Raw genomic sequence first — 121,896 nt, 5'->3', positions numbered from 1 at the left:
CTGGAAACCAAGACAGCCATGGGCAACAGTTACATCCTGGTCTTCGTGGACCATGCCACACGATACTCGGAGCCAATAACTCTCAGAATGACGGCGCCAGTGGTGGGCCTGGCGTTAATGGGGATCTTTTTCTGAGTGGGTTTCCCCAGAGAGGTGGTTTCGGACCACTCCTGACCACCCACAAGGTAATGGTTTTGTGGAAAAGTTCAACCAAATCTTAAAGGGCATAATCGAAGGTCTAACAGAACCCATGAGGCGTAACTGGTATGTCCTCTTACCATGCCTGATCTTTGCAAACACGGAGGTACCACAGAAGTCATTAGGGTTCAGTCCCTTTGAGCTTCTATATGGGTACTCTGTGAGAGGACTTCTCAGATTGGTCACTGAAGACTGGGAGACTGCTTTCAGGAAAACTCCTCCGGATGTATATAGTTACATGCTGGCCTTCAGGAACCAAACTGCCCGCTTCAGGAAACTCACTCAGACGAACCTGGAAGCAAGTCATGAGATAAAATACTGGTACGACCAGAACGCCACTCTGGTAGAGATTCAGCCTGGCCAGAAAGTGTGGGTCATGATCCCAGTGGAACCTTGTACCTTGCAGGACAAGTGGACTGGGCTTTTTAAGGTGGTGGAGCGCAAAAGTGATGTCAACTTCCTGGTGAATTTGCAGACTCCCAGGAACCCTTTCAGGGTCCTCCATGTGAACCGCCTCAAGCCACACTTTCAGAGGTCGGAAGTGAGCATGCTCTTGGCAACAGATAATGGGGTGAAAGAGGAAAGTGAACCTTTCCCGGACCTCTGGTACCAAGGAGCACGATGGGTCAGTGGAAGGTGTGATCCTCTCCCATACACTGACCAGCAAGGGGATTGTCACCAGTTGTTGGGACAGTTCACTACACTGTTCTCTCTGACCCCCAGGTGTTACTCACTGGTGTACTGATGACATGGACACTGGTGACTGCCCTCCTGTAAAACACAAAATTTACAGGGTGACTGTCTGGGTCAGATCCAGCATCAAAGAGGAGGTCTCTAATTTGTTGGCGTTATGGGTGATAGAGCCCTCAAACAGTCCTTGGGCCAGCCCAGTGGTCTTTGTCACAAAGGCTGCTGTCTGCTGTACCCGGTGCCACTCCAGAAGTGCAGTTCTTTGTGGACTATGTGGGCTCAATGCCGTCACTAAGACCGACTAACACCCCATCCCCAGAGCTGATTAGCTTATTGATCGGGGGTACTGGCAGATTGCCTTAACCAAGGGGGCCAAGGAGAGGTCAGCATTTTCAACCTCAGAGGGGCACTACCAGTTTTGGGTGATGCCCTTTGGGTTGAATGCTCCTGCCACCTCTCAGAGGTTGATCAACCAGGTGTTGGCTGGACTGGAGGATTTCAGTGCTGCCTACCAGGAAATTGCAGTGTTCAGTTCCAACTGGGAACAAAGGCAGCACCTCTTGGAAGTATTGAAGGCTCTGTAGATGGCAAGCCTCACAGTCAAGGTCTGGAATTGCCAGATCGGCCAGGCTTCTGTGGTGTACTTGGGGTGCCAGGTAGTAAGAGGCCAGGTGCCACCACTTCAGCGCAAGATTGACAACATTCTGGCTTGGGAGCCCACCCAAGACCCAGAGGTGAGAGCCTTTTTAGGTCTCACTGAGTACTATAGGAGATTTGTTAAGAGCTATGCCACCATTGTTGCCCCCTTGACTGAGCTGACTTTCCCGAAGCAGCCCAGGAAGGTGATCTGGACTGATGCCTGCCAGAAAGCTTTTGATGCCCTGAAGGCAGCCATGTCAACGGTGCCCATGCTCAAGGCACCTGACTTCTATAAGGAATTCGTAGTGCAGACTGACGCTTAAGAGCATGATGTGGGAGCGTGCTCTCACAACTGAACGATGACCAGCCGGTAGTCTTCCTTAGCAGGGAACAGAGGTGGAGTGCCACAGAAAGAGAAGCTTTTGCTGTGGTCTGGGCACTGAAGAAGCTAAGACCCTAACTGTTTGGGACTCACTTCTAGAGTTCAAACAGACCAAAGGCCTGTCAGATGGTTAATGAGGGGTGAGTTCCCCTACAAGGAATTGACTTTATGGTGGAACACCGCCCTGGCACAGAACACGCAAATACTGATGATCTGTCCAGGTTCTTTCACCCTAGTGAAGAGAACTCCCAAGAGGGAGGTGAGTTTTCCCTGCTTTCAGCTGGAGGGGACATGTGTTATACCTAGCATCTTTTGGTGTGTTTCCCCAGGCTTTTTGCTTTCTGACTTTGCAGTTTGACTCTTTTTGCCGGTTTTGTGTCTCTGTGCACTTCCTCACTGCCATTCAGTGTTTAAGTGGGCACCGCATTCCGCACCGCCTTGTTTCACTTTGTCATCCTGGTCTCACCGATGCCGTCGCTGCATGATGACAGCGACTTCCGTGACCGCATCGTGGATTGGGGGCACCGCTCGCAAGTCTCACGATGCACCGCCCCATCCCACACCTCTGTCTGGACCGACAGACGCCAGCTTCCCGCAACCACCTCCGTCGAATGCACTGTGATCTGTCAGCACCACAACGAACAGCACCTTCACTCCGCACTGCAGCCCTGGTCTCAGCAACGCCGCTGGATGACCGTCACCGAGCTGCTGCCTGCACTGCGACTTGAGGGCACCGCACGCCGTACCTCTACGTACCGCAGCGCAGCCACCACTGTTGCCGCGACTGGCCCACATCAACGTGTCAGCCGCAACACAAAAGGTACTGTTTATGAGTATATTGGCGTACCTGACTGACTCGGTCAGACTGAACTGTTGGTTACAGCACAGGACGGAGCTACCGACTTCCAGGAACTGTATTTGTGCAAAGTGCCTATTTCTCAAGTAATGTATGTTGGATTTTCTGCAAATTTGGTCTTGTTTTGGATATATAAAAATATTGGATATTTTTCAAAACTGGCATCATAGTGCCAAAAGGACCAATAACTCTCATAAGCATGTTGCATTAAAACAACATACACAGCATGCTTACAAGGAATTTTGCACATTTACAGGACAAATCCATTGCTAACCATGCGAAGCAACGGTGTACCTGGAAAGTATATTAGAGAATCCATGAAATTCAATACTAGGGGTTCTGAACAGCACAATAGCAAGGAGACATCAAGACTTTTTACTTAAGTTTTACTGTTGGGTTTTGGAATGAGGCATTACAGTCCATCAACTGAGGATTTCATTTAATTTGATTTCGTTTTCAATTAAAAAGCAGGGATGCATTTTGGCAGATAGGAAACTTTAACAGCAATACTAAATCTAACTGAATTTCAACGGGTTGGGCCAATCTACTTTCCCAAGCTTAGAGCAAGTAGACAAGCAGTTTCTTTTCACTAAGAAACGGATGCTTTTTCTAAGACTATAGTGACGAAAAATACACAAGTAGATAAAGTGTGTTGCAGCTGGCAAATTCTTTATTTCAGAACTGCTTAAGGGGCAGTGAGAAGAGAATCCTCAAGATGTAAACTGTAACTCCCTTTGGCCCATAAACTGGAATATAATCCACCCTTATGCCCCCCATGAAGAATTCTGTATGTAGACCAAGTACATACCTGTTACAATAAAGTGACAGTATGGCTAGGTTTTTCCCTAATTTTTTTTAATATATATTTTTTACAAGAATCATCCATGAGGAATGTTTACTGAAAACAAGATTTATTTTAGTAGATGCTTACACAATCACAGGGCAACTGTAATAAATGAAAAGCGGTGCATTTCGGTCTAAACAAAAAAAACAAAAAAAAAAAAAGAAGAACGAATCAAAAAAATATTGACATTAAAACGAACACACTGTGGACTTGAAGGATAAAATCAGTTCTTTCATTCCATAAAGGGTATTAACCACAGTCTTCCAAGCCTAGTCCAATGTTGAAGAACGAAGCACATAAAACTGTACTACTTTATATATTTTTCCATGAACTTTTTGTGGAATTCCGATCGTAATGTGTCATTTACAAATCGTTTGTCCTTTTTCATTTCATCTACGCCTTTAGCACAGTTCTTGAACACAACATCATCATCCCACCTGAAACAAGAAAATATATTTTATTGAGAGGAGAACAGGTCACAACTTCAATAATTTTTAAGATATGGGCTGGGGGCGATTAAAACAGTAGTTTTTGAGTACCAATACATATGTGCTCAAGAAGGATGACCCATTAAAGCAAGGAATTAAAAAAATGCCTACCCCCAAAGTAGAGCACCGGGCAGTCTTCAAAAGGTCTGAATGAACATCTAAAAAGTAAGTGACATTAGGCTCTACCGAAAAACTATTTACTTACCACTGGTAACACTTACGAATGGAAACCATCTTCATGCAAATGCCTAATCGAAAAAGTATCCAGGTTCAGTTCTAGATCAGGAAGCTAGGTCTTATATTCATGAATGTGTTGCTTGGCAGCGCTAGCCATGGATAGCACAAGCATGCCTGACTCAGGGAGATGATATAAGTTGTGTCTAATTTGCCTGCCCCGCAGCAAGCAAGTCAAAAAGACTGAACGATCAACCATAACTTTTTTTTAAATCTCCTGCAGTAAAATTGTCAGCACAGGAGCAGATAAAAGGTGATAAGGAATCTCATCACTTTTATCTCCAGGCACGAGGACGTCACTTTGGGCATGCACATTTCCCAGCACACCACAGTATAACAGGCCCTGCACATCTGCGCCATGTTTGACTACTGTGGTACACAAACAAGGATGCGTAGTCCAGGTGTAGTGGAAGATCCCTCTTTATTGACAGGTAGTTAGGTGGCAGGTTACAGGATAGGAAGTTACAAGGAGAAACCCCACCAGGAGAGAGCTACCAGCTCCTCAGCCTCAGATGACCAACTGACAATCTCCACACAGGGAGGCACACTAACATTCCATGATGTCACAGGACATTCTGATAAAGTGGTAGAGAGGGAAAATACATAGAACCATTTTCCACAACTACCATTTGTGATCCAAAAAAGGCATACCCATGTTATTATTGCTGCAGTCTGTGGTTGACATTTTTTGTAGAGTGGAACGTTATTTTATTCTGTTTTTTCTTGCACGCAAATTCTTTTGGTGACCAAGGAGGTGCCTATCTACAGACTGTTCTGAATAGTCTCTGCCTTGCGCAGGGGTTTTTAATTGGGGTTGGAAAGTTGCAAAAAACAGGCACTTGTGCACAATCCTAGGGTGACATCACTCTACCCATTCCATAACCCTCCTGCACAGCCTAAAGGGAATTTCCGATGGCACCTTAAATGGTCTGTTAAAAGACTTTTCCTGACAGCCTAAACCCCGCACACAACTGCCACAGCTGTCAGGTCTGTTCCCTCCAAGACATTAAAGGGCAGTCCTTCTTAAGTCTGGCTCTAGAGGTCTGACTACACTCTGTGGGGTTAAGTCTTCCCAGGATAGGATCCCGATTCACCATAGGACTGTTGTGTCACACTAGTCTCTAGGCCAAGTATGGCAAAACTGTTCTTTGGTGCAGATTTCACACACAGCATACAATACAGAGAAACACGCTGTATACTTCAGTGAAGACCTACAGATATGCACACTGACAATATTTATGCTCATTCATATCACAAGGCCTGCACACGTCACAACCGATCCATTACGATTCCCTCTGCAACAAGCTACCTTTGTGCACATACCAGAAAGATTTAGACAATATTCCCATACAATCAGGCTGCACACTTGTGTTCATGTGCAACCAACCAAGAACTTTTTACATAGGTGCCCTAAGGCAGACCCTATCTTAAAAGACAGATACTGGCAGTTAGCACTCTCAATTCATATCAACAGGGCTTGCACTTACAGTGAGTGAGACTTGGGCAGTGAGGCTCACTCATGGCAAAAGTGCATAAATCAGGTAGCAAAAATACAAAAAAAACACAAACCATATACACACACACACATCTATCTATATCTAAGTAAACTGGTGATTAGTAGGACCCAATCAATGCAGGAGGAGAAAGTCAAGTCAAGTCAATAAATTTATATCGCGCGCTACATACCCAGAGGGTCTCAAGGCGCTTGGAGAAGGGTGGGGAATTACTTGTCAAATATCCACGTTTTAAGTTGCTTTCTGAATGCTAGGTGGTTCTGAGTAAGGCGAAGGTGAGTGGGAAGTGAGTTCCAGGTTTTAGCTGCCAGGTAGGAGAAGGATCTACCTCCCATGGTGGTTTTGTTGATGCGAGGTACAGTGGCAAGGGCTTGGTTGGCGGATCGTAGCTGGCGGGAGGGGGTGTAGAAGGACAGTCTTGTGTTGAGGCATTCGGGTCCGATTTCGTAGAGCGCTTTGTGTGCGTGGGTTAGGAGCCGGAAAGTAATCCTCTTATTGACGGGGAGCCAGTGGAGGTTTTTCAGGTGTCCAAAGATGTGATCTTTACGCGGGATGTCTAGTATGAGCCTGGCTGAAGCGTTCTGGATGCGTTGGAGTTTTTTCTGGAGTTTTGCGGTGGTACCGGCGTAGAGGGTGTTTCCGTAGTCCAGACGGCTCGTGACCAGAGCGTGGGTGACTGTTTTTCTAGTTTCGGTGGGGATCCAGCGAAATGTTTTTTTGAGCATGCGAAGAATGTTGAAGCAAGATGAAGAAACGGCGTTGACTTGTCTGTTCATCGAGAGTGAGGAATCCAGGATGACGCCCAGGTTCCGTGCGTGGTCCGTCGGGATGGGTGCTTTTCCAAGGACCTCTGGCCACCAAGAGTCATCCCAGGCTGAGGGGGAGGTGCCTAGGATGAGGACTTCTGTTTTGTCTGAGTTCAGTTTCAGACGGCTGTGCTTCATCCATTCGGCTACTTCTTTCATTCCTTCGTGCAGGTTGGTTTTGGCGGTGTTAGGGTCTTTGGTGAGTGAGAGGATCAGTTGAGTGTCATCCGCGTAGGAGATGATGTTGAGGTTATGTTGGCGTGCGATGGCCGCGAGGGGGCTCATGTATACGTTGAAGAGGGTGGGGCTGAGTGAAGATCCTTGTGGTACGCCGCAGATGACTTCAGTGGCCTCTGACTTGAATGGTGGAAGGCGGACTCTCTGGGTTCTTCCGGTGAGGAACGAGGTGATCCATTCCAGTGCTTTTCCTTGGATTCCGACGTTTGAGGCGTTGTAACAGGGTGCTATGACAGACTGCGTCGAAGGCTGCGGAGAGGTCGAGGAGGATGAGGGCGACTGTGTCTCCATTGTCCAGTAGAGTTCGAATGTCGTCTGTTGCTGCGATGAGGGCGGTCTCAGTGCTGTGTTTGGCTCGGAAGCCGGACTGTGAGGAGTCGAGGGATTTGTTGGTTTCGAGGAATGCGGCGAGCTGGTTGTTGACCGCTTTCTCGATGACTTTGGCCGGGAATGGAAGGAGTGAGATAGGGCGGTAGTTTTTGAGTTCGGTGGGGTCAGCTGTGGGTTTCTTCAGGAGGGTGCTGAGTTCGGCATGTTTCCAGCTTTCCGGGAAGGTTGCAGAGTTGAGGGAGCAGTTGATGACGTCTCGGAGGTGCGGTGCTATAATGGAGTCTGCTTTATTAAAGATGTGGTGAGGGCATGGGTCTGTGGGGGATCCTGAGTGGATAGAGTTCATCAGACGGATGGTGTCCTCAGTGGAGATTGGCTTCCAGTCATTGAGGATGTTCAGGGGGGGTGGGGGTCCTGCAGGGGGTTGGGTGGGTTGGTCTTCGGGTCGGTTGTCGAAGCTGTTGTGGATGTCAGCAATTTTGTTGTGGAAGAATGAGGCTAGGGAGTCGCAGAGGGCTTGAGAGGGGGTGATGTCGTTGGAGTTGGCTGAGGGGTTGGTGAATTCCTTGACGATGTTGAATAATTCCTTGCTGTTGTGGGCGTTGTTATCTAATCGGTCCTTGAAGGCGGCTTTCTTGGCATTCCGGATCAGTCGGTGGTGTATGCAGGTGGCGTTTTTGAAGGCGTCCTTGGAGCTGGTGGTTGGGAGAGAATTATTCAATGGCAAGGTATCTGGAATACAGCCATGTTAAAGTAGGATTTACTGATGTATCTTTCAAAACAGCAATATTTGTGAACACTTTGAGAGAAATTGTCCGCAATAGAAATATTTGAAACATGGCCCGTTAATGGCTTGGCCTCCATTGCCAGGATGAAGTCTGTTATAGTCAAACATGCCTATCAGGGTACATCTAAACGTAGTTTATTAGCTTTGAAGCACAGCTCTCCACGATAAAACGTGAACCTTTTTGAGATAATCCCTGCCATTGTTCACTACCCCTCTGCTGCGTTTACAGCAGGCCTTGGCGAGATGACTGACTAATTGTTCTATCTCCCCCCAATGGTATCTCCTATACCTTGAGAGAAATCCCACAGAGTTGGCTATGTGTCACTTTGCTGCTGCTCCTACTGAAGCAGGCTTTCGAACTGCATTAAACTTGCAATTTTCTTTATCAAGAGAAGAACCATCTCCTGTTCCCCGAATGAACGCTCTCTTCCAGTGGTACATGACCACTGGTGTAAAGTGGATTGTCAGGTGCTAGCTTTTATTTCTTTTTGATTTCAGACACCTTGGCCTCGACCTGCTCCTTAAACTTTTACTCTGCATTTTGTCATGCTCGGCCTGGGCAAGAATAGGAGGGACCATCTGTCTTAGATAAAGTGTATAATAGGAAGTCGCCAGCTTCCACTATTAAGAGCGGTTTAACCTTGTGGTGGTCTGCTGCTCTTTGAAGGACAGAGACATTTACAGATAAAGCCTTTATTGGGAAAGGCTGCAGGTTTATGCCATCCTGAGGAAAAAAAATTGTTTGTAAAGAGTGCGTGAGATTCTTGAAATGCTGAAAGCAGTGATAAAATATTAAGTATAACATACACAACTCCGAACACGATTCTTTACCTTTTATTACACAATCACATTACAGTCAGTTTGGCCAGCAGATAGGGACAGTGGTAGAGAATACCACTGACTACTGTTCTGAGAACAACTGCCAATAGTTGATTGAAGGGCAAGAAAGAAGCTTAACTATGAGCCTTACTTCAGAGATACAAACTCACTGATCGATTGATCAAACATTAGATGAAGCTTTTTTGTTTTTTAAAGGAAGAATGACATGGCTTTGTTCATAAAAAGCATCTCCGAATTTCTACTATCTATACATTATGCAAAATTCATAAAAGGATACAGGACTCGCCCTGGTAGACCAATTGTGTCTGGATGTGGATTGAATTGGAGACCCTATGTCAATTAATTGATTTTTTCCCTTAAGCCATTTGTTCCATGTATTAGCACTTATGTGCATGCTACAGTGCTTAATTTATAATTAAAAAAAATACGTGCAGGGGCTCTCGTTAGGAGGCCACCACAGTTTGCACCACACATTGCCACAGTACTTATACAACTACTAGCCATCACACTGCTACAAGTGTGACAATTCAGACTGTTTGAAGCCGCTAAAGCTTTAAATTATTTTTAATGTATATTTAATTAACAATCAACAGTTTTTCTGCTCATCTTTAAACTGCACAAACAGCGCCACCTTGTGGCAGCTGTCATAAGTGAAAGTTCTGGCAATAGACATATACTGATGACAAACATCACATTCCTACATACAAACTAACTGCAGGATCATTCTTTTAGCGTTATTAAGCAAGTGTTAGACAATGGAAAATATTGAGTCATGGTCTCCACTGATTTTGTAACATCACTACCTGAAATAGTATGGACCAAAAACTATTTCAAGTTTTTAAATGATTTCTTTTTTTTCAGGCAAAATGTGTAGCTATGGGAGCGGGATTTGCTTCGGATCTGGCCAACCTTTACATGAATGATTTTAAAGTTATAAATTTTTTTGCAGAGACTGTCACAATCCCATTCAGAGGCCAAAGGGCAAGCAGAGCTATTGGGCCAACTGTGGATGTTGAGGCCTTTTACTCCTGATGTCCAGGGACCCAGCCTAATACGGACTCTGACCAACTGGGCCAAGTACCTCTTGCACACCTGTCTCTCAGTGGTAGTGTGTGTCAAGCAGTCTGAACCTTCTCAGGGAGAAGGCAGGCTCCCAAATCGACATACTTTCAGAAGTGCAATAATGTAATGTACTTGCTTTTCTAAAAAGTAGTATTTATACACACACAAAGCGAAATACAGTACACACTAAAAAATGTAAACACTCTTCTTAAGGTCTGTTTTCTAGATCGGTCCCTGCAGCACCAGCGCCCCACTCTTCCAACTAGACAGAGGTTATTCTTCATTTACTTGGGGCAACATCCAGGATAGGCCCCCACTGGAGAATACAAGTCTTAGAACTCCTGCAATGACTAGTTAAAGTTGAAGTGTCTCAAAGCTACAGTCAGAACAGTTGCCCCCACCCACGGGCTTTGTGACTCAAGGTTCCCCCACTGGAGACAAGACGGAGAGCTCTGGATTGATCCCGGGTCAAGGTCGATGGTGGCAGGTGTAGACGAGGAGCAGCACCCACTTTCAAGCCAACCCAGGATCTGATCTCCGTGGCACTCTTTCGTTGTTGCAGTTAGCACTCTTGGGTGCTGATGGCAGACTCTAGGCTCTCCCGACATTCGCATGAGGACATGTCAGCTATGAGTACACAGGCTCAAAGAAGAAACCTTTTTCTGTCATTTTATAGTTTAGTAGAGGTATGCAGACAATGTATTCATGATCTGAAGAGGGAGTGTTGAATCACTGATGAGATGCTTTGAATGATTAAATAAACACTCAAATGACATCTAATTTACTCCTAAACACAACTTTCTTGATCTTTTAATTAAGGTTGAGGAAGGCAAGTTGTACACAACCCTTTACCAGAAGCAGACCAAGTGTAATTGTTTTCTACAATATGACAGTCACAACACTCGTAGCTCACGGCTAAACTACTCTGTACAATTCCTATGCTTATGGAGGAAATGAAGGATCAAGAAAGATTACCTTAAATAGTCAGATGTTCTGATTGCTCTCTCCCTGTTTGAGTCAAGAAAAAACTGACCGGTTGAAATGTGTATACAACTACAACTCTTGTAAATCAAGATAAGGGAGAAAGAGGTCAGGAAACAGAGGGCTCAGTCTCCTGTGTTTACTGTAATAACCAAAAGGAGTCCATCTGTGCGGTTTGTACTATCTCTCCACTCTATTAAGGAAAACAAAACATTCTCTTAAAATAACCCTCACCCATCCTGATTCCCCTTGGTAGCATGCTTCCTCATCAGGTTCTTCCCGTCCCACTGCGGAACGGGCGTGCTGCGACCAATGGAGACGTGGGAGCACTTTTAGTCAAATACTATGAAGAGTTTGATGGTAGAAGAGTGGGAGGATCTGGTCTAAAGATAAAAATACCTGCCTAATAGGGAGGAACAAAAGTTTTACTCGGACATCTTGATGGTATGGTTAAAAGGGGTAGTTGAGTGACATACATTAATGTGTGTGTATATCTCAAGGTCTACATGTTTCAAGCCTCCATCCCAAAGCTTTTCGTCAAGACCACAAAGATGATCCCCATAACTACTCCTAGTTCTGAGCAACTCGAGGCCTGTCCGCGGCCCCAACGAACATGGAGTCGTGGGCAGGCCATTGGGGAGTAGCTTTGATGAAGGTCTGATTTACAAGTGTCCCTTCCTCCGTTGAGCTCCCAAGGCCAAATTTGTGGCTGCAAAATATCTAAAGAAAATAACATTACCGATTGGGTATTGTATTAAATATTCATTTTGCTTTGATATCTAACAAGAAGACAGAGTTTTTGAGTCGCTCGGAACAAGGCATATCGGCTGCCCCATATTACACAATCTGCGAGAATTCCTAACATGAACATAAATCAATCACAAAAAACTGTGCAAGAATAAAACCGGAGTGGTGAAGGTGTTGAGATGGAACCAGCGTTTAACTTATAACCAACACTATGAAAATAATAGTGATGTACAGTACCTCCTCTTCACTTTGAAATTTGCTTGAGCCTGGACTGGGCCTGCTAAATTTAGTAAGGGATTACCACTGAGAATGTTTTCCATTCGTATGCGCTCCTCTTCAGCTTTTTGTTCTAGTTCCTGAGAATGAAAAAAGCATATGCTTAATGTCACGGTTTCTATAAATACAGAGCAGAGATATTTTGCACCCCAATCACGAGCGTAAAGAGACAGAGGAAGAAGTAGCGAAGATGTTCTCAGCAGGGCAAATCTGATTTTGAATTATTTTAAAACACCCAAAAATGTAACTGAGCGCACATACAAAGCAAAAAATCAATTATAAGCAGGTTTGAGAAAATCAATTTTACAAATAGGGATACAAAACACACAATCTGGTATTCTAAAAAAGGAAAAACAAAATCTTGATCAGTACAATAATTTTAACAGAAGCCTATTAAATTGGTGGTGTTACGTTATGCATCATAACCTCACAAGACATTACTGCATATTTTTAAAAGATATGCTAATAATTTCCTGCCAACTGTCAATAGAGAACTGCCAATAGCAGTTCACAAAACTAGTACAGCATATAGACACACTTAGCTACCTTGAACCAGAAACACTGGTTTGACTTCAAACATTTTATCAATTGACCACCACCTTGATTGTCTTCTGTTGAGTGTTTGATGGCAGCTGCATTTAGGGCTCTACAATTTCTTAAGAAATCTGACTGGGAGGGAAGGTTACACAACATTACAGTAAGGCAGATGTGAACTAACAGCAACATTTACTAAAGTGACTCAATATTGGTTTTAAAGTAAGAAAAATCTCTGATATTTCAGAGCTTTTTCCGAGTTGCTAACCAGGAGACGGAAGCCAATGAAAATTGAGTTATCCTGGAGATGACCTTCATTCAGTACGATATCACAAATAAATGGACAGTTAAGGTAAAAAAAAAAAAATGTGCATCATCCGATAAGTCCTCCTTGAATGAATGAAAATACTGCCTACATCCCAGGAGTCAGTAAGACCACAGACGTTGTGCCTTGAAGCACAAGTTTAGCTATGTCATGGTTTGCATTTCATAAAGGCACACTATAATGTTGCAATGTTTGCGGAAGTGGGTCAAACAAAATGTTATCTTTGGGGTACACAACACTGCAAAGGAAGCCTTTCTATCAGTTCAGACATGAAGTGTTCAGAGAGGCAATCATGCATGCAGTTTATCATGACCCCTGTAAATGAAGAAACACCCATGCACACTTGTGGATGCCTCCAAGTTGAAACCTATCTATTTCAAAACAGTCTCAGACACACTCACCAAGGTATCTAGAACTTGAAAAAAAAACTACCTGGGTCTACAAGGATGAAAGAACAGATAGGTCAATAGAACTATGGTATAGCTATGACCAACATTGTTTCCCATCAACTACATCTTCTTGATATCCGCCTGGGTGTGGGCTTTTTCAGTGTCAAAAGACTTAGACTGCCAACCTGCAAGTAGATGTTGTTCCATGTTCTTCCATACATTCAACAAATGTAGAAAAGGGAATCTGCAACTCTCCTCATTTACAGAGGACAATTCTTTACTAGATTCTTCTTAGGCCGGAACCACTACAAATGGGGCTCTTTAAGAGATTTTAGGTTATATTGTAGTCCCTTTTGATAACATAGTGGAAACGGAGACTGCAGAGAAGACACATTTGTGGAAAAAACAAACACTGTTTCTAGGCCAAACGGACAGTTTAGTTTTTCCCCCCTTTCTAGCTGCACATTTTGGTGGAAGCTTAAGTTGAGGAAGCAGGTGACGTTGGGGAAGTCACGAGGGGCGAGACCACGCTGGACTGACTCTGGAGTGTTGAGGAACCTTGATGGCACCAGTGGGTCACACTAACACTAATTTAGGACCTCACCCTCGGGCTTAATGCCTCAACACCAATAAGGTACCATTTACGCCCACAGCCATGTGACAATCCTGTGTCACATGACCCGTCCAGCTTTGCACTCAAAAACACTGCCCGGTGCGAGCACAGCTAATATGCACTGGGTGCTGGAAGCTGAAAAGGTAAAACGATGGACGATGTCCCTTGATGAAGTAAGTGAAGGGGGGAGGCTCTTGATTGGATTTGCAGTAACTAGCAAACCTTGCAGGAGGTGATTAAAGGTAAATTCGCTCTTGTATCCCCAGTACCTGACTACAGGGATCGCCCACCGTCACTACCTTACGATGCCTTACTAATATTTATGACATGTCGTTCACAGATGAGACCTTTTTATTGACACATGTGTGCATGCCGTACACTGTCATTTTATTTTAATCTATCATAATTTTTCTAATGTTGTGTATGCACTTTAAAAAAAAATATTAATAAAGATAGCATCCTGTTGGCGTGATACAGGGGTGATCAGAAGTGTTTGAAAGCCTTTATGCACATGAAAGCCTTTATGCACATAGTAGGCAAGTTGTGCCGAAGCAGGAGACATGGCTAAGAAAAGGAGACTAATGATTCCTACTGTATGCAATATAATTGTATATTTTCTCTTTCCTATCCGAGACCCTAAAAATACGAAAAGGTCCATAATTGTCTGTATGTTTGCGCGCATGCTTCATTATGTTTGTTTGATTGTATGAGTCTAACAGTTGAAAATACCAACCACAAAACATAGTGGTTAAATATCTCTGTTTCTTTAGAAAGCCTACTGTCTCTTGGGGGCATTTATGCAGGCTGAAACAGGTCGACCTACTGATATCCTGGGTCATCATACCCACAAGACATATCACTGTTTTTAACCCTGCCTAAGAACCTTTATAGTAAAAATAGGATACAGAAGACATTTGAATTCACTCATAATCCCTCGTTCTTGGAATAAGAGCTCCGCTTACAAACTGCGTTGAGCCCACCCACTCACACTATGTGTAGTGGGTTAGGATCCGATGATGAAGCATGCCACAGGTGGTATTTGTGGGTGAAGAGATGCCTGGATCGCACAAATTAATTTTTTTCTTCAAGATTTATATAGCGGAAACTAGACCCGAAAGTATCAGATCGCTTTACATGACCATCAGTTGCGTTACAGAAAAGACACATTCATTTTTTATGAGGCACAAGGTGATTTGCCAAGAATCACAGGATTTGCTGAGTCCCTGCCGAGACTCAAACCCAGTTCCAGAGCTTCGAGGTTGACCGCTCTAGACATTAGCCACACTCTCTACCAAATTTACCTTGGTGCAGACCATACAACTGATCTCTCGATCTGAAGAGATCACAGTACCATAGGTCAACCCTCTCAAGTGAGGTTCCCTCTTCTTAGTTACCCACTGCCCCACTAACTTTAGATCAACGATCCAACTCGTTCAGCCATTCTTTGCAATGACCTTATACAGAAATTCAACAAATTGCTTTGCTCCTTCACTTTTAGATCAACACCAGGAAACCGCACCGTTAGTCCAGCATATTTCTTTAAACTTTCATCAGAGTAATGTGTATTTGATTGAAGAGTTCCTCCTAGTTTATAAGAAAATTGTCAGCATTTTTAACCTCTCAACTGGCAGATCGTTTCTTCGCTGGGTGCATTATGGCACTTCAGCTGCACCAATAAACATTTATCAATCAATCAATTAATCAATCATATCATTTGCAAAGCGCACTACTCACCCGAGAGGGGTGGGGAATGCTGCTCCGGTTTGAAAAGCCAGGTCTTGAGGAGTTTTCTGAAGGTCAGCAGGTCTTGGGTCTGCCACCAGGTCTTGGGGAGGAGGTGGGAGAACGATCTGCCGCCGGAGGTCGCTCTTCAGAAGCGGAGTGACTGTGGCGAGGACGAGGTCGGCGGAGCGGAGCAGGCGGGTGGGTGGGGGTGTAGAAGCGGAGTCGTCTGTTGAGGTACGTTGGTCCGGTGTTGTGGAGTGCCTTGTGTGCGTGAGTGAGGAGCTTGAAGGTTATCTTCTTGTTGACCGGGGGCCAGTGCAGGTCTCTCAGATGGGGTGTGATGTGACTGCGGCGAGGGATGTCGAGGATCAGGCGTGCAGAGGCATTCTGGATCGTTGGGAGCAGTCTCAGGAGTTTGGCCTAGGCGCCTGCGTAGAGGGCGTTTCCGTAGTCCAACCTGCTGCAAACGAGGGCCTGGGTGACCGTTCTTCTTGTTTCAGTGGGGATCCACTTTCAACCCTGCGGAGCATGAACAGTGTTGAAGCAGGAGACAGCGTTGACCTGTTTAGTCATGGAGAGGGTGGAGTCGAGGATAACCCCTAGGTTGCGTGCGTGGTCGGTGGGTGTTGGAGCAGTTCCCAGTGCGGTCGGCAAAGTAGGAGCCGTCCCAGGCCAAAGGGATGGATCAGAGGAGGAGGACCTCAGTCTTTTCCGAGTTCAGCTTCCCGGCGTTGTGGAGGAGTGTTTGTAGTGTGTGGTGGCAGACCACGTCGAAGGCAGGTGACCGGTCCAGGAGGATGAGGGCCGCCATTTTTCCGTTGTCCAGCAGGGACTTGATGTCATCGGTGGCGGCGATAAGGGCAGTCTCGGTGCTGTGGTTGCTCCGGAACCAGGACTGGGAAGGGTCCAGGATATTGTTCAACTTGAGGTAGCGGGTCAGTTGTTCCTTGACGGTCTTCTCGTTGACCTTTGCTGGGAACGGGAGCAGGGAGATGGGCCGGAGGTTCTAGAGGTCCTTGGGGTCCGCCTTGGGTTTCATGAGAATGCGTTGATCTCGGCGTGCTTCCAGCTCTCCAGGAAGGTTGCTGTCTCGAAGGAGGTGTTGATGGCTTTCGGAGATGGGGTGCGATGGATGTGCTGGCTTTGTTACAGATGTGGTGTGGGCATGGGTCTGACGGAGATGCTGAGTGGATGGTGTTCATGATCTTGATGGTGTCGTCGTCGTTGATGTTGGTCCAGGAGAGCAGGCGGTTGGTGGTCGGGGGGGGCAGAGGTCTCAGTGATTGTCGGGCGGTCGTGGCATTGAAGCGGTCGTGAATGTCCGCGATTTTGCGGTGGAAGAAGGTGGCCAGCAAGTCGCACAGGTCTTGCGAAGGTGGGACATCGTTGGTGTTGGAGCTGGGGTTGGAGAGTACCTTCACGATGTTGAAGAGCTCTTTGCTGTTGTGCACATTGTTGTCTAGGTGATTTTTGAAGGAGACCCTTTTGGCTGATCTGATGAGGTGATGGTGTCTGCGGGTGGTGTTCTTGTGGGCTGCGTGGCTGTCCGGTGTTCGTTCACGGAGCCAGATCTTCTCCATCTTTCGGCATGTTAGCTTGGAGGCCCAGAGGTCTTCAGTGAACCAGCTGGCTTTCTTGTAGGTGTGACTGTTGGAAGGTTTCTTGAACGGGCGAGGGTATTGGCGCAGTCAGTGATAAACTGTCTCAGGTTGCGGGCGGCGGTGTCGGGTCGGTGGGGTCGGCGGGTGGGCTCTGGGCGAAGGTGGTGGTTAGCTGGTCTTCGCTGACTTTGCTCCAGCAGGGGCGAGGCATCTGTTGGGAGCGGTGGTGCATGGTGGGTTTCGTGAAGGTGAAGTGGATGCAGCGATGGTTGGTCGAGTGGAGTTCGGTGGTGTGGTTGAAGGAGACGTGGGGGCTTGCAGAGAAGATGGGGTCAAGCGTGTGACCGGCGGAGTGGGTGGGTGTTGTGATGAGTTGTCCGAGTCCGAGGTTGGCTAGGTTGTCGATCAGGGTGGTGGAGTTGGTGTCGTTGTTGTTCTCAAGGTGGAAGTTCAGGTCCCAGAGGAGGATGTAGTCCATGGAGGCGAGGGCGTGTGTGCTGACGAAGTCGGCGATGGAGTCGCTGAACTGTGGTCGGGGTCTGTAGATGAGGGTTCCTCGGAGGGTGGTGTTGGGGGTCGGTGTGGATCTGGAAGTGCAGGTGTTCAGCGGTGCTGAGGGTGTCGTCGGCTCGAGACTCAGAGTGTTCCTGTGGACGATGGCGATTTCTCCTCCTGCTCCGTTGGTGTGGTTCCTGCGGGTGATCTTGTAGCCTTCCAGGACGGTTATGGCTATGTCGGGTGCCGAGGCGGGGTATATAACAAACACTCCTATATTTGTTTCCTTTATAATTTTCCATTCTCTAGGATTAGACTCAGCAAAAGCAGAATACAACATCACAGAAAAAGGAGATGGAAAAGCAAGTTTGAATTAAGAAGTAAAGATTTACAGAGAAAGGTGTGCGTTTCCTTTACAAAGGTTATGTTTAACACTTGCTCGAAAAAGCTGTGGAAAAAATAAACTGCAAAGTTTAAAAGAGCTACAATGAGGTAATGTTTATGACCTACATACTCTCAACAAACTAATTTGATGATCAAACATATTAAGAAAGAACTGGAAGGGAATTGAAAGCTACCCGTAGAGAATGACAGCTAGCCACATTAAGGTAGAACACCAAAATTGTATATGTAACTGAGACAGCCTTCAGAGACGTTCACTGTTAGACGGTTTATAGACCCTAGGTGTTTGTTGCGAGTAAAGCATTATAAAATAAATACGGAATGGACTCCTTTTCTTTTTAAGGCTGTAGCTGGTAGCTGAAAAGTGAAGGATGTGTGCTGTTTTTGATTTAGAGAAAAATGTGGTTTTGAGAGGTGAGTTCCTGGTAAAGAGAAGTGGTATTTATCTAAATATATGGAGATTAAAATTAAAAAAGTGAAATCCTCACTATCATACATGACACCTGAGAATGTATTGATAAGACTACTAAAACAGGTATTGCTTAAAGGTGAAAAACTAAAATTTGTGCAGGAGCACAGGATGTGAGCAGTTAGTTGCTCCAACAAATAGGGGCGTTGAACTCCTCTGCAGCAGCAATTTATGGACTCTTTAGCAGCCAGCAGCATAGTGTGGTAGCTACTCAACAAGACAAGATGGGTGCAATTGCTGGTATCATCAGCTCTCTACTAGACACCTTACTGGGCAATAGCAGTATGCAACTGATTTAATCACAATGGCTTGGTCAACATAGTAGTCTCAAGCTATAGGTACTAGTAGTTATCCATTGGCTATTGAAGGTCTCTCCGAAACATCTCCTTTCAGTATTAGAAAGCACCCAAGAAAGAAAAGCAAAAAGCTAATACAAATGGTACACAGCAAACAAAAGACAAATCAAGATGCGAAGAACTAAGAGAAGTGTCCAATAAGTGCCACAAAATTGATGAAACACGTGAACAAGCAAGGTTAAATGGAAATAGTAGAAACATTACACTCAGATTTTGCTTTGGCAGGGATCATCATTTTTAAAATGCAGTGTCTTTTGAGAAAGGGCGGAGATAAAGGAGGAAAGGATTCTAGAGGTTTAAGGTAATGAAAATGCAGGGCGTTATAAAAAACAACGAAAATGGAAAAAAATGTCAAATGTACCATTTATTTTAAATGTGTTCTAGTAATCACCTCACAGCATAGAAGACACTTCAAAGAAAATGGATGATCTCATAGGAGGGTTATAAAATAAATGAAGTAACAGTGTTCATGGACTGCAATGTGTTCTCTGCTGCTTTTCAACCTTATTTATGGAGTTGGTTATTGTATCCTAATTAGGAAAGGGGGTCTTCCCTACACCTCATTCTCCGGAAATGCCAGATTACACTCTGGTGACTGCCGCAGAAAGGTCAACAATTTTGTCCAGGAAGTTAACATCCACCTCAGATTTCAGAAAGAAGTTGAACCTGTCCATTACACAGCTGAAAAATGTACTTGATGATGGGAGAGTTCTTGCAGGGTCAGCTTTGGCAGTCTGTCAGGAATTTAGAACCAACATGCAGGACAGCCCCCCACTTAGTCATTACTTGCTTGAAACATTATTCACATTTTTGGCCTGCGCACATTAGAACTAATCATCAGTGGAAACTTCAGTGATGAAGTATTCGTTTTTTTCTTTCTTATTGTAGAATCCGCAAGGTGAGTGAAACTGGGTGTTGGCAGCTGATGGCGTGCGTGCAGCCGGAGGCATTCTTATCACCAAGTAAACCTCAGGGGTTGCAGGTTTTTGAACTACCAGTCTGGCATCTACCAATGGAAGGAGAACTGCGATCTGTCTCAACTCCAAGTCAGACGTGTCCGGCATGGTAAGAGCACACATGATGGATTTAGAGCAGGGGCAAAGTGGATTAGGCAGTGCTCTGCCGGATGATGCAGTGCAGCCACACTTTGCCAGCATTTGCATCAGGGTCTGACACAAATGCTTAATTTCAAAGTGGTGGTGCTGTGCTGTTGGGTACTGGACTGGACAAGTAAGCATGGTGCCGGCTTCGGTGCACCTATCTGCTAGTACTGATTAGCACTGAGTAATGGTGCAAATCTCTGTATGTACTGAGGATTAGGCAGGGTAAAAATGTGGCAATGCAGCCAAAATTACTGGGTTTTAGGGTAAATCTGAAAATACATAATGGTGGCAATTGTTGACACATAGTAGACATATCGCAGACATCCCTGCAGGACGACATATTGTAGTAGACATTCCTGCAGGAGGTGCCGAGCCCTGGCCTTTGGGTTGCACTGGAATAATGATCGTAATTCTAGATCATGGGCATGCACTCTTGCCGTAATACTTACGAGCCTGGTACAATGATCACAGTGGCATAATACTGGTAATTATTGGCATTTTAATAATAATATAACTCCGGTTGTCTAATTTCAGCTGGTGAGACTATTTTATGCTCTCTATATGTACCTATGTACTCACTGATATATTCATTCACCCATCAACCATTCATGCACTTACTCATCCATTAATCATCCAGCCGTTGCTCACTTGTTCATCCATGCACTCATTCATCATTTACCCATCCATCCATCCATCCACAAGTCAAAGCATTGGCTCATTCTCACATCACCCAGACATCCAACAAAGTTGCCAAGGAATGAGGAAGCAATATCCCCACTAGTCAGTCAGACCTATTGGCTTTCTCCAGTGGCTGTTCCTCAAGTCAGCAAGATTGGGAAAAGTGAAAGCAAACCACTTCACTTCCAAAAACACAAATATTTTAGTTCCTTGGGCAAGTAAGTGCAAGAATAAAAATTGAGATGGAGTGAAAAGCGAAGGGTAGATAGTACCAGGTGACCAATTTTACCTGCATTATAAAACCATAATCAACAATATTCAGTTCAGCCTAAAGGTTTCACTAGCTCTCAGTTGTAAGGATTAAAGGCAAACCACAAAATACATTAACTAAGTGGTTTGAAAAACATGGTAAACCAATAACTAAATGTGTAGATCCAGCTAATAAAGTTTTTCGGAGGTGGGACGATGGGAAGACTGAAGAGACACTTCCAGGTTCAGGAATTGCTTCCCATAAACCGACCCTACACAAAAACACACAGCACCAACTGTCTGTATACACCTTCCCAACATGGATAAATATTGTAAAACATCAAAATGCACCAATCACTCCACACATCCGAACCAACTCTTCATATATCCTTCATATACCCATCTTTTCAGGAGAGCTACAGTATTCATGGAAATATTTTAGCTTGTTTTTGTAGCTAAACATCCAGGAATTTGTTTTCTTGTTTAGAAAAAAAAAATAGACAATCCAAATAATTCTGGACTTTCATATCTGCTTGGCCACGGCGGAAATCGATTAAACCCAAGCAACCGGATTTAACTAACCTGAAAGCCTATAAAGTTACCCAAGCAAAATTTAGACACATTTCCATTATCCTAATGAAAATAATCCATTTGTTCTACTCACTGGCAAATAGTATATATTTCGTAGTGATTCCATACAAAACATTAATTAATCACAAACTTTTGAAACTGTATACTTATCTAAAGCTTATGTTAAAGCGCAATGCGAGTGAAAATGCTCACAAGTCTTGTTTAACCCCGGTGCGGACATCTACGTTACGCAAATTGCACGTAGCACAGTGCAAAATCACGTAGCGTAGTTGGCATTTTTTGCTCGCTCGCGGTCCTCAATGTCAAGTTGGCGACCACGAGCGAGCAAAATGACATCTCGGTGAGACTTTTTCCTCGTTCCCTATCAGCAACATCAAGTAGCCGATCACGAACGCGGAAAATAAATCTCCTGGCGAGATTCTCAACGCGGGGAGGTCAGGTTTCTCATTGCATGTGGTCGCGTATGCTCGCGACGAGTAACTACCGGTCCGCGTTGAGAAAGCTGCCGCTCGAGTAAAAATCTACTCGAGCATCAGAAAAAGACAGCTTGCACTGTGCGAGATGCCGTTTTCAATGATTGCACAGTGCGGACAAGCATCCGGCACTGTGCAATCATCCCGAACAGCGTACTACGTAGTTCGCGTAGCACTACGCGTATCTCATGTTGTGCGAAGTGCGCTACGTGTAGCGCTACTACGCCCAGGGTTAGTCTTGTTACTTTCTTAAACCCCTGTGGAACCTGGAGCTTCACTACAAATTGATACACAATAATAGTAGTGCCTACCTTGCGGGCCTGCTCTTCTGCACGCTCTTTCTTTATTTTGTCAAGTTCGGCCTGAAGAGCTGCGTTTTCATCATCACTGTCATCATCGGAATCATCGTCGTCATCTTCCTAAACTCATCAAGAAACAAAAAATACATTTCACATTGCCTGAAAATACAGACCGTAACAGAAATGGTGCTAACTTAACAAAATGCCTCAGGCTAAACAATTGGAGGATGAAGAATAAAAAAGAAGCTGTTTAGGATAAATGAGAATGTGGCAGTAGAGAACACCCCTCTTGAAAAACTTTTATTACAAAAAAACTACTAAGCACATAAATTCAAATCTCCTGAATTCGAATTGACCTGGTTTCCTTAATAAAATGGGCAGAATTAAATCAAGATGTTGATCTAGTATGAGTATGTCAACAAACAAAAAAGATAACAAATTGCCTACAATGACTGGCCCTTTGCAAACAAAGGAATGCGAAAAAACACCCCAAGGAAGAATGTGGTTCTTTGACTTTAAGGTTAATCTTCGGAAGGAACCAAATCTATTATTCAAATCTATTAGAATGTAGACATACACAACAGTAAGTGAATGCCAAGAAAACGTGGCTTTTATGTGAGGATGTGGTAATGCTGGAAAGTAATGGTAGCGGATTTCACAGACAATATTGCAAGAGTGTAAGAGACACTCACAAATCAAACCTGAACAATACCACAAACTTTAAGGATATGGAGAATCTTGGATTCAGCACCCAGTGAACCGTGAATTCAAGCCATGCGCAGAGTTTGCATTTACTAAAATATAATGAGACAGGAACCTGCTTTCATACAGTAGAAAGAGGTTTAACAGCGATAGGGATTTGAATTGATGTGGAAGTTTTAAATATTCATGCTAACTGTCCTAAAGCATAAGCATGCTTGTACTACCATGTGACTGCAAGGTTCCACAATCCGCAACAGTTTAATCACATTTCTAACTGTCTGGAACTGAGACAACTCAAAGATTAATTGAATACTAAAAGAAGTCTCTCCGTTGTCACAGTTACCACTGTTTTCAATATCACTAGTCTAGTCAGGAAAGTGTTGCATAAGCAGCTGAAGAGGACTTTTGAAAGAGTACTGTGAAAGGGCACTTGGAAGACTAAGAAGTATAATAGTCGATCATCATGTGTGCGCTGCTCTGGCATTGCTGGAACATTGTAGCGTTCACCAACCAGTTGTCCAGCTACAGATCTACGTGTGGATGATGCTGAAACTAAAACATTCTGGAATCACTTTTAATGCAGATTGGATTCCAAATGGCAAAAGAAAAAATGATAATGTTTTCCAGCTATCACATGCCTCAGGTATTTGCTGTGTATATGCATTAGGATGTGACAGGACGTATAAATGGATTAGGATGTGACAAAGCGTATAATTCAAATCCATCACTGCCAGAATGTCACTTTCTACCAGGAGACAGGAGACCAGAAGACAAATGACACCCTTGAGTTCCACCACCTTGATTTTGGTAGTCGAAATGTGTGGATTCAGAGGACGCACAACTAAAATGTGCCTTGGTGCGACATCCGTATTCAGAAGGAAACTTAATACCCCATGGCATTATTTGTGTGATGGAACTGGATCTCTTGTGCAATAATGACTGGATTATCATCCTGCCACAAACCATGGTATGCCAATAATAAGAGGACTTCCCAATAGAGTACCAGGGTCAAAAGGAATGAAAGCATTGCCACCTGTTAGTGGTGCCAAAGCCTCTGGGGTTTCGACCTCAACTGCTGCCAACAAAGGAATGAAGGATACCAATACATTTGTTGCTGCTGACATGTAGATGACTTCTTTCCTGATCCTGTTATTGAGGTTTGTGAGATGCCTCTTTTCCAAGTGCCAATCTGGAAGAGAGTCATTGGAGGATGGGGCTATAATATGAAACAGAACGTTGCTGAAGTGTCCAGTGGCTATTTTTTTTAAGGCGCTCAATTGAATCATCTACAGACTGGTGATAGAGGCGACTTCCAAAAAAGGGCCAGTTGAGAACATGGCTTTGAACCTCATGCAGAAGGTAAAAATGCACAGTCAGAAATGATGCTGCAAGACTGAGGGCGTGTTGTATCAACAGGTCTTACTCATTCTGTTTGTATGGGACGATAAATTGATACATTAGATTAGGGCCTTTGCTGCCAGAGCACTGCCTACCAGCTGTTTCGGCACCCTACAAGGAAGAATGCAAACAGGTGTTGGCTGTTACTTTGTGAAAGAAACTGGGTCATTAGCTGGAGAGGATGAGAGTCCTTCTCAAGTAATAAGTCCAAATACTTGTCAGATATAATACACAAGTTCAATAACTAAACCTGGGGTGAACCCCTGGTAGCTACGACACAGAGCAGACATTCTTAACTTAAGCAAAAGTCAAAATACAACCCAATAACAAGCATTGGAAATGCAATAGGTCTCGCATTAGAAAAGTTGGAGCTATTAGTCTTGTAAATGACAAATATTTTATTTATGTGTTGGTTTTTAAAATAGCTAAATTGATAGCTTTGTCATTTACAATGCCAATAGTTATAATTTTTGCAAATGTGACACCTATAGCATTTGTAATGCAACATGTTTTGTATTTACGTGACTTAGATGGCAGCTCTGGTAGTTAGGCCACATCTCTAGAGAGATGTACGAAGTACTGAGGAAGACAAGATAAACTGCACTTCAATAATGATGTCGAAATTAAGTTAGTACCTTTTTGATCGTTTTACTGCAAAATTGTGAAAATTATGAGACTCTAGTTCAGAACAGTTCGAATTTAGCTGTAGGACAAGGCAACCCAAGAAGTGCCAGTTGTTGTGGTGGTGAGTGATGCTGTGGCGTTTAGTGATGCTGTGGTAGCGCATAGTGATGTTGTTTGTGGGTGTGTGGGGTGTGTGTGGGGTGTGTGTGTGGGGGGTGAGGGGTGGGGGGTGAGGGGTTGTGTGTGTGGGGGGGTGTGTGTGGGGTTGTGTGTGTGGGGTTGTGTGTGTGGGATTGTGTGTGGGGGGTTGTGTGTGTTGGGGGTTGTTTGTGTAGAGTTGTGTGTGTGTGGAGTTGTGTGTGTGTGGGGTTGTGTGTGTGTGAGGGGTTGTGTGTGTGGGGTTGTGTGTGTGGGGGTGGTGGGTGTGTGGGGGGTTGTGTGTGGGGGGTTGTGTGTGGGGGGTTGCGTGTGTGTGGGGGGATGGGGGTGTGGGTTGTGTGTGGGGTGCTGTGGGTGTGTGTGGAGTTGTGGGGGGGGGGGGGTGTGGTGTATGTGTGTCTGTGTGTGGGGTTGTGTGTGGGGTGGTGTGTGTGGCTCAGTGAGACCTACAAAAAACTGTAATCTCAAGAGTTCAAGACATGCGGGAGACTAAAACAGTCAAAATTAGTCTCCATTCCGATATCATTACGGATTCTAAGTGGTTATATATTAAAATGTACTCTGCAATTTTCCACCAAAACCAAAGTAGAATGATAAAAGGAAGAGGCACGAATCTCATGCACAGCTTTGTATAAATCTATTGCGTCAGTTTTGCTCTTACGGGCATCTGGAAATATTTGTATACGCCAGAAAGTGCTATACACTTCCATCCCCGGAATTTGCTGCTCAAAATCTGACAAAAAGCTACCGAGGCGTTTTGAGAAAAATATCCTGTAGGCCGATCGGTTAAAGCTTTGCCTGCATTTACATTATGAAGCTTGACAACCAAGTACAGCGGTCTGTGTTATTGCGTGCATTCGCGCATAAAATGCAGGCACGAAATACGTTCAATTATGTACCTCTGCTGCAGGACGAGCCCTGTTCTTCAAGTTTGGACCCCTCAAAAGGCGGATGAGAACTGGTTTTCGTGCTCTGTGCTGGGGAGGGGGAGGGCCATTAAAGGAAGGGGGCGGAGAGGAGCCTGTGTGAACTCGCTGCAGAGATCAAAGGAAGGGTGGGCGAGACACTGGTGATCAAGCATATGGGGGGTCAGGGACTGGGAGTGTGCAGACTGGTGAGCTGAATGCTTGTGTTAGTAGAGTCGGGACGCGCGCACAAAGTGTCTGGTGTCAAATGAAAGCTGTGCACAATGCGCATCGTTGCAGAATGCCCCTATAAAAATTTTTTTGAAAGCTTTCCCTCATTTGAAGCTGATACAAGTCCCAAAGTAAGTTACAAACATTGTTCAACTCTACAGGCAGTTGTTTTTGAGGAGCGGCTTGAGACCTTTTCACTGTTTGCTAATAGTTACATAAAAATGTAACAAACACAGGCACAGAATGGACGGATGAAGGAGTGGGTGGGGGGAAAGGCATGAACGGAGGTGGATTTAAAGTGTGTGCGGAAAGCTGTTTTAAATCCCCGCGTGAGGCACATCAAAAACTGCAGAGGGCTGCTTGTGTAGTGACCAGAAGCAACCTGTAATTGAGGGAGGAGGGGTCCGACAGGGGAAGGTAAAAAGCAAGTGACAAACGGTTATGTGTGTGTAATGTGTGTAAGCGCTACAAATTGTCCTGCGAGACAGTGAAAACTTCTTTAGTGCATATGTGTGGGCCATGGAAAGTATAAAGGGCAAAATGTATTCCTGATGGTTTAATTAAATGCGCAGCGGCTTGAGACCCTTTCACTGTTTGCTAATTGCTAATAGTTACATTAAAATGTAACAAGCACAGGCACAGAATGGACGGATGAAGGAGTGGGTGGGGGAAAGGCATGAACGGAAGTGCATTTAAAGTGTGTGCGGAAAGCTGTTTTAAATCACCGCGTGAGGCACATCAAAAACTGCAGGAAAAAACATGAGTCGGGGAGCATAGCAGAGGGGGACAGAGAATGGCGGTCATGGAGCATGGAGAGTAGACGCTATAAAGACCAGGTAGTAAAGTGGGGTCCACAGGTGCAAAGCAGCATAGGAACAATCGGAGCAGAGGTTAGGGCAGGGGAGCCAGTCCGGATAGGCAGAAGGAAACAAAAAGACAAAGAGGAAAGGCGACCTGGGATCATGGGACCCAAGCAGCAGAGGGACGAAGGACGGCGACCGCTTTAAGGTGTAGGGCACAATTACAAATAGGCAGATGCTTCCGGAAGCATAGTGTTAATGGACACAAGCAAATGTAACAAATACAGGCACAGAATGGATGGATGAAGGAGTGGGTGGGGGAAAGGCATGAACGGAGGTGGATTTAAAGTGTGTGCGGAAATCTGTTTTAAATCACCGCGTGAGGCACATCAAAAACTGCAGGGAAAAAAAACATGAGTCTGGGAGCATAGCAGAGGGGGACAGAGAATGGCGAGCATGGAGCATAGAGAGTAGGCGCTACAAAGCAGCATAGGAACAATTGGCGACCTGAGATCATGGGACCCAAGCAGCAGAGGGACGAAGGACGGTGGGGAGGGGGGAGGAGAAATGCGACACGGCAGGGCAGGGGAGGGGGCGGAGCGAGGAGAGGGAACAGACGGAGGGAAGGCAGATAAGGGGAGGGGGGAGGAGAAATGCGACACGGCGGGCAGGGGAGGGGGCGGAGCGGGGGCCTGGAGTGAGAGGGGTTTTAACATATGGCTGGGGAGTTGCAAAGACCGTAACACGGAGGGGGAGGGGGGAGGAGAGTAGGGGAGGCACGGCCTAGCGGCCGTGCAATCAAGAAGTGAGGGGGCGGAGCTGGGGGAGGCAGTGAGAGAGAGAGTAGGCAAGGCAGGCGGCTGGGGGCATGTGCACGCGCTTTTAAGCTCAATGCGCATGCGCATTGAGCTTAAATTTCTCGTGCACTGCAAGGAATCGCCACGATTCCTTGCAAGTTGGTTAAAGAGTTGGTAAGCCCCCATAGTCTCGCAAGCTCGATGCGCATGCGCATCGACAGGCGAGACCTAAAAACCATACAACCAACTTAATAAAAATGACACCAAAACTGTTAATTGTCAATAATGAGAACTGAAGATATGATTTTTTTATAAGGTTTTAGGGCAACAATAGACCAAAAAAAAAAAAAATGAATAAATTAAAGTGCCAAACAGAAGCCACTGTTCAGGGGGACCCTAATGCAGGTCAGATACACCAAGCACTTAAAACTTATCTTATAAACTAGTCTCTGAAATGGAAGTTAAAATGCTCCAGCTGGTAAAGATCCGGCGAAGTCATTTCAAAGTTTTAATTCTTTTTGGAGCAGTCCCTCTTGGTCTCTTCTGAGGTTTCCAGGAACTCCAGGTCAGCATCTAGGGATCATTACTCACTCCTACTGGTCAGCTAGTCAAGCCAAGAAAAACAAGCATTGGAAATGCAATAGGTCTCGCACCATTAGAGTTAGTGCTTTTAGAATTGTTTATGTGTTTTTTTTGTAAATGTTTAGCATTTTTGTTTCCTGTAGCCAATGCTAAAGTATTACAAATAAAAAAAGCCATAAACATTTCTAAAAGCTCTAACTGAAATGGTCTGAGAACTATTGCACTGTGTGAGGGTGAGGGTGAGTGAGAGTGAGGGTGAGGGGTTGAGGGTGAGTGAGGGTGAGTGAGGGTGAGTGAGGGTGAGTGAGGGTGAGTGAGGGTGAGTGAGGGTGAGTGAGGGTGAGTGAGTGAGGGTGAGTGAGTGAGGGTGAGTGAGTGAGGGTGAGTGAGTGAGGGTGAGTGAGGGTGAGTGAGGGTGAGTGAGGGTGAGTGAGGGTGAGTGAGGGTGAGTGAGGGTGAGTGAGGGTGAGTGAGGGTGAGTGAGGGTGAGTGAGGGTGAGTGAGGGTGAGTGAGGGTGAGTGAGGGTGAGTGAGGGTGAGTGAGGGTGAGTGAGGGTGAGGGGTTGAGGGTGAGGTGGTGAGGGTGAGTGAGGGTGAGGGTGAGTGAGGGTGAGGGTGAGTGAGGTGTTGAGGGTGAGTGAGGTGTTGAGGGTGAGTGAGGGTGAGGGTGAGTGAGGGTGAGGGTGAGTGAGGGTGAGGGTGAGTGAGGGTGAGGGGTTTTGGGTGAGTGAGGGTGAGGGTGGTTGAGTGAGGATGAGTGAGAGTGAGGGTGAGTGAGGGGTTGAGGGTGAGGGGTTGAGGGTGAGTGAGTGAGGGTGAGGGGTTGAGGGTGAGGGGTTGAGGGTGAGGGTGAGTGAGGGTGAGGGGTTGAGGGTGAGTGAGGATGAGTGAGAGTGAGGGTGAGTGAGGGGTTGAGGGTGAGGGGTTGAGGGTGAGGGGTTGAGGGTGAGTGAGGATGAGTGAGAGTGAGGGTGAGTGAGGGGTTGAGGGTGAGGGGTTGAGGGTGAGGGGTTGAGGGTGAGTGAGGGTGAGGGTGAGGGTGAGTGAAGGTGAGGGGTTGAGGGTGAGTGAGGGTGTCACTGCTACCCCGGGGGAGCCCAGCTGGGTCGGGGAGTGGCACAGGGAGTGGCGTGGCCGGAGAGGCTGCTGGCACGGATGGAGAGCAGGCAGGACACTCCTCCTGTATGTTTGCCACCAAACTCCCCAGGCCACTAACGCTCGGACGTCCCATGCAGCTTAAATGGTGCGAAGTGAGTTTACAAGCGCACGAGGCCAAGGTATTATGGGGCTTATTTAGAAGCCCCTTGCGCTGCCGGTGGGTCTCTTGTAATGTGGGGAAAGGTGACGTACCGGCGGCGCAAGAGGCTTGCACATAAGCCCCCCATGTATGCAATACATTCATCCCAGAATGCGTGTGCTCAAACACCGGCAGAGCAAAAGCAGAACTGTAGAGGATGGCCGATGAAGCTAGGCAAAGACTAGGTGGGGGGCAATGGAGAGCCTGACAGGTTGGGTAAGGCGGGAATCCCAGAGCAGACACATCAGGCAGGGGCTCCACAGGAGATCTGAAGTACAGGAGTAACACTGGACAACAGTCGCAAGGGAGTACTTCAGGAGTTTGCCAGAGCAGCAACGCCACGAATGACACAAGACTTTTTCGGGCAGGAGGGTGGGAGCGGAATATCACGGGATATCATACCAGGAATGCAGAAATCCCATTCAAGATGATGGAACGGGACCGCAAAGCTATGGGGGGCAGAAATACCACAGGAGGGGGCTATAGCATAAATACCACTGGGAGTTGATAGAGCGGGAAAACGGCCAGAGATTTGCAGGGCAGAGAGAGCACCACAGCGAGGTGCGAACTCTGTGAGATATTGTGACCGGCGCACGGTGGGGCATTCCCAGGGTAGAAACGCACTGGGACAGTGGCAGGACAGAGAACCCGCGCGAAGCTGGAATGGCAAGAAGATCTCTGGGGTTGGTATGGGTTGAGTACCACTAAGGCTGGTAGGAGGGGTGTACCACGTGAGACTGGGGAGTGTGAAATAGGAGCAGCTTTGTGAAAAACGCCGGAGGGTGGTCCGTGGAGAATTTGGAGATTATTGAAAGCATGGCGGCGCCCCCAGATGTTCTTGTTCTGCGTACAGTGTTGTGGACGCGCAAATAGCCGGAAATACGTGAATTGCTCACGGCAGCAGCGGCGGTGTTGTTTTTGGCATATGCTGCGCTGCGGGAACGTGTCGGGGCGTTATTTCTTGTGAGAATATAATGTACATGTGTCAGAAGCGGGAGCAGAGGGAGTGGGAAGATGGAGAGACGGAAGGGTGTGGGCAGAGAGAGCAGCGGTAAGAGCAGGAATGGGGGGGGAGGGGGGGGGGGGGGGAGTAGGGAGCAGCTGAGAGGAGGAAAGGGAAAGGGGCCAGAGAGGCGCTGCCAGTGGAGCCAGCAGAGAAATTTAGAGATCGGGGAAAGGGAATTTACACAAAACCTGACCAGAAGGTGTAGAGAAGTGAAGAAAGGGAGCGAGCACTGGGAAGTAAAACAGAAAGGGGTAGAGTTGTACCGAGAGTGGAAACAAAGGAAACGGGGGTGAGAGACGGGTAGGGAGAGGCGGAGATATGCAGTGAGATCGAAAACAGGAGGATAGAATGGAAAGTGAACGGCCACGAAAACCCCAGAGAGTGAGAAGGAGAAAGACAGAGGGAATCAGACAGGGAGCAAAGATAAGGGGAAGCTAAACATAACAAGCAGCAGAGCACGGCGTCAGTGTTGGCATTGATGGGGGTAGGGGGGAAGTGGGGATTTAAAAAAAAATGCGACACGGCGGACAGGGGAGGGGGCGGAGCGGGTAAAATAAACAAACAAGACGGAGGGAAGAGAGGGGAGGGGGGAGGAGAAATGCGACACGGCGGGAAGGGGAGGGGGCGGAGCGGGTAAAATAAACAAACAAGACGGAGGGAAGAGAGGGGAGGGGGGAGGAGAAATGCGACACGGCGGGAAGGGGAGGGGGCGGAGCGGGTAAAACAAGACGGACGTGCACGCGCTTTTAAGCTCAATGCGCATGCGCATTGAGCTTAAAAGTCACGGGCACTGCAAGGAATCGCCACGATTCCTTGCAGTGGATAAAGAGTGGATAAGCCCCCATAGTCTCGCTTGCTCGATGCGCATGCGCATCGACAGGCGAGACCTAAAAATCTTGCTGTTTGTTGTGTCCCTGAAACCACACAGGATGTTAGCCACTTGGCCCTTGGAGTCCACCTCACATTCCTTGGTGCAGTGGGAGATTCGCCGACATTTCACCACGAGACAAACACTAACACACTCTGGATACTGGTGTTTTCCCTGCTGCAATTGCAGTTATTTCGCCACCTACAACTGCAACGCTGTTTAAGTGCTGCAGTGTAAGGCACAAAATGGCAGTCAGCATTATTAACATGAGCCAAAGTCCACATACCCAAGTGGAAGCAGGCCCAGCGCTTCATGTCTGCACACAGGTCAGGTCACAGACAGTAGGCCCACTTCTCTTCTGTAGGTCCAGATGTGTTTTCATGGCCTGGGGGTAATGTTCTACTTTCGTAGGCTAGCCAATGGATGGGGGTGATACTTTGCCACTCCAAAACCAATGAGGAAAAAAAGTTTTCATGGGCAATCCTTCCCACTTTGTCACCTCATCTTGTTTGCCTTAATGCAAACTGTCCCACAGTGAACTATTTTTAGTAAAGCCCTTGACTGTGGATAGTGTCTCAGCCGAGGGTTGTCCAGGGGAATGAGCATTTCCCTCCTCCTTAACCACACCAAATATGTGGTGCTGGGACCAGCTCCTCCCCTCCCCGGGCTTGTGCTAAGTTGGCCAGGGAAACAAAGGCTTCTCTTCCCCATTCCACCCCTTACACCCAACTGGCAATAGTCGTTCAAGAAACCCTCCCCAGCTGCCTTTCGGAGTCTGAAAGATGTCCCATATCTCACATCCAGGTTGTCCTGCCGAATGGCTTAAGCCATAGTTTCTGCTCTGGGATTAGATTTCACACCTGATTTATGGGAAGCACAGACAGAAACCAGTTGACGGCAGGCTAAAGCTAATTTGCCCACTGGAGTTTTAGGTGAAGACAAACTTATTAAAATGTACTTTTCCTAAATACAACTTCACAATAACATTACATTTTCATAATATTAAAAACAGTGCTTAAATCATTACTGCAGCTTATTCCTAACCTGAGTTTTCAGATATAGTATTTTTCCTGAACTTTAGTTCTTCTCATAGGAGAAGCTATAACCCTTTACTGTGAAAATAGCTTTTGGGGACTAGTCACTGTAAGAACATGTCAACACTAAATTATTGCATATACCACTTTTAGGTTCTAGGCACCCTACCTTGTGGCCTACAAGGCCTATTTAGGGATCATTTTAGTTTCTAAAAAGGTTATTTTTGGTCAAAACATGTTACTATGACAGGTTCCCCGGAGGTTTAAAATCTGCAGTAGCCAGGCTACAAAGAAATGCCTGAAGCCATGTTTCACCAGCCAAGTGTATGGCACCACATGTGCTGGAGTTCACAGGTGACATTTCAATTTCCATGCTTTTGATGTAATTCACCTTATTAATATGGCCTTTTGGGACAGTTATATTAAGCAATTTTATCATGTTTTATGGGTCAGGGCGCATCGCATACACTGGAAACTGAAAAGCAGTGCCTTGTGTGCAAAATTCAAATGCCAGGTAGCAAAAAAAGGGGAAGATCATCCACAAAAAGGGATTTTCTTTCACTGTGATTTCCTAAACGCTTTCCTATGTTCTTCAGAAAAATAACAAATGATCTGTTCAAGGCCACCTCAATGCTAAGGATCACAGTGGTTGGGTTGTGATGAAGAATTAGAAATACACCACTGCAGCCTCATCTTTCTTCAACATAACATATAAATCTGCAGAAGTGGGCTATAATGTTTACAGCATTAATGGTCATTTACAAGAATTGTAACAAGTCCTAATTGTAAATCCCACGTGGAGAGAAGAAAGCAGATCCTGGGGAACGAGCCTCTAACGATATCTTTGATTTATCCTTAGCTTCACTGTGTAGCGGCAGTTGGAATCTTTGAAGTGGCCATGCCTTACTCAATTATGCCCAGCCATACAGATTAGTAGTGACTTTGACTGCAAGGGAGTTTATGTCCCAAAAATGGAGCAGCAGGCTACTTTTTTCTTTTCTAGATGTACCCAAAAATGATTCTGCAGATCTTTGTAATATGGCGTGATATGCCTATACCTCTCCGGTGTGAGGGGTGTAAAAGATATTTATGATATCCCTCAGAGAGGAAACCCAGGGAGAGTCAGTGTGCAACCTCCCCAAAAAGGCACACTTCATAATGCCTGAGCACCTGGAGTATTACTTTGCTGCTACTGCCAGTCATGGCATGTAATTGTAAATGTATAGGCATTTATATAGCGCACTACTTACCCGTAGGGTCCCAAGGCGCTTTGACCGCTGCGAAACCCTTCCTGGCTTCCCTGAGAGATGGTCCCTTAATGGGTATCTCCAGGGTGAGACCAGGCATCCCCGGCGGTCTGGTGGGGCCGTTAGTGAAGATGAGGCAAGCTAATGCCCAGAGTTGCCGAGTGTGATCGCTGATCAGAGTGGGCACCGAGGCGAGAGAATTATCGAGTCCGCTGACCCTGGTCCAGAAACCTGCCGCGCCGGGATTCGAACCCTGGTCCCAGGCCGTCCTCTGCTCTCGGGTCTGCCGCCTCTAACCAGTGAGCCACACTACTTCACAGTTATCAGCTATCCTTACTCAGAAAGGTGGGTATAGTTTTGGTGTCTCCCACTAGTCTGAACACAGCTATTTTTAGAAACAAAAAGAGAAAAAAGGATGGTCACCTCCGGGACTTACTGGATTGTCAAGTTCACTTGGAGGAAAGACACAGGGCTAGCCAGAAAAAAAGTACATGAAAGAGTGATAATAAAGCAAACTGCAAAAAAACAACTAGACTTCTCTTCCCAAAGTAAATGTTTTCCAATCTTCAAGTATCATTTCTCAATTAAGTGTTAATACGACCTGAGATGAACAAGCACTGAACAAAAGCAAATTAAAATAGTATAACTAGCCTGATGTTGGGATGGACATAAAACTACTTACATCAGTGAGAGGATCGTCAGCATCAAGATTAGCTGCAGGAATTTGATCTAGACGAGGCTTTTTGGACACCGAAGACGATGTTGTATGCTCTAAAGAAAAGCAGAGGTTTTATCCATTTAAATTATAAAAAAAGATCAGCTCCTAAAAAGTGTTGGAAATAGTCAAGTGCATATGAAATAAAAAGAAATGCCTTATATCTGTATGGTGCATGAGATCTATCAGAAGCTTCAAAAAGGGTTTCTATTGTTTGATCGTTGCGAGAAACAAAATAATTTCTATCAGAAAAGGTTGTACAAGAGCACACAGAACTAAATAGGATATTAGATGGGTTTGGCTACTTACACAGACTGAACGTGGTTGAGAGAAGTGTGGAACAGGGATACTGTGGAAAGCCAATAACAGCATAGCAAAGAATATGACATTTTAAATGAGATGCATGTACACCAGTTACACGTTCAAACATACCTTAGCAAATTTGCATAGTTACACTGCATGGTTAAAATAACGTGAACCAACCATCCTGTTTTCCTGCTACCAGGAGGTGTTTTCTTCATTGTTGTTATGAAGAGAGTCGCCTCGCAAGCAAAAGGACCAGAACCTGGAAGTTGCACAGGGAAGCTTGGGTGAAGCTAAGGGGTGCTGGCTGGCTGGCAGATCTTAAGTTTCAGGTGGGATGTACTGGATTCGGAGATCTGAAAGGCAACCTAGGAATATGTTGTGACCACCTTTGTATTCAAATGTCAATAACCTGTAAAGAAGACTTCTGATGATAATTATGACAATCAGTGACAAGCCTCAGGAGATTTTCGGAGGATCTGGTGGCAAATTTTAGAACTTTGACTTTGTTCTGTTGAAAGGATGAGTAGTACAAGAGGCCAAACAGTAGGCTGTTGAAGTAATCCTACTTGCTGAACACTAGTGACTGGATTTGCGCCATGACTATTGAATGGGATGTGTGTGTAAAACTTAAGTACAATTATAAACCACCTCCTTGATTGGAATGGGATGGGTGTGTGTGTGAATCGTAAGTGCATTTAGAAACTCAAGCCTTGATTGCACAAGCTTTGGGTGGGGGAAGGATTTCATTCACAGGGAGGAACTAAAGCAAAGACAGAAACCACAAGAAGAGACAGGCTAGGTATTGGGAGGGAAGTAGGGATGTTCAAAGGAAGTCGGGATGTTCAAAGGAAGAAAGGAAGTGTCAAGATTATTAGGACTGAACATTTGAGTGTCTTATTCATATAGTGGTAAGAGAAGCCAAAAGTTGAGGTTATTTTCCCAAGTGGTGGGATAGTGTGAAGACAAAAAAAATAATAAACAAAGGAGAGCGAGCCCAGGAAAAAGCATTCTGGGACTTAAAATGGTAATGTAGTAGGCAGTGAATTGTTGGATTGCCAGGAGTCCGGATGGGATCAGTCTAAAAAGGTAGGTAGAGACACATTTCAGGGCTGAGCTGGACAGTAAAAGAGGATACGCTGGTAGGGTGATCTATGGTGCCAAAGTCTGCAGATGGTTCAAAAAGTATTGAGCTCGATAACAGGTGGCTTGGGCGAGTTGATGCGTCAAGAATCAGTAAAGAGCACCAAAACCTGATTGGAGAGGACCAAGTACATTAATAAGAGTTGAGAAATAGGGATAGCTGGTTGAAGACACGGCATTCAAATATCTTGCAAAAGAAAGCAAGTTGAAACACAGAACGGAAGTCAGAGGAAGAAGTGCTGGTTGTCAAAGAGTAAGATGGGGTAGCTCACAGTATTATATTCACCTCTCTTTTTTAGAAGAGTGAATACCACACTGATTTTGAAACAAGAGGGAATTTGAAGTAACAATTAAGCAAACAAATGGATCATCATTTTGGCTATTAAGCGTTGGAAAATAGATTTTATTTACTAACTGGTAGTGAGTGAGGTAGCGGAGGCAACATCGCAAATAAGAAGGCGTGGCAGTAACCAAGTGGGCAAGAGAAGGATAGTGGAATCAATGGACAAACATGGATGGGAGAGCAACACACAGAGCAAGAGTGTAAAGGATCCAAAGGAGAGGGTGAAAGCACAAACTAGTAGGAGGTGTCCGAATGTAAAAGTAAGGATATAAGTCAGCCTCGGACTTCAGCTGGGCGTTCGGATGACCGCCTCGCTCTTTGTGTTTTCTGGAGCCGCCTGCGGGGGAGAAATGAACGGAAGTACGCCGGCTGATGCGGGGATGTCACTGTTGTCTACCTCCCGGTCTGTGTCGTGCTGAGGCGCTGTGCTGTGGGCGCTGGACGGAGGGCGGCGTTCGGAAGTTGTTTGGGACCCGCACCCGCGGGGACGGTTTGTCGCATTGGGACTTTTGGTTGGCGGGGCTGTTTCTCCTCGTTGTTCCTCGTTGTTCTGTCGGACCGCGTCCTGTTGATTTCTGGAGTGAAAGCCGCGCTGCATAACGTCGGACAGCGGGCGGTGTTCGGAACTTGCTCAGGACTGGTGGCCACAGGAACAAATTGCCACAGAAACAAATTGCCGTATGGTAAAGGAAGCCGTCTGCACTGTTGTTGGTGCACTCTGCTGCATTGTGCAGGGGGGAGACCTGACCCTGGACTGTGTTTCCCTGCCTCAAAGCCTACCTCTAGCCGCTCCGCAGGTGCTGCGTCGTTGTTTTCAGGAGCTGCAGGAGTTGCCGGGGAGAGGAGCACTTGTTGCTCGGGACGCTGTGTGGCTGGGCTGATCGGCAGCATTGTGAGCGGTGCTAAAGGGACTCACTTTCCCAGGAGTCCCTGCCTGAGCCTCACCACCTGGCTTGCGCTGCCTGGCTGCCCCGCCCCCAAGACGAAATACGAGCTATAAAGTTCCCTAAGGATTCCGCAGCGCAGGAGCGCCCGGGGTTAGGCCCTCTGACCTTATTTGCAAGAAGGAATAAAGACTTACCCCTTTTGTCTAAAAACACCAATTGACTAATCTAAGGGAAATATTACCTGTTCATGAAATTTATATATCATAGTGCCCTTTTCTGTTAATTAATCATGCACCCATATCTTAAGATGAATCGGAAGGGGGTACCTAAAACAATAGTTATCCCGCTGAGGGATCCGTCCAAAGGGACACTGGTTCACCACCCAAACAAGTTACCCCTGACATCTCCACCACTAAAGATATTAATGAACTTTTTCCTCCTATAGAAATTATAACTAGTAAGCAATCCCCTTTACCCACAACCAACTCAGGGGACACCTTATCATGGTTAGAGGAACTGAGTAACTTGTGCGGAACTAAGTATGCTCTAGTGGTAAGCAGTCCCGAACCTACTACCCCCCCAAATCATTGTGTAAAAAACCCAAGTGCACTAAACCCAATCAACAGCCCGCGCGATCTTACTTTACCTGTCATATTCGGTGTACGAAGTACGCCTCCATCCCGCCCTGTATCTGCCAAAGGGAAGTGTGATGAAGCTGAACACAACGGTAACCATTCCAAACAATCTAAATTGTGTCTAAACCCCTCACTGTCTGCCTCCATTCCCCCCCTAACTCCAGATTCGGTTGAGTTTACGGAAATATTGGATGACCTAGCGCCTCCATCACAGTTGGCCTTACGGTCTCTTGTCAAACGGCTGATTAATTCCGTCGTTTCACCATTGATGGAAAAAATAACACTGCTTGGGGATAGGCTCACGAAATTAGAGGGTGCATTTCAAGTAAATTTGGCTTCTATAAAGTATCAGGTACCCTCTAACCTCTCTCACCCCCCCTGTTATTGTTGAACCCCTTAAGTCATCTGCACTAAGCATTAATGCACATATTCAAGTACCAACCCCCATCACACCAGTCCCAAAGGCCCTCAAAGCCCATCCTAAACGTGTTCCAGCACAGCGCAACTTTGTTAGAACAGGGTCGATCAAACCACCTCATATCCACCTACCACCGGAGGCTGCCCCCTTCGTATTTGTCCTTTCGGGAGTTCCCACACTCGAACAGGGGAAAACTGAAAGTCAACTAGACCTACAAAATAAGGCTACATATTGGCTATCAAAGAATAGACCTTTGCCAGCAGATCTTGACGGTAGAATTTTAAGTGTTAGAAGGGTGGGCTGGTTGGGTCCCCTCCGAAAAGACACGCCCGGGGATTTGGTCTTAGTAAAATTCAGAAGCAGACGTATCATTCCGTACCTCCAAACCTGGCAGCGTCAAAAAGAAGACGGCCCCATAAGTACTGGGGATCAACATGACTTTTATCCCAGCTCATTATATACTTCTTCATTAAGGCCAAAGGCAGGGTCTTTTTATCCAATGGGTATAAGCGCCTTGGAAATGAATGGCAGTAACTTTTTTCCACGTAATTATTCTGACGCTGTATACAACAATCATCTTTATGGAAGATTTTATTAATTGCCTACGTGAAGGTTCAATCTAAGGAATTGGCGGGTCTGCTTAAATGCCGAATTTTGTGATAAGTGCATTTCTAACAAAGTACCTATGTTTATGGGCAGGTTACTTTTTCCTCTTTCTTGTTTTAAATTTGTTAGTATTCTGTGTTATCATTTGCTAGTTCTACTTTTGTTGGTTTTTAATTTGTATGTTTTTAACTTGTACGCTTTTATGATTTGCATTTTCAAATCGAATAAAGCTAAAATGAATTGAATTGAAGTCATCCAATCTTATTGCATTTGTCCCTCTGAGGAGGGACAAATGCAAGAAGAGCAAAACCAACAAATAAGAAGCAAGCAAAAGTGATTGACAAGTAAGTAGATGGTATTAATCCTCGCCCTGCATTCTGAAGTCTTGATTACTGAACCAGTTGTGGGCAAGCTATTTCAGAAGAAATCTCATTTACTACTGAATCAAGGAAATTAGCCTGTGTCTAATAAAGTTCCACCAAAAATACACCAACTTTTCTACACTACAAGGCCCTTAAAAGATGCATGGAATTTGCTTTACAGTCTTTCAAACCTCATACAAATCTGGGAAGAAAAGCATGTGGTGGAAATATTTCTAAATTGTAACAATCTACTCTCCAAAGAGGATATCACCTACAGCACAAACCTCCCTATACAAACAGCAGCTCAGCTCTCTCTGGAGGCAAAAGATCTCATTTGGCCTGCTTGACTATAAGTAGCACATTACATCGGTCGTTCACACCACCTTGCAAGGATAATCCTAAGCAAAGACTGCTGCCTTTGTTATATATTTATTTGTATAGCGCCTGAATATACAATGTTTTGATATGCCACTGCTTGCAGATTTCAACCCAGGCACATCAGCAAAGGCTAGTGCGAATCCTTACTGTTGAAGGCAGGTAAGTATTCAAAAGAATTTTCATATGGCTGAAAAAAACTAAATTCAGGCTATAATTACAGGGAGTCAGTAGTCCTACTTTGGCGCATATTCCTGCTAACACAGGACTCCAAGCCAGGCACACATTAAATTTGATGCAGGATTGTGCCAAATTCAACTTCCTACTTTTGCAAGCGCCTTGGACACTTAACTTCCAGTATGTAAGTTACAAATGTTATTCTACTCTCAGTGCCAGTTCGGACACGCTGCTAAACCAGGTCTGCAATAACAGAGAATGGTGGACAATTATAGGCTGGCCATTTAACTAAGAGCATGCTGTGACTGGATCGGTTTAGCATAGATCAGTTCATAGCAGATGTACAATTTTCGGAATCAGAAAAAACCTGATAATTTATTTTCTACCACTGGAGGTACATTTTCACAGTATGCCACGCTTGCCCCATAACGGTCTCTTGATGATCACTAAATCTGTATTGCCAAACCCGTCACTTCTGTTAGTAGAATAGATATATGCACATCAAGTATAGATTGCAAACCTTTTTGCAAATGTTCATGAGAAAATGTATTCGGGGGTGGAAGCGTACGATCCAAGAATATTCCATCTAGCTCCGTGTATTTTCTGCGTTAGACTGCAGCGCTTTCACATAAATATTGCACGCCAATGTGTATTTTAACAAAGTGAAGATGAAAACAACAAATGCATGCTACAATGGACGGGGGAAAAAAAGTCTCATGATTTTGGACAGTAGCGAGGCAAACTTTTGGATAGACTTCTAAACCTGAGAAGGTATATTTTTAGAAAGAAGATAAATGGTGATTTGTTAATAAATAACTGGGTTACAGAATTGTTATAAAATTCTGCATACCGAGCATGCAGACCTGCCGTTGTCTACAGTTTTACTCTGTATCAGACCAACGAGAGCTGAAAGGGCAGAGGCCCATACACAGTGCAGTCACCACCGGAGACAAGCACAAAGGAACAGAAATGGCGAGCCACTCCCTAGGCGGCCAAGACAATGCAGCCCAGGCCCTTGTAGTGTGTCTAATTGTGACTGGGTTGAACCCAGGCGGTTGGAGAGGGTGGGGGGGCCTGCCAGAGGAACACGCACTAGCTCCCAAACCAAATGTTAACATAGGGGAGGCTCCATCCTAACTCACTAGGCTGACTGACATTTACTGTGTGGTTGTGAAGGCCCGAAACTAATGTGGTCAAATGGTAGAAGAAAAAGTCGGAGGGGAGAAAACGTGGTCGTGAAAGGTGCCACACAATAAAGTAGCATTCTTCGTGTATCCTAGGGGACCAATAAGTGGAGTCGGCAGCCCTGAAACTATCCCTTCCTTTGGCAACATTGACATATCCGGTCATCAGACAACGAATGCTCATAACAACCAGTGAATCCCATAGATCGGGTATTGGAGAGCAGATGCAGCTTCTTCTACCAGGAAACATAGACAACATCTTTCATGCTGCATAACTCTGGAAAAAAGAGACAAAATCTGGACTCATACTGGGGTGCTGCTTAACAGGGAGAAATACCAGTCAAATCCTCCGAACCTCTAAATGCTGCCACGGTTTTATCTAAAAAGGATTAACCTTTCCTCATGAAAAAGGACTTGAAAACTCTCCTCCAAGAGCCGAAAAATGAGTAGAAAACGCCTATCTGGAACAGGAACTACAACAACTGATCGAAAGTCTTCAGTAAAGCATATGGTCCCTAGAGAAAGACATTGATCAGATCGGTGACAGAGTGGTCAACATTGAGACTACCACCCAGGAACTCACACAGTAAAGGATGGAAGATGCGTAAAGGACGCAAACTCTGGAGACCCAGGGGTGACATTTTACATTTGAAATGAGAGGACATGAAAAACAGAACAAGGAGAGACGAAAAGAGATCAAAATCTGAACTTCGAATGCAACAGAGAAAGCAAAGGGATTGACGCAGCTGCCTATGTCCAAGCTATGTTCGCTCAAATCCTGCAGATGAAAAGAGAATTTGCTGGAACTGAATGAGCACACAGTATGAGACGTAAATCATTAAACACAGCCAACATTTAATCCAGAGAGCTTGTGGCAAAACTCTCCTTGATCCAGCCGAATGAGACTATCTTTAAGGAGGCACACAAATCAGCCCGTTTCTACCATGGAGTTAACACACTTATAGAAAATCTACTGCAATTGACTCTCGACAAACAATGAAAGAGGAGGCCTGTTACAAATGTCCTGAACAAGGAAAAGATAAGAGTCAGGTGGACATTTCTGTGCAAGCTAGTCTTTTCAAAGGAAGAGAAATCACACCATATAAGAAAACTAGAAGAGGGACTTAAATTAATCAGAACTACTATCAGGGCTGCAGCTTCCCACGGTTCTCCAAACCCCAAATGCAGAGAATGGTGTTAAGGGGAGCTCATCCCCTTCACCACAACAATATATCAAAGATCAGCAAAGACAGGAAAAAGGGGGAAAAGTGAGTGATCCTAAATCACACCCAATGATAAGCACTGCCAAAGACTACCTACTGTCCCATACCAAGATGAGAGTAGGACCACACAAGACACCAAAACTTGCAACATAAGATATGCCTCCTCCTCTCTGGTTGATGGAGCAACACTGATACCATGAGTACCAGTGAGAAGAGAACCAGACATGGGTTGAATATTGTTCTTAGATTTATTTTCATATGTTTGCTGTTATTCAGATTTGACCTCATGGGAGACGGTAAGTTTAATTCTGTAATGTTCGGGGGAGAGAGAGAACGATCACATTAAGAGACACTATGGATCACCTTACTACACCATTCCATGTAGTTTAATTGAATGTAAGAGGGGCTCAATTCCCCATCCAAGAAGGAAAGAGTTCATTGCTTCTTAACATAAGAAATTGTGACTACAAGAAACATGCTTAAATAAGGGGACTGAGTGTTTTCGCTCTCACTGCTCATACTAAAAACCTGGCTAAAAATTTCGATTTTTGGATGCGAAATACGCTAACACATAAAGAAGGGCACTACTAATGATAAAAGACATACACGAAGGAGAGAGAATCACAATAGCGATCCTCTAAGCACTTAACCCATATAGGACAGATGTTAGGCAAAGAACTCTGAGCACCCTGGCTTTGAAGAAGGGCTGGCATATGAACAGGGGATTTTAGTTCAGTCTCAGAACCAAGTTAGATATGTCTAAATCCACCTAGTCATCAGAGGGCGAAATGTCTTCAGACTCCAGTAACCAAATCTGAGACTTGGGGCTGGTGAAGAGTGCTGCATCACCAAGAAAAATTACTCTTTTTACTCTATGGTCCAGCAATCATACTTCAGGATCGATTACCATCTTCCCCTCACCACTATTTTATAACTACAGAGTTTTACATCAACACAGGGGCAGTTGTGACACCCAAACTGGAGATCAAGGGAATGTACAGTGATCGCAATACGTTTTCAGAAGAAAATGAAAATGAGGTCTGGACCTACGGGCTTCCTGAACAAGAGAAATTCTGGTGCCAGCATATGGGCCAATGAGTGCTACAGCCCACTATAAGGGAAGTGGCAACCCGGCCATTCACCCGGGGGAGAAGCGTCTAATAACTTATCAGGGAATCTAAATGCCGAAATGGGCTGGGGCACAGCATGAAGACATTCCTCAAAAAATATATATATATATGAAATGCACTATGGAGAGACACACTACAGAAAGACATTTACAAGAACAATCTCTCGATCCGTCAAAGAATCAGCGCTTAAAGTGAGCATGGGATGAAACCGGACAAGCTTAAAATCTGCCCACACATAACTAGCAATTACTAGAGAGAATGCAGAGTTGAGAAAACCAAACCTACATATTTGGTGGAAATGCCCAGATACACGATTATTCTGAAAAGAGGTTTCAGTTGTCAATAAGGCAATTTCTGAGACCCCAATGCAACAATTCCTGGATGTCACAGTTCAGTGTCAGGACAGTGGAAGTTAATGTACCATTTATCACTACTTGCATGGATGTCACTGGTAATGTTAAGGAGACAAAAGGACTCTCCAACGAAGCACATGTGGTATTGGAGCATATGGAAGACAATGGTAACAGAGAGGAGGATTTTCCATGTTACTCAAAACAAAAACTTCTTCTTACAAACTTGGCATCCTGTAATGACATTTAGGCAAGGGGTGCGGAAAGCAAGTTGACGTGGCCTTAAAGGCTACGAGTGCTAAAAATCCTTGACTAATAAGTAGCTGATTACTTGACTGAGGGCCTTGGAACTCAAATCACAGATTAAAGCTAATTTCAGCAACATACAAAGGATTATGTTATTCTATGAAAAGTGATGTGACCGGGATGGAGAGGGAGGTTCCCCGTTTCTTATCACTGTTTTCTTGGTATTGACTATCTGTATGTTACTAAGCTGTATTAAGTTTGTATCTGTTCAAAGAAATAGCTAACCAGCTGAATAAAACCAATAGATCATTTATTTATTTTTTAAATATTCTTAGTGCGCATATCAAGCTGCAATTAAGAGAGTGTTAAGAACCTACCTCTTGGTGGTCGATCTCTATTCTTGTCTCTCACAGCTACACGTTCTCTATCCTCCAGGTCCCTCCTGAAATCACGGCTGCGCACTTCTTCAGGGGCATCCTGAGTAGTTTGTCTGTAAATAAATTCAACAAAATATTTTTAATATGCAATATAAACATCCTATATGGCTGAATGCTCTAATATGCGTGACTTGTACATCCACATCGTATATCTACTCAATACATTAAAAAGAAATCAATCATTCCCATGAGCTCATACAGCTTAGTTTCTTTACCTTCTTTAACTTCCCTAGCTTTGGTGTGCTTTCAAATAAATATTGGTGACATTAAACCAGAAAAATAAAGGTGCAGATTAAGAATGCATTTTTCAAAAACGTTGACAATCAAACTCAGAAGCAGGAATGCACTGCCCATCCAAACCAGGAAGCACCTTTAAATGTATTTGCCCATTTCAAAAAGGTAGGGCACAAACTGGAACAAAGATGGTGGATTGGGACAGGAGAGAGACAAACACAATATAAGCCATCAAATAAGACGGCAGGCGCGAAGGAACGCAAGGATATGCCTTCCACTGATCACTTCAGTATATGGAGTACCACAGGTATCATCCTTTAGCCCCACGCTTTTTATTATATATGATTCCGCTGCCCACCATTGTCAGGAAGTTGAGATTTGGGGTCCTATCTTATGCAGAGGATACTCAGCTAATGATACCTACAGCTGAAAATTCGGATTCCATCACAGTTAAATTCTGTAAATGTATAAGAGCCATGTAGAGAATCATCCTTTTCCACGCAACCATTACATCGTGGTTTTAACAACGCAAGTCATTACGTCGACTTGCACTGGAGGGCGCTCTAGACTAAGGAATAGTGTTTATTACTATTCCAACACCTTCCCTACTGTACGTAAACTGGAGTCAGTAATTCACACTATTCCTAAATCCAGCGCCCTCCAACGCAAGTCGATGTAACGATTTGCGTTGTCAAAACCACAATGTAAAATACTGCGTTGGTTTGGTATGCGTGATTTCATCATACATTCGAGCCATGTTGCCACTTTGGATTAAGCAGAAGTGATTTAAATTGATCAGAGAGAGGACTGAGGTTGTTCTGTTATGTACAGTCAGTACCATCTGGTCGAGTGAATGGTGGCCAACTGGGCTTCGTATGGGCCCCCATTCCGAAAAAGCCTGGGACTCAAGGAAAGACATGGCTTGGTAGTTCGGGCTGGACTGTTCCCATGAGGCACAGGGTCAAGGCTGATTTGCATATAGCCATTGTCTGACCTAGGGTGGTGTGGAGTGCAAAAAAACGATGGATTTAGGCACAGATCTTTGTACTGGGGTGAATGTAAGACATTGTTCTGCATTCTGTCCATCAACTGTGTTTTTTGCAATTCCCACTACTTACGCAGCCAAGTGAGCCTTTATTATACCACCAGGGCTCTCGTGTCTCCCACTCGCGCACAACTGCAAAGCATGTATCTTGAAAGAACTGTTGCTCGTTCTGTGAGATGTACTTGCCTGTCCTGCATTGAAATAAACTCCCTATGCCCGCATCTGTCACAATATTGAGACTTTCAAAAAGCTATTGAAAACCAGGTTTTTTCAGTGCAGCCCTCCTTGAGTAGAATACTTGGTCGGACCATTACGCTAGTGGTTCATGCAGAGATACTACATTGGAGTGAGTCTGCATGGTACAAGGCTTTTTTCAATATAAAAGCAGGCAAATGAGACTTTCAAGAACGCCAACTAAGAGTACGTAGTAGGCTGACTCAAAGAACACTGCAAGTATCAGTATTGTCCACATTGGTCTTTTTGACAACACCTTTTTTTATAAGACCTGAAAACTACAATAGGGCTTGTTTTCAAATTGAAAAGGTCTCATCTTTCATGAACTATATTGCCCTGAGGTTGCATCTTTTTTCTACTTTACCAACACAGGTCCTGTGTGACAAAATGAGCCCGTCCCCACTAACTACCATTAATTTAGTCCACCACAAAGTAACTGGAATAACTGCATGGAATGCTGTGCTTTAAGCTCACAAGACTAATTGCAATAACTAATAGTAAGCAATAACAATGAACTAACCGCTAACCTTGGGTTCCGGAGCAACCTGCTTTCAGACATAAAACGCTTCAACGCCTCAGAGGTAGTAATCGCTATATAAATACAATTACTACTACTATACCTCTGTAGTGTTTTGATGGTTAGGTTACTTGCATAGTAGTGACTGTTAAGCCAGGGTGCTGGCAGGGCATCCCACTGTATTTTCGAATATTTTAGCGAAAACACGATTCGGAGATATTGGTCTTGTTTTACGGTATGGGAGCTACGTTCCTCTAGGGTTTTCACTGCTATTTATCGGTAGCAGATCTTAGTACGCATGTTTTTCTTAAGAAAGTTCTAGCAGCAGCCATAGCTGCAAATGTCTTGGACCTCGCGGCTTGAAAACTGGAGATGGTGTTTAAGTGAAAGACAATCCTACACACTTAGGAGCTGGAGGCAGTGTGTAGGATTTGAGCACTGAAGAGAGTAGGGTCACGGGCTGTAGACTTCAGGCAGGCACAGTTGAAGTTGGCATCCACTTTAGCATAATACCAAAGGCCTCAGTCAGGCTTGTCTTGAGAACCACCCAACGGTACTTCAATGAAACAAGCTGACTTCCACAGTTTGATCATTGCTGGTTGAGCGGTGGACCTTACAATAATTAGTACTGCAGCATTGACATAACTAATTCATTTCTGTTATTTTCATGAATTTTACAGAGGACAATCAGGCAGGACTGTTCGGGTAAGGAACAAGTGGGTTGTTTTGAGAGGGTTTGAATAACCATTAATCAGTCGAAGTCATGTCACAGAAAAGAGGTTTTATTTATTTTCAAAGTTTTATATAGCGCGGACAAGATCTTTGCAGATATCAGAGCGCTTTACAGTAAATACGGGGTAAGGGAAACAAACGGGAGATTAAGCAAACTTGTGGGTACAATATAGTAATGGGTAGAAGGTGGGAAGCAAACTAGGATAGTAACCAGATAAACAACTTGTGAACGAATAGACAATAAGAAAGGCCGGCAAAAGCAAACTTTTAGGTACAAGATAGTAGTGGGTAGTAGGTGTGTAACAAACTAGCGTAATAATCTGATAAACAACTTAGTACAATAGACAGAATATCAGAATAAGCAATAATACAAAGTCTGTGCACAGTTTTCGGTACAACCAAAAAAGGGTTCAAGTGCGACTAGCCATAAGGATGGCTTTTGCTTCTTTCTTAAAGAGTGCAGTGAAGGAGATAAGCCTGGTTTCGGGAGGGAGGGCATTCCAGATCCTGGGTGCCATTCCTGAGAAGGAGCGCTTGTAAGTTTTTTCCTTCTGGAATCTTCGAGGTTTCAGGAGGAGATTCTTTGTGCTTCTGTTGTTTCTCGAGCCTCCTGATAAAGTCAGCTTTTGAGTGAGGTAGCTGGGAGACTTGTGGTGTACAGCCATGTGTGTCATACAGGCAATTTTCAACTGTATTCTGGCTTCAAAAGGGAGCCAGTTCAGGGATTTTAAGTCAGGGGAAATATGCGAGTGTTTTCTAGAACCAGTGATAAGTCTCGCTGCAGCGTTCAAGGAGGCTCTTAGGGGTGCTGTTGTTGATAGGGGGAGTCCGCTGAGAGCCACGATTCCGTAGTCTATGCGTGGAATCTCTAGGGCTTGAACTGCAGTTTGGAAGTCCTTAGCTGGGAGGAAGGGTTTAAGTTTCCTCAGAGTGTTGATTTGGAAGTTAGCTCCCTTAGTTGCTTTGTTGATATGCCGCTGCATGTTGAGGTTGGCGTCAAGAGTGATGCCTAATGATTTCACGGAGTCCATGATGGTGGGTTGGACATTGAATGCAGTTAGGTGCTTAAGCCAGGTTTGAGTGGTGGAGATTTTCGCCGGAGGTGAGATTAGAAGGAACTCAGTTTTCAGAGCATTTAATTTGAGATGATTATCGGCCAACCATGATTGGGTGTTTTTGAGCGTAGAGTTCAGAAGTTTGATGTCTTCCGGGGATTTTAGTTTGAGGTAGAGTTGAGTGTCATCGGCGTACATATGAAAGTGTACATTAGATGCTTGGAGCAAGGTGGTGAGTGGTTCCATGACTAGGTTGAACAATGTGGGGGATAGTGACGATCCTTGAGGGACGCCTAAAGAAACAGGCACAGATGGGGATAGCACGTTGTTGATCTTGAACTTCTGAGAACAGTGATGTAGGAAGGAAGTGAACCATTTGAGGACAGTTCCCGATAGACCCATTCTGGTGTTTAGCAGCTCAAGTAGGTTCTCATGTTTGACAGTGTCAAATGCGGAGGAGAGATCAAGTAGTATGAGGAGGCAGGAGTCACTGCGGTCTAGGATTTGGAGGGCGTCGTCAATTATGTGTGTCATGGCCGTTTCCGTACTGTGTCTTGCTCGGAAACCTGATTGATGTGGGTTGAGGAGGTCAAACGGATCGATGTGTTTAGTCAGTTGTAGTGGAACGCATTTTTCCAGCAGTTTGGCCAGGGTGGGGATATTGGTGATAGGGCGGTAATTGTTAAGGTCAGCTGTAGGTTTCTTGAGTATAGGCGTGTATTGAGCCTTCTAACATACAAACCACCAAGAATTAAAGAACATTCACATATGGATTGTTCAACAAAGTATACATTGGTCAAAACTTTGGAAGTTATTGTTCTGCTGTACATTTGGGACTTATTTTAAGATTAACTATAAAGTCAATTAATTTGAGGCGCATGACATGAGAGCATCACTACCTGGATCTTTCTGTAGCATACAATAAAATTTTGAAGATAAAAGTAGTGAACATTTCACAAAATAAAGAGAGACACACACACACACACACACACACACACACACACACACACACACACACACACACACACACACACACACACACACACACACACACACACACACACACACACACACACACACACACACACACACACACACACACACACACACACACACACACACACACACACACACACACACACACACACACACACACACACACACACACACACACACACACACACACACACACACACACACACACACACACACACACACACACACACACACACACACCCTTACCTCTGGGTCAAATGTTTTTTTCTTTCTGTACATTTCCCTTTCATTTAAATGGAGTTACACAGTGGATTGTAAAGACAAAAGTGTTACTCTGCATTGATTATGAAATGTTTAAACATGTGTTGCAAGTTGTGAAGTGCTCTATATAAAAATGAAATAAACTATGCAATGAGCTATTCAGTTGTACTGGATTGCTCTTTACACTCTACCAGTGCGAATACTCCTGCAGTCCCCCACACACAGGGCAAGCTTCAAAACCTGGCATTCTAATTTCGCTTTAATTACCTTGGAATAAAAATATCTTGGGGTGAGAAGATGGGAATAACAAAAACATCAGAACAAGCATTTGCAATGCAATAGGTCTTGCATTACTGAAAGTTTGAGCTATTGGTGTTGCAAGCAATAAAGCAACGCCACTAGCTCAAACTTTCAGTAATACGAGACCTATTGCATAGCTAATAGGGTCTAAATGCACTGGCAGAAGCACGTGTTGGAATGGAAGGGCTGGGGCATAAAAGAAGGCAATTGGGCTGAGTGTGGGGGTGAGGGGTTTGGGTTGTAGTAGGCTCGAATGGAGCAGCAAGGTCTGGAAAACCAGCAGGGCCATAGAGTTGCAACGCATGAGTAGAGAAGTGGGCCGAGGGGTGTGCTTTAGTGGATGGTAGGTCCTGGAGGAGGCTCAGAGGCCATAGTTTCCTCAGTGAGCACTAAGTTGGAGTTTGAGATTGCAGCTGTATGCTGATAATCAGTGTCATTGTCGTGCAGCATGCGATCCACTTAGGATGATGATCTGTGTTTAGTAAATGAACAATCCAGTTTAAAATATATTTATAATATCACCAATATGTTCAGTATTTTTGCACTTCATTATATAGATATATGTCTCTCTCTATATATAGAGAGATGGATAATTTTTTCTAAGGTATGCTGCATTAACAGGAGAGGCGATTAAGGGTGCCTTGACTCAACACCTGTGACTTGGGTAAACCTGCATTGGTGTACTCCCCATTCTGTGTCCTGTTTCGAATTCAGTGCACCATAATTCACTCTCTGTCCTCATCGTTTTGTGTCCGTTTAAAGCTTACACTTCTCATACTGTTCTGTACCCCCCACTCTGTGCATTCAAACAATATTAGCTCTTTTTCCCTTTTTATACAGTTTGATATCTTTCTCACAGCTTGCGTATGTATTTACCCTGTGCCCGCTCTTGCCTATCTGGCTTCTAACAAACCTGAATCGTCTCTCACAACTCAGCTCTCGCATCAAACTGTGCCCAGATATGTTCTTTTGTGTGCTCTCCTCCCAGCCTGCACTCTGTTCTAGAGCTTGTCCCCTGGTATCATCCCACTCTCATTGTCTGCACACTTATGTGCCTTCTTTTCTCCCTTATTTCTACCTCCCACATTTCCAGTTGTAGTTAAATTGACCTTGGACTTTTTGAAGCCTCTGTCATTTGACCATACAAAGATCTGATTAAAGAGTAACGTAATTGGAAAACTTTTTAATCAGTGTCCTCCTACAGTTTCAGCGGCAGGCTTACCTTGTGTCCCGGCATGTCATTCAGGTCTTCCTGTGCTCTGTGCATTGCAGCCATAACTAATGACTTTCTTGAGTTCCTACCCATGGTGCGCAGATACTTAGCGAGGGCTCCAGAGACATGATTACACCATTTGCCCTTGATACATCACTGTGATCATGCACAGCTATCAATGGGATGGAGACCCCAGTTAAGCCGACTCCTTGAAACGGAGTATCGGGAGATGAGTCAACCTCACTCTCACGTGGGTATCAGGCACAGGAGAGGCATTTCCCCAGAATTCTGAATGACCAGAGTTTTGAGACGGTTCAGTGTTCATTCGTCCAACTAAACTTTCCCTAACGTTGCCTAAGTATGTGGGAGCCTCAACAGCCTTTATTTTCTTTACCGTGGAGTTGGGAGAGGGAAAGGCCCTGCATTAATAAGTGTTTTTATCCCGCTCAAAGATTTAATTACAGTGGACCGAAGGTTAATAAAAGCAAAACTGATTTTTTTCAAACAGATTTTGATAACCCATATTTAAATTCCCATCAAAGAAGTTCTGACCCAAATAAAGATGTCCGCTTTCCTTATTTTTGCCAAATGAGAACAAGCGGCACTGAAAGTGATCGAGAAAGCGATGGCCATTGTAAAAAAAAAAAAATTACACGCCCGCGAGCGCCACTGCGAGCCATATGTTTTCAATTATTGCGCCCGTGTCTGGGCACGATAACTGAAAACATAAGGGCATTGGTGCGCATAATAGACACCAATAGGTCATGGGCGGAGCAATGAGCCCTCCTTTGGCCTATTGTGTGCTCCGTTTAAAAAAAAAAAAACACGCACACAAACCCAAATAGTGGAACCCAAAAGCACACGCACTAGCGTGTGCGATTCCAGGGTCCGTTTTCAAACCCCCAGCAAAAGGGTTCTCAACTGCGCGAGCAGGGCTATGCACTGCAACGTAGGGCACGAGCCCTAAAAAATTGACAGTATATGTAAAACGGGGTGGGGAGACTTAATAATAACTAGGGAATCATGTTATGGTACAGAGTAGGACCTAGCTAAAAAGGGGGAGGGGTTAAGGAAGGGATTGTCTTAAGGATTTTGGGGGCCCTTGACCAAACGTAATTTGGAGGCCTCTGTTCTGAACAGCTTCAAAATTTATGATCCAATTTTAGCCTTTTCATGCCCTCATCACTGACTCTGCACAGACACATTGGTCCTAATTCTAAATGTGTTTCCAACTAATATTAGGGATAGTGATGCACATTTTCAATATGCACATTTTCAATATTGCGATATATCAGCAGCTCACTGGTATTATTGAAAATAATTTCTGCGACCCACTACCGTTTCGCATATATGAGGACTTGTTTTGATCGAAAAGGAACTTTTTCTTTTATAGATGCTGCATTGTGTTGAAAAACAAACACATCCTCTTTGTAAAATGTTTGTACCAGGCTCCCACATATCACCCTTATTAAAAATAAAGGCAAATGGTGTTTAAACCAATCTATGTTTAAGAATCATTCAATGTCATCAGAGCAGGACTGTGGAGAACACAGCAGTATCTATCAGGAGGAACCCTGAAAGCTGGAGCACTGGGCCAGAGCCAACTTTGCCCATGCCTTAAAAAGTCTCGGGGAATTGCCAACTTAAAAAACTCGATAAGTACAATAAATAAATACTAAAAATTGAAAAATACAGGAAAAACTATGAAAACGGGACAAGAAAAGACATAAATGCTTGAGAATGGTTCAAGACTGCCATCTACAGGCGAAAACGAAAATAAACTTCGCCTCAAGACGATTATATACTTCCGATGTTTAGGCAAAAACAAAATTAAACATAGGAGCACGTAATTAATTACAGAATAATGACAAGATAAGGCTCACGAGATTAATCCCCAAATAAACTAATGGCCCCAGTATTACCACATGACACTGTGCAAACAGTTGTGGGTAAACAAATACCCATAACAAGACTAACGATTCTTAGTAAACCTGTTCTCACATTGCGCGGGAAGAATATAGTAACATCATCCACGACACTAGTTTGCTTCAATTCACGGGACACGTGTTTTAGCACATAGACTCCCCCCCTGTTCAATTCTATAAGGACTGCAGTTTTTCCAGACTGAAGTTGTATCAATATCGGTGCTTCCGGTCTCCTTGTAAACTTCTGGGCGGGAGTTAATCTCAAGCACCTGGAAGTTGTCCTAAAACAAGCTCAAATGTACTGCAATTTGGAGTCCTGTGTTAAAAAATAAGACAACATTGAATTTGGACGTTTCAAGCGTCACACTTAAAACTTAGCCCATCTTTTTGTGAAAGTTAAATAGCTATCTGAAGTAAACTATAGATCACATTCGTGTCTTGCTCAAGCAGGCGAACTTGGAATGACTAACTCCATACCTGTATTTGATTTTAGTATGAGATGGAAGATCTCGGCTGGAGTACTGTTTCGAGAGCTGACTGAGGTCGCCTTCTCCCTTCCCCCGTCCTCCACGGGCTGGTTCAAACGTAGGCCTGGCAGCAGTCGTCATATTTGCTGGTTTAAGAAATAAAAAAGAAACAACTGCATAAGTGCATATTTTCATGTTCATTTCATGACTTCATATCATCACTTTATCTGGGGAGCCACTGGTTTCCATCTGCATGCAAAAAGTCAGCAAAGTAAATGAAAAGGCTGCACACCACAAATATTATCAGTGCCTCGAGAAAATCAGCCAAAAGGTGCATTTTGCGAGAATATTTCTCTTTCTAATCTGCAGAAATGGACAACAAACGTTTGTTTTATCAGTAAAAGTGTTGCCCAGGGAGGAATTATTCCGGGTCCTAACTCGGCTTCTGGTCAGGAAGCCTAAGTACATGGAGGAGTGGCCAGGTCAGAGCTAATGACAAATTCATCATTACACATTACCAACTAGGAGAGAAAAGCATAACAAATAAGATATTATGGGGCAGATCTACAAGAAAGTGTCGCAGCGCGGCACCGCAAGCCCTTTGACTGCGCCACTCTGCAGCACTTTAAGAGCATAGGAATGCGACATATCTACAATGTCGCATTCCTGTGCTCTCCCCTGCGCTGGAGCAAAAACAGCAGCTATGCGCTGGCGCAGGCACCCTTGCACCATGGTGCAAGGATGCCTACGCCATGGGGAGATTGTTTTTGTGAATGAAGGGGCACCTTCCTGCACAAAAGCAATCAGTACAGGCATTTTCCTCTTTCAATGCGTGCTGTAGAATGCAGCACGCATTGAAAGGGGACAAAACGAGGAGAAATTAAATAATTTCTCTGGCTACGCCACCCCTAGGGTGGGGTAGCAAACGGATGCATTTCCAGGTTTACAATTTCTCGTAAATCTGGAAATGCATCAGTGGACATGGGTGTGGACACACCCATGGACCCTTCACATGCAACTCCTGCAAGTATGACGGCACCAAGACCAACTCCCCATCCACTAACACCAGACAGAGTTCTGACACCAACCACCTAAAATGCATCCTGCTCAACACCCGCTCGGTCCACAGACACGCCATCGACCTTTGGAATCTACTAGTCACCATCTCTCCTGACGTCGCCTTCCTAACAGAAACATGGATGAACGCCTCCTCAGCCCCAGACATCACCATTGCCATCCCGGAAGGCTACAAGATCATACGAAAAGACCGCACCAACCAAACAGGAGGAGGCATCGCTATCGTCCATAAGAATTCCATCCGCATCTCAACCAGCTCAGACGTCAACCTCGCTAGCGCCGAACACCTTCACTTCCAGATCCACACCGACCCCAAAACCACACTCAGAGGCACCCTCCTCTACAGGCCACCTGGACCCCGTGCACAATTCAGCGAAGACATCACTGACTTTATCACCCCACGCGCCCTCCCCTCCGAGGACTACATTCTATTGGGAGATCTCAATTTTCACCTGGAAAAAAGCAACGACAGCAACACCACCACCCTTCTGGACAATCTCGCCAACCTCGGACTCAAACAACTTGTTAATACCCCCACTCACTACGCAGGACACACACTCGACCCTATCTTCACCTCCAGCAAATATATCTCCTTCAGTCACACCACAGCTCTCCACTGGACGGACCACAGCTGCGTTCACTTTATCTACAAAAAGACCACAACTCACAACCATTCTCAACCTACTCTGCGAAGAAACTGGAACAAAATCACCATCGACCAGATCTCCTCATCGCTTCTTCAAAACCCCCCTGCCCACTCTTCGAACCCCAACCAAGCAGCCATTAACCTCACTCAATGGCTAACCAACAGTGCCGACAACCTAGCACCTCTGAAAAAACGTCAATCCAAACAAGGCAGCAAAAAATGCCCCCTGGTTCAACGATGATCTTAAGAAATCCAAGAAACTCTGTCGCTCCCTTGAGAAGGCCTGGAAAAAAGACCCAAACACCAGCACCAGGGACGCCTTCAAAAACGCCACCCGCATACACCACCAACTGATCCGGTCTGCCAAGAAAGCCGCATTCAAAGACCGACTAGACAACAACGCCCACAACAGCAAGGAATTATTCAAACTCGTCAAAGAGTTTACCAACCCCACTGCCAACTCCAACGACATCACTCCCTCTCAAGCCCTTTGCGACTCCCTAGCTTCGTTCTTCCACGACAAAATCGCAGACATCCACAACAGCTTCGACAACCAACCTGGAGACCAACCCACCCAACCTTCTGCCGCACCTTCACCCCCCTTGAACATCCTTAATGACTGGAACCCAATCACCACTGAGGACACCATCCGCCTGATGAACTCCATCCACTCAGGATCCCCCACAGACCCATGCCCTCACCACATCTTCAACAAAGCAGACTCCATCATAGCACCACACCTCCGAGACGTCATCAACTGCTCCCTCAACTCCGCCACCTTCCCGGAAAGCTGGAAACACGCCGAACTCGGCGCCCTTCTGAAAAAACCCACAACTGACCCCACCGAACTCAAAAACTACCGCCCCATCTCGCTCCTTCCATTCCCAGCCAAAGTCATCGAGAAAGCTGTCAACAACCAGCTCGCCGCCTTCCTCGAAACCAACAAATCCCTCGACTCCTCACAGTCCGGCTTCCGAGCCAAACACAGCACTGAGACTGCACTCATCGCAGCAACAGACGACATTCGAACTCTACTGGACAATGGAGACACAGTCGCCCTCATCCTCCTCGACCTCTCCGCAGCCTTCGACACAGTCTTTCATGGCACCCTGTTACAACGCCTCAGATACATCGGAATCCAAGGAAAAGCACTAGAATGGATCACCTCGTTCCTTGCCGGAAGAACTCAGAGAGTCCGCCTCCCACCATTCAAGTCAGAGGCCACTGAAGTCATTTGCGGCGTGCCGCAAGGATCTTCACTCAGCCCCACCCTCTTCAACGTTTACATGAGCCCCCTCGCGACCATCGCACGCCAACACAACCTCAACATCCTCTCCTACCCTGATGACACTCAACTGATCCTCTCTCTCACTAAAGACACTAACACCGCCAAAACCAACCTACATGAAGGAATGAAAGAAGTAGCTCAGTGGATGAAGCACAGCCGTCTGAAACTGAATTCAGACAAAACAGAAGTCCTCATCTTAGGTACTTCCCCCTCCGCCTGGGACGACTCTTGGTGGCCAGAGGCCCTTGGAAAAGCACCCATCCCGACGGACCACGCACGAAACCTGGGCGTCATCCTGGACACCTCACTCTCGATGACCAGACAAGTCAACGCCGTTTCATCATCTTGCTTCAACATTCTTCGCAAGCTCAAAAAAACATTCCGCTGGATCCCCACCGAAACTAGAAAAATGGTCACCCACGCACTGGTTACAAGCCGCCTGGACTACGGAAACACCCTATACGCCGGTACCACCGCAAAACTTCAGAAAAAACTCCAACGCATCCAGAACGCATCAGCCAGACTCATACTAGACATCCCGCGTAAAGACCACATTTCTGGTCACCTGAAAAACCTCCACTGGCTCCCCGTCAATAAGAGGATAACATTCCACCTCCTAACCCACGCACACAAAGCACTTTACGAACTTGGACCCGAATGCCTCAACACACGACTTTCCTTCTACACCCCCTCCCGCCAGCTACGCTCTTCCAACCAAGCCCTTGCTGCTGTACCTCGCATCAACAAAGCCACCATGGGAGGAAGATCCTTCTCCTACCTGGCGGCTAAAACCTGGAACTCACTTCCCATTCACCTCCGCCTCACTCAGAACCACCTAGCATTCAGAAAGCAACTTAAAACCTGGATATTCGACAAGTAATTCCCCACCCTTCCTCAAGCGCCTTGAGACCCTCTGGGTATGTAGCGCGCTATATAAATTATGGATTTGATTTTGATTTGTTGCGTGGGAACACCCACAGCAACACCCATGTCCCTCCCCTAACACGCAAAGTGTTGCGTGAACAGGGGCAATATTTACAAGCACAGGTTAAGTCACGCAGGGTGACTTTACCTGTGCTTGTAAATATCCCTTAGCAGGCTGGGCCACCGGTGAGTCATGGAACGGGGTGCACCGTCGGCGCATGGGGCTTGTAAATCTGCCCCTGCGTATTCTGCCAATCTGTGACTGCATGTCCGTTTCCGAATTCTGAGGTCATTTTAGCTTCTTGAATTCCAACGAAGAACGCTGGGTCAGATGTACAAAACATTTTAACAGTTTAAAACTCTCCAATGTGTCACCTGCAGCTGTTAAAATGCTTTTTGTTATGTACTAATCACATTTTTGGAATAAAAATAAGTTTTTCTGATTCCCAATATGGGATCCTGAAGGGATACGGAATAGTTATCTGGAAGCAGTGTGTTGGATGCGTCCCTTCCAAAGACCGGAATCGCAGATTTACAAACGAAATCCAGTTGCAAAACATTGAATTTATTTACAGACACCTCAAAAGTGGATAATTTATTCACAAGAGGCCCTCTTGGGACTCTCTCCCCTATGTGAATGTGTAAAAAAAAAAAAGAAAGAAAGAAAGGCGTTTGTTGAGAAGTAAGTAGGCAGTGACCCAGGGGTCCGTTGCCAACTCCTAAAAAACACGCAGTCTTATTTCTTGTAGGGAGAACTGACTGCATGAAAATAAAAAATTAAAAAATATATATAGCTTTAATAAAACACAGTCACAGACATGGTGGTCTGCTGACCCTAGCAGGCCACTATCCCTGTGATGTTCTCCATTTGTAATGAGTAGCAATTTCCGATTTGCCTCATATAATAGACTTGAGGTTGCCACAATTTTGATTTGTACAAACCAAGCTATTCTTACACAGGTCCGTTATTTAAAAATAAAAAAATAGTTACTGGTGCAGAAATACTGGTCCCAGTTTGCAATCTTCGTACATCTGGTCCATTGTTACTTATCAGCTAAATAAGAACTGGAGAAGCTTCTAACAATTCAACACCACACCCGCTGTGGGGACATTAGGGAGGCAGCTGTTATTAGCACTCTTATCTCTGGTTGTCTCCGAGTGTATGACTTTTTATCACAGCCTTTGTTGCTCTATATCTGTTTGCAGCTTATTGCTTAGTTGGCTGTGGATCCGATTGATCATCTATATTTTTTATATATCAACTTTTAATAGTTCAAGGTTATAATATGTTTGTCTGATAGCACAATTTCTTATTGTTCAGTAACTGTCTAGTGTACAACGTCCTGCAGAACCTCGGTCCTCTATGTTTGTTATGTATATACAGAATATTTCTATTTTTACAAATTGGCAAATTTGATTGTGTGTATACCACCTCATTCATCTATATTCTTTTATTGTAAAGCACTCCAATACCCTCGATGGTCACGTTCGCCCTATTTAAATCTCTATAAATAAAATAAATAATCAGTTGCTGCGGAACTGGTGAGCTGGTAAGAGGGGCACTCCAAGTCTAACAATATATGTTGGAATCTTGCCGGTGCCCACAATACAATGCTTTGGACACCATCCCAAAAGGAGGACACATTTGCAACTCGTTTCATGGCAACATTGGTGCCTACAGCTTTGACAATCAAATGCTCTTAAGAACTGCCTCCACCTTGCATGTGGTGTTGGGGAGCAAAATGAAACAAAATATCTCTCCAGGAGTGCAAGATAGAATTTTTTTGGGACTTTGAACATTCAATTAACAACTTAAAAAACAAATAAGCTATACTTTATAGCAAATTAATAAAAATATATTTTAATTAGAATTTAAGTAGAAACCTGCAGCAACCTTCACCATTACCACTCAATTACCCATCCATTTTTTGACAAAATTACAATGTTTGCTTCGCAATGATTTTAAAACTCTGTATGTGGTCTTGGAGTTTGTTCTCGATCCCCTGGTCCTCAGTGTGTCTCACTCTTTCAAGGAATATCCTGCAGACTGAGACAGTTTTAGATCAGATATGCATTATTTGACCGTCCTGTGGCTGCACTGGCGTCTTGGCAGGCCTACTGTGAGGTCCACATAGTGAATAAGGAGATATCTAACTCCCCCCCCCCCCCCTCCAGCCCCCTCTCCTAGACTGAGCCCTAGAGTTTCAGGAGTGCATTTTTTTCTTTCTTTGTGGCAGGGGGATTGCAGAGGAGCATCCTGCGTTTAGGAAGCACCTTGAACTGGTGCAGTGGCAGGTATCCCAGGGCCTCACAGTGAGTGGGGAGTTGGGCTAAACCAGGAATGGTATTCGTAAAGATTTCCATGGCAAGCAGTGTCGTCCTTACTGACAGTGAATGCGGTCACCCCAATCATTGCAGTAGTCCTCATGGCACACATTGACTAGCGATTTCCAACATAAACTGCCTAGCAGCAGTCATTGTCTCAGTTATGATGCGGAGTGGAGAGGCTTGGTTGATCAGGATTCTTCTTATGCACCTGTTGACAGCTGTGGGGTGATGGCCGAGTATTAGAAAGGCAGAAACATCTTCACTTCTTGCGGATCTAGTCCATAAACAGGCCACAGTGAACTCAGGTGAGCTGAACAGCCAAGATGACTGTAGGTGAAAGTCACCGATACTCGAATTTAACACATTACTTGTTAATTTAAGGAAGAAGACTAGTTCAATTTAGTTGGCTGCACATATTGTAGAAAAGATCAAGATAAGTTTGAGGACGGCAGCTAAAATAAAAACAACAGGGCAGAGTGCAAGCGTTGGAGGGATTAGAAGAAGTGACCAAACTCGTCTCAAAGAAGCATCCACCTTCAAACAGTGTACGCATGACTGCCTACTGAAACTGGTTGAATGTCTGGAGGATTTCCACAACCTCCACAGGGGTAACTCAGTGCGCTAGAAGTCCCTAGATAAAAAATACAACCAGATTCCCTAGAGGACAAATGGTTTTGGAGTGGAGGGAATTACCAGGAGAGAGTTGGTTGCATGCTTAAGCTACTAGGGTGCTCATCAGGTGAGCATACAGATTTCCACCACAACTTCAAAAGGCAGACAGTGGCCCCAGTGAAACAGTTATGGTAGCAGTCAAAACTGCCGAACACAGAGACCAGCTCTAAATTGACTCATTAACCAAAAGATGCTGGGAGACTGCAGCATGATGTTTCAGGACATGACTCCAGGCACATGGGACAAGCTAATTCCGCCAAGATTTTGCGATTTTGAGAGGGGGGTGGGGTGGTGGCACCTGATGGATATTATAAATGAGATTGACACATGGAATAATATTTTCAGTAACTTCCTCTGTGATACACTGGTGATCCAGTGTATGTTAAAACAGGAGGAACCAACGAGAGCTTTTTTAGGAGGTTTTACATTCAGAGTCAGGCTAATGATGACAATTTCAAAATTCGGTGATGTGTTGGTCCATCAATGGCAGTTTGGCCCAGAAATGATCTTGTGAATGACACATACAGAGAACCCTACTCAAGGGAGGGGGTAGAGTAGAGGGAACTGCGGACAACCATCTGAGAAGCGTTTAGTTGTTAAGTATTGCTAGTACATAATGCTGTGATTGTGTTTGGGCAGTCTAATTTGTGGAGTTTTGTTTTTCCCAATGTGTCGATGCAGCCCATTACACTGCTATTCGTCGAGTCAATACAACGATTTAAGGCCACCTAAATATTGCGCTAAGCATTAAACAAAACATGCAAGTCTATGATGTAATGCTATTACACAGGTAATTAGAAAAACAAATATACGTTGCCCGTTAATGGGAGATAAAAGTTAGCCCCACTGGGCCTTTACATGTTAATTATTTTTATATTTACATAAGTATCTTTGTGAGCTTTAAGCTGTACTAGATCTAATATGGTAATTTAATTTTAGTAGCTCTTACAATTTATTAAAATGTTCCATCAAAATACTTCAAAAACCTTTATCTGCTTAGTTTTCTGGTTTCTTAACCAGCTTGAAGGTGAAAGATTAAAGTATCAAACTAATTAAAAACTACTGACTAGTTTAACTAAGCATCTGCGTATCAGCTTGCATTCAAACAGTGGTGTGTAGTGTGTGAGAACTGGTCCTTGTGGATTTGTTACAAACTGTATGTGGGTAGTATTTCCATAAAGCAAACTTGCCAATATGCAGTGCAGTGCTGTAGAGGGTCAAAGACAGAGTCAAGAGATACTCTTTACTAAATTGGAAAAGTCCTGATGGATATGGTGATGTCATTTCTGATCCTGGATACATACTGAAGGACATAAGCCTTAGTTTCTCTTTTTTACACTTCTGTGTCTGCAGTAGGGTGATATCCTGTCTACACCACCAACGCCAACCGCCTGACTTCCTGGTCCAACGTCAATGAGACACGCAAGGTCATGAACTCCATCCACTCAGGATCTCCGTCAGACCCATGCCCAAACCACGTATTCAACAAAGCAGATGCTGCCATCGCACCCAAACTACGGAAGGTCATCAACATCTCCTTCGAAACAGCGACATTCCCGGAGAGCTGGAAACACGCCGAAATCAACGCCCTCCTCAAGAAGCCCAAGGCGGACCTCAAGAACTTCTGGCCCATCTCCCTGCTCGAAGGTGAAGGCGAAGGTCATCGAGAAAATCGTCAACATGCAACTGGCCCGCCACCTGGAAGACAACATCTTGGACCCGTCCCAGTCCAGGTTCAGACGAAACCACAGCACAGAGACAGCTCTCATCGCCGCCACAGACGATATTAGGCACCAACTAGACAACGGCGAAACATCAGCCCTCATCCTCCTGGACCTGTTGGCCGCCTTCGACATGGTCTGCCATCGCACTCTAAAGACACGCCTCCTAGAAGCCGGAATCCAAGAGAAGGCCCTTGACTGGACCACGTCCTTCCTCTCCAGCAGAACCCAGAGCGTCCGCCTCCCGACCTTCGATCAGAGGCCACCGAAATCATCTGCGGCATCCCCCAGGGCTCATCCCTCAGCCAAACGCTGTTCAACATCTACATGGTCCCCCTCGCACAAGTGGCCCGCCAACACGACTTCAAGATCATCTCCTAAGCTGACGACACCCAGTTCATCCTCTCCCTCACCAAGGACCCGCACACTGCCAAAACCAACCTCCACGAGGGAATGAATGCCGTCCCCGACTGGATGAGGAACAGCCGTCTGAAGCTGAACTCTGACAAGACGGAGGTACTCATCCTCGGACCCACTCCCTCAGCCTGGGATGACTCCTGGTGGCCGACCATACTGGGAACAGCACCGACACCCACCGACTATGCACGCAACCTAGAATTCATCCTCGACTCCTCCCTCTCTATGTCTAAACAGGTTAATCCAGTCTCCTCCTCCTTCTGCTACAACACCCTCCGCATGCTCTGCAGGATCTACAAGTGGAAACAAGAAGAACGGAGACACAGGCCCTTGTCAGCAGCAGACTGGACTATGGCAACACACTCTACGCAGGAATCCCAGCCAAACAACTACAATGACTACAATGCATCCAAAACGCCTCTGCCCGACCGATAGTCAACGTCCCCCACCGCAGCCACATCACCCCCCACCTGAGAGACCTACACTGGCTCCCCGTCGACAAGAGGATCACCTTCAAGCTCCTCACCCCCAACACAAAGCACTCCACAACGCCGGACCAGCCTACCTGAACAGCAGACTCTGCTTCTACACCCCCACCCGCCATCTCCGCTCCGCCAGCTCCGCTTCGCCAGCCTCGCCCTCGCCGCTGTTCCCCGCATCCAACGAACAACCTCCGGCAGCAGATCCTTCTCCTACCTCACCGCCAAGACCTGGAACACCCTTCCTACCCACCTACGGCAGACCCAAGACCTACTCGCCTTCAGAAGACTCCTCAAGACCTGGCTCTTCGAGCAGTAGCAGCACCCCCTCTCCTCAAAGCCTGGAGACCCTCACAGGTAAGTAGCGCGCTTTACAAGTACTCTGATTGATTGATTGTCTACAGGTGTACCAAGAACCACCAGAGAAGGCAAGCTTGTCTGCAAGATAAGAGGGGTGCTAGTCATGAAGACTTTGCAAGGGCTGGCAGCAGTAAATAACCTAAGCTGCCCTGCCCGCATGATGAGCCAACTGCACCGTGACCAACCCAATTGGTGCTACCATTTTGTGGCGATTATACCCCTTAAATACCGTGAACCACTAGTCCATCCCTTTACTCACACCTTTTTAGGGGCAAAGCGTGTCCAGGCAAGCCCCTGGTTGCTGAGGCTTACAACCTCCCGAAGGACTAGTGGGGCGCCGTCGTTTTCCTCTAGGGTCCTGCCGTAAAGACTCCTGGGGTTGTATTGCATCTGCAGCCCTATTGTGCTCCTGAAGAGTGTACCCCCCATGTACCATTCAGCTTTCGGATCGCCCTGTAACTCCGCCCGCAACACAAATTAACAAGTTAACATGTTCGTTCCCTGGCTACCCATCCTAGCCAACATGCCAGGTATGCGGTAGGGAGACGGCGTGACCGGGAGGAACCAACAGGACAGACAGATGGGCAGGGTCAGGTACAAGTACTTCGCCCCAACCCACCGATGTGCCAGAAGTGATGAGGAATCTGCACCAGACTTTAGGGACTCCCAGGGGATCCCCACAACTAGACGTGGGGATGTGCCTAATGTGGCATTAGTTTTGCATTTTTCCTGGGTTTTTTTTGGTTCAGCATACTTTCAGTCTGTGGTGGAATGGCTCATCCCTGAATGCTATACACTTCTGAAAGGTACATAAAATTCTGAATTCTACAAAGGTTCATTTGTGAAGATCCCCTCATGGTTTTCCCAAAGAGACGAATAGACAAAATAAAAACAAAAAATGAAAATAAGTGGGACAAAATAGCCATTGGTGACAACTTTTTCATCTGTATTTTTAGGTCATGTTGGCCAATTTACAGAAGCAATATACCGTTATGTCCGATAGACCCCACTGGTTGCTAGGATATTTAGGGTTTGTAGGTTCTTAAACACCTTGGCTGCTAGAGGTTTTCCCCTCCTGTGCTGCATATGCATGATCCCCATTGTTCATGACGAGCTCAGCTCGTCATAAGCACACGACCAGTGTATTGCATGACGAGCTGAGCTCGTCATGAGCAGCAAAGGGGTTAAAAACGTTTTATAGCCAGAAGAGCAAACGACTGAGCTGCAGTTTATAATCAGGGCCACTGGAATTTTACGATTCTACGGCATGGCCTTTTCCACATATTTATAGATTTGTTGCCTTTGCCTTCTAATCCATTGTTTCTGCATACTTTCCAGATTTCATCCAAAGAATAGTTTCTAGCTCAAAAGGATCAAAAGGTAATAAAAATGCAGCAGCATGTCTTGCTATGCAGTGAAAGGCCTTTTGCAAAGGTCGACTGGTCACCTTTCAGTTGCTTATCGCTGTATTTGGGTGTAACACTGGTACTAAGGTGAATCCTTTCGTTAGTGTTAATGTAATTATAAAAGAATGAAGTGTATGTGTGACGGTACAACGCGTACCGTTACAACGCGTACCTTTACGACGCGAGTCGTTAGAACGACTTGCGTTGGGGGGCGCTGGATAGTGAATAGTTTAATTTACTATTCCAACTCCAGTCCCCGTGGATAGTAGGGAAGGTGTTGCATAGTAAATTAAACTATCCCCTATCCTAGAGCGCCCTCCAGCGAAAGTCGTAACTACTTTCGTTGTAAATCCTGCGTTGTAACGGTACCTCGTTGTAACGGTTCCGTTGTAAAGGATGTTTCCCCTATGAAGCAATACCATCACAAAATGTTCCGCATTATGCTGCACAATCTGCCTTTTCTTGACACATATTTGTTATCCCTGCTGTATAATTTGGTGTTCCCCTGCCGCATAATTCCAGTTTTCCTACTTGTAATGATTTTTTATTGTATATCGCCCATACAGCAATTCATATATATAGTAAAATTAATAAAAAATGGGTATGAAGAAAACACGTATTTCTGAAATGTGGACAAGATTCTGAGTTTAGTTTTTTCATCTCTGAATTTGGAATCGCCCATACTATCAAGTGATGCACATAGCATTTTGCAAAATGTCTTTTTTCCTACACACTTGCTTAGATTTGGATGCCAAAAACGCAGAAAAAAAATACAGTTGGTGATAACAAATGTTCTACTATTCTGGGTTCACACCACTTGTGTGGCTTGCAATGTCTGTAGCTGTGGATTTTAAGCCTGGACTAGGCGGACAGCCATGGAAACCTAATAAACCCAGACAATTCTGTAAACTAGACTACCGGGGGAGTCCAGGGCGGTCGGGCTTGCATGGCACCCTGCCCTTTTCTTACATACAATGCCCTTTAAACCTCCAACCCCATTTTGAAATTCTTTGTGTGCCCTGGCTTCCCAGACTCCACAATCCCTTAAATGTATTTTACATCCTGCAGTATGTCACCATGGAACTGAAGAAATACCATCACATCACCTGCATCCTAATTGAACTCCATTACTTCCCCTCCCTGACCTGCATCATCTTCAAGTGAAGCTGAATCATTTGCAAAGTCCAACATGCTCAGGAGAGCCAAGCCATGATCAGCTGGCAAGGATGTTCGAAGTGAGAAAAGTAAATTGTTTTCACTTTATTGGGAGCTCCCAAATTGCGCTTTCAAAAGTACCTACTAATCTTCATCAGACATGGCACACAGAAAAGGTCCTTCAGCAACCTAAGTGACCCCAGGCCGGCAGAAATTTCTGTAGGTCACACTTGGGGAGCGGTGGCCGGTGGGGTAGCCTCTGGCTCTAGTTTGCTGTGCAGCGGTACCAAGATATCCTTGAGGGTGCTCTTTGCTGTTGTGCGCTCACACATGAATTCCCCTGAGGGTGTACTCCTGCGGTGGCAATATCAGTATTTCCTATAAATAAAGTCACAGGTTCGGTGTTGATAGTACCTTTAGGTCGGGAGATATCCAACGTTGAAGGTACTCTACAAGTCCTACTTTCAGCTTTTACAGTTAATTTTCAACTCTGAACACTGAGAAACTTTGTATTAATGTGTTAATATCAAGTTGAGATTTTCCTCCAGTTGCATCAATTCTATCATGTATGTTATAGATTTCCAGCCATTGTTTGAAATGTGTTTGTTTCCTATGAAAAGGAGTCTCAGACCACACACTGGGAGAATATTTTTGTGATTAGTTCTTTAATCTTCAACAGTCCACATTCACGAAGGTAATCAGTTTTTAGCAGAAAAGTCAGTCAGATCTCCACCTCTAGGGTAACATCTGTCTTTGCATTCTATGAGAGGATTACAATCTTTGTTGATTGTCATCACAATTATGAACGTCACAGTGCTGGGATTCAATTGCGTAACGCCTGTTGCTCCTTTATATTCATTTTTAAAGCTTTGTTTATTGCACTGTGAAATTTCCTGTGCATATATATTCAAGTTGTTCTACATACGTAACAGCACTTACTGAATATCTAATCCATATTGAAACTTAAACAATTCTAGTATACTAGAGCTAGACTCAACCTTCACACCACATACATCGAGCTAGGTCTTAAATCTCATGCAAGCTACAACAGACACTCAAAAAAAGAACCCCCCTTTCACTCCTCTGATGCTGCTAGAATATCCTAACAACTTCACAGATAAATGAAGAAGAATTACATTTAGGGCTAGATGTACTGAACACTCTAGTTGCAAAGAACTGGTCTCAATTTACGACCAGTATTTTTGAGACCAGTGAGATATTTTGCAAAAAGACCTATGTACTAATAGGTCAGTTCGCCAAAAAAAATTCAATCATAGTGCGGCAAGATTCAACACACTTATAAACAACAAATGAAGGAGTATTACCCGATGAGAGATGAAGGCTTTCCAAACGTGGAGACAGTATTCCTTGTTAGTAAACCCCTCACTCACCACCTAGTGGTGACTTGCTTCATCATCGGGGTCCACCCAAGTGGCCTAGCGTCACTTGGGTGTGCTTCGACACCTGAGTTACAGTGGAGCAGGTCGTGAAATGTGGATGCAAACAAAAAAAGTTGTGAGTGTTAAAAATTGTCCTGGTTTATGACTTTATATTACAATTTTATTAAAAAAGCAACTGGACAATGTTAAAATGCAGGTGAGATACTGGAAGGGGAGTTACGACCTACGTATCTCAATTATGTGTTGGTCTACATGTTTCAACCATTTGGGGTGATCCCCGGTATTCATCAGGACCAATGAAGGAAGTGGGAGGTGTGGGTCCCCTAAAAGACGCACCCTGTCCTAAATCCTTAGTCATCCAGAGGAAAAAATTTTCCACTGGGAAGACACTCCTAAGAATGTAGGGTGCCAGAAAAAACTAGAGGGATTCTCTTGTTTGGCTTCAACAAGCAGGGGGTAGGTGCTTCACGCGTTACAACATATTAGTTGGCTGTCGTGAAGAGAGGCTAATCACCTACGTCTACCGTCCACCGCTCGGCTATGAAGATTCAACACACTTCATGAATATTAATAGGGTAGTTTGCGAATTGCAACCCACTACTATTCCCTGCCATCACAGGAATGATGACCTCTTTTGTGGCATCAGTAAAATAACATCTTGCAACTAAATTTCAGTCGTAAACATTGATGCATGGCATAACAATTCAGTATTTGGAAGGGACGCATACAACATGTCCCTCCCAAACACCAAATTGGTATCCGGTTCTAAACACATTTAGTGATTCTGAAACACTATTAAGAATCCTCTAAGTGCATTTAGTACATAGGAAAAGAGTTTTAGGATTATATGCGTTTCCCCTGATTACATTTACAGGCCGGTAGACATTTGGGGGGGGAGCAAGTAAACACCAGTAAAGGTTTTTTTTGTGAGACCAAGCAGATATATGGAAGAGTGTAAGAACTGCAAATCTTTGTCCTGTGGTTATTTTTTTTAAAAATCTGTTTATTAGCATAGTAGGTAAAGCAGTTACATAAATTTCCAAGCCCAGTAAAGCAGAGTAAAACATGCGTGTGCCTGCTTAGAACATATGGTTGCATTGTCATCTTGATTTTACATTTCGTGGTGATCGTAACTGTCACGAGTAAACAAACCCCGGTCAATTCAATCCCTCCCTCCACCTTCGAACAACCCTCCCGACATGCATATAATTGAATGAACGTTAAACTGGGTCACCCATGGCGTTGCAACATGTAGCTTCTGCTATCTGTACACATAGGTGGTACGAGGCAAAAGGCTAGTGGTTGGGTGCCCCCGTATCTCATCGTGGCGCATCACAGTCAATGACAGTGCATGAAAGTCTGGCTCAGGACATATTTATTCCACATTCGGTGAGTCACACGTATCCCCGTCCTCCCCTTCATCCCCAGTTTCAAATGCTCCCAAAGTGACAAACCAGTCCAGCGAGATCGGCGTTTTCCGCAGACCTCTGTATTCCTCGCGCTGCAGTGCTTCTCCCTCTGCCTTGCCCCAGCGCACTACCTCTGCCTTCCATGATTCAGGGTTGGGTGGTTTGGGTGACTTCCACCTCATCGTAATGGCACGCTTCGCTAATAATAGGGCCAGGTCTGCAAAGCGCGTCGCCACTGTCCTTTTGCGTTGTGAGGGTCCCAGCCCCAGTAGTGTGCCTTCTAGTGTAGGGGATCGGGACAGAGCACCTGCGCTCTCAAGCGATGCATGGACCGTGGTCCAGTAATATCCCAACTTGGGGCATTGCCACAGCATGTGCATCAGTGTTGCATCTTCAGTGTCGCAACGGGGGCAGTTGCTTTTCGCATCAGGGAACATCGCATGTATGCGGTGCGGGGTCAGGTAGGCTCTATGCAGCAGCATCAATTGAATGAATTTGAACTTGGGGTTCCTAGCTACCTGTTTGGGAAACTGCAGTACTCGGTCCCACTCTTTGTCTCAGGGGACTACCAATATCCCCCTCCCACGTCTCCCTGAGAAGCGATAGAGTGAATGCCCTCCCTTCTCTGATGCTAGCAGTGAGCCATCTAGTCAGGTGTGCGCCCGTGCCCATAAGGTAGTGCATCTTGGTGAGAGGGTTCGTAACAGGTTCCTGGCCCTCAGGTGACCACTTATGTGTGATATAATTGCGGAGGCCTGCGTGCAAAAGGAATGAGCCCCCAGGTACGCCTTGTGCGGTTCTGAAGTCTTCAAAGGACAACAGGTGCCCTTCCGCAAACAGGTCGCCCACATGCGATACTCCTGCGTCATACCATGGCGCTAGCGAGGTCGCCGTGAGAGCTCCTGTGCCCAATGGGATGCCCAAGAGCGGGATCGTGGGGGCATAGGATGACTTAGGGGACGTGTACTTCAATGCCTTCCTCCAGTAAATTATCGCCAGTCTAAGGAGTGGCGGGGCATCTCTCGGTATATCTGAGTTGGGCAGGAGCAGTGTGTGTATACTCCCCTTGTCGTGGTCCTCCTCCAACAGATTGATCTCTTGGAGATTGCGACCGGCCACCCAGAAGGCCAGCCACTGTAACTGACACGCATAGTTGTAAGCTCTAAAGTCCGGCAGGCCCATACCACCGGCGTCGGAGGGGAGCTGCAACTTGGACAAGCCTATACGTCTGCGGCCGCGCCCCCATACAAGTTCGGTGAGGAGAGTGTCAAGGGTCTTAAATGTCGCTGCTGGGATCTGGTACGGTAGATTGGTGAAATGGTAGAGGAGACGGGGGAGCATCACCATCTTAGATATCGCTACTCTGCCGGGTATTGAGAGTGGCAGTGTCAACCAGAATTGTATCTGCGACTTCAGTGCTCTGATGGCCCTCCCAAGGTTGCCGTCAATCATCATGTCAGCCTCCCTATAGATATGCATCCCCAGGTATCTAAAGGTGGTTTCCGCCATCTGGAATTCGTGGGGGGCGAAGGGTAGGGGAGTAGTCAGACCTGTGGCCGCAAATGTGTAGCCATAGGACTTGGATACGTTTATGGTCAGGCCAGAGATCGTCCTAAAGTCCTCAAAGATCTGGGAAACAGGGCTCAAGTCGCCCCTCAAGTCTCGGAGATACAATATTATATCATCCGCGTAAGCAGACAATATGTGCCGTCCCATGTCTTCGTATGCCATGTCGGGGGGGCCATCAACCGAAGCCTACAGAGCATAGGCTCGAGGGCAAGGACAAAGAGGAGGGGGGAGAGCGGGCAGCCTTGCCTGGTGCCCCTCGCTATAGCTATAGGAGCTGATATATGTCCGGAGGTGCGCACTCTAGCCGTGGGGACGGCATACAGCAATCTGACCCAGTCGAGGAATGTCCTGTGGTTAAAGATGGTACGCTGGTGACATTCTCATAGTCACAGAGGACCCCAAGTCCTCCATTCCAGCACTCATGGAATCCATCGGGGGAAATACTCAGCCCACTCAGGATATAGACTTACCAGAGATAAATCGGAGTGTATGACACTCAATATCCACACCACCAGAGAGGTGCTTGTCAACTCTGGACTCGTCTGGCAACCGGGGTTCATCTAGTACCTAGGGATCCAATTCGGCAAAAACCTCTAATCCACACTCGACCAAAACAAGAAACTAATTTTAGAAAAAATAAAAAAGCTCTTGGAGGCATGGACCCCCAAGTTTATATCCTAGTGGGGGAGAGTAGGCACAATTAGGCTGATGACCACTCCGGTGATAAACTACCTGGCGGGTATGATCCCACTCACATTACCTGACGACTTCCACCGTAAAACTGACAAATTGCTAAACAAGTTCCCCTGGCAAGACGAAAAAGCGAGAATAAGCCTGAAGAAATTAAGACTAGATAAGAAATTAGGAGGCATAAACCTGGCAGATTAGAACATTTCAGACTGCATTTATAGCGAGACAGGGGATCTACTGGATCTGACCCAAACAGAGCTACATGCCGGTCTGGCTTAGGATGGAGAAAGCCATACTCAACAACCTTGAACCCTTAACATAACTCACCCCAAACAAACAGACAAAAAACATGAGCCCAATATTCAAAAACACCAGACTCGCCCTGATCAAGGTAGATCAAAAACTGAAACTCAGCATTAAAAACTCGAACTGGGAATCGCTGTGGGAAAACTCAAAAATAAAATAGAGGGAAACCGCTAACCATAGATGCATGGAAGAGAATAGGGATCTCATTCCCTGCCCAACTTGAAGAAGGGGGAATCCCCCTAACCTTCAAACACACTACAAGAACAGCATAACTTACCAGACAGAACTTTACAACTTCCTGAAAATTAGAACTGCCCTAACCAAATCAAGCATAACCAGACATGTACCCTCAATTTTTCAGTATATGGAAAATCTGAACAAAGTGGGCCATCAGGTCTCCTATATCTACAAACTACTCCGTCCCAACACCTCCAAGCTAAACAACAAAACAACCAATTATTGGGAGGCAGAGCTAGACTCCACGCTGACCGAACAAGACAGACATGCTTTCTGGTCGGCACCTTCAAAAATATGATCTCCGCGGTGCTTGCCCAGTGGCATAACCCAGCACCTTTCCCCCACGGAGAGCAGGACTCCCCCGCCCCCCCCCCCTCCTTCCCTCTAGAATCTTCTCTATCTCTCCCCCTCCTGTACTTCCCCCAGAGTAGACAAAGAGACAGGGGGACGCCCAGCTCTTAACCCACTTCAAACCTACCCAACCTTCGGACTCCCCCAGTACAAAGAGCCACGGGTATATGTTTTATGCTATATGTTTTACAATAGTTTTAACAGGGACGTCCAAGCCTTTGTATTAAATGATACCAGCAACCAAACCAAATCAAATGGAATGTTACCCTGTATGGTCAATGCGAAATGTTAATTGTCATATGTGTTTGTATAAAAATAAAAAAACACCAATAAAAATATTTTGGAAAAAAAAAGTTTACGTTTCTGGAGGTTTACAGTGATGGGAGTGCTTGCAGTTTGTAGATCAAAAACGGTTGGTAATTCACCCTCATCTCAAAGAGCTCCAGAAGAACCTTAAAGATGGTCTTCCCAGCACGAAAGTTGATGAAGTGACTCCACCACTCATCACAAACCTAAGGCAACTCAGCTTCATCATCAACTCCGACCTCTCATTCAAAACTCATGCCATCAGGAATCCATAACTTTATGTCAGCTCACAATCTTCTGTAAATACAAACCAAATATCCAAACAAACAAATTTTGAAAAAAACGGACAACATTTTGGTCCTCTGCCATATGAACTGTAGAAACACACTGCTCAACGGCAGTCTTGATTCTACTTCCACAAATATAAACAAAAAAACACTATTGCACATACTGCACCCACTCTTATAGACCTACACTGGCTGCACGTCTACCCTCGGATTTCCAAGATCTCCTACAATACCTACAAAAACACTGACAAAGAGTGCATTCCCATACCCAACTTAAAATGAGAATTTCCAGGGCCTGAGAGGGAAGTGGGAAGCGGGCAATGCAATACGATTAGCCACAGTACAGCCAGGTTGAAAGCAAATAAGAACACACGAAATGTCCGGGAGACTAGGCTTCTGCTACTGTGCATCAAGGATTTGGCAGGATATTCTGCATCAGAACTGGTTTGATCTAACACTTTACCACTCTTCTAATTCAGAAAATAAATTAAGACATTTCTTCTCAACCTGAACAGACACGGCCTATTCATTTCACGCCAACCCTCCTCTACGGAACAGGACACACAAATGTCATTTGCATCATGTGTACACAACGTGAAAGCATGCCTTATGCTATGTGAAGGCTCGCTGCTGCTCTTTAACATGAGTTTTACACCAACATGCATAATAATTTGTTTTTTCAAGTAGTGTACCAAATGCAATCGAGCCATTATTAAAAAATCTTTATGTGTTGTTACCGAATTTAAAACATATTAAATTTACCAACATTGAAAGGATGGGCTGTTGAGTTGGCTTTGCCAGGATTCGTACACATGACTTAAGATCACAGTAGGTGTCAGTAGTGAGGATAAAGCTCACTGAGACATCTTGTAGGCTTGCAGAGATATACAAGACTAAAGAAAGGGTAAATTCTGGATCTCCTTAAACACCGCTTCATAACACTTAGTTAATGTCTGATTTAGTCTACAATGGCAATCCTATTCAAGGAACAATGGATTGAGACAAGACCTGGAACCGTCAACACAGAAGAAACTGTTCTCCAGTTGTATCAGTAAGAGCTCTGTGCTGTATCAGTCCTTGGTACTGCACTGCTTCACTTGACAAAATGTGCAGTTTTTGAAGCCTGGGAGGTAAGAAAGGCCTCAAAGGTAGTTCTAACTTCAGGCACAGAACACAATACTGGCATTAATAGAACACAATACTTACCACTATATGAAGCACTGGCCGAGGACCTTTTCTGGCTATCATGTCATATTAAAGATGTACTTTCGAATGGATAGGCTGACGAATGGCAAATCAGGGAGTTTAAAGTGAAAAACAAGTGATTGCTCATGAAGCATACTGAAACAACTGGGTGCTTAAACAATAAGACCAGTAGGACTTATGAATAATATCTTAGTAACAAGTGTTTAACAAATGCAGTTTTGATTCAGATGACTACTGTTTGAAACAACAAATTATACATGGGGATGGCTCAGTTTGAGTGTAACCAGTGTTTTAAGTGGGCCGGGTCTCACCGGGTCTGAGCACCGGCAGTTTTTAGGTCGAGCCTAGAGCAGCGCATGCGCTGCTGGCTTGACTTTAGTAAGGGGCTTCTCAAAGCGCTACCCGCCGGCCACCAAATTGTGGTTACGTGCACAAGCGCGCGCCTGCTCCGCCTCTCCAATGTTCTGTTGTTGATCTTTCACTTTCTCGTGCCCACAACTCTTGTTCGCTCCCCCACGTTGTTCACGAGCTAACACGACTCCAGTCACAAACAATGATAATTTTTGAATGAGAAATGCTATGCGTCTCCTACAGCTCTTCGTATATCCAAATACATTTTGTGAAACATATATAATGCTGAATTTAACAGCACACAAATTAAACCTTCAGGTGTACACGTCTGTGAAAGTTTTGCCTTTTTAACTCTGCCCACGTCAACTGTATCTTAACTTTGCCTCTTAGTACCAGCATAGGTTTTATTACAGTAATCTTTATTTATACTTTGGGACGGATGGGGGCCCTGCTTATCCTGACCTCGACAAGAAGAAGATACTCAGCTTAGTTTGTCTTTTAGATTCTAATTTCGTGAGTGCTTTACTGCCCTGTGGTACTTAAAGATTGATCATGCATAAACCAGACCTGTCATTTTATTTTATAGCAAGATGTGCCATTTTTTGGATTCTTCAAAACCTTGACCACACTCAGAAGAAAACTATTGTTTTAAGGACAGCATGCTTGAAAAGATGAATTGGCCAAAAGCCTGGAGGCAGATTTCCGTATTAGAATGTGTTATATGACATGTACTTTCCACATGCAGCATTTCTCATGGCAATACATGCGGGCATCCCCACCTCTAGGTTTCACAGCCCCTTTACTCCTGTGGATAGACACCGTCATAAATGGAATGAGGCATCAGAGTGGGTTGAGCAGCTCGGCTGACATCTGTGTGCAACTTGAATATCGCATGCTTGAATCCTTGACTTTTCATCTTTCTACTGTTTCTCTATTTACAGTGGGAGATATCTTACGCCAAATAAGGGAATATTGGTAGCATAACTATGTTTAACATTTTTCGTTCTCTCTGTGAAACAAATATTTAATCCTACTCTGGATTCGATCGAGCTCTCAAAGTCTCCATTGCAAAACGCGTCACGTTTGTTCCACGCTCCAGGATTTTTAATTTGCATCAGCTGGCATTCTGCTATGTGTAATCGTTCTGATGTACTCCTTCATATCGAATGGGAAATGCAAAAACCAAAGTTCACAGCGGAGTGAGCAGAAGTAGCTGAACATCTGACACCAGACATGGGTTCACATGAGTGTCGTTTCAGGCTCTCTGACATTTGACCGGCGTGTTGCATGTCGCAGGCAACACGTGTGAGCCCATTCTCTGCTACACCTGCAGTATCTTCCAGAAGCAGGCGGCAGAAGGTGAACAGCCAGTGTCACCCTTCAGCTGCTTCAAGCACTTGTGAGGTGCTGTCTCAGCAAATTCTTAATAAGCCAACTTCGCGCATGTAGGCCGCAGGAGCTGCTGTGTGGGAGAATACACGCGGTATTTGGCTGTATTCATTTGCGCCCGCTCTCGATATCTGCCCGCAAATGGCAAAACATGTTTGTTTTTTTTAATTTAGAAGATGCAATCCACAAATATCTTCATTGCTGCCTAAAAAGAAACCTTGTAAGATGTGTTTAAATTTCTTCAGATCATCCATGAAAATGGCGCTTTGCTGTAGCTCATCACTCCTTGCTTCATAAGGTGTTTACACCCTGAAGAGAGACAACCTAGTGCCTACCTCAACAGGGGAACCATGTAAAGCCGTCACCTCTCCCTGCCTACAAGCATTGGCATAGCCACTAGGTCTCGCCTTTGGGACCTTATAAGTGTTTAGCCTTGCAACAGTTGGTGTTGTTGCGCTGCATAACTAAATACTTATAAGGTCCCAAAAGCGAGACCTATTGGCTATGCCAATGCTTGTTTTTAAGGGGCCTCAAAACTGGTCTCTATTGTGCTCTGCTTTGTGCCCTGGCACAGGCGGTCTGGTTTTTTCCGGACTGCAGTGACAGCAGGCACATCGATGTGCGCTGCTGACACTGCTCCCTTCTCACTAGTGGAGCAGTTACGGCATGAAGTCATGCAAGGCAAGCGTTGTAGGGGAAGGGAAATCCTTTAAAGAGAGTCATTTTAGCTCTGGATTTCCCTTCTCTTTTTGAAACTCAGGAGCAGCAACATTGTTGTGCTGTCACCAGGGCTTTAAGTGGAAGCTTTTTCAATGTTATATACAACAAGCTGTAGTTGATGCTTACTTATCTTATGCAACTAACAACCATTGACAAAGCCAGTAGTCCTGGCTTGTCGTAGGTGTAATGTTACTTGTTGTATCAAACATCTGGATGCGATGACAGAAACAGCAAAATACAAGTCGGGCAACACTATGCTAAGCACAGATTTTTAGCTAGTGTTTTTAAGTCAGAGCGCCCCAGCCACCTCAGAGCCGGCCGCTCGCTCCGATTTTCCCGCCGCTGCCTCCCTGCGGCCCCGCCCCCCATTCGCCGAGACCTAGCCGACTCGCCCTCCCGGCTCCCTACTTATGACGCCCACTCCCACGCGCAGAGGGCGCGCCGATTGTGCGCCGAAGGCGCGCCAAAGGTAAGCCCGTCTGCGCCCGTCCTCGCCTTGACCGCGCCCAGCGCCAGGACCCCTGGTCCCCACCGCCGATGCAAGACTTCACGACAGACCTACGACGCCGCCACTCTCAACGCACTCAATGCCGGCCGGAACCCTGCCTGCTACCGAGCCACCTCGAGACGCACCAATGGACCCTTCGCCTGTAAAGCCTGCCGCTTCACCTGCTACCGGACCTGCACCGCCCCCGCCGACTCCAACACTAACAGCAACCACCTGAAGTGCATCCTGCTGAACACCCGCTCCATCCACAGGCACGCCGTGGAACTTTGGGACCTGCTCGACGCGTCAGCACCGGACGTCGCCTTCCTCACCGAAACCTGGATGAACGCCTCCTCAGCACCCGACATCGCCACAGCCATCCCGGACGGATACAAGATCACCCGGAAGGACTGCGTCAACCAGACGGGAGGAGGCATCGCCATCGTACACAAGAACACCATCCGCATCTCGACTAACTCCGACAAAACCTTCTCCGCCGCCGAGCACCTGCACTTCCAGATACACACCGACCCCAAGACCACCCTCCGAGGCACCCTCATCTACAGACCACCGAGACCACGCACACAGTTCAGCGAAGACATCGCAGACTTCATCAGCCCGCACGCCCTTCCCTCCGCTGACTACATCCTCCTAGGGGACCTCAACTTCCACCTGGAGAACAACAACGACAGAAACACCACCGCCCTGCTGGACAACCTCGGACTCAAGCAACTGGTGAACACCCCCACCCACTACGCCGGACACACGCTTGACCCCGTCTTCTCATCCAGCAAGCACGTCTCCTTCAGCCACGCCACCGGACTCCACTGGACAGATCACAGCTGCGTCCACTTCAGCTTCAGTAGAACTACGACCCACCACCAACCGCAACGGGTCCCCCGCCACAGCTGGAGCAAGATCACCGCCGAGCAGCTCACCGCCTCCCTCAGCCAGAACACTCCCACCAGCACAACGGACCCCAACGAAGCAGCCAACAACCTCACCAAGTGGCTGACCACCTGCGCCGATGGCCTCGCACCACTAAAGAAACCTCCCAGCAGACCCGGCAGCAAGAAAACCCCCTGGTTCACCGACGAACTCAAGGAATCCAAGAAGAACTGCCGCACCCTCGAGAAAGCCTGGCGGCTCGACCACACCACAGACAACTGGACCGCCCTCAAGCACGCCACCCGCAAACACCATCAGCTGATCCACGCCACCAAGAAGACGGCACTTAAATAACGACTGGACAACAACGCCCACGACAGCAAGGAACTCTTCAGCATCGTCAAAGAGTTCTTCAACCCCAGCGCCGGAACCAACGACATCACTCCATCGCAAGACCTCTGCGACTCACTCGCCTCGTTCTTCCACCGCAAGATCGCCGACATACACAACAGCTTTGATGCACAGACCACGCACCCTACCACCGAACCATTGCCCGCCACCACCACCCTTGCAACTGGACCCCGATCAGCACCGAAGACACCACCCGCACGATGAACTCCATCCACTCCGGATCACCAACCGACCCGTGCCCACACCACGTCTTCAACAAAGCCGTCGCCACCATCGCACCCCATCTCCGAGACACCATCAACTCCTCCTTCCACACCGCCACCTTCCCGGAGAGCTGGAAGCATGCCGAGCTGACCGCCCTCCTGAAGAAACCAACGGCGGACCCCACCGACCTCAAGTACTACCGTCCCATCTCGCTCCTCCCTTTTCCGGCCAAAGTCATCGAGAAGACCATCAACAAACAGCTTGCCGCCTTCCTCGAGACGAACGGATTCCTCGACCACTCGCAGTCCGGATTTCGGGCCAACCACAGCGCCGAGACCGCCCTGATCGCAGCCACCGACGACATCAGAACCCTGATCGACAACAGGGAAACAGCGGCCCTCATCCTCCTGGACCTCTCCGCAGCGTTCAACACGGTCTGCCACCAAACCCTAGTGAAGCGCCTCAGCAACATCGGAATCCGAGAGAAAGCGCTGGAATGGATCATCTCGTACCTCACCGGAAGAACCCAGAGAGTCCGCCTCCCTCTGTTCAGATCAGAGGCCACCGAAGTCATCTGCGGCGTACCACAAGGATCTTCTCTCAGCCCGACCCTCTTCAACGTCTACATGAGCCCCCTCGCAGCCATCGCACGCCAACACAACCTCAATATCATCTCCTACGCCGACGACACCCAGCTGATCCTCTCCCTCACCAACGATCCCACCACCGCCAGAGCCAACCTACACGAAGGGATGAAAGACGTCGCCGACTGGATGAGGAACAGCCGCCTTAAACTTAACTCAGACAAGACGGAAGTCCTCATCCTGGGATCATCACCCTCCGCCTGGGACGACTCCTGGTGGCCCCCGGCCCTGGGCACTGCTCCCAAACCAACAGACCACGCACGCAACCTGGGCTTCATCCTGGACTCCTCCCCGTCAATGACCAGACAAGTCAACGCCGTTTCTTCCTCGTGCTTCAACACCCTGCGCATGCTCCGGAAGATCTTCAGATGGATCCCCACTGAAACCAGGAAGACCGTCACCCAGGCACTCGTCACCAGCCGACTGGACTACGGGAACGCCCTCTACGCCGGAACCACAGCCAAACTCCAAAGAAGACTCCAACGCATCCAGAACGCCTCCGCACGACTCATCCTGGACATCCCCCGACACAGCCACATCACCGGACACCTGAGAGAACTGCACTGGCTCCCCGTCAGCAAGAGAATCAAGTTCAGACTCCTCACCCACGCACACAAGGCTCTCCACGACCTGGGCCCCAAGTACCTCAACGACCGCATGACCTTCTACACGCCCACGCGCCAGCTACGATCAACTAGCCACGCACTCACCACCGTACCACGCATCCGCAGAGCCACCGCCGGAGGAAGATCCTTCTCCTACCTGGCAGCCAAGACTTGGAACTCCCTCCCCATTCACCTTCGGCGAACCCAAGACCATCTCTCCTTCAGGAAGCAACTCAAGACCTGGCTGTTCGAGCAGTAACATACCCCTTTCCCCCAGCGCCTTGAGACCCTCCCGGGTGAGTAGCGCGCTATATAAATGCTGTGATTGATTGATTAAGTCACGCCCTTAATTACATCAGCCACGCCCCTTTGGGAGACCCCCCAGTTTTTCATCCCACTTAAAGCCCTGAGTATAACCAATTATGCCATTAATGCAATAAAAGGTTTATTATGTTGCCATGTATAGAAAGAGTTTATGCCATAAGCAATCTGTAACACACAAATCAATCTTATGTAATGTTGTTACAGTCATAATACGAGGAAAGCGAAAAAGGTGTTAACTTAAAATAAAAGTGATTTTACAAATCAACAATTGGCAGTGGCATTACAGAGCAGCATTTTATTCTGGAATACACTTATTAAACGTGAGCCTATTATATGGCAACCGTCCATCTTGCACCGTCTTCTTCAGAAAAGCTATTCCTATTATTTAAAAAAAAAATAATAAGCAAACTGGATTTCTTGGGTGCACAGTGAATTTCTATTGAGAAGCTTGATGCACCTATTGTCTATATGCAGTGAGGGTTCCACTCAGGTGCATCATAAAAGGTAAGAAATAGACTCAGATCCAAAGTCTATAGGGCCAAAATCTTAACACTGTTCACATATGAATGCACTGTCAGGAATTAGTAACAACTAGCAGAGTGAAAATGTGGATTGTATACAGAAAGCAGCAGCCCTTTGGTACCCAGTAATTATTCCTAATACGTATTCTTTTTAATCTACTTGGATGAGCGGTGCAGTGTTGGAGGGGAGGGGGGAAATCGGAGAGTGAACCGGTTACAGCTTTTTATTTTGTGCGTTAGGGAATTTAAAAAAACATGTTGTCTTTTAGCTATTGTTGAGGTTTTAAAATAATTAGTATACCTCAGGTAACATATTAAAGTAACCTGAAATACATTAATTTAAGAATAAATGATTCCTGGGTCCTAGTCATTGCCAAATTCTCTACGGAGTCAATCCACATAGAAATGCTATAAAGTAACGAAAAAGATACAAACTAAGCCAGAAGCAAAAGTTGCACGATGCTACTCAATAAGGTGCTGAACCAAAAACGATTCCCTGTAAACACGCACTTTCTAATTAACTGAGTTACTAGCTCTATCTAAATCAACCCACCCTGTAAAATAGACCTGAAATCCCATCTACTTTGAAACATCGTTGACGGCACAGTGTCCTTAAAAACATACCCTTAGCATTCCTTCCAGTACACTGCCCAGTGTCACAAATGCCAAACTTTAATACGTTCTAACCAATGTTTCTAGGTCAATGCGCTTTAATGAGCCGCCACTTCCCAACTTTTTTTAAACATTGGTTGGATTTGACACTTCACCAATTTCCTGTTGACATATAGGTCAATCGAAATCAGTATTACTGACCTAGCAAGTTTTAAAATCCACCATCTTTACCAAATTCGCGTAAAAAAAAGTCCTCGAGTAAAGAACCCTAAACCCTGCTTTTATCTATGAACACACTGTGATTCGTAGTGCGAGACCCTCAAACGCAGACGGCTGGGAATACCCAAACCTACCCCGGGGTGCGGCGCGATCACCTAGAGACTCTTGATTAGGGGGTCCCTCTATGAACTCCAAGCGCAGGATTTAAAACAGCAGAGCCCGTGAATGTAGCGGGCCCGAGGTTCTCCCTCATGTCCCCTGGTGTAAAATACATGTAAAGCAACACGCTGGAAAGGGGCAGCTCCGACACAGCACGGAGCAGGGGGCAGCCAGCCGAGTGCCTGCAACCTACAACCCGTGAAGAGGAAGCAGTGATTCACTCACCAGGCAACGAGTGCGACGGCCCTGCCGGCGGACCTCAGCTCTCGCCCCAGCTGGGTGGGTGCACACAAGGATGGAGAGCTCCAGGCTCCGCTCTGCAACTCGGCGACGAACTATGACGTCTTGCGGAAGGGAAACTAAGGACACTGCGGACATCGAAGAGGGACTGGGTCGCTATCCCAATTTCTGGCGGCCATATTGCTGGTGTACTGTCAAAGCAATGACAGTCTTTTGAAAAAATACTGGACAGACATTCACTTGAAAAAAGTAGTCACAGGCCATAGCTTCCAATTTTTCAGATTGCTTATGTGTGACATCTCTATAGTTTTAGTGTACTTTTGCAATACATGCCACCATTTTAGAGCAGATAAGTGGAGGATTAAAAAATAATAATCGGTAGTGGAGGATTAAAAAATAATAATCAGGAGAATGTTTTTTCCCCATTGACTTATATTGAAGCAGAGGCAATCTGCCTGAATCGGGTCGGTTGGTGTGTATGGCAAAAGACAACCAGGATTTCATTTTTGGTGGTATAATCACACAGCGCAAACAAAAATTAGAGGGCTAAACTCTATTTTTGTATGCGCTATATATGTAAAACTGCCAAAAACAGAATGTAGAGGCCTGTCACAGGCTCTAATTTCCCCCTCCAAGAATTAAGGACAAAGTGTTAACCTTTCATCTCAAAGGTAATTCTTGGAGAAAGATATGAGACTGCATGACAGGCAACAATATTTTACTTTTGCCAATTGTTTCCATCTAATCATGATTCAGCAATCCGAATTGTGTTTCTGCATGCAGGAATCGGGAGACTGGAGACTAGGCTTGAAATCAGAAATCGCCACCCTGAATCAGGAGGGCTGGCATGTATGCTTATGAGTGACATTCTACTGCCCAATGTGTGACACAATGAGTGACACTTTCTCACCAGTAAAAATAAGTAATGAAGTCCATACTGAGAGCTAACTATCACAAATTGTCACCTGTTGAGCAATAAGAAGCACTATACTAACTATCCAGTTTAAAACCATTAATACCCTTCAGAAGTAGCCTGACCAACCCAGTATATCCTAACTTCATTGACAGCATCAAAAACAGCCAGGACCACCCAGTGTGTTGAAACCCGTTACACTTCCAGCAGATCTACCTGTGCTCAATGCACTCTAGCCCTGTTTACATCCATCCGCGCTAGCCCAGACTGCAGAAAGCCTTTCTATCCCCATTTGCATCAGCACTAGTTTGGCCCTATCCATTCAATGCTATCTCCATTAACACGCAACAGAAATAACCTGGTCCTGCCCAATTCCTTCTAGTAGCCCATTCCCAGTCTGATCCAATCAGCTCGACCCAGTTTGTTCAAACATCATAAATATTTACCTATCCTAGTCAGCTGAAGCCCCAGGTACACACAAAGAAAATAAAGCAATTCTAATGCTAGAGTGAAATATATTTAAGAAATTTGCCTTTTCATAAAAGTTAACAAATTTGTTGCATTCCTGGAGTACTTGCGGAAGGTTATAATCCACACATACCCCTATGTAGAGAAAAAGCTATGAAGGAGATTTGGAAAAAAATTGGTTCATATGAATTTCCGTTAAGAATGGGGTGGTGGGAATACTAAGCAATTGCATGCTAAAATAATCCCTGTTTCTGGCAAAAAAAAATATGAGTCTCCAGTTTGAATTGGGAATTGGGGCATGCATGCTTTTTTCCTCTTTTCTAGCAGAGCCGTCCTGGATCCTTAAACCATTACAGCTTTTTTATCCAACAACAACTGCATTCTGAGATATGTAGTTTAATGCTTATACATTGCAAGAATGGGCTGTTGGCTAAAAAGTCAGCACTAACTGAAGGGAACACATGCCATCTATTTGGTTTATAATATTTCCTTAACTTAACTACCAGGCAGAATTTGGAAGCTAAGAATTCAGCAAAATGCAGCCTTGATGAATTCAAACGCTGGGAATTAGTTAGGGCTCATACATGTCAATCTAAACTTTGTTAGCTTTGCTGTTAAAGTGCTCGCTGCTCTATTGATTCTTACTGGTTTCTCATATATTCCTTTGGGTCTCTGTCTAGCCTCCCATTTGCTGACAGGTCTCTCATCTGTCCCTCCCAATCCCTGACGGGCCTTTCATCTGGCCCTCCCAGTCCCTAACAGACCTCTTATTTGTCGTGCTGGTTCCCCCCTGTAGGACCCTCATCTCTCTCTTCGGATCTCTGCCTTCTTCCAGCTCCCTGCAGGGCCACTTACCTATCATCACGAGCCAAAAGCGAGGGGACAAACTAAATTACTTATCCAGCAAATAAGATTAGAGCAAAAATGGAGGTAGATTGAAAGAGAAACAAGCATTTGCAATGCAATAGGTCTCGCATTATGAAAGTTTGAGTTATTGGTTTCGAAAATAGCGAAATTAATAGCTTTGTCATTTACAATGCCAATAGCTTTAACTTTTGCAAATGTGACACCTATAGCATTTGTAATGCAATATGTGTTGTATTTACGTGACTTAGATGTATTGATATTACAAATAACAATGGCTTTCATTTTTTTGTAATTTATAATGGCAATAGCCTAAACTTTTGTAAATAACTTTTGTGAAGATTATGTTCAGTGTATTTTATTGTGACGAAAATCCAAGAACAGAAGTGAAATATTAACATCTTTTTGTGACATTTGTAATGAAGCTTGAAACACTGAGAGAACATATTTGAACCAGTTGTTGAATGGTTGCACAGATTGATGCTGTGGTGGCGCTGAGTGATATTGTGGTGGCGACGAGTGATGCTGTGGTGGTGGTAGTGGTGGACGTGGTGGTAGTGGACGTGGTGGTGTTTGGCGTGGTGGTGGTGGGCGTGGTGATGGTGGGCGTGGTGGTGGTGGGCGTGGTGGTGGTGGGCGTGGTGGTGGTGGATGTGAAGGTGGTGGTGGACGTGAAGGTGGTGGTGGACGTGAAGGTGGTGGTGGACGTGAAGGTAGTGGTGGACGTGAAGGTAGTGGTGGACGTGAAGGTAGTGGTGGACGTGAAGGTGGTGGTGGACGTGAAGGTGGATGTGAAGGTGGTGGTGGACGTGGTGGTGGTGGACGTGGTGGTGGTGGACGTGAAGGTGGATGTGGTGAACGTGGTGGTGGTGGACGTGGTGGTGGTGGACATGGTGGTGGAAGTGGTGGTGGTGGATGTGGTGGTATTGATGGTGGACATGGTGGTGGTGAACGTGGTGGACGTGGTGGTGGTAGTGGATGAGGTGGAGGTGGGTGTGGTGATGGAGGACGTGGTGGTGGAGGACGTGAAGGTGGAGGACGTGAAGGTGGAGGACGTGAAGGTGGAGGACGTGGTGGTGGTGGTGGTGGACGTGGTGGTGGTGGACGTGGTGGTGGTGGACGTGGTGGTGGTGAACATGGTGGTGGTGGACATGGTGGTGGTGGACGTGGTGGTGGTGGACGTGGTGGTGGTGGACGTGGTGGTGGACATGGTGGTGGACATGGTGGTGGACATGGTGGTGGTGGACATGGTGGTGTACATGGTGGTGGACATGGTGGTGGTGGTGGACATGGTGGTGGTGGACGTGGTGGTGGTGGACGTGGTGGTGGTGGACGTGGTTGTGGTGGACGTGGTGGTGGTGGACGTGGTGGTGGTTGACATGGTGGTGGTGGACATGGTGGTGGTGGACATGGTGGTGGTGGACATGGTGGTGGTGGACGTGGTGGTGGTGGACATGGTGGTGGTGGTGGACATGGTGGTGGTGGACGTGGTGGTGGTGGATGTGGTTGTGGACTTGGTGGTGGACGTGGTGGTGGTGGACATGGTGGTGTTGGACATGGTGGTGGAGGACGTGGTGGACGTGGTGGTGGTGGACATGGTGGTGGTGGACATGGTGGTGGTGGTGGACATGGTGGTGAACATGGTGGTGGTGGTGGACATGGTGGTGAACATGGTGGTGGACATGGTGGTGGTGGTGGACATGGTGGTGGTGGACGTGGTGGTGGTGGACGTGGTGGTGGCGGATGACTTGGTGCTGGATGTGGTGGTGGTAGTGGATGTAACAAGTGACATGTGTTTGAGTTGCGGTAGTTATAATTTAGGCGCTACAGTGAAATAGGGCGACACCAATTCACACCAGCGCTTCTTTTCCCGCCCAAGTTCAAAATCCCGGTTCTGTGTAAATAATTCACTTTCCTCACCTTCAAAATGCTGCAGCGCGTGTTCAGAGACAGAAAATAAAGAAAGGACAGTAATCAAACTAAGCATTTGGTAAAACATTGCTGGAACAGAAGAGCAGATGCTTGCTGGGATAAATCCGGCATTCGGCTTAGATTCACTGCACTGCAGGTGCCCTGGAGTCAGTACTAAGAAGGGAAAGAGTGTATGATACTTCAGGAATGTCGACAACAAAAACATGTTTATAAGTGGTTAAATTCAGGAAAGTGCTGAGAGAAATACAGAACAGAACGCACGTTCAACAAGCGAAAGCATATGGAGCTTGTTAGGAGTTTCCAGATGTGGGACGATTGTCATGAGGGATTTCACAAATATAGCGAGGCGATAGCTAGGAGTTAATAAACAGGTGAACACTTTACGAAGGGAAAGGTAAACAAGGAGCCCGCCGATGGGTCGCAAGGAGGCACTAGTCGTTATCTTGCTTCCCACTCCACATTAAATCAGAAGTATTTGCAACGCAATAGAGCTCGCATTATTGAAAGTTTGAGATACTGGCTTTGCAAATAATACTGCTACAGCAATAGCTCACATTTTCAGTAATGCGAGACCTATTGCATTGTAGATGCTGGCTTTAAAAGGTCACATGTCTTAGAGAGTGTCTGCTGTGACAAGCGAGGGGCGCTCAGGAGACAGTAGCAAGGAAAATGGTTAAGAGTGGAGATGGGGTGGGGTAGATGAGGGTCAGACAGGACAGGGATCTCTCAACCGTGAACAGCGGGACGGGGTGATTGAGGGATGGGGGAAGAACAGGCTGCTGAGTGCATTCGGGAAAGAAATGAAAATAAAAGCGGGGCAATACATAAACAATTAAAGGCGCGCTTAAAGTGAATGTGGTGCCATTCATATACAAATGAAGGTGCTAGACCATGCTATATGTTAAACTGCATCACTCACGTCTTTAAAGATACAGGGGAAATCTGTGTGCATTCGGGAAAGAAATTAAAGTAAAAGCGACACCATACTTAAAACAATTAAAGGTGAAGAGGAACTAAAGTGTGAAATAATTCCACACGTATGTTACAAGAAATAGCACACAGAGGTAGCAAAAGAGCGTTATCTTTTCGGGTAATGAAAGATAATTGATGTTTCGATAAAAAAAATGAATTCTGCAACAATGTAAAACATCTAATTGAAGCCCAGAATGTGCATAGCAAGCTCAAAGTTGGAGGGGATTCTGGAAGCTGAGAAGCTGAGTCACAGAGAAGACATTTTGTAACTTGTAAGGCGTCATCACCAGCGAATGGAGGCTGACAAAGAGAGAAGCACGGATAAGAAGGATCTGCCCCCATTTTCTAGCAAGAGAATGCACTGCACCCTTTCGGTGCTGGTGCCGGGAAACTTGCACGCTGCTGTTTTGATGGCAGAGAGAAAAAGAGACATTTTGGAGGAAAGCTAGAAATACAGTTAGCACAAATAGTTTTATTAGTTGAAGAAAAAGGCACACACACTGTCAAGCTTTTAAACTAGAAAGCAAAGTGCAAGCTGTGTTTAAAGAGACGCGGGAGTAAAAGTGAAAGCGAAGTGAAAGCGATGACACGGCCGGGCGGCCGTGAGACGCGATCTGTGGTGGGGGAGGGGCGGTTGGGAAGGAATAGAGAAAGTGTAATATAATTCGAAGAGGATGGAGTAAGATATAAGTATGGAGAGAGCGGTAAATGAAGTAATTTGCAGGGAAATGTTTCTCAATGTTTATGAAGGTAGGCAGCACAGGACTGCAGATTCATTAGACACCAAACTGCGAGGTCGATAGAGATCAATCAACCAACAAGGCAGCGCTGGGAGGGGGGCTGGGCACAAAGGAAGGAGAAATGTGAGTCACGGCCCTGAACGCATATGTGAAGGTCCATGTCGATGATTAAACAAACCAAAGTCTGTGCACATGCAAGTATGGACATGCAAGTATGGAGAGAGCGGTAAATGAAGTAATTTGCAGGGAAATGTTTCTCAATGTTTATGAAGGTAGGCAGCACAGGAATGCAGATTCATTAGGCACCAAACTGCGAGGTCGATAGAGATCAATCAACCAACAAGGCAGCGCTGGGAGGGGGGCTGGGCACGAAGGAAGGAGAAATGTGAGTCACGGCGGCCGTGAAGTGTGAAGCAGATCCCTTTGAAGCTCGGCCAAAGTGAAGTGAATAATTAGGGGAGGAGAAATACCAGAGGCCGGCCGAGCGCAAGCTGGGGAAGCCTTTGATGTGGCCTGGCGGCCGTGGAGAAATGCTGCTGGCAGTGGGAGGGCTGGGCATGCTCGTCCACAAGGAGTCACGTGACTCTCGTGCACTGTCCAAAATCCGAGGAAAGGAATTTTTGGGTTGACAACATTAGGTTCGAGTAAACTCGACCTAAAAAGGGAGAAAAAAAATATAATGAAAAATATATTTTCCCCTCTTTCTCTTTCTGTCTCTTTGTTCCAACAATTTGAAAACAAGGAAAATGCAAACCCATATTATACATAATAAGTGGATAAGTTGGGGAAAGCATTGTGGAAAAAACAAATAAGGGGGAGCTACACGGACAAGTCCTGAGAAGCAGCCTCCGCAGCCAACCAACCCCGGACAGGGTCACAAATTCGGCCAAATGTTTTCCTCAGAGGATCGTTGTCAATTAGCACCATCTCCAAGCTACTTATATTAAAAATTACCCGTCACTATATCCACGGATCGGGAGGCTCACTAGAAAGCCAAAATCGTGCCAAGACCCGCCTTGTAAGCAAAATAGAGAATAAATATAAACCATATAAATGAGACGGACTAGCTGGTGAGTGTCCCAACATAATCAGATTAGAGTCAGCCACTACCACCGGGTTAGGGATGCAATGCAGGTTACCAAAAACAAATTCCCAATACAACAGCAGAGTAGGACAAAATGCGAAGACATGAACTAAGTTGGTTTCAGCAAGACCAAATTGGAAACAGCGGTCTTCCAGCCAAAACTTCATAACGAAGGGCCAATGCTAGGTATAATATCAGTCATTGATACATTTAAGATGAGGTACCTTAATTTGTGATACTTTCAAAGCAATATGGAACAGCAGATTGCTGCGCCGGAGCAGAGCGCTCCACTTGTTTGCCATCAGCTGAAACAAAGCATCCACATGACCAAAAAATGACAGATACATTGACATAGACTATCCTGATGTTTCTCTTTGGGGGGGCATTCCTTATAAGATCCAGGCAGGGGTTATCCATGCAGATCAGATCTTCTTCCTTGAGACTTAGGATAGAATGTTTCATCTGCAGATGTCTATAAAAGACAGTTTGTGTAGGAGAAAATTGTTGCTGTAAATTAAAGTATGAAGAAAGAGCATCTCCATCAAATAGTCGACTTATAGTGGAGAGCTTGACCCTTAGCCAGATCTCCCAGAAACCATCATAAATACAGTAAATATGATTGGGATTACAGCCCAGATACGAAAGCTGATTAAAAGGGGTAATATCTGCAAAAATGCACTTGAAGGAACCCCAGATGAGGTGAACAACTTTTAACATCTTAAAGCAAGTTTGCTTGAAGCATAATGTGTCCACGATGCCCACCTCAGAAACTATCAATCAATCAATCAATCAATCAGAGGACTTGTAGAGCGCGCTACTTACCCGTGAGGGTCTCAAGGCGCTAAGGAGAGGGGGTGCTGCTACTGCTCGAAGAGCCAGGTCTTAAGGAGTCTTCTGAAGGCGAGTAGGTTTTGGGTCTGCCGTATATGGGTAGGGAGGGTGTTCCAGGTCTTGGCGGCGAGGTAGGAGAAGGATCTGCCGCCGGAGGTCGTTTGTTGCATGCGGGGGACAGCGGCGAGGGCGAGGCTGGCGGAGCGGAGCTGGCGGGTGGGGGTGTGGAAGCTGAGTCTGCTGTTAAGGTAATCTTGTCCGGCGCTGTGGAGTGCTTTGTGTGCGTGGGTGAGGAGCTTGAAGGTGATCCTCTTGTCGACAGGGAGCCAGTGTAGGTCTCTCATGTGGGGGGTGATGTGGCTGCGGCGGGGGACGTTGATGATCAGTCAGGTGGAGGCGTTTTGGATGCGTTGTAGTCGTCATAGGTGTTTGGCTGGGATTCCTGCGTAGAGTGCGTTGCCATAGTCCAGTCTGCTGCTGACGAGGGCCTGTGTCACCGTTCTTCTTGTTTCGATCGGGATCCACTTGTAGATCCTGCGGAGCATACGGAGGGTGTAGTAGCAGGAGGAGGAGACGGTGCTGACCTGCTTAGCCATGGAGAGGGAGGAATCGAGGATGAATCCTAGGTTGCGTGCCTGGTCTGTGGGTGTTGGTGCTGTTCCCAGTGTGGTCGGCCACCAGGAGTCGTCCCAACTGAGGGGGTTGGTCCGAGGATGAGTACCTCCGTCTTGTCCGAGTTCCGCTTCAGACGGCTGCTCCTCATCCAGTCGGAGACGGCCTTCATTCCCTCGTGGAGGTTGGTTTTGGCGGTGTGAGGGTCCCTGGTGAGAGAGAAGATGAGCTGGGTGTCGTCAGCGTAGGAGATGATGTTGAGGTCGTGCTGGCGGGCCACTTGTGCGAGGGGGGCCATGTAGATGTTGAACAGCGTCGGGCTGAGGGATGAGCCCTGGGGGACGCCGCAGATGATGTCGGTGGTTTCGGATCGAAAGGGTGGGAGGCGGACGCTATGGGTTCTGCTGGAGAGGAAGGACGTGGTCCAGTCAAGGGCCTTTTCTTGGATTCCGGCTTCTAGGAGGCGTGTCTTTAGAGTGCGATGGCAGACCGTGTCGAAGGTGACCGACAGGTCCAGGAGGATGAGGGCTGATGTTTCGCCGTTGCCTAGTTGGCGCATGATGTCGTCTGTGGCGGCGATGAGGGCTGTCTCGGTGCTGTGGTTTCATCTGAATCCGGACTGGGACGGGTCCAAGATGTTGTTATCTTCCAGGTGGCGGACTAATTGCCTGTTGACGATTTTCTCGATGACCTTTGCCGGGAACGGGAGCAGGGAGAAGGGCCTGAAGTTCTTGAGGTCCTTGGGGTCCGCCTTGGGCTTCTTGAGGCGGGTGTTGATTCTATCAATTCCTCGAGTGGAAGAAACTTCATAAACATACCCCCCAGTGGCCAAAACCTCCATCCTACTACCAAAAGGAGTCGTAAAAGAAATATGCCAAATCACACAACCGAACAATTGGAAGTGAGACTCCACCATCTTCCTTAGGCTATTGTAAAAACTGGATCTTACAGCAGAGCATTATCAGAATTTAACTTGTAATCGGTGACTTCTCCAAAAGATTCAGCCGCTGCAACTACCACGCATAAGTCACTGATTGGGGCCGGGGTCAAGATGGCAATGCCATCCATGTATGCCAATATTTTAACTTCATAACTGTGTAATCTAAGAGAGAGTATCTCTTCTGACCAATTAAGAGATTGAATAAATGGTTCTCTATATATGGATGCTTCTAATTTGGACCGCAGGGTAGAAGTCGTCTGCTGAACAAAATGTTGCCCAATTAAACGAAAAATGTCCTCTGTAGAGAAAAACAGTCTTTTCTATAAAGGTCCTGGTAAAACCAACGGAAGACCTCAGAAATTACAGCAGGATCAGTCGGAAGAACCCCCTTTCTCATCCCTGATCTGCTGAATAGTATTACGGCTAAATTGATCTCTTACCACGAAGGAAAGGGTTTGCCCCATTTCTTTGCTATTTTCAAAGTACGCCATCTGCTGGGCCCTTCTGTTTTTGACTGCCCTATCCCAGATTTGTTTTCTAAGGGAGGCCCAAAGAGTTATAGACTGTCCCACAAGCCGATCGGCATGAGGCCCGTCCTTCAGTGGGTCTTGTAGAGTGCAGCTTGGCACCTCGGGGTGGTCTTCAGGTGCTGGGTGGTTGTGCAAACATCGGTCCAAGAGGTGGTGGTCCAAAAGCCAGGTTTTGAGCTGTTTTCTGAAGTCCTTCAGAGATGGGGAGGTGCGCATGTGGACGGGAAGGTCGTTTCAGGACTTTGTGCCAAGATAGGAGAAGGAACAACCTCCGCAGAAGCTGCAACGGATGCAGGGGAGATGGGCTAAGGCGAGGGTGAAGGATCGGACCTCTCTGTTCGACCATGTTTATGTCAAATGGTTTTTATGTAGGAGGTTCCAGTTTTGTGGAGGGCTTTGTAGGCATGCGTGAGGAGTTTGAAGAGGCATCTCTTCTAAACTGGGAGTCAGTAGAGGGCCCTGAGGTGTGAGGTGATGCTGGCTCTTCTGGGAATGTCAAGGATGAGTTTAGGCTCCGAGTTCTGGATCGTTTGGAGTCGATTCAGGAGCTATTTAATGGGTCCAGTGTAGAGTAGGTTGGCGTAGTCGATATCGCTGGAGATGACGGTTTTGGTGACTATCTTCTAGGGTGAGATGGGGATCCATCGGAAGATCTTGCTGAGCATGCGGAGGGTGTGGAAGCAGGCAGAGGAGACAGCGTTGATCTATTGCTTCATGGTGAATTGGGTGGTGTACAGGATGATGCTGAGGTTGCGAGCGTGGACAGTAGGGGTGGATCTGGGGCAGAGAACGGGGGGTTACCGGGTGTCGTCTATGGGGGAGAGCTTGTTGCTGAAGATGATGACCTCAGTCTGGTCCGAGTTGAGTTTCAGGCAGTTGGACATCATGCAGGTGGCAATATCAGTCACGGTGGTTTGGAAGTTGATTCTTGTGATGTCTGCATCTTGTGTGAGGGATAGGACAAGCTGTGTGTCATAGGCATAGGAGATGACGTTAAGTCCATAGGTGATGTTTGCCAGAGGTGCCATGTAGGTTTTTTTAGAGGGTGGGGTTAAGGGAGGAGCCCTGGGGGATGCCACATATATCTTTGGGTGGGGAGGAGAAGGGTGGTAGGTGGATCCTCTGTGTTTGGCCAGAGAGGAAGGAGGAGATCCAGTCAAGTGCCTGCCCTGGTTGCCTAAGTGGTGGAGTCTGGTGATGAGAGAGTGTTTGGAGACGGTGTCGAAGGCTGCCGAGAGGTCGACGAGGATGAGGGCAGCGGATCGGCCTAGGTCAAGGAGACGTCTGATGTCATCTGATGCTGCGATCAGGGCGGGCTCTGTGCTTTGATTAGGCCAAAAGCCTGATTGGGAGGGGTCGAGCAGGTTGTTTTCTTCGAGGTATTCCGTGAGCTGGTGGTTGATGACTTTCTCCAAGACTTTGGTGGGGAAGGAGAGGAGCGAGATGTCTCGGTAGTATTTGAGTACCTTGGCGTTAGCTGTGGGTATCTTCAGGACTGGTTTGACTTCAGCGTACTTGCTTCCAAGCGTTGGGGACGGTGGTTGTGGTGATGGAGGTGTTGAGGAGTCCTGCGAGGGAGCATCTTATTACTTCTCTTCCTAGGTTGTAGATGAGGTGGGGGCAGGTGTCCGAGGGAGATCCAGAATAGAAGGAGTTCATGATTAAGATGGTGTCTACGGTTGAGAACTGCTTCCAGTCAGTGATTCAGTGGGGGTGGGAGGCAATGGTTATGGTGCAGAGGTGGTTGAGGGTGGTGGGTTAGGGGTTGAAGTTGCCGTAAATGTCAGAGATCTTGAGGTGTAAGTAGTCGGATAGCTAGTTGCAGAGGGCTTGGGATGGGCGGATCATGTTCTCAGTGTCAGAGGGCTGGAGAATTCTCGGACAATGCAGAAGAGTTATATGGTGTGGTTGGTGCTTGCATCGATGTGGATGGTGAGGGCTTCTTTCTTGGTTTCTCAGAGCTGATGGTGGTAGTTGTAAAGGGTGGTCCTGAAGGAGTCGAGGTTGGCAGGGGTTTTGTTGGAGCACCAGTGTCTCTCCAGTTTCTTACAGTGGTGCTTGAGGATAAGTAGTTTTGGGGTGAACCAGCTGGCTTGCTTAGCAGATCTTCTGCTGGTGGTGTTCTTCCCGGGGCAATGGTATCAGCGGTTGAGTAGATCCAGTTGGAGAACTTTTGGACGCTGAGTTCGATTGAATCAGTAGGAACAGGTCTTATTTCATTGAGTGCAGCGGTCCAGAGGGGTTTGGCGACTTTGATCCAGTTGTGTCTAGGGAGGGATTGGTGTTTCGTCAGGGGTTCCAGCAGACTGTCAATGGAGAAGTGAACAATGCTGTGGTCTGTCCAGTACAGCTCGGTGGTGTGGGAGAACTTGGTGTGGTCATTAGTGGAGAAGATGAGGTCCAGGGTGTGTCCAGCGCTGTGCTTGGGGTTCTCTAGGTGGAAGTTCAGGTCTCCCAGGAAGATGTAGTGGTTGGAGTCTATAGCCAGGGGGGCAATGAAGTTCGGGATGGCGCTGCGGGAGCTGGAGTGGGGATTAGCAGTCAGTAGGCGAGGGTTCCTTTGATGGTGGTTGTGGGTTTGCTCATGATCGATGTTGCTGCATCATCCAGGGCATTGCAGTCAAGGGAGTACTATTGGATGATGGCGATGCCTCTGCCGGTTCTGTGGAGGATGTTGCGGTGGATCATCTTGTACCTGGTGGGGGTGTAGGGATGGCTATGTTGAGTGTGGACGCAGGGTGAGATAGGTTTCGGTGGTGAACATTACGTTGGGGGCGAGGGTGAATATGGTGTCCCAGATTTACATGGTGTGCTTGCCGAGTGATCTGACTTTGAGTAGCGTGCAGTGGAGCTGTGGTTTCTGGGAGGGTGTGTGTTGCTGATTGGAGGTTGTGCGGATTCTTACATCGCCGGAGAAATGGCATTGGTGCAGGTGAAGGGTCCTTCGATGGAGCATGGAGAGGTGTTATTGCAGTTGTCTCGTGGCTTGGGTTCAAGGTTTTTTTTTTGGGTGGAATAACAGCATTGGGCTGAAGAGGGGTTCGGGCACTGGGCGTGGGCCTTGCACAGACTGGCTCAGACGGGCTTGCCTTTGGCACACCAGCTGCGCGTTCATGCAGCGGCCTCCATTAAGTAGCCCTGAGAGTTGAAAGGGAAAGTCCGGGAGGCAGGAGGGCAGTTGCTGGAAGGACGGGGAAATGGGGACAGGAGTGAACCGGTCTGTGGAGGGGAAAGGAATGCAGTGAGGGGGTTGGGGGAGGAGGAGAAAGAGTGGCTTTAAGCAAGAGAAAATGGGGTACAAAGAGAGAAAAGAGAACGTAGTAAAGTGAAAATAAAGGGTCCAGAGAAAAAGAGAAAACGGATTAGAAGTGTAAAGAAGGGCAATGGGAGAGATGGGAAAACAGAGCGAGAGAGTAGATAAGGGCACGGAGAGAGAAGAGGAAATGGAGCAGAAGTGAAAATATAGGTTACAGAGCAAGATAGCAAAGATAAGACATTTGGAGCAGATGTTAAAATAAAGGGCACAGAGAAAGATGGGAGAGATAAGAAAATGGAGCAGAAGAGAAATAGAGGGCAATGAGAGATATAAGAAACAGAATGGGCAGAGGGCTGCAAGTGGACTGGTGAGACTGTCCGGGCTTGAACTGCTGCTCCTCAGCTGGAGGGCCGGGAGCGGTCCCTCTGTGTTGTGGCAGTGGCGGGAGAGTGGTTGACGATGTGAGAAGTTGGCCCGATATGCAGTGCTCACTATTCTAGTGATCACTATGCATCAGTCCAAACAACCCTTATGGTGATTGGTTGTAAGTCAACCTTAGACCAGCTATCCTAGTAGCGTGGATACGAGCAGTCTTCGGGCTAAACTCTAGAGGGCGTGTTAAGGCAGCTGTTATACCATCACATACCCCTTGAACACCAAGTGAAAGGACACCACACAAGTGTTATGAAAATAAACAGTATATTTATTAGAATCACAACAGCCCTGTACTCTTTATGAGGACAGGGTACTAAGCACACAACGAAACTCTTAGGAAAATACTTCAAGTGCACAATCAATACAAGTGCCCGAGGGCACGGAAAGTTTAGTGGTCTCGGGCGGACCCGATAAGGCAAGTCGGAAGCGATAGGGACTCGGGACCCTTAAATAAGGAGGCTATGCGGGCACCGAAATGCCGAAGTTACCTAGCCCCAAGGGCTGCGGCTGCACAAGTCTTTACAGACGTCGGGAGTCTTCGCTGACGAGCCAGGAGCCGGAAGGAAGGAGTTGCTGGCCGGCGACCAGTGGAAATAGTTCGTAGAGATCCAAGCCTGGATCAGAGATGGATGACACCTGAAAGCAGAGGGGACCAAGTTCGAAGCTACTAGCCAGTAGTCAGAGGGTACCAGGAGGGCACCGGATGATCGTCACCTCGACTAGGTGACTGGGCGACGCTAGGCTCTGCAGTCTCACGGACCAGGAGGCGTTGTTGGCGACCAGGATGGAGGTGCGAGCTGTCCCACGAAGGTTGATGCTGTCGGCGTCGCTGGGCCCAGGATTGGGGCAACAAGCCTTGGCAAATTTCAGGGCCACGTGGTGGGCCTAAAATGGCGTCTTGAGTGGACCAGGAGGGTCCGGGGTGCTCCTCTCTCAGAAGGGAGCAAAGGCCAGTCTGGAGCAACCAGACCAGCAGCGTTGTTTGTCGGGTGTCGTCAAGAAGGTCACAAGCCAGAGGCTAGTGGCCAGACAACGTGCTGAACAGCAAAGAGCAGAAGGGCCCCACGCAGATCTTGGAGATGCTGGAAGGCTGCACTTCGGTGCTGGAGCTGCTCAGGGTCGGGGCTTCTCGGACCCCAGAGCACTCACCAGAGGATCCCTCGGTGGTCGTGCTGGTTAAGAAATCGTGCAGGTCTTGATGATGGCCGGTCCCTCGAGGTCTCGTCGCACCCACAGATCTCAGCTGAGCTGACGATGTGGGTAGAGGTCAGAGGTGCCAGGGAAGCCGGTTCTCGTCGAGCTGGGCAGTCGGATTCCTGAGGAAGGACGTGCAGCAAACCGCAGAGTTCTTAGATGGTGCCTGCGGATGCAGGGTGACTACTCCTTAGCCACAAGGGAGAAATCTTGAGAAGAGTCGAGAGTTCCTTTCGTAGAAAGTATTCTTGATTCAAAGATGATCTAATTTGGAAGGGTCCCCGCTCCTGCCTTTATCCTAAAGAAAGGGGTGGGTACGTGACTAGTCCTGCCCTGGGGGTGGGACCAGGAAGGGGGGTGGTTACACCTCTCTCCCATGCCGGACTTTCCCCAGGTCAGGGGCTGGGGCGCCCCTGGAACTGGTTCTAGCCGGCAGATGCGTAGTGAGCACCGGGGTGCCACTCCGCAGTCACCTTCTTGTAAAGCCCTGCCTACCCAGGATACACAAAACCCTGTCTGGGATGGTGCGAACACCGCCCCGGACAGGAAACCCTTTGTCCAAGCTCTCCTCGCTGGAAGGACTCCCAGCAGCAGGAGGTCAGACTCGTGTCTGTGGTGGCAGCATCCATTTTGTGGAGCTGAGGCTTCAGTTAACTTTAACCGGGGTTCACCGCTACGTACATGTCGTGTCCCTCTAGAAGGGCGGAATGCTAACCTCGTCGCCAGCATTGGTGAGGGGTCAGCATCCCGATTCGTATGACACCTTACTCGGCATGTCTTGATAACGCGATACCGAAGTTAGCGATATGGTATGCGTTATCATGGAACAGCCATTGGGTCTTGGTTCCGCAAGCTGCAACCGGGCTCGGCTCGTGCCAGAGCCCAATTCACACGATTCCATGCACTCTGCCTTCAGGATTGTTAAGGCCTGCCATAGGAGTGACTGATAGGAACTCGGGTGTCCATTTTAGGGTTAGATATAGGGATACTATACCTACAGCAACGGGCTAGTACGCCACGTTGCCCCAGCTGTCGCGCAGCCAGTTGTGTCAGATTTAGATGGCCATCCAGGGGTGGCATAATACATGTTTCAGCCCCAGGTAGGCCCTGGGTACACCGATGCCCTGAGTTACAGGGTCTGACAGGGTGGCCCAGTTCCAATTGGGTAATGCACCGGAGGTACACATCAATTTAGCGAGAGAACAGCTAGGCTGTGGGTCTGATTGGCAGGCCCACAGCCCGAGAAAGTCGTAAACCAGTGAAACAAAAGCAAAAAATCTGGGTGATCATAGGATTGCAGACCCTACTCTCCTACATGACCCCCCCCCAAACGTTGGGACAATAAACTAACCTTGACCAGGTGAGTCTTCTTGTTCTAAGTGGAAATACCTGGAGAGCCCATCTGCATTGCCATGATCAGTGCCAGGTCTATGCTCCACTGTGAAGTCCATCCCCTGTAGGGAAATGGACCACCTAAGCAGTTTGGGGTTTTCACCCTTCATCTGATTTAGCCATAAGAGGGGCTTATGGTCGGTCTGAATCTTGAAATGAGTGCCAAACAAGTATGGCCTCAGTTTCTTCAGGGCCCAAACCACAGCAAAGGCCTCCCTCTCAATAGCTGACCAATTTTTCTCTCTGGGGGTCAGCCGTCTGCTTATGAAAGCAATGGGCTGGTCATTACCATCAAAATTCAGATGAGATAGAACAGCTCCCACACCCAACTCAGAAGCATCTGTTTGGACAATGAATGGTTTGGAGTAGTCTGGACTCTTGAGGATAGGCGCCGTGCACATGGCCTGTTTTAGGTCATCAAATGCTTTTTGACAGCTCGCTGTCCACTGAACCTTTTTTGGCATTTTCTTACTTGTCAGTTCATTAAGCGGAGTCACAATCGATCCGTAATTTCTGACAAACTTTCGGTAGTAACCAGTCAGGCCCAAGAAAGCTCGAACCTGAGTCTGGGTGGTTGGAGGAGCCCAGTCCCTGATTGACTGTATATTGCTCTCCAGTGGTTGAACTTGGCCTCCACCGACAAGGTGGCCCAAGTATACAACCTGTGTCTGCCCTATCTGGCACTTGGTAGCCTTGATAGTGAGACCTGCTGCTTGCAGAGCCTCTAACACATTCCGTAGGTGGACCAGGTGATCCTCCCAGGTGGAGCTAAAGACAGCAATATCGTCAAGATACGCCGCACAGAAGTCATCCAGCCCAGTGAGAACGTGATTCACCAACCTTTGGAAGGTGGCAGGTGCATTTTTCAAACCAAAGGGCATTACCACAAATTGATAATGCCCACCAGGGGTCGAAAATGCTGTCTTAGGCTTGGCGTCCTCAGCTAACCTGATTTGCCAATACCCAGCTGTCAGGTCAAATGTACTCAAGTAGTTGGCAGAAGCCAATCTATCTATAAGCTCATCTGCCCTGGGTATTGGGTGGGCATCAGTCTTAGTGACTGCATTGAGACCCCTGTAGTCTACGCAGAACCTCATCTCTTTCTTACCACCCGGGGTGTGAGGCTTCGGCACTAGAACTACGGGACTAGCCCAAGGGCTATCCGAGGGTTCAATGACTCCCATCTCCAACATTTTCTGCACCTCAGTTTTGATGCAGTCTCTAACGTGATCGGGCTGCCTGTAGATTTTACTCTTGACGGGCAAGCTGTCACCAGTGTCAACCTCATGGGTACACCAATTGGTCTGACTGGGTGTTAGAGAGAACATATGCCGGAAGGATTGAAGAACCTGTTTACAATCCTCCTGTTGATGTTCAGAGAGGCTGCCACAAAAGACAACACTGTCTACTGATCCATCGTCAGGATTCTGAGTGAGCAGGTCTGGGAGAGGGTCACTCTCTTCCTCCTGTCCCTCATCTATGGCCATGAGCAAGCTCATGTCCTTTCTGTCGACATATGCCTTGAGCCTGTTGACATGGAGCCCCCTGTGGGGGCTCCGGGGAGTTCCAAGGTCCACCAGGTAGGTGACCTCTCCCTTTTTCTCCAGGATGGTGTAGGGCCCAGACCATTTGTCTTTGAGTGCTGCTGGGGCCACTGGCTCCAACACCCACACCTTCTGTCCGGGCTGGTAAACAGTCAGGACAGCCTTTTGGTCATGCCAAGCTTTTTGGAGTTCTTGGCTGGCCTTAAGGTTTTCAGATGCCTTCTCCATGTACTCAGCCATCCGCGAGCGGAGACCAAGGACATAGTCCACTATGTTGGTTGCAGGCTTTTTGAGAGGTCTCTCCCATCCTTCCTTCACCAAACACAGGGGTCCTCTTACAGTATGCCCGTACAAAAGTTCAAAAGGGCTGTAGCCAACCCCCTTCTGTGGGACTTCTCTATAAGCGAATAAAAGGCAGGGAATCAGGACGTCCCATCTACGCCTGAGCTTTTCAGGTAGTCCATGAATCATCCCTTTTAGGGTCCTGTTGAACCGCTCAACAAGCCCATTGCATTGTGGATGATAGGGTGTAGTGAACTTGTAGTTGACACCACATTCCTTCCACATACCAGTCAAGTAGCTCGACATGAGGTTTGCACCTCTGTCCAAGACAACCTCCTTAGGGAAGCCCACTCTGGAGAACACTCCAACTAGGGCTCTTGCCACAACAGGTGCTGAAGTGGTCCTAAGGGGAATAGCTTCAGGATACCTGGTGGCATGATCCACTACCACCAGTATAAACTTGTGCCCTGATGCTGTTGGGGGTTCCATTGGACCGACAATGTCAATCCCCACACGTTCAAAGGGCACCCCCACCACAGGCATTGGTATAAGGGGGGCCTTTGTGGTGCCACCTGACTTACCACTGGCTTGGCAAGTGACACAGGAGCGACAAAACTCCTTGGTATCTTCGTTCATGTGAGGCCAGTGAAAGTGCGAGACAAGCCTGTCCCACGTCTTTGTCTGGCCTAAGTGTCCTGCTAAGGGAATCTCGTGGGCCAAGGTAAGAAGGAAACCACGCTGAGACAAGGGTATTACCAGCCTCCTGGTCATGCCAGGCTTGGGGTCTCTTGCCTCAGTGTACAGGAGTCCATCCTCCCAGTATACCTTGTGGGTACCTGTGGCGTTCCCAGCAGCCTCAGCAGCAGCCTGATGTCTGAGGGGTTCAAGGGAAGGGCAGTCTAACTGGTCCTTCCCCAGGTCTTCTCGTGAGGGTCCCCCTGAGCCCAGAAACTCAACTTGATCAAGTTCGAGTTCTTTAGGTTCAGTTTCCCGCAATTCCTGGAGGTCAGCCTCCTCTGAGACTTGATCCTCGACCTGGGGCAAGGGGGAAGGCGCTGCCTTAACCCGACTGCTCTTCTTCTTGGGAGGTGTCTGGTCCGTTGTTCCAGGATCCAGCACCTGTTCAGTGGGGCATCGTCTGACCTGTGACCTAGTCACAGCAAGCACATGTGCTGGCAAGCCTAACATTTCCATGTGAGTCCGGTGCTCCACTTCTGACCATTGTGATGACTCCAAATCATTGCCCAACAAACAATCCACGGGGAGGTCTGAACTAACAACAACCTTTTTCTGGCCATTTACCCCTCCCCATGAGAAAGCAACAATCCCCATACTATGACTGGTAGTGACGTTGCTGGCATTGGTCACCAGGAAATCTGTACCTGGCATGATCTGTCCAGGGTCCACAAAGTTAGGTGTCACCATGGTGACACTGGCACAAGTGTCCCTATAGGCCTGAGCCATTCTTCCATTGATCAAAGGCGTCTGTCGGTATTTGCCCAAAGTATTGGGACTGACATCAGGGTATGTGTCCACATCCCCCGTACAGACAAGGACAGCCTGAGTGAGTGTGCCAACTAGGTTGTCACACCCCTCAGAACCCAAGGTTAACCCAACTAGTCCCTTGGGAGGTGCACTGCTACTGCTGGCTGTACTAGGGGGCACAGGCGCCTTAGGGGCTGCAGTAGCAGGAGTCTGCCCTCCTTTCTTGGTGCACTCACTAAACCAGTGAGTTTTACTTTTACAGTATTGGCACCACCTTTTCGATTGGCCTTCTTGATTCTTCTTTTTCTGGGAAGCCTGACCCCCCCCCCCTCTTTGGGTTGTTGGGGACCTGTCGAAGACTTCTGGTCATTTTGTTCCCCTTTCGAATCTTTACCCTTCTGGTCTGCTTTCTTCTGACCACCCTGGTTCTGGCCCTGGTTTTGCTTAACCCTTGTTCGGACCCATCTGTCTGCCTTCTTTCCCAATTCTTGGGGAGAGGTCAGATCCGAGTCGACAAGGTGCTGATGCAACAACTGGTTCTGACAATTGTTTAAAATCTGTTCTCGCATGATCAAATTATACAATCCTGTGTAATCAGTAACCTTACTGCCCAGCAACCAGCCCTCCAAAGCCTTAGTGGCACAATCGACGAAATCAGACCAGTCCTGAGACTGAGTTTTCTGGGTATCCCTGAACAGCAACCTGTACTGCTCAGTGGTTAGGCCGAACCCATCAATCAGTGTGTTCTTCAGGACCTGGTAATTGTTAGCATCCTCAACTCTAGTAGTGAGGAGCTTATCTCTACCTTTACCTTCAAAGGAGAGCCACAAGATAGCTGCCCACTGACTCTGGGGGACGCACTGTACAGTGCAGGCCCGCTCCAAAGCAGTAATCCATTTGTGGATGTCGTCCCCTTGCTTAAAGGGGGGCACTATCTTACTCAGGTGTCTAGTGTCTAAACTCCTGTTTTCCCGTGGGGGAATGCTGCCACCAGTGGGATTTGTCCCACTCAATTCTTGCTCTCTAGCAAAGGCAAGTCTTTCTTTGGCCAGGGCAAGTTCTTCCCTTTCGATCCGCAGATTGACTTCCCGCTCTTTAGCTTCGTACACTCTCCTCTGAGGGGATGTCATCCCTCTTCGAGAAGAGCCTCGAGAGCCATTGGTTCGAACGGATCTGTTAGAGCCTCCCGACAGAGACCTAACTCGTCCATTCCCAATGTTAAGCTGGCCTGAGAGGGGCCCCAGGGGTCTCCTGTTACCATTCTCGTGCCGGCTTAAGTTGTCCCTAATTAGCTGGCTAACCACTACTGGACCTTTGTCTGCCTCGTCCCCAGATGTCTCTGGATCCTCGTCCTCCTCTTCACCTTCTGCGGAGAGATGGATAAGGTCAGGGTCACCTGCGGTTCCCTCGAGGGGGGGCATATTCCCTTCTGGATGAGAAGGGTCGCTGTTACCCGCCCTCCTAGCATCATAAGTCTCCAAGAGACCAATCAGAAACGGAATGGTAGGGTTTGCACCCTGTTTTAGCTTCCGAGACGTACAGATTTGTCGCATCTCTTGGAAGCTAAGTGCAGCATATCTGGAAGTGACCTGTGGAAGGTCGACTGACACAAGGGGAGACTCAGAGTTTCCTCCTTTGTCTGACATGCTGCTTCTAGTGTGGTGTAAGTGATGCACCTACCTACACTATATGTTTACCTACTGATCCCTTGCTAAGAGTTGTAGCCAAGGTGTGCTAAGCCTTGAGGCGCTACAACAGCTGGTTCAGTAGAACTCAGAGTATTCTAAGCTAAGTTATATGTACCTGGAGTACTTATGCGATCTTTCACAAGATATTCTTAGGATACGCGTGGTAAAACAACAGCAAGCTCAAATCCCAACCGCTGCTCACCAATGTGAGAAGTTGGCCCGATATGCAGTGCTCACTATTCTAGTGATCACTATGCATCAGTCCAAACGACCCTTATGGTGATGGTTGTAAGTCAACCTTAGACCAGCTATCCTAGTAGCGTGGATACGAGCAGTCTTCGGGCTAAACTCTAGAGGGCGTGTTAAGCCAGCTGTTATACCATCACATACCCCTTGAACACCAAGTGAAAGGACACCACACAAGTGTTATGAAAATAAATAGTATATTTATTAGAATCACAACAGCCCTGTACTCTTTATGAGGACAGGGTACTAAGCACACAACGAAACTCTTAGGAAAATACTTCAAGTGCACAATCAATACAAGTGCCCGAGGGCACGGAAAGTTTAGTGGTCTCGGGCGAACCCGATAAGGCAAGTCGGAAGCGATAGGGACTCGGGACCCTTAAATAAGGAGGCTATGCGGGCACCGAAATGCCGAAGTTACCTAGCCCCAAGGGCTGCGGCTGCACAAGTCTTTACAGACGTCGGGAGTCTTCGCTGACGAGCCAGGAGCCGGAAGGAAGGAGTTGCTGGCCGGCGACCAGTGGAAATAGTTCGTAGAGATCCAAGCCTGGATCAGAGATGGATGACACCTGAAAGCAGAGGGGACCAAGTTCGTAACTACTAGCCAGTAGTCAGAGGGTACCAGGAGGGCACCGGATGATCGTCACCTCAACTAGGTGAGTGGGCGACGCTAGGCTCTGCAGTCTCACGGACCAGGAGGCGTTGTCGGCGACCAGGATGGAGGTGCGAGCTGTCCCACGAAGGTTGATGCTGTCGGCGTCGCTGGGCCCAGGATTGGGGCAACAAGCCTTGGCAAATTTCAGGGCCACGTGGTGGGCCTAAAATGGCGTCTTGAGTGGACCAGGAGGGTCCGGGGTTCTCCTCTCTCAGAAGGGAGCAAAGGCCAGTCTGGAGCAACCAGACCAGCAGCGTTGGTTGTCAGGTGTCGTCAAGAAGGTCACAAGCCAGCGGCTAGTGGCCAGACAACGTGCTGAACAGCAAAGAGCAGAAGGGCCCCACGCAGATCGTGGAGATGCTGGGAGGCTGCACTTCGGTGCTGGAGCTGCTCAGGGTCGGGGCTTCTCGGACCCCAGAGCACTCACCAGAGGATCCCTCGGTGGTCGTGCTGGTTAAGAAATCGTGCAGGTCTTGATGATGGCCGGTCCCTCGAGGTCTCGTCGCACCCACAGATCTCAGCTGAGCTGACGATGTGGGTAGAGGTAAGAGGTGCCAGGGAAGCCGGTTCTCGTCGAGCTGGGCAGTCGGATTCCTGAGGAAGGACGTGCAGCAAACCGCAGAGTTCTTAGATGGTGCCTGCGGATGCAGGGTGACTACTCCTTAGCCACAAGGGAGAAATCTTGAGAAGAGTCGAGAGTTCCTTTCGTAGAAAGTATTCTTGATTCAAAGATGATCTAATTTGGAAGGGTCCCCGCTCCTGCCTTTATCCTAAAGAAAGGGGTGGGTACGTGACTAGTCCTGCCCTAGGGGTGGGACCAGGAAGGGGGGTGGTTACACCCCTCTCCCATGCCGGACTTTCCCCAGGTCAGGGGCTGGGGCGCCCCTGGAACTGGTTCTAGCCGGCAGATGCGTAGTGAACACCGGGGTGCCACTCCGCAGTCACCTTCTTGTAAAGCCCTGCCTACCCAGGATACACAAAACCCTGTCTGGGATGGTGCGAACACCGCCCCGGACAGGAAACCCTTTGTCCAAGCTCTCCTCGCTGGAAGGACTCCCAGCAGCAGGAGGTCAGACTCGTGTCTGTGGTGGCAGCATCCATTTTGTGGAGCTGAGGCTTCAGTTAACTTTAACCGGGGTTCACAGTTACGTACATGTCGTGTCCCTCTAGAAGGGTGGAATGCTAACCTCGTCGCCAGCATTGGTGAGGGGTCAGCATCCCGATTCGTATGACACCTTACTCGACATGTCTTGATAACGCGATACCGAAGTTAGCGATATGGTATGCGTTATCATGGAACAGCCATTGGGTCTTGGTTCCGCAAGCTGCAACCGGGCTCGGCTCGTGCCAGAGCCCAATTCACACGATTCCATGCACTCTGCCTTCAGGATTGTTAAGGCCTGCCATAGGAGTGACTGATAGGAACTCGGGTGTCCATTTTAGGGTTAGATATAGGGATACTATACCTACAGCAACGGGCGAGTACGCCACGTTGCCCCAGCTGTCGCGCAGCCAGTTGTGGCAGATTTAGATGGCCATCCAGGGGTGGCATAATACATGCTTCAGCCCCTGGTAGGCCCTGGGTACACCGATGCCCTGAGTTACAGGGTCTGACAGGGTGGCCCAGTTCCAATTGGGTAATGCACCGGAGGTACACATCAATTTAGCGAGAGAACAGCTAGGCTGTGGGTCTGATTGGCAGGCCCACAGCCTGAGAAAGTCGTAAACCAGTGAAACAAAAGCAAAAAATCTGGGTGATCATAGGATTGCAGACCCTACTCTCCTACAGACGAGACAAGGTAAGTGGTCTCGGGCTACTGTCCTTCACCCTAATATTATATCCCAGTTCAGATTTAAAGGAACTAAGAGTCCGTTGAGCTGCCAGTTCCTCTGTAAGTACCCTCCTCTGTTGACGGAGCCAAATTGAAAAGTCTGACCCTGGCAAAAGGCCTAGCGGGCATCCCAGACCACTGGAAGTGGTGCTGATCTGATATTAAATTCAAGGAACTCCAGAAGGGTATGGCCACGTCTGCCTTTAATATGGCCACTTTCTTGTGAGGCTCCGGTGGTAGCAGCCTTTAAAACTTTCTAAATCACCACCATCGCATCCTGCTCAGAGAAATCATTTCGATATTGCATTTGAGGTCCTGGCCAACTGGGGGGACCGACTCTGGGCGAAATTGGTGCCCTACTGATCACTAGTCATATCATCGGCTGCCAGTGCGGCCCGCCGCAACCTCAGAAGCCTCGCAGTGACAGGGGCAACAGGTGCAGGCCCGGACTGGCCGTTGCGGGCACCGGGCAATCCCCCGGTGCGCCGCAAGGGTGCCTGAACCCGAGGTCACCCGACTTTGCCGCGGCTGTGCAGTGCACTCAACTCTATCTGCGGTGGGTGTGCTGTGTTGCAATGCTGAAACTCCAGGCCATACCAGTCCTGACGGCTCCCACTGTCCTTCTCTGGTGACTCCGCTTGACCCTTGCGGCTCTACGTCAGCGGTCTGCGGCTGCTGTTGGGGGCTCCAGTTGGGGCTGTGGACACCCGCTGCTGTTGCCGGCTGCTGAGGGGTCAGCCTCATGCTTCACTGGATATTGACACTGCTACCCCATGTGTGTACGTGGCCTTGGATCTGCTGTGTACTGAGGCAGGGGCCCTGCTGCAACGACCAGCTGAAACTGTATGGGCTCCCTCACCTCTGTAGGGTCCTGTCTTTTTGGTGCCACACCCCAGCTGACTCATAGTTTGGGACCACCGGCCTTCTGCACACGGTGCACCACTTGGCCTTGCTGTATATACAGGCCCCTGTGCATTGCTGAACCATGCCTCTGGTGGCTGGGGCCCCCCCCCTCGAACCCTACGCGCCCCACTGTTTCATTGGGCTTTCTCCTAACCTCTTTGGCGCAGGGTCATGCTGGTGCTTGGTATGTGGACAAAATATATTGGGCGTGTGCCTGATCTTATGCCCTGCTGGTCGGGCCCCTTATACATCTGCACATAAAAAAGAGGGTTCCATCTCATATATTCCCTTCTATACCCTGCCCCTATATATGCTTTTAGGTCTTTTGCTCAGGGAATTCCCCAACCACCTGCTGCAATCGTTTGACACTTTGTGCACGCCTTGGAGGTCCTACTTGCACTCCAGGCTCCGGACCTTCTGATTGCTACTGTCACTGTCCCCCCACGCCTATCCTGCCTGTGCACCTTCTTTCAGTGCCGGCCTACTGTACAGAAATTGTCGTACAGTGCTGTCACCAATGTGGCTCAACCCTCTACCATAACGGGCCGAACGGACCCTAAACAGCGCAGATTAACCTTTGCCCAGCCCAAACATCCCAGAGGCCATGGCTCTCATTCCGACATGAACAAAATTGCAGACCGTGACCCACATGCACCTACCTCCAACAATATGTCTGCCATTATGGTTGAACTCAAAGCAGGTTTTCGCGCAATGGATGCATGTTTTGACACACTTGCAGGCTGCATAGACAGAATGGGGAAGGGGATGGATTGTCAGGGAACAAAAATTCATGTTGCAGAGGAGAGTATATCGGGGTTGGAAGATGGCACTGCTTTCATGCAGGAAAGACAGGACAAGATAGAACGTATCCTAAAGCAAGTTGCAGTGAAGAACGAAGATCTTGAAGCTCATTCCTGTAGGAATAACATTTGCATTTCTGGTATTGCAGAAACCACCAACATGGGACGACCTGATGCAATTGTGGAGCAACTTCTTATTAATCTCTTCAATCGCTTCAGCTTCTCTAGCGGGCCCATCCTTCCCTTAGCCCTCGGACCCATGAAGGCACCCCACCTCGCTATCTCATAGCCCGTCTTCTCAAATACAAGGACAGGGATAATGCCCTCTGCCCTGCCTGAAAGGGAGGTTCACTCCACTACCAGGGCACCAGCATCTTGATCTACCCGGACTTAACCCCCACAGTGCAGGAGGCTTGCTGAAAGTTCAGTGATGTTAAGAATACACTTCGTAAACTAAGACTCCTGTACGCCATGCTTTACATGGACAAACTCTGTGTAGACCATAGTGGGAAAACACGTATCTCTGATACCCTGGTGGCCGTGATAGCCTGTTGTAAAACACTGCCTTCCAAACCTTCCTCATCTAGGCAGACATCGCCAGTTCCTGCCTGACTGGATGTCTCTTACCGGTCATCCTTGCCCGAACATCCTGTATCGAAGTGACTGTCTACTCCAATGTCCGTATTGCCTTTTCATGCTATTTCGAATACATTATTGCTCTTGGGCATTTTCCAATATTTTATTGTATTCTCTAAGCATACTAATGTTATACAGTTGCTGCTGATTATTCTCTCCTTGTGTAAAAAAGACAATGGTTCAGGGGTGGCATAATAGGTCCAGGATAGAGTATGGAATTATTTGGTCTAGAAACTAAATCAAGAGGGACGAGGATAAATATGGGCAACATGAGTAGTTGTAATCACATTTACATAAAGTAAATTTTATGAAGATACGTTCAGGTGCTCACAAAAGTGACAAGGTGTGTAACGTGACTAAGTGACAGTGAAAAATATACAAAATATCACATAAACAACAAAACGAAATCCACAGGGAATATATACAATGAGGGGATTTTCATTGGGGGTTGACGAATTTTCGATCTTTACTTAGTTAAGATCATCATCAGGACAGATGAGAAGTCTGAAATATTTGGTAAGGATAATTGAACAGTGGGGATGGGTCCATGGTTCTCTCAGTAGGTTTAAGGAGTTTTGATTGCTTCACTCGGGATCGCGAAGGATTTTGGTTTTCCTGACAAGGGGGAACCGTCACCAATTGGTTCACGTGTTCCAGGAGCTTAGGTGTGCTTATTGGGTTACAGTTGGAGTAGTGATTAGACTTGCCAACTGAGTCGGTTTTAAAAAAAAAGGCAGATTCCGAAGGATCGCTGTGTCTTATCTCGGGTATTTTAAATTTAGTCCTCGAGTTGCGTGGCAGTATGTACCATTCTGGCATACGTGGTGAGTTCTTCCGACGTTGTCAATATGATTATTCTATCCTTTGCATAATCCTTTTATGGATATCCTGCTGTAGCCGAGTTGTCACAGCACCCCCAAGGTGAACACAGACTTTCTAAAAAGGGGTTACTTTATTTTCTGTTTCTTTTATCAGGGATTTGCTGTATGTCTTATTATATGGTGCGGGTGGGGGTTCTAAAGTTCTGTTTTTTTTGCAGTCAAATTGACATTGTATGTTTGCTTGCTGTGACATAACTCACATATCATCACCTATCACATGTCCTTGTTAATTCTATTTTATCATCTAAAATGCCACCCTCCGATATAAGTAGGTCATTTGAACTCTCCCTACTCACTTGGAATATACGTGGACTCAATAATCTGTGAAAGGGGAAACTGGAACTATCTTATCTGACTAGACATGGCATTAAGCTTGCATTCCTCCAGGAGACTCATCTCCCTCCTACTAACGACCACAAATTTGCTAAGACCTGGGAAACCCACGGTTATTTCTCCTGTTACAACTCGTATTCCCAGGGCACATGTATTCTCATCTATAAAAGTGCTCCCTTCACCTTTCACACGTCATTCTGACCCCAATGGCTGTTATGTTTTTCTTCGGGGTGACATTGCATGTAAACACATAGTATTGTTAAACATCTATGACCCAAATGTAGATGATCCTGATTTCTTTCAAAGAACCAACTGCCATGTTGGGTAGAGTGGACGCCGATCATGTGATATTGTGTTGCGGCCTGAATATGCTGCAATGTTGCATTCTTATTCCACTAACACAGAGCCCTCTGATAACCCCCGGTCCGGGTTGTATTTAGGCATATTACTGACACATATGCACTGAGTGACGCTTTGCATACACGATACCCATCCACTCCTGGATTCACTTTCTGTTACCTTTCTCACTCAGTCTGGACAATACTGAACTACTGGTTTCTCTCCGCTAATGTTCACTTCTGTGTTTTGGGAATATCTGTCCTACCTCAGACGCTTTCTCACCACAGTCCCATCCTACTCCAGCTGCAGATACCCTCTGGTCGTGGTATGGAGGGCACCTGGCTTTTCAATATTGAAGCCCTTCATGACCCGATGTTCCGTAGCAAACTTTTTTAATCTGCTACTGCGTATTTTATGTTGAACACGGGTACTGTTTCGATCCAGGCCACCCATTGGGATGCCTTCATAGCCTATATTTGTGGAGTATGCATTTCCAAACATACTTTTATCCTTCGCAACATCCGTACTCAACTACAACGCATCGAGGCAGAACTGCGAGACATAGATTGTGCTGTTGTGGCTGTTGGAGACTCTCAATTATATCAACATTCCATACCATTGATGGAGTACTGCGACTTCACTGAGAGGGAAGTTGCTTATATGGGAAAAAATGATGGAGCCAGTCGCTACAGGAAGGGTGATCGTCCTAGTCGAAACCTCACTCATCTGTTAAGTCTAAACAGACTGCACAATTATATAACTGATATAAAAGTAATTTGAGACAAAATCCTACCTTTATGACTTTCGGTATTCACAAAGGGCATTTAGGAGTAGTAAAGTTAGGATTTTGGTCTTAAGTTAAACTTAAGACCAAAACTTAAGTTTAACTGAGATCAAATCCTAACTTTCCTACTACTAAATGTCCTTTGTGAATACCGAAAGTCATTAAGTTAGAATTTTGTCTCAGATTACGTTCGTGAATCAGGCCCAATGGCGGTACACCTCCTAAGTGCCAGGCGTTCCTTTCAAGTTCTCCTCTTATCTTGAGGGGGTCATGATGGTCTGGCTTACGGATGGTCAACAACAGTTCCTTAGTGAACCAATCACTTTGGAGGAGGTGACGCAGGTTATTGATGCCCTCAATGGTTCTAAGGCACCTGGCCTTGATGGTCTGACAGGGGCCTTTTATAAGGCGTTCAAGCAGGAATTGGCTCTCCATCTCTTGGCATTATATAATGAGTCCCTGACTACTGGCAAATTGCCCCCTCACTCTGTGAGGCTGTCCGCACACTATTGATAAAACCAGGTAAAGATCCGTGCTTGTGTGCTTCTTACCATCCCTTCTCTCTGTTGAGCATAGATAATAAAATCTTAGCTAAAGTCCTCTCTACCAGACTGTCATTGCTTATGGAGCAGATCAACTCACCTGTCCAATCCGGTTTCGTTCCCCACCGATCTACTGCCTTCAATCTACGCACTATTTTTGCTGTATCCAATTAAATTTCCCCAACTACTCCTGCACTCGTGGCCTTGTTGGATACCAAAAAAGCTTTTGACTCTCTTGAATGGTGTGAGAAAGGGCCCTCTTTCTTGCATGGTATGCCCAAAATTTTTGCTGAATTGCTTATGTGCTTTGACTGAGTGTGCCCTGGGCTCCTACCAACCAGGTTTCCAGGGCCTGTGTTCCTTCCCTAAAACTGTGTTAAAACTAAAACCCAATTGGCATTTCTGGCCACCTGTCAGCCCCTGGTATATGGTACCCTAGGTACCCAGGACATTGTGAGTAGAGAAGACCCCTAAGGGCTGCAGCACTTATTGTGCCACCCTTAGGGGCCCTGTACCCTGACACACACACGCTGTCTTTGCAGGATGAGTGTCTTGGCGCAGAACTAAACAAAGAGTCGACATGGCACATATCCCTGTGTGCCATGCCCACAAACACACTGCCCTGGCATACATCAGTCACCCCACTAGCTGGGTGCACTATGCCAGTGGTGTGGGCACAGGTGCATGAGCCCTGTGCCCCTACAGTACCCAGGGCCATTCCTGGTCACTGTAAGTGCAGTGCTGCCATTAAGATTATATGATGCTGGGAGGTTGTCATTACGAACTCCACAGCACCATGATGGCTTCACTGAAGACTGAGAAGTTTGATATTAAACTTCTCAGCACATTAAACCCACACTGATGCCAGTGTCGGATTTTATGCCAAATGCACGACAGAGGGCAACTTAGAGTTGCCCCCTGAACCTAACACTCAAGCAAGGTTGTTGTCTCTTTCTCTGTTGCCGAGCGCCTTGAGACCTTTTGGTGAAACGTGCGCTATACAAGAGCATATGACTTATGACTTATGACTAACCTACAATTCACGTCTTGTCTGAGAGGCCGCCTAGGCTGCCACACGGCAGACATGTTGCTGGACCTCTGGGGGAGAGAGCCATCCGCTTTCCTGGGCCTGCAACAATTAACGTCCTGGGCGAGGTGTTAGGTCTCCTCCCCCAGGATGGGCAGGGGAAGCTTCAAAGGCATGCAGCCTTTGTGAGCATCTCCAGAGCACTTGCTGTACCCAGCAACTGGCCCCCACCGGTTCTGACCCCCACTCTGGCGGGAAGACTGCCAGGAAACCCTAAGTGAGAAAAGGGGGTGTGCCAGCCTGTGCCAGCTTCACCCCTCATGTGGGAGAGGCGAGGTGAAGCACAACTCCGGGCTCCGGCCATCTTGAGGGTGGGGAGCCTTGCCCAATCAGAGATAGGCTACTGCCCCCTCCCACAGGAGAGGAGCAGGATAGGGGGTGTACTCACACCAGGGCAAGGACCTATTGGTCCAGGCCCTTACCCTACCTGTAATGCCCCTAAATTTAGTATTTAGGGGCACCCTGAACCTTTCATCCTCAGATCCCGATTTGAAAACAATCAAGAAGATCAAGAAACCAGAAGACCTGCCGTGCAGCTGCTCACAAGAGGACAACACCAACTGACTTGGCCCCAGCCCTACCAGACTGTTGATCCTTGAACCAGCTCCTGCGAAACTCTGGCGCCTTCAGTGGTCAGGAACCTCACAAACCCCGGAGGACCTGACTGCCTTGAGACTCTACCAAGATTGGAACACGAGCAGTGGTTCTGTTAAAAAAGAAACACCCCTGGTGCCAGCCAGGAAGTGCGAATCCAGCACCCGCCGAGCCCGGACCGTGCCTGAGTGGACAAAGACCTTGAGGACGTTCCCCGATGATTGTGACCTGAAATCCAGTGCCCAAGTACCCTCCTCGGCGACCCAGACGATGCCTGCAGCCTCACAACCATGGACCCCTTCAACCGCGACCAGCAGAGGGTAAGATTTCCTGACGTCAAAAGACACTGCTGCACCCGGCGCCCCACGGCCCCTGTTCCCAACTCCTGGGTGCCTATCTTCCAAGATCCCAACTTACCCCTCGAAGTGTTGGTCGCTCCTGAAGAATCTCCGTCCACGAGCCTACAGCCTTTGTTCATCTTCCAAGTTTTCCATTGATTAACATTGAGCGCCCGATGGCTCAAAAGCACCCTGCTCCCAGCCGCCCGAGTGCCCCTGTCAGTGCAACCTTTGTTCTAATGTACTTCCCTATTTACCCTGAGAAAGTAGCCAGGAGCCCAGCTCCCACAGCCCCGTGGCCTGCTTGCCAGCACCCACCAACAGAAGGCCCCCTGCCTCTCACAGGATAACATTGGGCCTATTACCTCTGCACCCGGCTGCCCCCATGCTTCTGAGGGTATACCAACTGTACCTACCTGACTCAGGGAGACCCCTGAGTCTATGCCCAGAACCTTAACTCTGCCAGTTGAGTTTTTACCCAAAAGCCAATAACTCACTTTTGTTCCATAGGGTAACATTGACTGGTTTCACTTGGAAATTCTTGTGTGTGGAGTTTTGAAACTTTAAAATATTCATCTAAAAGCAGCTGAACAACGAATTCCGATTTACTCACCTGTTATCAAGAGAGAACCCAGTGCTGCATGTTTTAGCCCAGCACTGACCCTGAAAAATAATTGTAACCGTACTTACCAGTAACTTGAATTTCCTTCCATAGGAAATCATTGTCTGGTTTTCACCAGAAAAGTTTCTGTGTAGATTTTCAAAAACTACAAATATTCCTTAAACATTGCCTGTATGACTTAAATGCATTCTCTCAATTGGTTACAGGAGATACCCCAGTGCTGGATCTAGGATCCAACACTGAGTAAGAAAAAGTAACGATAACATTACTTACCTGCTAAGTGAATTTCCTCCCATATGATAACATTGGTGATTCTGAGTGAAAAAGTTTGTCAACTTTTAAAATGCAATAATATTCCTTAAAAATCACTACTGTAACCAAAACGCTTTTACTTAACTGTTTACAGGAGATGTCCCAGGACTGAATCTAGGATCCAGTTCTGTGGTTAGAAAAGTAATCCATAAAGTAACTAATTGCATTGTGCTTGAAATTGTGTTGCCTATTGCAACAACTGTAACTATTGTAATCAAAAATTGCCTATTTGAAAAGTATTTAACTAAAGTAACTAATTCTGAGAAAGTATATGTCGATGCCTTGTTGGTTCTAAAAATAAAACAACTATATGTTTTGATACAAAACAAGTGGCCTACAGTTCAGTTCTTGAGTTTGTGAGACAATTTGCTCACTGAGTGTGTACAACAAATGCTTTACACTGTCCTCTGATACTGCCTTACTGCTCGACCAAGCTACCACTTTAGAGAGTACGGTTATATCTAACTTTAGCCTCTGCCAAATCTCTGGGGACTATGGACTCTGTGCACACTGTACCTTACTTTGGTCCAGTAAATACAGAGCCACTTTCCTACAAGTGGCCCTTTTTTAATTCTGTTCTAGGTAAGCTTCATATTTCTTTTCTTTTCATATCTCTAATTAAGCTCTTATACTCCAACCCTGTGAACAGGAGGGGGAACAGACAAGGATGCCATGCCCCCTGTTCCCCCTCCTTTTCATTTTCATTTTAATTGTTTTTATTGACATGTTTCGCATTTTAAGCATGCCACCAGAACAATGCATATGTACCATGTATAGATGCTTCCTACCGTTACAATATCCAGTATCAAACTGTAAAAAAGACAGATCAGTTGTTCAATAGGTATTAAAAGGAGACTCATTACAGTGTCTGTATGGAGTGCGTGGCGGAGCCCAATAGTCTGACCACTGGACAACTTGTACACGTTTCGGACATGGTACATTTTATGAAAAACTGTGGATATAGGATACAACAAAATGAGGACAACTTAAGCCAAGGAGGGGAAGGGAATCGAATGAGACCTGCTGCCGCGCCTAGTATAAAAGAGTGAGCCAGTCCTATCAGGGCCAGGTGACAGCGGGAATTATGAAGAGGGGCCATACATCTCAGGAAGTCAGTGCTACTCAACACCTAGACCTAGAGAGGACGAGCATTGGCTGTCAGTCTTGGATATCATCATGGGGTTCCTGAGTGTTAGTGACCATTTCCTGTAACTTCTACACCATAGTAACCCATTGAGACGCCAGGGGAAACTTAGGGATACCAAGCAGGTCTTCCCTGCGCAGAACCCCTCCCTCTGCCCTAGCCCTGTTAAGTAGAGATCGGCAGGTGAGGCGACAGATGAGATTTCCATTGCTTGGTAATCAAGCATTTCGCTACTATTAGACCCAGATCCAGAAAACGGGTGGTAGCCCTGTGTTTTCTATTTCTGCTAAATAGGTGTAATATATGTATCTCCCAACTGGGTGGGACAACTCGGAATGTGCAAGCGGCCAATGTGGTTGTCACATCACTCCAGTATTCTTCTAGGACAGGGCAATGCCACAGCATATGGAGGGTGTCAGCATCTAACTGACGGCTTCAAGGGCAGGCTGCATCCGTGCGAAGGAAGTACTTATTATTTTGGGCTGGGGTGAGGTTTCTCCCTCCTTTTTATTATCGCAATGGCCCTCTAGTCCGATATTTTCAAGACCACCATGCACACTGTGCTTTACAGCTTACTCATGGTCCTTTACTGCTTTCTTTATATGCAGACGATTTTATGTTATTTATTTGCCACCCATCAGATAAACTCTCTCCTCTCATGTAGCAAATAGTTTGTTCCGGTAATCTTTCTAGACTTCAGATCAATTGGGCCAAATCAGAACTATTTCCGTTAACAGACTCTGCCAGCCACCTCCTGCAGAATACCCTTTCAAATGGGCTGTGGATGGTACCAAATACCTTGGCATCCGTCTCCACAGAGACAAGGACCAAATTATACAATTTATCTATGGTCATGCACTGGCCAGGTAGTACGTTAGGTTAAACTACCCCACTCTATGGCTGGATGTGTGGCGATTATTAAGATGGTCTGCTTCCCAATTTCTTGAACCTTATCTGTATTATCCACATTCCACTATCACTGGCTTTCTTCCATTCATTGTGTAGCCTCTTCTTACGCTTGATCTGGGCAGGGGGCCACCCCATGTCTGCTGGAATACTCTCACTCTCCCTTATGACAGTGGAGGTCTTGGGGTATCATACCTTCATCTTTACTTATTTGTAGTCCAGTGTCAATAAACACACTGTTGGTACCACCCTGACACCTCCATCCCTTACTTGAGGCCCAAGCAGGATCATCTAGACGGCCTCTTACATTCCAATATCCTGCCAATGGGCATCCCACTAGATGCTACTGATGTTCAAACCATTTCCACAACCTGTTGGGTATGGCGTAAAATATGACAGACACTGGCCGTGGCCCTCTTTATTCCTCTGTCCTCCCACTTCACTTGCAAAATGTGTTATATATGGATCTCTTCGTTTTTCGCATGTTGCACAATAATTTAGCAAACACAAGGAGATGATGGACGGAACGCTGAATCATTTCAGACACTCACCCCCAGTCACAGAACTGGGTTGAACCCATTCTTTAGCTCACTTTACCACCCCAGTTCAGACCCAGCAAATTAGTCTTGACCCTGTTCCTCATGGGAACAGTCCAGCCAGAACTGCAAGCCAGGTCTTCACATGACAGGAAACAAGCATCCTCGGACTGGCTCTGGGGTAATACCCCTCACCAGCCAGGCTAGCTTGAATCCAGTAGCAAAAAGAGCAAGGGGCCCACGTCTGGGCATACACTTCCAACTTAGGGCGAGCAAACACAAAGAGGTGATGGACGGAGTGCTGAAACTTTTCAGACACTCACCCCAGTTACAGTTTTGGGTTGAATCCATCATCGTTCTTTAGCTTACTTCGCCAACCCAGTTCAGACCAAGCCATATGCAAATCAGTCTCATGGGAACAGTCCAGCCTGACCTGCCAAGCCAGGTCTTTCATGGACCAGACACAAAGATCCTGGTACTGGTTTTGGGCTAACATCTCTCATCAGCCATGCTAGCTTGAATTTCGACTTTAAGGATTTACAAATAGCCTTCAACTCATGACGCTGTAGGTTTCTGACCTTTCGTCCTCAAAGGCTACTTCCAGGGATGCAACTGATTATGCTATTGACTCAGGCTTGATGCAATAGAAAATTCAAGTTTCCAATAAATGGCAAAATCAAAAATAGACCAAAGAAACAAACAGTGATGGAGCAAGGATTCAAGAGAAAAACAAAACTTGTTTGGAGCAATCCTTCATTTTACTTTTACTAAACATTAAAACTGTTGATAAGACAAAACTAATATACACCAAACACCGACACGGGGGTAGAAGGCTTTACGCATGCTTAATTAATAAGGAATTAGTGTGCAACACGACTAAAACCGCTTCAAATTGTGAAAATACATTTGTGCATGTGTAAACTAGAATTACGTAGAGATAACGTGACTAACTCGCTTTGGGAGGGAAAACTTTACGCATGTGGAAGAGGGACTAACATGTGGGCTTGCGGAACTGCATGTTCGGCATCTGCTTGCCTGAATTTAAAGGAAAACCTTCTTACGTTAATGCTTTTGCCCAGAGAATTAATAATAACATGAGACAGAGTAGAAGTGGGTGATGAACAGTGAGAATTGTACATTTGAGAAAATAACATCTGTTTATGATTCTTTTATCAATAGTGTGCATTTGGGCCTGTTTTCACACATGACAGGGAGAGAAAATGGAGCCGAATGACGATGAGCTGCTCATGCTCAATAGATTCGTAACATGACCTAATGACCGGAAGAATGAACGGCTGCAATAATATCATGGACAGAAAACGTGGGAAAGTGAAGACGTGTATGCCTTGTCTATGAAGCCTGCATTAAAATTGTTATTAAAAGTTGTAACAATGTGTATGTATGTGAAAGGAAGTATGAACAAACTTAAAGGTGAAAGGGTTTGCGAAACAATGGTACCTTGATAAAAATTAATATGTCAGCATAGCGTGATGAAAGCTCCCCTTGCCCTTTCCAATCATATTCTGTATTTTATTAATATTTGCAACTATTGAGGGTGGGACATGTAGAAATGAAGACTAGAACTAGAGTGACTTTAGAATGTTAAGGTTGTCAAGAAGATTGAGGTTGTCAAGAGGGTTCAAAGATGTCAATTTGGGTAGAGGAAGTCAAGTCGGGTGAAAAAGATTTGATTTGAGAAAAGAACAAGATTGAGAAATCGAGATCGGAGAGAGCAGACTGGGAAGATTCAGATCTGAATGATAGCCTGATTAGATTAGAAGATTCTGGAAGAACATCAAGGAGGGAGAGTGTAAGAGAGGGATAAGCTGTGGTACATCGGGTTTTGGTAGAGAAGTCCAGTAAGTATCTGTCCTGTCCTGATCCTGTCCTATAGTCTTTGTCTCCTGATGCTAACTCAGGAGACCCCCACCAGTCATTTGGCCAGAGGGGTGGTTTTCTGTATTTTAAATAGGTGAATATCAGTTCAGTTCATTTAGTCTTTATTTCGAATAAAATTTATAAAATACAGCAAATATAAAAACATTATCAACATTTCATCATTTTACAATTTACAATGGAACCCCAGGTATAAAGGAATTTATCTTCAGCAATATACAAACATTAAAAAGTCAAATTAATTTAAAAGGGGTTGCAAGTTCTTTGCGCGAATCACCCACATCCACCCCAAGAATTTGGCAACACAGATCACCGGTTTTTCAGTGCGCATCTCACGTAATTTCAACAGGGCTACACGATTCCCCCCACAATTTAAAGTTTTACAAATTGGTTTCAACCATTTTAGTCGAGGCAAACGATATGCTGGGCATGCAAAGAATAGATGACCAATACTTTCAACCTGATCAGGACAAAAAGGGCATTTATTACTTGTATTCTTTGCCCACTTTGCAGTAAAGGAGTTGATCGGCAATGTACCCACCCGAAACTGATGAAACAGCTTACGGTCAAGGGTTTTGCATATCAAATCCCAGTAGGGCTCAAGGGACGGTGTTATCTTGTGTGTTAAAAACAGTCCCGTTAGGCTATTTTCTGATGAAAGAGAGACCAGAGCAGATTTCTTTGCAGCCCAATATAGCTCTTTGAATTCCACTTTAGATGGAAACCTAGAACATTCGGGATGTAGCCATAATTCGGGGAGGCCCATAGAGTACAATATTTGTTTGACCTCCCGTAACCATGGAATTTTCTGAGCACCCCACAATGATCTAATCTCGCCCAGTTCATGGGCGAAAAGACTAAGCTCTTGGGTCGTCCAAAGACGTCGCCAAAGAGCAACAAGGCGATACTGTGCCATCTCATCCAGCGGTCTGCAGCCTAAATCTAAAAGCAAAGGTTTTATGGGTGACGATTGAGGAAGCCCCACTAAATTACGAAAAAACCTGTTTTGTGCTATGGTTAGTGCTGACAAGCCTTTGTAACCCCATATGTCCGCACCATACAGGGTAGCTGCATTAACCTTGGCCTCATAGATTTTTAACGCTGGTGTAATGCGTTTGGTCAAGGTTTTTTTCTGTTCCTTCAGCAAGCATCCTGTGAGGCGAACAAATTTAAGAATTAAAACCTCCAACTGAGGGTTCCAAGTAAGTTGGTGATCGAGGGTCACGCCCAAGTAAGACATGACTTTGACCTGTTCGATTGGGACACCGTCTAATAAAAATGAACTTTTAATTTGTTTATTTTTGTTAAAAACCATGGATTTAGTTTTATCAGCATTAATCTGAAGGTCATTTTCTGTGCAAAATTCTGCAAATCTATTTAGAGCTGTTTGTAAGCCGCTCCGAGTCTTGGAAAGGAGCAGGGTGTCGTCGGCGAATATTAACATGGGATACTTTGATCCACCCAGGGTAGGAGCGTCTGTTTGAGTTTCGCTAAAGAATGCAACCACCCGATTTATAAACAGGAGAAACAGGGTAGGGGCCAGCACGCAACCCTGCCGGACCCCACGTTCGACAGGGAAGCTAGCGGTCACCTGACCCTGTTTCCCCCATCTTACACGGGCAAAGTTATCCTCATGTAAGCGCCTGACCAGCTCTAATAGTTCAGGTGGAAGGCCCATGAGTCTAAGGGCATCCCAGAGTTTAGCCCTGGGAACCAGGTCAAATGCCGACCTAAGATCGACAAAGGCGGCGTAAATTACACCGCCGCCCAAGAAGACCACCTTCCAATACAGCATGGTCAGACGGAACACCTGATCTAGGGTGCTAGTGCCTGATCTGAACCCTGCCTGCATGGGGGAGAGTATATTGTTCTGCTCAATCCACCCCTGTATTCTAGCTAGGGCCATTCTTGATACCACTTTTTGTATGGTGTCGATCAGGCTTATGGGGCGATAGTTTTTTGGTGAAGATCGATCCCCTTTCTTATAGACTGGAAGTATTTCAGCCCCTTTCCAGGATTGTGGTACCCTTGCCCCTGCTGCAATAGAATTTGCTAAAGTTGTTATATAGGGGACCCACAGTTCTAAATTCAATTTAAAAAGGTCTGCTGGAACAGCATCTATACCTGGGGCTTTCCCAGACTGAATAAAGCCTAAGGCATGTTCAGTATCTGAGGTACAAAAGGTAAGCCTATCCCCATAAGATACTGGTATAGACCCTGCTAAGGGCTCACCTACCAACTGAACGATATTAGGATCCTTAAATTGAGCGGAAAAAAATTCCACCCAATCTACAGCAGAAACATAATTTTCAGGGGTTAATGATTCCGAGCCCCTGCCCCATCTGACTAACTCCCAAAACTTAATTTGATTGGACGACTCACAGGCTTTAAGAAGGTCAAGCCAGTACGAATCGTCCCATTCCCTTTTAGTTTCCCAAATGATACGTTTGTAGGCCTGTCTCGCTGTCCTAATGTCCGGAGTATTTCTAGATTTAACAGCAGCAATTAAAGTGCTGTGGGCTTCTCTACAATTTTTATTGTACCAACTTTTGAATTGCTTAACTTCCTGTTTTCTACATGGCCTGGTGAGAAGTTCCCTAATGGCCGCAAAACATGCCTCGTGGAGTCTTGAATTAAGGTTTGGGGTTTGTCCCTACAAATCAGGTCGACCCCTTTCAACTCAGGTGTGAGATAGAGAAGTTTTTCAGAAAAATCCGCCTTCATTTCTTTTTCAACAATAAGGAAGACAATGTGGAGGGCCTGAACAACGCAGAGACCAACACGGGCCTACGACCTCCCTCCACTTTCACTCCGCTGATCCATCAGGTTCCCACACAAGTAGCCACTTTTGAGAAGGCTGTGGTTCATGACATATTGTCTTTATGCGAGACCAGACGGGAACACTATCATAACCTGTCCACCAAAGAGAAAAATGCACTGGCAGGCCTGGCTAAGGACAATACCATTATAATAAAACCGGCCGATAAGGGTGGTGCCACAGTTGTGATGGACATCAACGTTTATATAGCAGAATGCCTTAGGCAACTGGGAGATACCAATTCATACAGACTTCTATCTATTGATCCCACTCCAAGATTATCCAGAGAAATCAAACTTTTGGTTGAAGAAGCCAGTGCTGAGGGTTGGATAACCCCACACAAGGCTTAATCCTTAGTGGTAGACCATCCCATCATGCCATATTTCTATTGTCTGCCTAAGATCCATAAGGATAAGAGACCCCCACCTGGACGTCCCATTATTTCTGGAATTGGCTCTCTTCTTGAGCCACTGTCCACATTAGTGGATTTTTTCCTTAGACCCATTGTCAAACAGATGTCTACCTACTTACAAGACACTGCGGACGTCCTTTGTGTACTTCCAGAGATTGAGTTTAACACCTCCACTGACCTTCTAGTCAGCTTTGATGTAGAGTCACTCTATACCTGTATACCTCAGGAAGAAACTTTACAATCTATCAGAGGTATTTTGGACTCACGCAAACTGGACAGCATCACTCCTGTAAGTTTCATCATGGAGTGTGCCCGGTTGGCAATGATGGATAACTTCTTCATGTTTGAAGAACAAATCTATCTCCAGATCTCCGGGAGATCCATGGGGAGTATTTTTGCGCCAAGTTTGGTGAATCTGTATGTCTACCTTCTTGAGATACAGCATGTTCTCGACCACAGCAACCAGTTCCATCATCATGTGGTGCTGTGGAAGAGATACATCGGTGACATCCTGGTGGTGTGGCGTGGTACCACAAGTGAGGTTCAAGACTTCCACGCCTGGCTCAACAGACAGAACAGGTTTTTGCAATTCACTGTTGAGATCAGTCCTACCCGTCCATCGTTCCTGGATATCAGTATCTTCCCACAAGAAGGGAGACTGGGATGTGAATTGTACAAGAAGCCCATGGCTAAGAACTCATTATTAGCCTTTAACAGTCATCATCCGAGGGCTT

At 46.5% G+C, this 121,896-nt stretch overlaps 1 protein-coding gene across 1 annotated transcript; it reads right to left on the bottom strand.

Annotated features, from left to right (window-relative positions):
• Nucleotides 1-3,603: 3,603 nt before the first annotated feature.
• On the bottom strand, nucleotides 3,604-81,572 carry CWC15 (CWC15 spliceosome associated protein). The gene is made up of 7 exons (XM_086935301.1): nucleotides 81,370-81,572; nucleotides 53,387-53,522; nucleotides 44,338-44,450; nucleotides 34,546-34,634; nucleotides 22,226-22,333; nucleotides 11,873-11,991; nucleotides 3,604-4,046 (listed from the first exon to the last, which is right to left on the bottom strand). The coding sequence occupies exons 2-7, from the start codon at nucleotides 53,515-53,517 to the stop codon at nucleotides 3,917-3,919; spliced, it is 690 nt and encodes a 229-aa protein (XP_086791427.1). The 5' UTR covers nucleotides 53,518-53,522; nucleotides 81,370-81,572; the 3' UTR covers nucleotides 3,604-3,916.
• Nucleotides 81,573-121,896: the final 40,324 nt, after the last annotated feature.

This window comes from Lissotriton vulgaris, chromosome 8, assembly GCF_964263255.1.
Source record: "Lissotriton vulgaris chromosome 8, aLisVul1.2, whole genome shotgun sequence".
Classification (NCBI taxonomy): domain Eukaryota; kingdom Metazoa; phylum Chordata; class Amphibia; order Caudata; family Salamandridae; genus Lissotriton; species Lissotriton vulgaris.
The sequence above is the reverse complement of the archived record's forward strand: the minus strand, read 5'-3'. Positions and strand labels throughout refer to the sequence as shown.

Excerpts from the sequence above, each read along its gene's own strand:
- CWC15 (XM_086935301.1), bottom strand. The coding sequence starts at position 53,517 with ATGACGACTGCTGCCAGGCCTACGTTTGAACCAGCCCGTGGAGGACGG. Across the intron at positions 22,334-34,545 it reads CTGACGATCCTCTCACTGAT|GAAGATGACGACGATGATTC; the intron begins GTAAGTAGTTTT and ends TGATGAGTTTAG. Across the intron at positions 4,047-11,872 it reads AATTTCAAAGTGAAGAGGAG|GTGGGATGATGATGTTGTGT; the intron begins GTACTGTACATC and ends TTCTTGTTTCAG.